Source organism: Xiphophorus maculatus, chromosome 13 (assembly GCF_002775205.1).
Source record: "Xiphophorus maculatus strain JP 163 A chromosome 13, X_maculatus-5.0-male, whole genome shotgun sequence".
In the NCBI taxonomy this organism is placed as follows: domain Eukaryota; kingdom Metazoa; phylum Chordata; class Actinopteri; order Cyprinodontiformes; family Poeciliidae; genus Xiphophorus; species Xiphophorus maculatus.
Window position 1 is genome coordinate 24,035,599 of NC_036455.1, and position 144,179 is coordinate 24,179,777.

The 144,179-nt window shown below is 38.9% G+C and overlaps 1 protein-coding gene across 2 annotated transcripts; it reads right to left on the minus strand.

Moving 5' to 3' along the window:
- Positions 1–4,614: 4,614 nt before the first annotated feature.
- runx1t1 (RUNX1 translocation partner 1) lies at positions 4,615–78,556 on the minus strand. Of its 2 annotated transcripts, none has more exons than XM_005797430.3 (11): positions 77,977–78,556; positions 37,048–37,185; positions 34,487–34,728; positions 31,200–31,289; positions 25,709–25,890; positions 19,324–19,586; positions 16,891–16,979; positions 14,642–14,837; positions 14,133–14,201; positions 10,656–10,846; positions 4,615–9,461 (listed from the first exon to the last, which is right to left on the minus strand). In XM_005797430.3, exons 1-11 carry the CDS (start codon positions 78,002–78,004, stop codon positions 9,129–9,131), a joined length of 1,821 nt encoding a protein of 606 aa, XP_005797487.1. In that variant the 5' UTR covers positions 78,005–78,556; the 3' UTR covers positions 4,615–9,128. The 2 variants fall into 2 exon arrangements, with proteins under 2 accessions (XP_005797487.1, XP_023200758.1); XM_023344990.1 differs by having other exon boundaries at positions 16,882–16,979; positions 77,977–78,555.
- Between the last annotated feature and the right edge of the window lie 65,623 nt (positions 78,557–144,179).

Below are 144,179 nucleotides of genomic sequence, written 5' to 3' on the forward strand. Positions count from 1 at the left end.
ATTTTTATTCCAGCAATGCAAAGTAGTGCATAAATGTGAAACTGAAAGAAAATGATAAACAGTTCAGTTTATTAGAAAACACCAGGGAAGAAAAAACATCATGAAAACCAGGTCACGAGTCAGACAGGCTAAAGGTAAAGTACTCCTTTTAAAACAGGGTTAGGTTATAAAACAACATCTTTGACATCTCACACACAACACTCTTCAATCCATAAATTGAGAATGGAAAGAAAATTGACATGTGTGCCATTCTACCAAGTTGTCCCCCTAAACTCATGCTGCAGAGATCCACAGATCAGGTGGGAGAATTATTCAGTAGAAGTGGGGAAGACGGATGGAGGCAAAAACTGTTCAGTCCTGGAAGAAAGCTTGTCAGAGGCTGCTAAGAACTTCAGACTGGGCTGGAGGATAATCATCCAACAGGACAAAGACCTTAAATATACAGCCAGAGAAACATTGGGGTCGTCAAATATTTGTATGTGTACTTTGCCTTCACATACTTACATAGAAGGGCAAATACAAATATGTGTCACACTTTTTAGTTTTGTCAAAAGTTTGGAAAATCATGACCCTTTCAAATCACTTTACCATAATTCATTGAAATGGAACATAAAATCCCAGCAAAACATCTTGACCTTGGTTTCTGTATCTGTAAGTTAAAAGGTTCAAGGTGAGCAAATATTTCTTCTGCGAGGCACTGTAAAAAAAAAAAGCATGAATAAAATATTCTAGTTAAAAGTTAGGTTAAAATGAGCCCATATTGTTTGGAAGAATTTGTTCTTCTTTTGTAAAGAGAAAGATCAGTTATTAATGTACACTTGGGTATTATTTGATTTACTCAAATATATCATTTTGTTCCTTCAACCAATATCTCTCTCAAATAAATCTGTCTCCTTGGATACCTCAACCAATTTTTCAAGGTTATCATATTCCATTAAGGCCAAGTCATCACTGATCAAATGATCAACCTGGAGGGTAAAGCGCAGTTTCCCAGCTATCCATATGTTGCGGAGTTTAAACGAGGCTTCACGCTGCGGCTATAGGAAAAGTTAGTGGGATATTTGAACGGTGTGGGAGAGAACCAACGAGCGGGAAGACAGTGGGGTTCAAGGTGACTGATGGACTGTGATGTCCCACTGTGTCTTATACTACAGTTTTCTTTGGAAATGATTTGGCTCGATAGCAGTATAAATGTCTTACAGTGATACTTTAAAAATACACAAGGAAGGATTTTCCACACACACACACACACACACACACACCAGACGTTAAAAATATGGTATGCATGTGTGTGGGCAGTGTTTCTCAGCACGTCATCCATCATGTTGTAAAGCCACAGTAGGCAGAGCGCTGCGTGTTTGGCCTCGGCTCCTCGCTCAGCCCTCATTAGCCATCAATCACTTCCTCCTTCCTGGCCGCCTGCTCGGGAAGAGACCTACTGACTTCGGATCCGAGCAAGATGTTCACTTTGGCACTTCAAAAAAAACCCCACCTGCACACTCATGCACTTCCTCAGATGGGAAGACGTAATAAGAAGTACCTGCTCACCCCACGACGTCAATGTCAAACGTGGAGCTTCAGAGGAAGGGATGCGCTCTGACAGGTTCGTCGCTGCGCAGAACAGGAAGCTGCCGAACGGAGAGGTCCGCCGGCGCTTAAAGCTAAAAGAACGGCTCATTCCTCCTGAACAGCTCAATAAGGATTTGTAAATGTCAAAGAGTGTTTTAGTCAAAGCTCAAAGCATTGCTAAAGGGCAGCAGTTTCCATTTTAAAATGATTTTGAGCTACTTTAGATAAAGAGAGCTATGGCGTTATCTGATTTGGTCCACAAAAGTAATTCTTTGCAGCGTAAGATTTGAGAAGGAGCGTGTGCATCTGTCTGCACTTGAAAGTTTCTATATTTCATCTTGAATTGGTGTGGATGTGCTAACAGATACCGCCACTGTTAAAGGAGAGAGATGAACTTTAGGCGTAGAGGAAATGACTCCTCTCCTCTCAATTCTTTTCCAGAGTTTCAGCTCACCTTTTGAGGCTTAGAGCAGCTTTGTTTGTCTTTGTGTTTATCATTTTCGTCGTTACCTGCCGGGCAGTGAATGGAGACCGTTGATTGACACCAACAGCAATGGTCAGCAATGGTCACCCCATGGTCCGGGGTGTGCTTGAATTAGAGCTGCAGGAAATAAAACACTCGCTTCCTTGACTCTCCTTGGAGGTTTTGTGGGAACCTTTTATTGGGAGAAGACCCAGGGCTTGCTGGAGGGGGACTACATATCATTTTTTTATCTTGTAATGTTCCAAACAAGCTGATGAGTGTCACAGGTTTATGCATGGACAGATGGATGGATAAAACGAGTCTTTCAGCTTTACTTCTTTACACACTTCCTTCTTTTTGCACTGTTTCTTTCAGCAGTTCTTTTCCTCCCGCCTCCCCCTGAAGTTTGTCAGCCTCTGTCCCTTTTTCCTACACATCTCTTGCTCATCCCTGTTTTGCTCAAGAGAGAAAGCAGGAAAGCCCTGACACATCGGCCCAGTTCCTTAATAATGTCATCCGTTGTGAACGCTATTAGAAGATTACCCTCGGCCCAGGGCAGCCTAACCATGTGCAGGAACCAGATAACCTTGTGTTCTTTAATTTAATATCAACACTTACCCTCTTTTCTTGTCATGCTTTACCACACACAAATACCCTTCTTGTCCCCTCTGGTCTTACACGTCTCAAAGAGGGAAGTGAGAAGAGAGGCACGCTGAAAGAGGGGTACATGGAGTAATCACAACCGAGCAATTTCTTGGGAGATTTCTTTCCTCTACCAGCAATTGTAGCAAATTGCTCCTCGTCAGTGGGCGTGAGAAATACATGGACGGGCTTCGTCTTGTTAAGATTTCCGTGAATCTGATACACAAATGTTCCCTCCTCGCAGCATCACAGGAAACAACCTGTTTCGATTTGAGGCGGGCCCCTTCGTCAACTTTTTTCCCCTCGCAAGTTATGCACTGATTTAGCAAAAGGCAAATTTCCCTCTCGCAGTTTGATTGTGAGCGGATGAGCGAGGCAGAGGATTGAAAGAGAGAAGATGGTCCTCTACTAGGAAGGTGAAAGCGGCTACAAAATCAAATCCTACTCCTCACAAGATGAATCACGATCCTGAATCAGCTGCCGTATCGCGCTCCGTCCTGCCGCTGAAGCTCCCCCCCCCCCGCATCCTGAACGCCGTGAGCCAGGCGGCGGTAACGCGAAGGCCAGTGGCGCAGCCCCTATCACTCACCAGCACCCACTCACGTCGCCATTACCACGCCTTTATCTCATCTCCTGCAGCCTGCCACGGACAGCCGCCTCTGGGTCCTCCAGGCTACTTTACTAATAACCTGGTCCTTATCAGCCACCGTGCACCTCTGCCTGTGATCAAAGAGCCAATTAATGGAGCGGGGAAAGGTGAAGCATTCAAATAATGGAGACAGCTGTTTTTCTCTGTTTGAGAAAATCCATTTTGTATTATCAGCTTCATACAGCTCGCCCACCCTCTCTTCAAACTAGCGCTTAATTCAAGTCGGTGTCTGCTTTCTGCCTCGCTTGATAAGAGAAAGAGAGAGAGAGAAAAGGAGGTAGAGCAAAAAGAAGATGAGGATGAGAAGGAAGAAAAAAAAAAAGAAGAGCCTTGGTCACAATGAACTTTATGTAGAAGAATGTGGCAGGAATATCACAGCAGTCCAACTCATCCCGGAGCTTTATCAGCTCCAAAGTGGCTCAACACAGAGATAAGGATAGGGAGGGCGGTCATATACGGGGCTGCGCCTCCGGAGCCGACGAGCCGCTTTGTTGCCTCGAAAAGCCAGCTGCTGATTCCAGCTCTTTGAGCTCCATTACAATCTTGTTTGGCAAAAAAAGAAAAAGAAAAAGGTTAGTCAGGAGGTTAATTGTTCTGGTCCCAGAGCAACACATAACTGGCTCCATCAAAGGCTCATATCTGCATATCTGTACTGTTTTGTTGCCATGCGTCACGTTTTAATTGTAACTGTAGTTTTTGTCATTTGATTTAAGAAACTGAACTTGTTTTTCTGAATGTTTTAGTGAGGACAAAAGAATTTCAGTTCATTTTCATACCGTAGAGTCGATGTGCTGTACAGTATATGCAATTATTGCAAGGTCAGGGCTCCCTTTGCATGAATTACCACATTCAGACTATGACTACATAGGTGTGTACGACCGAAGACGCACTAAAAAGGTTAAGAGCATCAAATCTTTGAGGGTTGTTTAATTCACACTTTTTTTTAAATCTTTTATCTCGTTTTGTTGATTAAAAGGGATAATTTAGATGTACAGTATTTTAATTACAACTACATAAAAAAAGGTCAGTATCTTACCTGTATTAAACAGTCCAGTTCAGTTAAACTGATTATTTTGTATTGCAGAGTTAAGCTAATGGCTAAAAAAGAGAGAGAACAAATGCCACTGCACGTTAAGATATCGAATGCTGGTAATCTATCCGTAGAACCATGCTTATAAAAATATTAGTAAATATTTTTAACACAAAACATTGAAATGTTTTAATGCTATTTTGACTGTGTTAATATCATCAGAGCAAAATGCAATCAAAGAACACAAAGAAGTCTCAAGTCTATGGGCAAGAATTAACATATTTATTACACTGTAAAGAGAACAACAATACCAGAATTATACTGCAAAGTTTCACAGACTGACAGACCATAGTTTACAGTCCAAAAAAAATTAAAAGAATCAAAATTGATAAAACAAAAGAATTAAATCAACAAGAAACCACAGTTCTGACATAGTAGACTGGAAAGCTCTCTAGAAGACGCTGACTCTAAGTGGTTTAAAAACCGCCGTGTGTCAGCCTACCACTAACCTGTGGTTTTTATATCTTAATAAAGTATTGCACAACGACTTCAAATTATTTGAACTTTTTTTTTTTCCTTTTTACATTTTGCCAACAGACCAGGAAAACCCTCCCCTCCCCTTGAAGTTCAAGGTTAATGCTACGCAGCCCCTGCATCGTTCCCGTATTTCCTAAGAACTAGGAAGTTTAAATAATAGGCAAGTCCAAATCAATGGCGTTCATTTTTATATTTTAGTTTTGATTTATTAATTTTTCCCTGTTTTTTTTTTCACAAGATTTGCCTTTGTATATATTCCCCGGCTGACAGGTCGACCAGCACATCTGCATGTCTTCACAACAGACAAAAGGAGAAAAGAGGGACGAAAAGAAGAACAAGAGAGACATTTCTCCTCTGTGATCTTACTTTATATATCATAAACATAAGAAACAACAATTTTCTTTAAAATTTGCACACACTTTTAGATTTGTTCAAACATTTCAAACTCTTGGTGTACTCAAAGGCTTAAAGGAACATAACAAAAGCTTCTTTTTTTCCCTTTTTTTTTTTTTTTTCTTATTTCTATTCGTTTATGTTTCATTTATTTATGAGGTCTGCATTGTTACCAAGTAGTGATATGGTTTTGCAGCTGTATGAGCTTCGACTTTGGATTTAATTTTTTTCCTGTTCTCTTGTGTCCATTTGGTTTAGACTAGACCAGTATCAGTGCCACAACTGATGCTCTTATCGTGCTCTGAGAGGTAGAGTGAGACAAACTTGTTTGCCACATAGAAATTTGTAGCAAAGCACAGCTAGAGAAGGGAATACAGGTAAAATAGAGCTTCTCAAATGAATTGTTGACTACTAGTTTATCTTCTTTTTTTATTTCTTTGTCTTTTAACTTAGATTTTTGCCCTGATAGAAGAATGAACATATTTGTCATTTGTTGTAATGTTTTCCAACAGCTTGGCTGTCTTGTCACAGCTTCTGAGAAGCCGGGACTTGGACACCTTTTTGGACTACGTGACCCTTCAAATTCAAGAGTGCAGGCGTTTAAGTTGACTTGAGGAAAGAAACAAGAAACTCTGGAGGGAGCAAAGTGCCCCAAAATATTTGTGTGGGCCTCCACTTGTTTCTTGAGGTCAGAATTTTTTCTTTTTTTGTAGCACGCTTCTGTATAGCACCAAGGTGTTTTGGGGTGAGGAACCTTTGAGTATGTCAGGGTAAGTGCTCTCCTAATGTAAGTGGGAGGTTTGTTTTACTTATATTGAACATTTACAACAAAGTGTCATCGTTTTAATCCCGTATTTGAAATAAACTACTTGGGGAGGAAAATGCAAATGATAGTGGTCCAAAAGTCAAGCTGTACGTTCACATTGTGAAAACTGAAAACAAATTAAAGCCGACAAGGACACTAGATCTAGAGATGCACCGAATCAACTCAGTAGGTCCTGATGGATAAATTTCAAAAACACGATCGCTTTCTTGATCCCTGAATGCACCAAATATAAGTGCTATCAGGTTGTGCAGACAGAAAAAACTCTCTTCAGTGAAGATGTTGTTACTGAGAAAAAAAGAGACTCAAAAATACTTATTTTCTACAACTGGTAAAGGTTCGAAAAGTTAGTTTAGATTTAGCGCTATATACAGTAAGTTGCTGAATATAGCTTAAATGTGAAATTTGTAATCACTTAATTTTTGCTTTACTATTCAGAGACAACATTGATATCGCCTTAAATAAATGATTAGTGGCTTGTCATGACAGGAAGTCTAGACAAAATTTTAAATGTTGCCTATGCTGTACTTATTAAAGAGAGACTGGAATTGGCTGAAATGGATATTTGAACAACAAAGCTGGGAGAGACTGGAGAAACTGGCCGTTCTGGTCGGTGCATCTCTAACATGAAATGAAAAATTAATCTCGATTCTTCAACAAAATGTTTACCATGTCACATTCTGTATTATTGCTCCTGGTAAGTTGTAATAGTTTTTGTTGTATTTATTCCCTTTTTTCTCTCATTATGGGTACAGTCGAGATCCACAAAGATTTAAAAAAAAAATTAATCTGTGATATTGAAATAACACATAAGTGGACAAACCTCCTTTTAAAACATGTTTACATCAGGATTTTGGTCCTTGGTGTCAGTCTTTGGCTGTTTTTGGTGTTTCATGTTGAACTTGTGTAGTAATACTGTGCGTGTGTATGTGTGTGTGAGACCTGGTGCTTTGCAGTGTTAAAGCTCTGAATCGAAGTCTACACCTCTGCATTTGGAAAATCACTTTGTTAGAGTACTTTTTTTTTGTATTTTGTCATTTTTTTGGCGGTTTTGCATTTTCTCTAAAAAACAAATATTTAACAAATCTTCAGTAATGTACATGCACAGCGTGTAGCTATTTAAATAAAAACATTTTGGGTGCTATTCTTAGAACGTTAAATAGGAAAACAAATGAGTTTGATGTGTTTATGTGTTAAAACTGCATCAATTCAACATAATACAAAAAGAGTGATGATGCTGATACAGATTACAAAATTTCTGATGAATTATGGCTCCAACATGTTGAAAAGAAGCATGCCAAAATAATTTCCATGACAGTGCAAATACATATATGTACAGTGCCGTGAAAAGGTGCTTGTCCTATAACAGATTTCTCCTGTTTTTGCTTTTTCGTTTCCTAAATATTTTAGATCATGATCAGACAATGATATCCTGAGTAAATACAAAAATGCCATTTAAAAAAAAAAAAAAATCTGAATTCAATCTCTTTAGCCTTGGCCAAGGATGATTTCTGCCAGACAGGAAATCACTGAAATGGTACCTGTCTGACAACACGGAGGAGGCTAAAAAAATCCCAAAAAGCAAGCCATTCTGATCTTAACATTCAGGTGTAACAAAAAAATAAACAAAAAGTTGAAGAAATCTGAAAGGGGCAAATACATTTTCCCAGCATTGTATGTCCCTTGTACAAAACATTTAGCTTAGCATTCCACGCAACATGCTAGTTCTCAGACAAGATCTGGGTCAAAATTAAGTAGCAGCTCTGAGATATAATATTGTGTCTTTTCTTGGGGGGTGGGGAAAAAATTAATGAAGCTACAAAGAATCTACCATCTACACACAGAATAGAAAAGCAGCTTAAAAAAGGTAACACTTTGTTTTTTTATATCTCTTTTTGCTCTAGCTAGAGATGGAATTATGACGAGTTTGAACTGTGACTTTTTTCCCAGGTACTATGCATCGTCACAAGTGTCCAACACATATTCAATAAATAACCATTAGTGACGCCACAGGACAGGAAGCTTAACAGCGTGACATCTACAGAAAATGAATAAAAAGCATGGAGAAAAGTTGAGAGAGGAGGAGCAAGTCTGCACACTGTTGGGTTTCCAGGTCTGAGCCGCCCAGCGGCTGCCATCGAAGATGTCCGACAGTCTCGCAGGCAAGATGATAACCTCATTTTCTGGTTGTTAAAGAGCTTTTGTAACCGGGCGAGCATGCACGCGCAATGTTTCGCAGTACATCCTGTGTGAGTGTGTGCGCTGCGGGCAAAGTTTTTGCATTCTGTCCAAGAAGTCTTCCTTTTACGTCCTTCGGGGGGACTCGGATTCGGATTTCACAGCCCACTGACCTGGATATTACGACAAGTGAGAGGGAAATAATGCCGCCTGAACAGCTGGCTCGACTTGCAATCTGCTGCACATCTGCCCATTTCTTGGCGGCTGGGTCTGCAAGCCAGAGGTCCAGTCCATCCCTTATTTATTCATTAGCCTGTATTAAAATCTAATCTCTTCATTTGCTGTGAGCATCGACCACTTCGGTCATTCTGCTCTGTATGTAAAGTTAACTTAGGTGTAAGGTCTGGAACCAAGAGGAAATAAAGCTTAAATGAAGCATTAAAAATAAAACATTTGTAAAGGCGAGGCCTCGAGTTCCTCCTACCAGTCTTTTCATATTTACAAGGGAAAGTAAGATAAGCTACAATGACGACACTGACAACGACAGATACAACAAACAACAAGAGTAAAGAAGTGTAGCAATAAAAGGATGTCAATTTTAAATCCATTCATTCAAAACAAAGAATATCTTTGTGTTTCCTTAAAGTCATGGCAAGTCAATATGACCTGATTATGGACCTCGTCTTCCTCCTCTGTCAACCACGTTGCAAGTCAGACAGAAGCACCGCCGTCCGTGTCCACTAGCCGTGTTTTCTCAGAATCTTTGCAAAGGCAATGTCAAGATGAGGACAAGTCATGCTGTTTGTGGGTTTTAAGAACCGACTGAAGAACAGGGGAAGCTTTCCTAGCGAGGTGTGCTGTCGAGGGCAGAGGAGGACGGGGTGCCGGGGGTGGACGAGCGCGGGGTGGCGGCAGGCGGGGTTGCAGCCGGACTTCCGGTGCCGCTGCTTGGTGTGCAGGCTGACGAGCTGATGGGAGCAGGAGTCTCTGAGCCCGGAGCTCCTCCTTGCTGCTGGCTGGACTGCTGCTGCTGCTGCTGCTGCTGGGCCTGCAGGGTCTGACCGCAGACATGGTGGTGCTTCTCCCAGTCCTTGTGCTGGCAGAAAGAGCCGCAGTAACGCGCCGTGTTGCAGCCGCTGCACGTCTCACTGGCCTTACGACCACAGTTCCAGCAGCTCTGATGGGCATACGGAGAAGGAAAAAAAAGCTACATATTAGTGAAACTTTAGGTTCATAATCACTGAAGATATTTGTGTGTTTGTGCTGAAGAACTTCTGAATACTACAGCAAATATATCTAGTTACTGTTTTGAACATTTTGCATGGTTTTCATTTCTCCAAAAAAAAACAAAACATGGGTGAAGTTTCACCTTCCAGTATGATGACAACCCCAAACATACAGCGGGAGGTACAGAGGAATGTTGTAGATCAATGCATATTCATGTGTTAGAATGGTCTAGTCAAAGTCCGAACCTATATGCATTGGAGATTTGTGGTAAGACTTGAAAGCTGATGTTCATAGAAACCCTTCATCCAATCGAAGTGGTTTTAGATTGGATTCTGCAGCACTAATTTTTTATAAAGCGCAAACTCAGAGTGGGTCACACATCAGCTTTCTATTTGTTAAAGGTTTTGAAAACACAACACAACACGAGCAAACACAAAAGTCAGATTTGGGAAAGCAAAATTACAAAAAAACCCACAAAACTAACAAACTGTGGTTTGTGCAACTCTATATAATAAAACATGCCTATGCGCTTATATGTACAAGACAGTAAAAGTAGATCTAAAGTCTTTTCTTTCGACACAAAGACCTCCTAGATGTCTTGAAAGCATTTCAGGGTTGCTGTACATCCACTGGAAACGGGAGAGCAGAGTTACAGGCAACCTCTAAAAGTTCTCCCCTGAGACGTTTCTCTTTCACAAGCATCACTCCACCAATTAATGTCAGATGTGAGCCATATTTCCCTCTCACTTAACTGATTAAAACCTCAAGGTCTCCAGTGGTCATTAGCAAACGAGGGCCGCTTTCCTTACTCCCTCTCAGCTGAATTAGAAACAACGTCCTTTATATTCTGGCTAGTGCGTGTGAAACAAAGAAGATGGAGGAGAATTAAAACAGCAGATGCCTGTATTTTACTCTCCTACTATATCCTGACTGAAAATAAGAACATTTAAAGCAGCGCATATTTGACCTTTGTAAAAGATGTTTCATCAGATTCTCCTAAAGTAATCATGCAGCCCCCCCTCCCCGGTATATAAGAAAGTCCTATTAGCCATCTTATTTGAAAACCTCTAAAACAGAAATGCATTGAGATAAAATTCGACGACGTATCCACAAGCACCAGACTGAACCGAAAGGTTACAGATACCTCGCTGGAGTCCTCCTGCTGGTTGATAATGGAGAGTGCGTCCTCGGCTGCCTGACGTTTGGCCTCAGCTACCGTGCGCTCCATCTTCGCCCGCTCGCTGCTGATCATCTCGTGAGCCTTCCGCTCGGCCTCCGACACGGCCTTCTGCAGCTCAGACATGGCCTGTCGCTTGACCTCGTTCACCGCCTCTTCTGGAAGGAGTTTGTAAACAGTGAATTTCAGGCGTTTCCTCACACTGTCTTTGGAGTTTTGCTTTAAAAATGAACGAGTCACATTACAGAAGTTCAAATTTTATGATGATATCTACGAAATATTTTCTCTTGTCAATCTAGAAGTCACCTGGAAGACATAATGCCATTCAGTGTTCATTCAGAATGTAGAATAAAAAATTTTAGCAGCATTATTTCAAACCTAAAACAATTTAGAGCCCCTTCTCCCCCCCGAACAAAGTCCTAAAAATTAGATACCTCTATCATTTTTTATTTTCTTTTAGTGTTTAGGGTTGAGGTATTTTTTTTTAACTTTGTACATCCTACTGTAAAAATGTAAATGTGTGGAGTTTGGTAAACTTACACATTTACATCTCTGGAATGAGATGTTTCATCAGATATTTAGAACATTTCTTCATGTAAAAACGATGGAGGAAGCATGATGCCCGTTTCTCATCACGAGGTGGTAACTTTGTTTAGAGTCCATGAGATCATCACAAATAAAAATGGAAAATAGATCTAGAAGGACACCAATCCCAAAAGTCTGACCAAATCAATGCAGTACAATATATCCCCACTAGCCAAGCTTAGTCAAATTAAAAAATGGGTATTTTTTTCCTAAAGGGTTCATTTGTTTGGGGGGTTTTACAAATCTTTACTGACAGCACCAAATATATGTTGAATAAATCTACAGCAAATTTTCTTTTCACACTCTATAGCCTCTATATCTGTAATTAATACCAGGCCACTTTCTTCTGTAAGGCAAACTGATTTTCATCAATGTTTTTTGATAAAGTTGATGATGGATATCTTATTCAAAAAGCAAACTAAACATGCATCTTTTATGTTCAGGTGGGAAAAAAAATACATACAAAAGACAAAAGAACAAGTCATTTTATTCCAGATAATAACACAGCGCTTTCAAGCTTTCCCAGTGTGTTATTTTACATTTGTTTAGAGCAAAGAATGACCTTGAGTGTGGATATTAAATGACAGAATCCTGTCAAAGCAAAAGGAGGGCTTTTTGTGTTTGTTCCCGTCATGCCTGTAACTTGACTAATTGTGTATGCAAATAGGCCAATTTACATTTAAATTATGCATTTCCATTGTGATCCCAGAGGCCCACGCGGTGAGGGGAAGTGGGAGAAGCAGTAGGAAACTGTGCAAGGTGCTTGAATATTTATCACTAACTGTAAACATTTGCCTGTTTCAAACAGATGTATTCACGGCTGCTCGACATTGTATTAAAAATTCTGGGGTTTTTTGTTGCAATCCTCTCTGGGTTACATGTATATTGGTTTCTCCTCAGAAAAAGGGTGAGCGAAAAAGAGCATTTTGGGGTCTATTCTTCAATAGACCCCAAAATACAAACAGCTTTATATCTTATTAAATGGTTGAGTCGCCTTATTTATATTATACGTGCAAAATGTTGTCGATGTGAGACAAAATGCGCACTTTTCTAAATACATTTTTCTCCAACCTGATTGAAGAAAACATTTAAACCAGGGTGGTTTTGTCTTTAACCTACTGTGCTGACTGAAGTCATAAAAATTGCTCTGGCGCCTAGAGATATAAGCCTTGTGCATTGAATCGTGATTACACGCCGAATGCCTGAGATGGAAGATCGATCAAAGCTGGAGAGGGAAAGGGAGAGTACTAGAGAGCAGAAAGAGCTCCAACGGTGTTACTCAATTCAATTTAAATGCATATTACTTGTTCTGAGTATCACACACATCATGCATGGTCAAGCAAGGGGGGCAATTTCTTTTCTCCAACAACTTTAAGAGGCCCATATAATCTATCACTGACACTGAATACCAAGTGGACTCCTTCCAGTTCTTCAAGGCAGCCATGTCCGTGAGTGTATACACTCATAAGCTTCGATTAGACACACCTTTAGTACTTGTTTTTTTTTCTCCACAGTCTGACACAGTTTTCAACAATTTCCATTAGGTGAAATAAAGAAAAGGTTCTTGTAACAGTTCTTCTCCTCATCCTGCATTTGGGGATCATTTCTGTGTCAGTTTTATAAGAAATGATGACACCATAAACTCCTCTTTACAATGCAACTTAATGGGATCTTATACTCCTACAGACTCATTGGCTCTTTATTAGAATCACCAGTTCAATTGCTCGCTATCAAATACCAAATCGACCAATCACGTGGAAGCAATTCAAGGCATATGGGCAGCTAGGTGTGGTTAAAAAAAAAAATAATCTGCTGAAATTCAAACTGAGAATCGGAATGAGGAAGAAATGGATTTTAGTGAATCTGAACAGACAGACATGGTCCGAGAAACTGCTGACCTGCTGGGATATTAATCACTGCCAAAAAAGGAAGAAAAAAATCCAACACAAGTGGTTTGAACAGAGTTCAAAGTTCAGGGTTCACAGGAGAATAAGCAGACGGTTTCAGGATGATAGAAATGCAACAGTAGCTCAAATAACAAATCATTCCCACAGGTCTGTCAAAAACTTTCTCTGAGCAAAGAACATGTTGAACCTTGAAGCAGATGGACTACAGCAGCTGAAAACCACACTGGTAGATATTACGACTCACTGAAGTACCGTAAAGACTATGTCAGTTAAACAAGCAGTCAAAGTCCAAAATATACTAACCTTATAGAATATATTTCTATACATGTTTGGTGGTTCCATACTAAATATCTACCTTAAGTATCCCAAGAACTTAAAACTTAAGAGTAATAACAATAAAATGCTTAATCGCTCCCTATTTTATGCGTCTCTGTCTACCTAAATCTGAATGTTTTGTTCCTTTTAAGAGTAAAACTTCAGAAACTGTTGTGCATGTAATCTAATCAAAGATGTAGTTGTCTTGGTCAACCTCTATTATCACACTGGCACCAGATTTAAAACAAACAATGACAAGATAGCAGACTGACAATATAATATCAAATTCCCTAACCGAGATGCTGAACATTACTCACAGTAATGGTTGAGCATTACCCTTTCTGATTGAATCCACCATCCACAAAGTCTGTTGTATCCAAAATGAGGAGAAACAGGAAACTTTTAAACCAACACACATCATAGATGCCCCTTTAAGAATAAAGGAATTTTGCTCGACTTGCACTGAAGGGGTATGCAGCATTTCTTTTAGAGTATTTCCAGGTCTGCATTGACATTTAAAACAGTACATTTCATCAACCTACATTCACTCCATCAAAGTGGAAAAAATACAGCCTTGATTTGATCAAAGTCGAGGTCTTGTAAGCAGTAAAGAGTTCAGCATGGAAGTGGTGCTCACCAGCTTTTTTCCAGATCTCTTCTGGGACATAACCAGACACGGGCCGGTGCAGAAGCTCCCTGTGAATTTCTGCAGAGGAAACAAAGAGGATGAATCACATACTGTGAAAAGATTGTCCGACAAACAATGTAATTTTTTTTGTACTTCAACACTTTTTACTGTTTATTTAAGCAAAGCATTAAATAATTACACTCTTAAAAAGCAGATGTACTGTACCAAGCACATTTATTTGTACCTCTAAAGATGTGGGAAAATAAATACCACCTTACTATCCTTCTCACTATGCACATTGGCAAGGTTAAATAAAAATACAAACAAAAGAGAACAAATTTAGTGGTAAAAACATTGAATTTAAAACAAAACAACGGTAAACTTAAGCGTATTCTACAGTAGAATCTAAAAACATTAAAGCAACAAAAACATGCTTCGAATTTAAAGCCCACAGAATGAGATCCTTTAGAGGCTCTGTTTTGTAAAAAGCTTTGGAACCTGTGATATATTTTTTTTACCTGATGTTGCATTTTCCTGTGCTGCAGGGCTCTGCTGCCTCGACTGCCCGCTAGACGCCCCCTTCTTCAGCTCCTCGGCGTCGCTGTAACGCCTAATCCAATAGTTGAGCTCCTCGCGGTCGGCCTCCTGGCACCTCCGCAGCACAGTCAGCGAGCGCCTCGTTTTCTCCACCATGTCCATGATGCAGTTCAGCAGCTGGGCAGGACAAAAGACAAGACAAAGCGCTGGGTTAACACATAGAAACAAAGGTACGGTTCATTTAAATTCAGCTGAGATGCAATTTTGGAAATGTGTATCGTTACGTTTTATTATCAACTATTTATTTTTAACATTTTTTTTCACTTCAGCTAGCTCATGACGTATTTATGTTTACTTTATGCCACCGGCTTATTAAGTCGCCAGTAAATAAATCAAAATCTTAACAATTATATTTAAAATGGTGATACGTAAGTCGACAGCTTCTACAAGAATTACAGTGCCTTTAAAATGTATTCACACTCCTTATATTTTGACATTTTTGCCATGTTAAGAACAAAAAGATCAATATATATTTTTTATTTTAACTCAACTCAATTGAATATAGTATCAAGGCACTTCACAAAAACAAGTCATTTAAATTCATTCATACTTACATTTCAGCTGATGGTACTTATCAAAAAGTGTGGAAAATTCAGTTCATTATTCAAATTAATGTAAAACATTTTTACCTAATTAAACCCAGTGGATTGCATCAAGTCATTGACTAGCAGAAATCCCTCATACTAAGCATGGAGAGGAAAAGCTTCCCTTTAACAGGAAGAAACCTCCAGCAGAACCTGGATTAAAAAACACAAACATAGGGGATATTTATAAAAGAGAATTGAAACGTGCGTGATGAACTAATTGTTTACTATCAGAGTTTTGATGACTGTGGTTTGCATTGGTATTCAGCCTTCCAGAGTCAATTAAACACCTTTAGCTGAAATTACGACTGAAAATCTTTTGTGGTGTATTCACATTCTAGCAGCTTTTCATAATAACTCAGTCAGTTGGATGAAGAACATTTCTGAGCATTAGGTTTCAAGTCCTGCCACAGATTCTCAGTTGGATTCAGGTCTGGACCTCAACACATCAGTATATCTGGATCGAATTCATTCCATTGCTCATCCGACATTGTGTTTTTATGCTTGATGTCCTGCTGGACGGTGCTGCCTCCTCTGACAGGTTGCCTTCAAGAATTGACCTGAAATTAGTCGTGTTCTTCTCCCCATCACCTCTAATCAGCTTCCCTGCTGAACTAAAAACAAAACCCCACGACTCCCTACGGCCACCACAATATTCAGGTTGACATTCACTGCTGGTTTTCAACCTCAACTTTTCGCATGTAGGCCAAACGTACCGTGTTGGTCTCCTCTGATCAGAGCACTGACTTTCACATGTTTGCTATGTCCCTACAAGGCTTGCAGCAAACTGCCACTTTCTTTATAGCTCACTTTCATTCAGACCAGATGTGTGGAGTGCACCACTAATAGTAGTCCCGTTGTAAGCCTTTCCCTCCTGAGAAGGGATATCTGCAACTCTATCAGAATTAAACCTTAAGACTTTCCGCTTCTACCTTGATTAATGCTCTCCTCACCTGGCCTGTCAGTTTAGATGTATGGCCACATACACATTGCCTCACGAGATGTTCAAAACTTGAGATACTGCTCTTTAATCTATTTCATAAGGTGAAACAAGTAATGAAATTACACATAATCACTATTTACTGTCTATCTGAATAGCTTGGGTTAGTCTGTCACATGAAATCTGTGATAGTAATGTAACAAAAATGTGAAAAAGCATCAACACCTTTGCAAAACATTGCATTAACGAGGAGTGTCAGCATATTTTCATTTTGTGCTGGTTTCACTGCTAGAAAATAAACCAATGCCATAAAATATAAACAATGCACAATATTTGCAAGCTACAAAAATGTAATGTAAGTCTGAACATACCTGCAAAATAAATAATTTATGTTACTGTTAGCAAAAAAAATAAAAAAATAAAGATTCCTAACTCCTATCTTCAGCAGACTAGACATTATTAACCTATTTTTTTTACTTGGTAATATTTTTTTAAGAATAAACAAGGTACAACAAACACATTAATAATAATATAGCTCTCTGAGTTGCAGTCCAGGGGGATAAATGCTTTACTACGACATGACAAACACTGTCAAATATTACTTGCAAAGAAAGAATAGTAATAAAAATGTTATTACTTTTCTTACATGGTCAAGGTGCTTCCACTCCTCAGCCCATTCTCTGTCTGTCAGTCTGTGGTCGATCACCTCTTCCTGCCTGCTCCCTGCATGCATACCTGCAGTAAAAAAAGAGGTCAAAAACAAATGGAAACAGAGAAAAAGAGTCAGTACAACAGAGATATAAGTAATGATATAACATTACTTCATCATTCTCCTTCTATCATTTCACTATTTTCCATTTTGTCCTTCTTTAATGCCCCCCTCTCTACATCCATTTTTCCTCCCTGCCCTCTTTTCTTTGCGGTCTCCATATCTCTCCAGCACCCTGAGGGCAAATGACTGAACTTCTCGTCCAGTTAACATCCATCACCGGGTGAGACATGGTAAATGTCTCTCCTATATTTAGAAAAGCTTCATCACAACTTGGCATATGCAGAAAAATGTCTCTCATATTAAAACACAATGTTAAAATGTAGCAATAGTGGCCGCAGCACCGGTTTTTGTTCTCCAGCAGACATAAACTAGGTTTTTCTGGGAAGCACGAATAACAGTCTTTCATCTGAGCAATAGAGGCAGTTTTAACATTGAGACTATTTGTAGCCCTTCATTAAACAGTAACATGATATCTCTGACCACACGACTAAAAGCATGTGATTCTGAAGAATGAAGTCTAAATAGTGCAAAAATACCAGGAAACCACAAGCAGGACTTAAAGAGGAAGCATAGTCTGAACGCTGAAGTCAATTTTACATCCACTCTTCTGTTGTTGTTGCTAGAAATGTGCTTAAAATTACGTGTAATTATTTTTGTAATTACATGGCTAAGAAAGAGGCTTTACTTAATGTATAGAGACAGTACAACAAGCTCATTCTAGAAAATCAGTGATGACAATTCTTTTGCATAAATTATAGTTTATAAACATAAAATCCTGGACAGAAAGGCTGTTGATGTTTCCTTAGACATTTGCCAAGGTTTATGCTTTTAAGCCATATTTTTCCCAGTTTTAGCTTGTATGAAGAAAATGTCTTTATTATGTTTTTTTATTCATATCCTGCTTCTTATTTGAATAAGAAGTAGGACCGGGGAAGCATCAGAGGACTATCGGTCATTAACGTCCATTAAGATTTAGCTAAACAGCCCTAAACCACGGCTTCCTAGCTCCAATAATCAAAACTTCTAGAGATTTCTCTTTTGTCATAAATCAGATTTAAATCACCAAGAGGAATCTGCAGAGCATGATGGGATGCTAAGAAATAAGCACAATCATTTGACTTGAGCAGAGACATACATGACATTACATACATTACATATGTACATACATGACAGTAAAACCCCGAGGACCAGGTTTCACAATAAATGGTCTCTGACTTAGTGAAATAGTATGTTGAATGTTCCAAATTACCTTTATTTTAATCAGGTAATAAAAAAAACCTTTTACAAAGCTCAGTAAAAGGTTTCCTAATTAGAGAAATTTTTTTTTTTGTATAAATGGCTTTTCAAAGCAACACAAAGCATGCTGTGTAAGGCTGTGGGAAACTTTAAAGCACAAAAACAAGAGGTAGTTTTTAAAATTATTTTGATCAGCATTCATTATTTCTTCACGTTTATGATGTGTCGAGTCCAAAAATCTTCAGATGTCTAAATTCAATTACAGTTTTTTGTTCCCCAACTCGGCTGATACAAGCTGAGTCGACGGGGCACAAGAAAACAAGCGTGCCAGATGAGACGCGGTTGAGGACAGACTTGCTCAAGACTCTGGTTTACCTTCGTGTCCTTTATGCAGTGGATGTCGCTGGAGATCAAATCCATATGTATTCAACAACTGGTAGCAGAAAAAGAGCCTATAGAACAAAGTGCATTCCTAATACAGATTAAGCTACACAGCTTGACCTCATGCTTTTTGGTCATTTTTTGATCTGTATGCAACATTTTCAATAATCATTTCCTATGTGTTTGTATGCATAGTCTCCATAAAAATTAATATGAATATGCTACTGAGCAGCAGTCGCAGTCCATGCGGACATTTACAGAAATAGGGATGTGCATGACTGTCCAATATGCTCCCTACTGACAGTCTGCAGATAGACGCCTCTGTCTTGAGAAGCACAGGTAAAAACCAGGTGTAAGGGATGGCTTGTTTGTTACCAACCTGTTTTCAATGTTGGTCAGATTATAAATGACATTATTTATTCACACATTTTGACACCAACTGTCCTGGAGAAAGGAAAACAACGATCTGACATGCTACATTTAAGAATGTACCAGTTAATATAATGAATTAGAATCTCTACATGATTCGACTGAATGTGCTATAAATACTCTGGATCTGGTCGTAGACGGCAGTGTTGTGAAAGGTGGCCACTTGTGGTGTACCAACATGTTATGTCTGTGATACTAAGTTGTATAAACAAGGAGACAAAAACAAAAAAAAATCAGTAAACCAAAAGAAGACATCCTTACCAACAGGCCTGGCTCGCTCTCGGATTTCTCTGTGATTGGAGGCTGGGTGTCTGTATGTGTCACGGTAATGATGGGCGATGGCCATGTCGTCTAGCCTGTAGTGCTGTGGAGGAAGGGGACCTGGGTGGGGCAGCCCGTTGGGTTGGTAGGAGAGTCCATTGGATGGACTGAAACGCTGGGCGGGGCTCATGGTGCAAGGCCGTTTGCTTGGGTGGACGTCTGGGTGGATGGAGCCGTCTCGCTCGAAGCCGTTCTCTTTGGTTCTGAGCAGAAACACAGAATAACAAATTAGATTTTTTTTTTTAGCATTTGAAAAATCATGATAATAGGACTTGATGAGAGAACATGACATTAAATATGTCCTCAATCTCTTGTACCAGAAAACAAAGAGATGTCACAAGTCACAATACATGAGGAGAGGTGAGATAATGATACAGGTACAAATGATGTCAATATCACACCTCATTTGTAAAAAAAAATATGTGGTACAACACCTGCTTGTTAAATTTATTCTATAAAGGAGTGCAACAACTGGTGCACGCCCTAGAGCTGTTGCTCCAGTAAAAGCGCAACCTCCTACCAGATGAAGTAATTGCCATGACAGGTTGCGTTACCTGGAATCGTCGAGGGGTTTCGTTCTATTGAAAACAAGTTAAATTTATACATAAACAATTAAACCTCGCTCACAAAAAGTAACACATGCAGACTCACACAAGTAGTTTCAAAGGGATCAGGTGGATTTTTGTCCGCCTGCTTCAGAAGATTAATGTGGCCAGGTGTGTGTGTGTGTGCATGCTTGCACATATGTGCCTACAGTATGTTTTTGTGTGTGTTCTCAGCTTTGTCAGTTCACAGTTAAAACCTGCCAACCTCCCCTGCTATCAACGGTCCCCTGGTTTCCTCTCTCCCCCTCTGTCTCGCTTCTCTTCCTTCCCATCTCTCTCTCCGATGAACAGATTGAACTTCTTAATGAGCTGTTTTTATGGGCTCCTAATGCTCATCCACAGCTCTCCATATGCTCTTTTCTTCCATCCGTCCATCTCTCTGTCTCCCTCGACTCATCCATCCACCTCCTCCCACACGCGTCTCCCCTGCTTTCCTGCTGCAACAATGTTTGCATCTTATAGACACCAGAGAATAAACATGCACTTATGGTCACATTCATGCACAGTTTGCTCATGCGTGCCAACACATTCTTGTTTATAGCTAAAAAAAAAAGGGCATTCTGATTAGAAATGCGCAGAGAAATCAGCTGGTGACCATTCCTGATTGGGATCTATTTTCTAATCAGCGAGCGCAACAAATAAGTAAGTATTAACAGGTCTATATTCTTTCATGGAAGCAGACTCAAAATTAGTTGTTTTCTGCATCTATCACGTGTCTGAAATGAAGCCAGAGGAGGCACAAAAGGTGTAAGCAAACCTTATTTTATTAGAAACATGTTGGCTTTTCATTCAGCTACTTTTAATCAGAGGGAAACGTCAGCAGATGTGAGTAATGCTGAAGCAATTGCAGCGGAGATGCTCTTTTCTTCTTCAACAGTTCAATTCTGTCACTGAACATGCTGGATTTGTCAGAATGGGAGACTTCTGGACATTTCATAGTTGAGATAAGGGTCTACTTAAAGTTCAGCAGGAAATTCCAGGACTCAGCGGCCAGTGAAGATGTGTTCCTGGTTCAAGTGATTCAGCGATCACTTGAATCGCTGAATCAAACGACTGAATTACTAATGACTGCAGCCTACAGTCAAGTTCTACACAGTGATTCAGGTGTGTTAAGGCTAATGCTAACTAAAACTAATGTGAGCGTGGCTAATTAGTGCTTGTTTTGACGAATCAGAGATCTTGTTTTACAGCAGAGCTGTGTAACAACAACAGTTCTCACTTACACACACGGTGAGATTTTGTCATTGGTATTCATCGAAATAACTAATGATTGTTCACTACACAAGGCTGCTTAGCATTCCCGTGTAGTTACAGTGAGTGAATGCTTTGAAAGTCTAACTCAGTGCCGTTTCCTGCTACCACAGTTCTGACTTAAATGAATGGTTTCTTGACAGCTTCTGCAGCACTTCATGGGGCGCCAGAGAGATCATACAGAATATTGTGCTCTGGAGCAAAACATGCAGGACACAGATTTCACTCTACCAGCAAAAGTATGAGGCTATTCAATGTAGTGTGCTTCTACACGCTGAGGTGTTCAAAAACAGTACGACAGTAGACACCATGTCTAATGGTTTGAAGTTGGATTTATGTTTATACAATTGTTTCCCATAATCTGGGGGCATCGATGTTTTTAGATTTTCAGTTGTAGCTCTATAATTTCAGGCTATTCTTGAAAAAGTTAGTTTTATTTTAATACATTAACAAAATATAACTTATTTAATTAAGATGGCTTCCCTTTCAATTCATTCAGAAAGTAAAAACTATATTTTGTCGTTGATACTTCTTGCATCGAAATTGAAGTCAGTAGAGCTTTACAATATCAGCAATCAGCTAAAAAACATACCTGACTGGTTATATATATATATTAACAGGGTCAATAACAAAAAATAAAAATCTAATTTATACACATAGGCATCGGTTTTCAGTAATTATTCAGATTTGCTCTTTGGTAATCTGGTTAAACTGACCAGTAAGTTTTTCTTTAATTTGTCACTTAAAATAACGTAAAAAAGATGAACAAAATTAAAAGCGACATACATTTCCGAGGTTTACTGGGAAAGTTTCTTGTGCAGTTTAAAAATAACAAAACACTCTGCTTCCTCCCTGAATGGACAGTACACAGCCACACTCCCTCTGGCAAGTATCACAGCTTGTAGCAAGTTTTTTCTAGCAGCTAGAAGTCCCTCAGTTCTCGTTTGGGGGATTTTTACTTGTTCTTCCAGAAAAAGCACAAAAAGCCTTTGAGCCTCCGTGAGGTTCTTTTGCCAGCCTGCATGCTCCGCTCCTGTGAGGTTTGTCCAAAGATTTCTGATGATGATTACATTAAAAGCCTTCGAGGGGCAGGGAAAACCTTCACCTTACACGACCATGGTGTGAAGGTCGGAATATTGGTGTAAAAGGAATCCTCTTTATATCTGCAGCCGCTTGTTTGTGCCAACAGTGTGATGTGCGCTTCCAGAACTTGTGTCTATTAACGTTCCAACAAGCAGAGACTGTTTACTGTCACTAGTTTAAAGCCTGATCCGCCCATCCACAATATTTAACAGTAAGTAGAAGATATTTCTTTCAACGTTTTGCATGCTATTTTCTCTGAATATAACTCTCCTCGTTCAGAATAAAATACACTCAGCCCACAGTATGTTCTATCATTTTACAAACCATTTTATAGCTTTTAGCTTGCACAATTGCAATACTTAATTTCATGGCACAGATACAGAAGGTATTTTCTTCTAAAAGGCTCTCCATTAATGTGGGAAATCAATCTTAATGTTGCTATGCTGCCTTGATTTGTCTCCAAAAAATCAGTTCTCTTGTAAAGTCAAATGTCGAGTTCAATTCCAACTCTGGCTGTGATTTAATAAATATACTTCCTTGTGAAGAGAGAGACTTTTAAAGGCATTTATCAGTACTCTCAGCTGTGAAAAAGTATTTTCCTTTTCACTTATTTCCTTTGCTCTTCCATTTTAGTCGCACCTCAGTGTTTCAGATGATCAAATATATTTTCATTTTAAGCAAAGAAAACCTGAGTCAATACAAAGTTCCATCCAAACAAATCTTGCCAAACATAAAAATACTCCGGGAACATATTGTTAAATTATAAATTACCTGTAATGCATTTAAAAATATGTATTTTTTAAAATTTATTTTAAGTTAAGACAGAGTCTGTCTTGACAACATGAACTTGATCAGAAATCAATAGACATTTATCAGTCCGGACTTAGCATCATATCTGCACTACTGGTATAAAATGCTAATTTACAATAGCCTTTTTAGAGTGATAATGGTTTTGTTGTGTGTATTTTTTAAAATATATTTTAATGATATTCCTGATATCCACATGTCGTAGCTGCTGGGAAAAAATCTTGCCCAAAATTGCAACTTTTCAGGAAAAAAAAAATCTAACTTCTGACATCTTAAAGTAAATTCATACGGTTCAGTCAAAGTCGCATGCTGGTTTTATACTTTTCAACAGATATTCATCCATGAAACTCAAATAAATGTGATGCGTAACCAATAGAGCTGATTTTCACAAAAGAAAACGCACAAAAATAAAAAACTGCAGATATCAGATTTTTGCCCAACAATGACAATATGATGGTTCTAATCAGCATGCATTGACAGAGCAGAGAATTGTTCGAAATTAAGGATTTCCACTGAAATTCCAATATTCTGGGAAGAGGTCTGGGAAGGCAGTGGAGCTAAGCAGAAACTCGAGGTGCTTAGCCAGCCATAATGGTGCTGGAGCCTCATCTGTATGTGTTATCAGCCCATCTCCCCAGGCTCTCACACAAGTCTGTACTCACACTTTCACACTGGATATACCCTCACACACACACGCCTTCACACGTAGATACTGCTTTTTTTCTCTCTAAATACAGATGCTGCCATACTTTTTCACTCCTCTCATATTTTCACCTCTCGCATTTATGAACGCACCTTTTCTCCTAACCCCTTTCCCCTGGGTACCAGACGGCCTTGCAAATAAGCAGGTATTACTGAAAAAAACTAAACAAAAACAGACTATCCTGGTGTTGAAGGAGGCCGGGGTGGAGTTGGATGGGGAGGTGAGAATGTTTAATAACACATTCAGCAGTTTTGCCCCTCAGCAGATATAATATGCACATTTCCCTTTCACCTAGCCTGTCTCCATTTTTTTTTCAGCCTCTGGGACTTCATTTTAAAGTACAATGCTTACATTGTATTTGCAGCTCAGACAAAAATGCACAACAAAACACAATTCCATTGAAACGTACATTCAGAAACTTAAAAAAAATGCTTAATAATGATAAATGTGAGAACTTGTATGTAGATTTTAATACTTTTCCCCTTTGCTACCTACACACAAACTTCATAAACAACTCTTCAAGCCTAAAACGACTCTCTGCCTTAATTCGTCCAGTTCTTCTCTAGTTTTCAGTTTGAAGAGGTGCAAGCAACACTGAGCCACTTTTAAAGTCTACTACACGGATTAGATGATCCAGTCTGGCTGCAATAGGTGGATTGAATTGATTCTAAAAGAGAAACACACACAGAGTCCATTTTTACAAACATGCATGCATAGAAATAATTAGATGTTGCAATATTAGAATCCGCAAAATCTCTAAATTAAAGTAAATCTATCTTCTGAGGCAGACTTAGAACTCTGCCTCCTAATGCTAATTTGCATGCTAAGTTGCAGTTAGCATGACTAGCAGGGATGTCTAGCTCCGGTCCTCAAGAGGCGCTACCGTGCAACTTTTGCATGCATCCCAGTTTTATAACATCTGAATCAAGCATGTTTTTTTTTCTGCAGAGCCCTGACAACAAGCCATTAATTTGATTCTGGCATGATAGACAATTTTACAGGATTTTTAAGCATTGTCAGAATACTGTGCCATTAAGTATAGCTTCCTATGCGTAAGGATTATTTTAGAGGTTAATTAATCTGAACTAAATTTGATTATCTCTAGTTCAAACCTAACCTGGGTAAGGCTATACTCTGTAGAAATTTTCCCAGACACAGTTTGACCTTTAGAAATTAGAACCACCTTAGCATAATGATGGAAATAAATGAACAAGCCAACATTTTACTGGATTGTCCTCAATTTATGATATCGGCAGTCAAATTGTGATTTATAAAACATTCATTTCCAAAAACAAAATAATTTCCCAAAAATGTTGTTCAAATTTGTCTTGCCTCATGAACCTCGTATCTTTTTGTCCTCTTTATTTCCTTGAAAAAAGTGACTAACAAGGTATCAAAACATATTATTTGAAGTATTCCACCACATTTTTTTTTCTATCTTGTACAAGTGGATGTCTTGGTAGAGCCAGGTGTATGTTATCGACCTCCTCTCTACAGTTCCCACCTATTAAGGGCAGCAGCGAGGAGCCAAGACCTCCAACAGAGCACATCAAAAAACGCAGTGGTGCATTTACAAGCCCTTCCCATACATACATTTACACATCACACTATTGCCTCCTGTTGGCTCAGCCCGTGTTTGGGGAGTAATGCAACAGCTCAATGGGACGCAGAAAGCTCAAAGGGATTTATACATGAGCTCAACTAACAGAGAGAGGAAGAGAAGGTAGTGGCGGATTTGAAAGAGGAGCTGGACCGATCACTTAATGCGGAAATCATTTAACTCATCTTCTCACAAATTCGGTTGTTCAGAAAAAACTACAAGAGCCAGAGTGATGTTCTAATCTTTTTTTTTTGTTGTTTTTTTTTATATGCCCACCTGTCTGGCGTCCTTCTCTTGCCGTTCTCGTTGACGTCAAGCAGGAGCTCGGAGGAGTCCACAGGGGATGTGGTGCTGGTATCTAGGAGTAGCTGCTCGTGCTGAGCCAGATACTGAGCTGGGTTCTGCTTGGCGAGCCTGGCACAGTGTAGAAGCTCCCTCTGAAGCAACGGCAGGTTGGCCTGGAGAAAAGAAATATAATCAAATTACATCAAAAACAAACAAACAAAAAAAACCTCAAGGCAGGAAACATTTTTTGGGATTTTCCACCTAACTGTCTCTAGCTGCTGGTAGCCAGTTGTGTGCTGAAAGGGTTAAAACAGAAGTTAAGAAGCAGTTTTGCTTTTCACAGCAGGCATTCACCTTGAAGTAATTTAAATTGTTTTCAGCATTTCTGTGGAGGAACAGAGATCAAACTACTTTTTAAACATATATATATATATTTTTATGATTGCTTTTATATAACACTTTTGACGCTGTCAACTGGGAGTTAGATCTCTGTTTGTAACATCATGGCAAACAGGGGGTGCACATGTGGTTTTCAAAAAGCTGTTAAAAGACATGAGTCACATATTTTAATAGTTTTTAAAACCACATGTCACATTATGTGACAGTGTTTGTTAATTGGAAGATAGCTCCTGTTTAATAATAAAGTGGTGGCGAATGTAGCTCTATGTCTTATATTAAACCAAAAGCAAAATGAACTTTTAAGATTATTCACTAATTTTCTTTTATGAGTTCACCTTCAGCTGCAATTAAGAACTTTTATTACTCTGCTAGTGAGAACGGTTGGTACCAATATGTTTTTTTTTCTGTTTTATGACGGTAGAAACAAAAAAAGACAAGCTCCAAATAAACATTTTATTATGTAGCATTGTGGCTGATTTGATTTCATATGATTGTATTTTAATGTTTTTACAAGTTATTTTGATGTCTTGATTCTGTTTTATTTTTGATTCTGTTTTCCTGGGAAGCAATTAGGGATTTTTATCTTGAAAGGCATTATTCAAATGTCTTCAATAGTGTATTTTTTGTCTCACTCAGTATATGTCAAAAAGACAAATTTTAGTCACTCTTGTCATTCCAAGTTGGGAAGTCTCCAGAAGTGGTATGTCATGTCATGTATTTTTGAAGCGTCCAAACACATTTTATTTAAATGATGTTACATTTCTAATGTTTTATTTTAGTAGGATAAATAATAAAATTATGTTTTGCAGCCCAGGCTCCAGGCGAGTTTAACAGGGGGGGCACTGGCTTATTTTGGGGGGCAAAATGAATACATAGCAATAATAATATTACTCAAGTAAAAGAAATAGGTACAGTGGTACACTACTCTTACAAGTAGTAAAACTACTTATAAGTAGTTTTATTATTGTACAATTGTTACAATAACAAATGTAACAATTGTTATTGTTAAAGTTATTTTACATTGTTATTGTAAAATAACAATGAAGATATTGGCAAAAGAAATCTGAAAAAAGTGCACTTAATTTAGTTTTCCTTTTTTATCCTACCCTTGTTGGGTAGTAACACGTACTACCCACTTTTGAACATAGACAACACCAGTAGCCCAAAGACTACTTGTTAACAAGCTTAAGGTGCTGTACTGGTATTAGCTAGTCATCCTTTAGCTAACATTACCTGCATTCAACAGCTTTACTCAACTCAGTCAGTTAGTTTGAGGGAAAAACTGTGCCATGTTCTTTGCGTTTTGCTGGTTTGCTGCCATGATTCTAACACACACCTGAGTAGCTCTGCACAGCAGCAGCGGGTCTCCGTCGCTACCGCACAGGTGTAAACCCAGCAATAGTGTCTTAGCGCTCCTGTTGCGTTTAAAGGCGGCTCGGAAAAGCAGGTTACGATGTGTTAACGACGTATTAAACAGTTTTAACTGCTGAAAAAAAGTTACAGAGGGCACAGATATGGGAAGAGAGGAAGCCCCAATTGTATCAAATCAATACAGGAACAACAGAGAGTTGGTCACTTTGAGGTAAAAACAAACAGCTTCCAGTCCAGGGGGGCGGGCAATGCCCCCCAATGCCCCCCAATGCCGCCGGGCCTGATCTAATGTAAGTGTTAAACGGAAAGCAGAGAGTTGTTCAGAAAAGCTCAGAAATTGTCCACGTCTCCATCTGAAAGATCAGAAAACTCAATCCAGATCAGATGCAAAATAACGTTTCTCATTTTTTGACTCAAAGCACTGATGATTAAACTCACCTTTGCATTACTACTGAACCATAACTGCTCTAAGTGACCCGGAGCACATTAACACCAATAAGGTTTCTCTGTGACGCATTCATTTTTTATTTTTTTTGTACGAACAGCACCTTCTTTTCAATCTGTCTTTGACTGTAACAGAGGGAGTCTGCTTTCTTGTGAAGTTACAGGGACATACAGGTAGTGAGCATCCACTTCAAAGACATCTGATGGCATGTGTTTCAAGGCAAGAAGATGAAAGCGTTGCGTCAGGAAGGCTCAGAACAAGAACGGGCGCTATTTTAGCTGGGATACATCACGCTTTAGGTGGGTTAATCTTTGTTTTGTCCTCAGAAAAAGAAAATCTTTCAAAGTCTTAAGACTTTTTGGGGTTTTATAATCTTCTCCTTGTTTAGCTTTACTGCTTTAATGTTTATTCCCCTGATCCACTCCGACTTTTCCATCTATTTAATCTCCTGTTATTCTAATCTTTGCATGACCCAGCCCTAATTTATTTATTTATTTTTTTTATAGCATTAATGTTTAAATCTATGAAGATCACCTTCGTACAGTAAAATAAATGCCAGGAGCTGAACTTTGCTTTACCTTCCAGAGCTAATGATCCAGTAACAGTTTATGGTCATAATTATTCTAGAATAAAAAAGAGGCTAAAATAAATAGCTTTGACCCTGATGAACCAATCTTTTATTAATTGGAGGTCATCCTAATTGCCTGTGAGAAGTGGGAGGCATTAACAAGGAGATTGAGTCAAGAAATGCAGAGCACTAAAGAGGCTGCATCATTTTTCATGTGCGCTGTTTGCTTCTGTAAAGCTGCCAGACAGTTACATACACACACACACACACACACACGCACACACACACACGCCTACACGCAATAAAATAAACCATCAATAAGCATTCGATAACCTAAGCTTAAAGTATGATTCACATTATTACCTTTTTCTTTTGTGAAATAACAATGAAGATATTGGCCAAAGAAATCTGAAAAAGTACACTTAATTTAGTTTTCCGTTTACTTCGAAAGACAAATTTATGTTTTTTTTTTTGTTTTGTTTTTTTACAAAGTATTGTCTATTCAGTCCTCGTTTGCCATTGCTTTGTGGCACCATCTCACTGTAAAGACAGCTGCAAGTCCTTTAGTTTCCTGTAGCGTTGAACATCCAAAGACTGTCAGTTTTGCCTATTCTTCTTTGCAAAAGAGTTAAACTCTGTCACACTGGATTGAGGGAGTCTGTCAAGATCAGTTTTCAATTATCAAAATGTTTAAATAAATTTAGATCTAGACCCATTTCAACACATAAATTCAAGTCTGCAGCCTTTAATACGTTCTTCAATAAACTGACATGCTTTTCTGTCCTGCCACTAATTTTTCAGTTCTACAATATGTCGGTCTATCACATAAAATATCAATAATAATAATTAAAAAAACCCATTAATATCTACATTGAACACCATTGTAGACAATGTAGCCTAAGCGTGCCTCTGTTATCCCATTTTAATTATTTCCTCTTGCGGCTTGTTCTCACTAGCAGATTTGTTGCATCGCACTGAAAGAAGGCTGAACGGTTTGACTTCAACGGCACAACGTAAGCTGGCGAAAACAGAGAAACGCTGTGGCAAATCTGTGGCGGACACCCAACAAGCACGTCACGTCACAGGCATTGTGTGGTTTATGACAGTCTCCTTCCAGTAAGGCCTCCAAACCAATTTGTGGTTTTAGCATTAAGAAAAAGGGGACAAGGAGCTGAGTGGGTTTGAGATGGCGGGTTGAACTTTGTGTATGGAATTAGTTTAACGAAAAACCACACGCCCTGACGCACATTTTTGCACCTTTAAATGTCCCCCTCGCCTACACATGCAAGGTACCATATGGTACCTAGCATTAAAGACCCCACTGTGGGAAGACACTAAAATTAGGTGCTGGGGAGAGAGACAGCAAAATAGAGGGAGGGAAGGAGAAATGCAGGGGAAAAAAAGAAGAAAGTTGCATCTTTGATTCCACAGCCATCCCAGCGATGCACTCACCATCTGGCAAGGAGAGGAAAAGGGAATTGGGCGGATGGACGAATTGATGGAGAGAGAACAGCAGCGTAAGGTCGAAAATAATTGCAGGTGAACAGATAAGATAAATAGGGAAAAATGACAAATATAGCAGAATATTGGGTTAAAGGCGTTCACAGGCCGCGTAAACAAAGAGCAAAAGCGTGTGACTGAAACAAGCCAGCTTTATATTAAATGTTCCGCCTGTCTGTGTTCTCCATCTTTCAGTTACAAACCGATATTGATCTCATCTCCACACACATCCCTGAACATGAGCTGGACTGTGACTGCACAGTGGATCCCGCAGTACAAACTCTCGACCCATTCGTCATGTTTGACTCTCACAACAAATCGTAACTCTGCCACCGCCACAGGCCTTCCCACCAGCCCTGCAAGCTGCAGACCAGCATATGCAGCTATGTAACACTAAATGCACACAAACGACCACAGCTTCGCTCGTAGATACAAACCCAAGAATCGCCATCACTCTTAATTCTTATGTGGTAAGCTGGGACAGAGATGGGAGGCAAGCTGCATGCTCAAAGCAATAGTTGGGGATTTTTGAATTGAGGCTCTTTTAAAAGGTTATGAGCATTTAATAGTTAACATTACCTGCAGCTGATCACATTAATATTTGGTTTATTTAAGATAAATCCAGATTAATTAGTTCCATTTCAAAACAACTACATTATCTTGATGGTGGAAGTCTGCTATGCTCTTGGACTAGCAGCTTTAGCTTCAGGCTACGACTCCATGGATTTATACTAACTAAAGGCACACAGTGAGTGACCAACTGCAGGTGCAATATTAGCAACCTAGAATCTTTTAAAAGAATGAAAGTATGAATGAATGAAACTGAGACAAAACCTGCCGAGAATCTACCTGGTGAAAAAAAAAAAATAGATTCACTAAATATCTATCTGCTTTTCTCCCACATGAAGGCAGAATTCAATTCAAACATGTTTGTTAGTTTTTAGAAAATAATCTTTTATACTGGAGGAAAAATACAGTGAGAAAGAAAGAGCGTTAAACTTTGTGTTAAACAGGAAGGGGAAAAAAACAGAGGAATAAATCTGCTGAAAAATAAAGACTAATGCTGAAAATGGGAATGAATATCTTGAACTTAAGTGGGCACATCTGGATCTCGAATGCCTAAATGCTTTCCAGATTCTGGTTTGAGAGACGTACAGGCAAGAAACCGCTTTGTAGTCATTGTATATTTGAATATCTACCTTCAGAAAGGGTACGACAAAAGGTCGTAGGGGGAAGTTGGTGGCTTCTTGGAGCTTGGAGTGGAATTCCTCGATGGTTAGTGTGGAATTCTGTGGGAGAAGAAGAGAGAAGGAGAAGGAAAACATGACTCCATGTGGAAGGCATTAAGTGATAATATTACTTATTGGAAGCTAAGCTGTATCCTGGTCTGGAGTGAATGTTTTGGCTTTTGTAATAGGAAGCATATGTGGCAGACCACAGTGAAAAGAGCCTCACAAAACAAAGACACACGCAGAAATCTCAAAATGTTTGTAGTCATAGGCATTAAAATGTTACGAATTGCATATACATTTTAATAACGGGTTGTCTATATCTTTCTTCGAGGTCTAAGACTGTTCATATCATCTCTGCACTCGAAATTATACAATTTAATTTGCTGCACATTGTACTTTTCTGCACAGTCAGGTGAAAATGTTTTTCTAGGGTATTTTAATTTTACTACAAGCCTAAAATATTAAGCAACCCCCATATCTGGATGACATCAGTGGACCTACTTTACCAATAAGAGGGCTGAACAGACTTAAATGAAAAATATTCAAAATAAATCATCATAGCCAAGAATTTTGGGGAGTTTGTCATAAGAGCGTTGCTGTTTTAGTTTTTGACAGACCTCCAGATCTTGCCAAGACTGGCAGAACATACATCACTTTTATTACCCTGGTTATAGTGCACACAAACACCTCAGATTTGACCTTTCACCTTAAAGAACTAGCTATTTTAAGGCCATTTCAGAATACCCTTGCTGGATCCTTAGGCTACCTGCTATCATCCATAAAGTTGACAAGAAAATAAACTGAATCCTGAAAATAAGCAAGTGCAAAACACAACAGTCCAGAAACTGAATAAACCCTGGTGTGCATTCATTGGCGCAAAGAAAAAAGAAAAAAAAGAAAGAAAAGTTTTTGGGCATTTGGACGTTTTCATTTTTCCCTTACAGAACATTTCCCTTGACATCAGGTCCATCACAACACATTATCAGCATAAACATGCCAACAAAAGCTGCAGTCATAATCAGATGTGAGCAGATTCTCCAGAGTACCTCCATATGTGTTCAAATACACCAAGCCTTTCATTTCATTCAAAATTACCATCTTTCCAGGTTAATGTCCATTCAAAATTTTAAGGAGCTTGTCTGTCCGTCCATCCATCCATCCAAGAGGTGGGGAATTAAAATAAAGTTTCACATTTTTATATTCTTGTAATTTCTTCTTTTATTTTCTCTCAAAAATAGCTTCAAAATGTGGCACTCTGGAGATTTTCATGCTCTGCACATGTATGGTTTCACTAGACAGGCTCTTTTGCCAACCGAGGATTAGAATGTCGTACTGCAAAATGTCTAATAGGTTCTAAAATCTTTTAGCCACTTCTAGAGATTTTCAAGAAAGCCATAACTTTTTTTGCTAGCATCTCTGCTTTTGAAAAAATAATCTGTATTTTTTGCCGCCGTTTTATTTTTTTAACATAATTTTTTCTGCAAGACCTACTTGAGCCTGACTTCAGAGTTGTTACCATGTCTGATAAAACAAGTGGAACTGAGATCCTTTTACTTCTAATTTCCTATTCTTGCTATTTTTTTCCCCCAGCAGTCAAAAACGATCTCTTTATATCCGTGTTTGTACTTTAAGATCTTTCTGCTTAATAGCAAACACAAACGTTGATGTAAAATCTGGATTGTATCTTCTTTTGTTTCCATTTTAATGATTAATAATACGGCTTTCAGTTTTAGCACCAAGTAGACAAAGGAGCTTAACATGCACACTTGCAAAATAACAGTCAAACAAGGGAGACAGAGAGAGAAAAAAAAGAGAATCAAGCGAGTCAGGCACTGTGACAAAAAAAAGAAAAAGCAGACGATATTATTTTTCCTCCTCGCACTCTGAATTATTTCCCAGACCTGAGTTTTGTTGCATTCAGTCTTACATCTGTTCGCCCAGATTGCGTCGGGGCTGTTCTTGACAACCAGTGAAACCTCCTGAGCCTCCGTCTCTCCCTCTCCCCTGCACGCAACCGACTAATTAACAGTGTCACTCTTTTCAATAAGGCAGGAGGAGGGACACAGAGATGCTGATAGCAGAGATGAAACAGAGGGAGAACAGAGAGATATGTGGTGGGGAGGTGTGCGAGCCAAAAGGACACAGGAGAGGCATGTGCGTACGCAGGCGATGAGAAAAATAAACATAGAAAAAGCCAAAAGCAGGTTATACTCTGTGTGGTTAATTAAGAAAATATCTCCCCCTCTCTCCTCTTCATCTCTTCTGCCTCCTCCTCTTTTCAGCACAACATTCAATCACTATTTCGGTATTCCCCTGCTCATTAAGCTCAAATTTTCTCTGATCGCAGCCTTGATATATCCATGTCGGCTAAGCTAGAGAACACATCTGTTTTATCTAATCTCAGTTGGTTGAATGTGTTTTTACGCTTGCAGGCTTCATTCGTGCTGCATCGGATATAAGGTTGAAATAGTGTTTTAATTTATTCATTTGTACCAAGCCTTTCATAAAACTCTTTGAGTTATATGGCTTTAGTTTAGAAGGGGATTTAAAATGAAACCATATTCCATAATGTGACTGTGTGAAACGCACACAACTCGTAATTTATATAAGTTCAATCATTTAATAAAAAGTCTAGAATTAAATTTTTCCAGCTGAACTGAATGAAGTTAGGAAAACCAGACAGGTAACAGATCAGACCAACCTGAAAGCAAGGTTATGCAAAAAACTCATGTTATAATAGATTTTCAGGGCAAAGTAATATATGGCACAACTCAGTGATTAGAGATGTTAAAGAGAATTAGAAAACTCCAAATATGGTAAAAAACATAGACAAAAATACCAGCAAAACGTGAATAAAATAGTAAAATGATAGTGCTAGTTTCAGTATTCATTAAAGTTAAAATATCAATGTTTAAAAGAAACAGTAATAACACGCTGTTTGGTGAGATCTGAACCAAGCTGCACACTGATTTACATCATTGTTTATGTAAAACTAATTTACAAAAGTTGTCAGCTAAAGCACTTAAGACAGAAGGCATTTACACATTCCTAGCGTATTTAAAATCTTGCTTTACAAACGCAATTAAAGAACAGCTTACTGTGAATGACAAGTGACTAATGAACGACAGGCGCTCTCTTAATCACTTTTTTGTTCAGTGGGAAATACTAAACATGTTATTCTTGCTGAGTATCTTCTAAAAATAAACTTATTCTGGGAGTCATTTAACCCTTTCACCATTCTTGTACACACTTACCACTAGTCCCAGCACTAGTGTGCGGACTCGCTCGCCGATTTCGGGTGAGATGTCGTTGCCAAACTGTTGCAGAGTTGTGAGGAATCGCTTGAGCTTGCTGAGCTGCCGGGCACCGCAAGCCGGTGGCAGCTGCTGGTTGGCCAGCGAAGATGAGGAGGATGAGCTGGGGCCGTTGCTGTAGCCATTCGGAGGAGATGGCGCGCCGTTGAGGGCCGTTGGGGAGTGGCTACTGCCATTTGTCACTGCACAAAACAAAGACGAGAAGAATTTGAAACTGAATTCTTGACATTTTTGAAATCTCACATTGAAGGACACAAAAAAAATGGGATGTTTGTTCTCGAAGGAGCGTACAAGCCATCCAAGTTTTAACTATGGCAAGGAGATAAGAAGAGTAGCAAAAAAAGAGACCAATCAAATGAGATAACGGTATTAATAAGTTGAACGATCACACTTTATTTAGCGACAGATAACAGCTCATCCAATCCACCGAGTTTTAGCGAGTAATCAAAGCAATGTGCGCTCCTCTGTTAACACTCTTCACTCTACATTTGTTTGCAATTTCTGTGCTTTTTCTGATCCCTTAAGTCATCCCTACAGAAAAGCACTTGGGAGACATTTCACCTCCTCACTCCTCCTTCTCCCTTTCCTTCTCCTCTGCAGTCTAAACAAGCAGGGACAGCGGGACCCCCACTAGAGTGAGACTACAGCAGTCGCGTGTCTTTGTTCATGTTGGGGGAGTCGATGTACAAAGACATACAAGGCAACATAAAGCTCTCTCTTTAATGAGATTAGTCTCTGACTAGCGATACATTCACTCCCCCTCTGGCCGCCGTCCAAGGACGCCACTGTAAAGAGACGAGATATTCAAACTGCATCTGGTGACAATTATGGCGGATGGAAATCAAAGCGCACTGCTTTGTAAAAAAAAAAAAAAAAAAAAAAGAAACCGTTGGCATGGGTAATGAGAGAGCCAGGTCTTTCCTCCCTCATTGCACGGAAGCATCGACGTTAATTGTGGGGTGCAAGTGTTTGCAGCAGAAAGAGACAGAAGGCTAGAAAAAAATGTGTATAAATTAAGTTCAAGGGGTGCAAGGAAAGTCTGAAGCTGGAAAAGAACAAAACAGAGACTCTGTTGCAGACTAGAAGGAGCTCCGCTTAGATAAGACTGGAGAGCTTGAAGCATTTTGAGCCACATGGTTTCAAATTCCTTGATTCTAGTGCTCTTCATGAAAGTGGTTAAGTATCTACTTCTGAGAGAATACAAGGGTATAATTTGCTCATCACCAGTGATGTGCGTATCATGGCAAAGCTCCAACAGTTTGTAAGCGTGGGTGTTAATGAACTAGCGGAGGGAGCTCTGCCTTACGGAAAAGACTCAATGCAACTTGATAATAAAGTCTTAAGGTGATGTTAACCCCCTTTTTAATATTTACATACTTTAGCTGTCTTCCCATGGAGCTCTCCTGTGGAAGAGTCAGCTCATCCATAAATATTTTTCAAAACGAAGGTGAAATTAAGGCAATGTTCAGGTCGACTGTGGTCTTACTTTAGGGGTGGGTTAAGGTTCTGCTGTTATTTGAGGTTCAGTGAAGTTTCTGACCCGAACTCTTAAAAAGGCTTGCTTTAAAGACTAAAAACTAGGTAATAAGGTGAAAAAAAGTTAGACTGGAAAATATGGCATTTTACTCTGGGTCTGTATGTTCCTTTGTGATTTTGTGTCCCCATTTCAGACACAAGTTTTTTCCATTACATTTCCTCCTGCTTCCATTTTGTACTGGCAAACTCACCATTTGTAACTTATTTACTTCATAAATTCTGGAGATAAAAAGCCATAAAATGTTAAAATCTTCCATAGAGATGAATATAATTCTGCAGTCATTCAATAAATTAGAATATGTATTCCGATGTGGCTCGCTTGCCAGATTAAAATTGCCTTTTGAAAACAACATCCTTTAAGTCAGTGTCATAGACAAGCCCACATTTCTGAGTATGTTTTTCTTTTATTGGTCTAATTTAGTATTCTGATCTTAAATGTTATGTTTTCATTGTCTGTAAGTGGAAAAGTTTTAGTTAACACAAATACAGACTTGAAAACATCAGTCAGTGTGTAATTAATCTATATATTGTTTCTGAAGTAACATTTCAATGATATTGTAATCTATCAAAAATTACTGTATATTATTTTCTGCTTCCAATAAACGTGGTTCTGATCAACATTTGAGTCACATAACTTATGAAGCATTTGGGATTTTGACCCCTGATCTTCCAAAACAATTCTAAGCAACATTTTCTGAGTACATATTAAGTTATTGTAGTCATATAATTACTTATACAATAAATGTTAAAAATATTGCACACAGTTACTTTATTTCAATGATGCTCAAGCAGATACATAATATCTCCTGACAACTGCTTTTCAGCTTGAGCTAAAAAATGACCAGAACTCCTGGTATGGCATCAACTTTTGCTGCTTCATCTATTTTTACCTTTTCTTTCATTTATTCTCATTGCAAAGAAGCAAAGTGCTGACTTATGTGATACAGAATTGCAGCGCTGCTCACATGTGGTGGGTGTGTAGGAGCTGTTGCGGGCTGCCCCTTGAGTACTGGGTGGAGGTGGCATGGTAGGGGGCGTCAACCTGGACTGTGTCTTGACATCCGCAGGTGAGTCGGGCATTGTGGAACGCTTCCCAGTGCGATCTGATGAAAGACAAAATCAGAGGCAGAGGTCACAACACTGGTCGGTTAAGAAAACATCTTCACGAGACGAGTCCAAAATATGAATCGATGACGAAGCCTGCAAGGAATTTTAAACGGACTCGGTTTTGATCTCGACGTGTCCGCGCTGCATGTGCATTATGTGATCTATTGGCTGTGTAAATGAGCTCTACAAGAGGAGTTTGATTCTGATTCCAGCACACATTGTGTCACCCAAAACAATCATACTGCCCTCCAACACACCCCCACTTTTACAAAACCACCCCCCACCAATCCCCACCCCTCCAACCCGGAGATAATGACTGCATCGTTCATTACAGTTAAACTAATGCGCACCCTCGTTCCCACAGTTTAATTCTTGTATCTCTAAGTTATATTCACATCTGCTCAGAAAGGAGACATTTCACAGATAAAACTCATTATCACAACCAAAACATTTTCTCTGATACGTCTGTTTTCACTTAATTCAGTTGCTTGCTGTTCAGGCGATAACACAACATATTGAATATATGGGAACGGCAACAAGACCTTATCAGAGTCCTGCAGTGCGCATAAGGGCAGAGCCCCTCATTGTGCAAGCGGAGATACTGAGCTTCTTTTTGCAAAAAGCTGTAACAAGGCTGTCATTGAATCAACAGACTGTTATCAAATCATGTCTCCGTGGCACATTTTGGAAAGGAAATTATATTAAAAAAAGAGAGAAAAGAGAAAAAAAAGTCGAAGGGAGACAAGAAAAGGAAAGCTACAAGGTGAACCAAAAGTACATTCTGTAACAACAAGAGTGTTGCTGTAGCCCTGGAGTAAATGCAACATGGTGAAGAAGTGAAACAGACAGTCTATCTGGACTCAGGTCATACCTGTTTTACAGCTAGGGTGTGGGGGAACACTTATGAACATTTTCCACTGGACCCTCCACTGTGTTTAGGGATGTGTGTGTTTTTCTCTGCTATATTTCATTGTTTGAATCCAAAGTGTCATTCTGTCAAGCTTAGGTGAAATGAAATAGGCAGGATAGTCTGAGCCTATTAGCTCCAAGCCCTGCTGCCAGCAGCCGCGGCGCACCATGACTAAGAATTTTAGTCACACTGACTTGGCTTTCAGCAGGGAGACAGGCAAGAGATGGAGATGTTTGCTCCACAGCTCTGGTTTCCATTTACCCTGTTGGACCATATTTGTTTATCCTAAAGTACACATCGACCGGCTGCAGAGACAGCAGAATGAGAATGATGTAAGTGTGTGAAAGATTTGAGATTTTCAAGCAAGGTTTGTGAACTCTAACCGAGAATTAGGTTTTGGACAATCAGAAAATAGTGATTGTAAGTTATATTGCACTTCTTTCACTTGATGGAATATTTTTCTCTTTGAGCAGTTTTCAAAAGATCCGATGAACGCGGTGATCCTGATTGTTGCTGGGAGTGAGACAGTCGGCTGAACTCAATTATTCCTCAAATAAATTTGATAATTAACTCTTAATAATGTACAATGTTAAAGTTGGTAACAGTGTTTATTGTAACTCAGCAATATCAGAAAACACACCATTGACAAAGAAAAAGCACAACAAGCCTTTTCTAGAAAAAGTTCTCCACGCTGTTTATGGTGGACTGGATGATATTTTTAACAGTGATGCATGTTGCACAGCCAACTTCAAAACAAAACCTAAAATCTTATGGCAAATCTTTTAACATACTATTAAGACATGTCTATGGTTTAATAGATTACACTGCCAGAACCTAGTACAATATAACTACCTAAACTACCTGATATGATGCAATATGTGTTGCAAGAGTCGATACAAATTAGGGATTGATGGGAAAATGTGATGAAAGCACAAAACCCTTCTTTATAATTTCCATCCAGGCCAGACAAAGAACGCTTTACCTCTAATTTTGACACAATAAACTTGTCTTGTGTATTTAACAAATTCAGCAGAAATGCCAGAAGAAATAAATCTTGCCTCTAGTAGCCAACTATCACTGCCTACTACAGCATGATCTGTGAAAATACAAGGTCGTTAAAAAAAGATAGCTGGAAATCATGACCCCAGGTAAGTCATCATTTCCCCTTCAAACAAGAAAGACCTCACACTGTATATGCTTAACGGGCCAATTAAATCGAGTAAAGCCACAGTTTCACACATGGCTGTGATTATTCAATTCCAATATATTGTTGAGCTCATGCTGCTAATTGTTCTGTGTTTCACTTTTCCTGATTGTGGGGTCATTTTGGCCCAGTTAATTTGTTCCTGTCATAAAGAGGAGCAGAAAATCAGCATTCAGAAGTTGAGAGCAATTACTTTAATCTTCATCGGAAAATCTAAAAATGAAAAGACAAACTTACGTCACTACAATGTAGTTTAAGTGATATATTTATCTCTCTAACAGAAGGGAGATTGCATTTTTCAGAAGAAGTATGATATCAGTAGGTGGAATGATGGCCATTCAATGATTATTACATTTTAAAACATTCACCCAATCTGTTCATTTTTGTGTAACTAACAGCAGTTGGATGTTCATATCAAAAAACTAAAAAAAAAACAACAAAAATTCAGATTTTTGCTTTAAAACCAAAAACAATGTTGAACTGAAATACAAAACCCTTGTCCTTTTTGTGGTAAAAATTAATGAGGACAAATGTAAATTTGGTTTGACTTTCTTTTTAAAATTTAAGATAAGATGGCTTCTTGCTGAGAAAAATAAGATTTTTGATATTGTGACCCTCTTCTCCTGCATCTTGCACTAGCAAATTACAAATTTCCACCAGCTGAGAGCTTTCGACATCAAAAACACTTGATAATAAAATGCAACCAATTTTTAAGTATGCTAATCATCCAAATTTATTAGAATTTTTTATGCATTTTTATTTATTTTTTCCTGATCATTAATATTTGTTCTGTGGGGCAAAAAATGTGTGACAACACCTTTGTACAGAGAAAGCAGTTCCTACATTCATTGTATAAAATGGTCACAGAATTGGCTTCCTGTTTCAGGATGTGGAAAAAATAAAATGTGGTTTTCCAGCTAGTTATGTTCTTATGTTCTTCTAAGCAAAATATCTGGCCAAACTTGAATATTTTAAGCAGAAAGACTAATCTTGAAAATCCCCCCAACACATGCCTTGTGATTGGATGAAGGGATGAGTTTGGTTACAGGCTTATCATTGGTAGATAACACCTGGGTCAGCGTAATGATTGCACTGAGGTAAGAGAGACAAATCCTGCAAGCCTTTGAAACTCATCTGCGGTCCCTCAGGTGACGAAGATGAAGGATAAGGAATGAGTTGGTGTAAAAACCTGTGCGCACGAGCCTCCAGACAATAACATGTTATCACACACATGAACTGTGTGACTTACAAACAGCTCCGTCTCGCCGTCTGATTTGATTGGATGCACTACACGGCATGTAAGTGGAATAAAATCGATGGCTTCATGCTAACCAAAATGGGCCTGTGGCATCCATTCACTACAATTGCTGTGCTTCTTGAATCAATAGGAATTCAGGTCAACAACATAAATTGGAAAAAATAAAAATACATCACACAACTCAAGCTGGTGATTGAAAACAACTGACGGAGTTGTGCCCATGAATATGGCGTGTATATCTTAAGACAGGAGCAGGCAAACAATCAGACAAGCTCTCATTTTATTACAGCTATAGAAGATTGCTGAACCACATGAAGCACTTGCTTCTGCATGCATAATTTAGAAGCAACACGCAACCTTAAACAACCTTGAAATATGGGGCATCTCGTCCGGTCTAATGCATCTGTTAAAAGTTAATGGCCGACTGCACATCTATTGTCCATTTATTAGTCCTGTTACTGTATAAAATCATAAAGAAAGCAAGCACCAGATCTGTGGCCAATCGATGGCAGTCCAGGACAGACGGGTATTGATGTGCAGAGCCTTAATGGAAAGGGGAAGGTGGAGGGAGGGCGATGAGTGCTTTGACTTTACCTAACTCACATTATGACTTCTGAGAAGTGCTGTAGTCCAGCAGTTAATGGATTGAAGAGGATGAGAACAGTTGTTGAAGAGGCAGCAATTAGATATGAGGGAACAGAAGAGTCTCTTCAATGTGTTGATTCACTTGGACAGAAGGGGTGCTAAACCTATCGATCACGCCTGGAGATGACAGAGATAGATGACTCGCATTAGCCTCCCCATTCATGATTTTTTTTCTTTACCTACTGCAGCATAAAAGAGCTTTTAGTACAAATATTGGTAGATGAGGTGGTTTGAATAAGATATACTCGAGAGACTATAAGTGCTGCGATGGTGTCTCATTGCATATCGTTTCCCGTCTGTCATAATAAAGTAGAGTTACTTGGATTTTAATTGACTCACAAGCTCCCAAAGGCTGGGCCAGTTTCATACCTTTACAGTTTGAGTCATCTGGTAATTTTTAGGTAAGAGAAAAGCATCTTGCATAGAACATATATCAAATTGTATCTACCTGTTTTGTGATGGATTTGACATCCAGTAATTTAAAGTAATTCCAAAATCTCTTGATTAACGACGGTACGGAATTAGGAAGGGCAATATTGAACTGTTTATCAAATAAACAATAAAACTTATTGTGATAGGAACCAGTCATCATAAGCATAAACACAAGTAAATTAATTTTGGTAACTTATGAAAGCTGATGGGAGAAAATTTTTTAGAAGTTGATACTAGCCTGGATTTACATGCTAGTATGACTGAATGCAATTCAATTGTTAATTCAGGTTAACTACTTAAAGTAACTAAGAGTAACGTATACAGTCATGGTTATTGGTAAAGTTTTACATTAACAGCACAGTTCTAGTTATAGCGATCTCAAAATGGCTGTTTCTAGCTTTGTGAGGTCCCTATGCAACACACTTGCTTTACTTAGTTTTCAAATGAATAAATGATTCATGAACATGCCAAAATCTACTAAACTTTCAAAGTTTTCCCCACAATAACTTATCTTTAGTTAAACCTCTCAGATCTGCATTGGAAAATAACAATCCTCTGTTCGTCAATAAATAAAAAGTGCTTTCAACAATGTTTACGTTTTGAAAGCAACTCAAGTTTTCTCAAGAATCTTTAATAAATACATAAATAATGTGGACCAACTCTAAAGTCAACAGAAAATAGATTGGACTGTTTATCAAAGTGCAAACAATAACATCAAGAATCTTGCAAGAATATTAATACTGCATCTTTACATGCAACACTCAACATCAGAGCAATTTTGGATTGGTTACCATTTGTTTTGACCTTTGCACACTATAAACAGAAATCACTATAGAGTAGGTTGCCTGGGATAACAAATAATTTATTATGGCAAAAATAAACTAACACCCACAGCTTACCATTGCAACTTATTGTATTCATATATTCAACTTTTTTTTTCAGTCACCAATACAGGTGATTTTAATTATCATCGAATGATGTTGAATATTTTGGTTCGTGGTCCCCTTGTGACTTATGTATTCGTATGATCTACATATGATAAGGAATTGCTCTGACACTGCCTTAAAAAAAAATAGCCAAAAAGGCTATGATGAATATTTTACCACTTCGTCTCATCACTTTTCTACCAGCAGGAGGTTTTTAATGTTATTTTGAGTTTGATCAGGGGATCACAATCTGGCCCAAAGAGTGATTCTAACCACAATCAATAACAATAAGAAAATTGCATACAGACAGTTTTAGGATTATATCTAAGATGACAATTTATATATATATATATATATATATATATATATATATATATATATATATATATATATATATATAAACTTTTTTCTAAACACAATGGAACTTTTTTTTAAACAAAATGGGTATGAAACAGTGAACACAAACTGGCGAAAGGGTGACTCGGAATCCCCAAAAGAAAGTAACTCATGTTTGTTTTGTTTACATGACAATCACTTGCAAGTTGCTGGGGAGTTTTTTTTTTGTTTTTTTTTTTACCGTTTAAAGAAGTGTTTCCCTTGATTGGAACCTGATTGTGAGATTGATAAGTGCTGAGAGTGAGAAAAAAAACTGAGCAGGAATTTAAATAAAAAAATAATCGTTCATAATCATCCCTAATGTTGACTTTGAAGCAGCTGTACTGGGAATCACTGAAAGGCTTGGTTACCTTTGCCCTTGGGGACGTCCCAAGCCGCCATGTACTGGCCTTTACTTTGTCTGTTATGAAAAGATAATAAAAAGCTAACCTGTCTCTATTCTCATAACCATGATTACAAAAGGCTCTTCTGAAAAAATAAAAGTAAAGGTTGAGCTGCTTGGATTTTTAACTTCTTTAATCAATCATAGAAACAAGACAGAACCCCGGACAACTACCTGCCACACACAGATATGTCTTCACACTTACATCAGCCAAGTTTGCGTCGTCCATGATTACGTGATCCTCGATGTTTGTAAAATTTCACTCCCTTTCTTTGCCTTTTTTTCCTCCCCGTTGCTCGTGCTTCTCTTTCAGCCAAGCTCAAAGAAAGGAGATTTTTATCCCCCTCCTGACTTGAGATTCATGCCTTTTCCAACGTTACATCCAAGTTACATCACTTGCCTCAAACAAGGTTGTTGCAATGAACGTTATCTAGGAGAGCGTGGTCCCTGAGAAGCAGTTCACCGTGTTATAGAGAGGACTTTGCTAACCCAATACTCAAGGCAAAAATACAATGTTATATCAAACTGGTGTATATTTCATCATCGCGCTCAAAGCCAGGGGTCATTTTGTATTCAAATCACTCTGTGAAGCGCAGGCAACACAACCGAACACTTGGTGTTTTGAAAAAGAATATCACCAGGAAATAATGTCAAACAATCTGCATGGACGACTTTATGAGCCAGAATTATATTTGCTTGTTTGTGTCTTGTTGTGCGCTATGATTTTAACCATTTAACACACAAACAATGACGAGATAATGTGCCAGGTGAGATTCCTTTTTTATAAGTTAACCCAGTAAAATTGACATTGGTGCATTGTAAGAGTAATCATGTGTAGGTTCTCTCCGGGTACTCCGGCTTCCTCCCACAGTCCAAAAACATGACTGTCAGGTTAATTAGTCTCTCTAAATTCTCCCTAGTGTGTGTTCGCATGGTTGTTTGTCCTGTCTGTCTCTGTGTTGCCCTGCGACAGACTGGCGACCAGTCCAGGGTGACCCCGCCTCTCGCCCGGAACGTTAGCTGGAGATAGGCACCAGCACCTCCCGACCCCACTAGGGACAAGGATGTAAGAAAATGGATGGATGGCATGGTAAGAGTTGGTGGCTGCAGCATGGAGAGTTTTACAGTCAGTGTGGGCAAATGTATGCATCAATTAGAAACAAATTAGCATTATTCTGTAGGGGGAAAATGTGGGTTTTTATGGCTAGCTCCTGCCTAGGGCTGAATTCCCACAGGTCAGATTTACACATGCAACAGTTGTACATATACTACTAAAACCTTCAAACTTTGAATATAGCAGAATTCTAATTTAAACGTGGTTTATGGATTTTTTTGTCCTAGTTTCACAGACAACATAAGAGCTTATCAGTAGATCAGCAATAACAATAACAATAAGCAGAAATGTTGATACCTTTGTAAAAATGTAACGATGAAAAAGTATAACTTTTACTTTGAAAATTTGAAAGCTTTTTCAAAACATCAACAGAAACATTCTTTTATCACTGTTTTGACTTTACAATTTACAATTACAAAGTTGAGCTTTTTATTTTGAAGGAACTATAGGAGCTTTATTTTGAAGGGCTAACATTGTGTTTTATCTAGCAAAATCTGCAACAATCTAAACTATAATAACTGAGGATTTTATTTTGAAATATATTTGTAATACTATTAGTACTACTGCTACAAATATTATTATCGATAGTAATAATAATAATAGTAATGTTTTTCATAAACTACATTATTCAATAATTATGTGCTAAATAGAAAATACAAAAAAAATGATCAAGCATGAAAGGGGCCCCAAAATAAATTCTGCCTTGGGCTTTGAACATTCCGGGTCCGCCTCTGTACATATGCCATGATCACACAGGCAGTCATGTAATCCTTTCACACACTGAAATGTAGGCGACAGAGGCACCAAAGCTGAAGAAATCCTGCACTCATGTTCACAGCGTGCCAATGTTTGTGCAGAATGAAACCTCTGGGTGTACCATATCAAAACACACACCCAGTACATGGTAATGTGCGAAGAGACAGAGCAGGTAATGGAAGAGATGAAGTGATAGTGAGATGGTGTGATAGAGGCTTGTGATTACGCTTTGTGCTGGCTGCTTGCAGATGTGGAGAGAAAAAAGGGGCCACAGACACAAGAGATGGATATCAGTGGAGAGAACGAAAGGATAGGTATGTTAAAGGAGCACTGCAGAGGGAAAGGTGCACTGATTGAGATTCAGACTGAGTACGCACAGAACCAGGAGAGATCTATCTGTATGCAAGAAGCGTAACAGACACACACACACACTGGTTCACGCAAATACCCAGCCAGATGGAGCAGTATGCAGAGCATGTCCCATCAAACTCCACCCGCTTGTCAAGAAGATATATGGATGCAACGCCCTACCGCAACCCCACAAAACAACACTCAAACACACAGCTGCAAGCACGCACACTGCTCACCAAACAGAAAAAACTTTCTTTTCTCCCTTTCCCCCCCACACATAGATGTCATTGCCATCATATTTTTTTATTTCCCTCCCAAACAGGTTCAGGATGCAGAGAAAATCCCAAGCCGTTGTGCTCTCCTCTTTTCTTTTACTCCGCCTCATCTCTTTAATCTTTTCCTCCACTTCCTAAAATTGTCAACACAGGCTGATGATCACGCATTGTTAAATCTCATCCGTGGCTGCCAAGTCATCTCGTCTCCCAGCAACATCACACTGAATGGTGCTGGAACATAGGTCAGGAAATCATTTCCATATACACTTGGAGCAACATTGCAAAGTTTCTGTTTTGGTTTTATGAAATACTTGCTTTATACACTCACTCAAGCCTCACTAAATGAAACATTAATATCGTTTGTTTCTTTCCTCTAAAATGTTGCTCTCCTACACGCTTATCTTTTATTAATGCAAATAGAGGGGAAAATATTAAATAGATTTTTCTTACCCATAAAAAATAATTCAGAGGTATAATAGCTATTGAAAGGCTCTCTATCTACCTGAGATTAATACTTTATTTTAGAAGTCTTTCTGCTTACCATATAACTTCTTATATCATGAGTAAAGGTGACCTGAATCGCATCTTAATGGCCCACGATGGGAATAGATCTGCTGCTGATCAGTGCTGACTGTCTTCCGCAGCTCCCACCTCATCTGCATTTTTGTTTCAGAAGAACATAAGGAGATTTCTCGACCGTACGCAGAGGTCTGAACGCCATCTGCTCAGTCCCACAAACACTGACACACACATGGTCGCGCACACGCACACCCTGCAAAACACGCAACACATTCTCACAAACATGCTGGACAGTAAAACATGCATGGCGAATAACACTCGAACCCCTCGTTGATGGAAACAAACCGTTAAACAACAGATTTATAGTAATGTCTGTTTAACCCATCTGTTGAAATAAAGTCTCAGTAGCAGAGCGAGGGAGCAGCCATTTAAGTAACATTAAAAATGATTCACAGAGATCCCATCATGCATTCTCTCAAATCAAACACACTCCTACCAAATCGTGTTGCAACGCAGACTTTAACTGTGGAATGCTAAAAAGCAAAAGACCGGCGATGAAAATGAAAGGCAAAAAATACAGGCCCAGGTAGAAGGTAAATGAAACCTAGATAAAGTAATGCAAAGAAAAATACGGAGAGAATAAAATTACAAATGTGATACAGTTTGACTTGTTCTTACAAAAATGTAAGAAAATCAGTAAATTCACACATACATGCTGGGGAAGTATTTACTATGTTCAACAGTTAAAGCGACGAACAGAGTAGGTTCCTCGTTTTTTCATAAAAAAAACATTAGTCCTGTATGTTTCTTACTCACATTATACAAATGTGTCAGCCTTTAGTAATATGCACAAAATGTAAAAATCCGTCTGTCACTGTGAGGCATAAGTATAAGCATAAGTACATTCAAAATCCCTTAAAGATCCACCAAATCTTATACCCCTGCCACAATGTCTGAAAGGGGTATAATGTCTGTTGTGTGCTTCAGGAATGCTGAAGCACAGCGTTACATTATTTACTACAGCTAAATAATGCTCCAGTATTGCCTTTTTACACATTTCAGATTGTAGTCTTAATAATTTGATCAAGCCACCGTATTTTTGGACATACTTAAAATTTAAAACATGAGTGCCACAGTTCTTACACATTATTCAAACAACTCAAATCACAACAATAAGCATTCAGTGACCTAATCTCATGCACACCATGCAAACGATCAGCCTAAATAAAGATTTTTTCACTTCTGGATGCCTGATGCTTGAAACTGAAGTTATCACCCACTACCCCTCTGGGGAAGAAATAGAGGATAGAAATTTTATTTCCTGCCTAAACCCTCCTCCCCAAAATACAACAAATGTCAAAATATCTAGTAACAGTGGCATACCCCATCCAAACACAGAGAATCTTAAAACCTTTAACCCAAAACACATACACTATTTAAGCCAGAGGCACATCAACAGTGGCACACACTTTAAAGACATGACAGGATTTATTGTTTCACAAAGTAATCTTATTTCTCTTTTTTTACATTTAGAGCGGAGTAAAAACATTTTTCAATACAGCACCACATTTAGTAAGATAAGTGTGGCAGCAATAAGAAAAAAAACATCAGTGCATCATTTTGATTCATTTTGTGTCTTCAGCTATGCTGACCCCAGTTATCGGAGAAAAAACAACAACTAAAAGACATTTTTTTAAAAAGAAAATCAAATTTCTTTGAGTCTACAGTGCCAAACCGATTTTTTAAAAACATTGCATTTTAAAAATTAAGGTTAGGGTAAAATATTTTACGACAACTTTACACTCACACTCTCTGTGCTCGCAACACTTGTAGTTTAATATAAAAAGTTTTAAAAGATAAAAAGTTGGTAAGTGGGTAAAGTCACTAATAGCCTATAACTGAGCTTTTTTCAATACCAAAACAGCAGATGTTGACCAGGGGCAACATTTTCAATAAAACCTTTGCTTTTAAATTGTGTTTTTTCCAGAAGCTGGATAGACATAAACACTTAAATGATTTATCTGTCACAAGTCATATAGTTATCGCAACATTCACCTAGGTTGTTGCGTGTTTTTGTAATATTGTGCAGCCCTAGTTTTGTTTAGCATTTTTCAAGCTGAGATGTCAGCATCACTGCATAGTGGTTAAATGAGTGTTGTGGAAAAACAGACTGAGATGAGTGCCTGAGGTCTGCAACAGATATGGGAACGAGTTCAACAAACAAAAGAAGACTGCAGAAAAAGAGAAACGAGGATGCTGCAAAGAGACTGAAATTAGGAGATAACATTTAGTGTTCATGAGAGACAGATGTGGAAATCAAATGTGAGCAGCAGATGATGGAAGCAGAAAAAAAAAGTTTTCAGAATATCACATGACTGCTGCCATGTGTTAAGAATTACTGCTAGTTAACTATCTTCCCTCCAAAAAAAAAATGCTTTGAAAAAATATGTCTGCAATTTATAAAATGTGTTCCAGGGCCCTGCTAAGCAGAACCAGATTTGCACAACATAAAACCGGACTTAGCCCCTCACCCCTGTTCTCTGAAAAACGTTACTCCCTATTCTTTTAACACTGTTTTCTTCACCACCGTTCCTCTTCTGCCCCGCAAGAGAAGGTGTTTAAAAAAAAAAACAACAGGGCCCAAGTCACATCTGGTGAGCAGAAAGCCAGAGTTATGGTTTGTGGGACCTTGGAGAGGGGCATTACCAGGCTGACAGAATGGCTGTGTGGGTGTGTGTACATGTGTGTGTAACATCGTGACAGTAGTTTGCTAATGGCTGTGAGTGGAGACCAGCCAGAGGCAAAGGCAGCAGGGGATAGTACAGTCAGTACTGCGACGATCCATCGCAGGTCACTGGTGTTTCTTTGAAGTCTACACACTTTCTTCTGGGCTCTTTTGTTTTTAATCACTTTTTTTCCTTTTGTTGTGTCGTCACCCAGTCAACTCACTGCCATCTGAATCCATTCACCAACAAGCATAAAAGAGATAAGGAGGTAAAAATAAAATGTTTCAATCTACAGAAGCAGTATGTAGTAACAAAAATGCAGCCATCATTTTATTTAAAGACTGTTTTTGTTTTAACGTCAAATTACTGGCTTGTTAAAAAATCGGGTGGAAGTTGTAGGAGGTTCGAACCTGGATTGTAAGTAAAGAGTACAAGAGGCTTGATAGGAATCAAGCTCCGTCTATTGAATCTTTTTGAACATATTTTTTTTTTTACTCCAATTACTCCAATCCATGTCATTCACATGCTTAACATTAAAAAGTAAAGTACGTGGGATTGTTCTATGTGATGTTTCGTGTTAGTGAGGACTGGGCCTTTGTCATGGTGCATTACATTTTGTACTTGGAAGATGGATTATCCAAGTCCCAATCCATGAAAGTCAAATATAAAGACCTTTAATGTCTCAGTTTACTGTCAATCGTTAACCCACAGATCAGAGTCAATATGGGTTCAGTGCATTTAAAGGCAAGCCCACGATTACTCAGACCTCTGTCAAATATCTGTCTAAACTACTTATTTAGTTTTAGATTTAATGTATAATATATGACATAATGACATGTTCCCTAAGACTCTCGACTGGAATCAAATAGGAATCACTAAAGAAAAGTCGTCAAATTGGCCGAGGAAGTCCCAATAAAAAATGTTCTGCTAATTATTCAGAAGAGTGCAAATAATTATTAATTGGCATTTTTTATAAGAACAGATAAATAATTTTATTAAGACACATTTGGCTAAAAAAATTATTATTTCCCACTAAATTTGTAAATCTGTAAATCCAGGACAGGAAGAAAAGAGTAGTAGATTCAATCCTAATTTGAATATTTTTCTTAGCATATTTTTCCTACATCTCTTAGTATTATTTTGAAGAGGCTCTTACATTAGAAGTTGTAATACCCCTCAAGTACACAGTTTTTAAAAGAATATGAAAACACATGGTCAGCTTTTTGTGACAGTAGAAATAATGTTCTATAAAATGTTTTTAAATAACTATGTTACATAAAATCTTTGTTCCATAAAATATAAACATCAATGTAGCCTTAAGCGAATGACAGAAGTAAGAAGAAAAATAACCTGCTACATTTAATAAATAAATGCAGATGTCTTTGTCGGCCCAATAACATATGTACAATGTGCTGGTAAAACTCATTCATGCCTCAAGGTTTTTGTCCTGCAGCAAGCGCTTCAGATCACTGTCCCCCTCACATCGACCTCCCCGCTGTCCATCAAACACCAGCAGCTTTTTCAGAGAACGCAACTCTGAATGGGGAGATGGCTAATAGCATCATCACAGATCCGCTGTTTTGTTTTCCCATGGCATAAACACAAATACACACCCACAGACTCTCTCTCACACACACACATCCTAATCGCTCTCCAGCTCTACAGATGGATGCCACCACTCTCTCTGGAGCGCTGCCAGCGCCAGCTAGTGAACAGCTTGCCTGGCACGGCACTAAGCATGTGTGAGCGTATGAGCGCAGTGCTGTGTGTTGGCGTGTGTGTGTCTGTGTGCGTCTGCAGAAACAGTAGCAAAATAGCCGAGCGCAGATGGGTGGCCAAATTCCCCACTCCCAAAACCCTCAGCCCTCCCTCCCTCCTCCTTATATACAAGAACACAAACACATGCAAGCCTTACCACGCGCACACACATATGCTCCAGAATATAGACTCACACCAATACGTGCGCATTCTTGCACAGTGTCTTAGTTCTGCTTAAGTGTTCCCGACCTGGCACACTCTGCTCCTGCTTGCACAGCTGCTTCCCCACAAGCTCACACACTTATAGACTTGCTCACACCAAAACAACAAAAATTCCAGTATACACACAAACACATACATCTGTGGTTAGTTTACACTTCCTGACTATGGCATATGAAACATAAAGTCCACCAAAGCCCACACAGAGGAAGACACACCTATTCCCGTGCATCTGTGCAAGGAGGGATGTGTTCCTTATTCCCAGTAGCTGAACAGAATAGTGTGTTTCTGCTTGTTCGCTTCACACAGACACGCACACGCACATTAAGCTAAAACATCAAGGCGCTCAGATGGAAAGCCTCTGGTGTTGGTATCTTGCCAGCCGAGGCCTGTAGATCAGCCTGATCATAGCAGTGTGCAGTTATTTGACAATGAAATTAAGACATGAAAGCTCTTGCTGCAACAACAGAGTGAACACAAATATTACAAAGCAGCTGTGTACACCTGAAAACATTTAAAAAAGCCAAAGATGTGTTTTGAATTTCTGTTACAGCATGATGCTTTCTGTCTTATATGATTGAAGGCACTGACTGCTGTCAGGGTTTTATGTCAAAATCACAACAAAATTCCCATAACTCCATTATCCTAGTTTATAGTCATTTTTATGAGATACCTAAAAAGTGCTGTATTCTCACACTTGTTGGTCTGCTGCAAGTAAGCAAGCTGACAAAATGCTCTTGCATTTTTCACTGACTTGAAATAAAAAAAATAGCTATGTGGAAATATTTTCAGCAGCAAAAAACAAACAAGAGAACTACCATCTATTTTATTGAAAGAAACTTGACTTTAAGACAGTAATTTACAAGCTACAACAACCTGACCAATTAACCAACTTTTTATGGTCTCAGTACTAAACCATAAAGAGCAGTAGAGCAAAAACGTATAATATTGTGTGCATAAAGGACTTTCTAATTTTACCGAAGCCTAACAGTTAAAATTTTAATAGGTAAAAGTTATAGATAACACTGAAGGATAGTGTCATGTTTTCAAATCCTTCTTTAAATCTTATGCACCATGTAAATCTCATAAAAGCTCATTCAGAACCACAAATTGCAGCTTGGGAACAATGATTCTTGCATACAAAAGATGTTTTATTCTCATACGGGGTTAAAGAGAAGGTTTATCAGTGGAATAAATCAGGATCTAGACAGTCAGTCGGTGCTCAGGAGGATGGCAGCAGGTACTCTCTCTCAGTACATAGGGGAAAGCATGGTGGCTGCTAGTGCCAACTGTGCACCGCATAGCGGTGCCAACTCTGCCAGCCTTGCAGTGTCTGTTTGCCAGTGCCATCTGGGTAGAACAGCTCTGCGCACATACAGTACCTCTCCTCAGCACAGAGGGCACAGACACACACACACGCATGGGTGCACACAAGAAAGCAAGGGCAGACATGCACTCTGAATTCATGTAGCATCCACAAATATGAAGGGTATGAGCACTACACACACAAACACACACACAGACAAATGCACAGCCGGCCACTGACAGCTCACCATCTGTGCACTGCCTCTGACTTCTCCCTTTGCTTCGTTCTCTGCCCTCGTTTTTTGCTCTCATAAATGCTCCGGCCCTTTCCTTCTTTCTTCACGTTCTCCCGTTAGATCACGTCTTATTGGAAGGAATTTCTAAGCTGCAGATCCCATCGTTTTGTCACGACCACCTGTGCACTCAGGCTTGACTTTGGCTTTTAAATGACAAAACGTAAAATTAAAAACCCTTTCATTGTATGGTCAAACAGGGCAGAATCCCCAGTTCCTCCCTGTATGTGTTTTGAACATTTTTGCCTCTTCCCCTGATTAGTTGTAGAAAGGATAAGGATTATTCCTATTTAAGTTCAGGTAATATAATGTTTGCTAATTTGGGACAAATAACAAGAAAAGGAAACAGAACAATAATAAAAAAACCCATTTTGAGTGAAGTAGGGGTGTAATAAGATATTGTGGTAGTATGGTGTTTCTTTAAAACACAAACTTTGTCTTGTAAAGAGCAATTCTGTTACTGCCAGAATTGCTCATGTTGAAAGTGTGAGATATTATAAGCCCCTATGTGAAAATGTCCTTTGCTTGTGTCTATTTTTTAAGTTGCACTGCTGTGTTGGCATTTAATAAATATTTCAAGCAATATTCTTCCCTGAATGTATGGGGCATAGAGTAATGCAGCATTGCCCTCTTTCCACTCGTTGTTTCACACTGTTGGTCAGCTGGCTGAAAGAGCTTTGAATGGTAGAACTGGATTCAAGAAGTCCATGTGCACATGTTTGAACATCCCCTGTGGAATGAGAAACTGCAGCGCAGCCTTGGTTTGCCATTGCAACTCGACATGCTGACAAACATCTCCATGGACATACGGCCACACAAACTTCACACCCGGGTGTGAAAGGCAATGAACTGCATTGAAAACTCACTGACCCCAGCAAATATAAACCGAAGGTCGAGGACTCTTGGTTGTGACATCACCAAGAAGGGTTGCACCACTTTCATGAAAGGAGACCTCTTCCAAAATGTAAACATGATTTATGTTGGATCATGTTTGCATGACCTAATGGCCCCTGAGGAAATGCTGAAGGTCTGAGGTACACTCCAAAATGATGGACGTGCCGCTGTTGCTGCACCAACCACGGTTCTAACACTTTGGCCAAGACTAAGGTGAGTGGCTTGTGGTCAACAAAAGCAGTAACATCCCTTGCATTATTTAGGAAGTTTAACAAATGTTATTTTTGGAAGACTTTTTTATAACAAAAATCTGTGGTATTTTTTGCCCAAGTTGATCACACTTTAAAAATCTAATTCCTTATTGTTACACCACTGTATTAGAAACTAAACATCTCAAATTATTACACCGTGCAACTCTTCTGAACAGAGAGTGAAAATAAACACAAGTCAAACCCATTTTAGAGACAGAATTGGTTACAAAAGTACTTTAACAAGATGATAGTAAAGTGGATAGGAGAGAAAAATAAGGCAGGAGAAAAGAGGCAGGAAGGTAGCCCGAGTGCAGAACCAGAGTTCACATCAAAGACGGGCTCAAACAGGTCATTGCCTTTTCAGATTTTCCTTGGGATGAAGGTCTCTATCATGTGTTTCTCATTAAATTGCTCTGACCTAAAACTAAAGGCTACGTAAAACCACAACCATGCTGCTTTCCCTGCATTGGAGTGATTTCACATGTGCCTCAAGCAACTAGTTTAAAAGATAAAGGCAAAGGCTACATACCCCAAAACTTCTTTGATTTTTTTTTTTTTTTGAATCTGAAAAGGCTGTGCCAAGTGCAATATCTTAAGTCTAAAACATCTTTACCTTCAAATCTGTGTAACATCTATTTCATTTCCTCTCTATGATCATCTCTACTTGCACAAACTGATTGTTCCTCCCACCATTCATCCTCTCCCAGCCTCTTTCATCTCTCTGGCTACTGCACAATAACATCCGAAAGATCTATGACTGAACACTTTCGCACTTCCCACGTCTCATCACCCGGGGTCTTAGTTTGCCTCCTTCCTCCTGGTGCTCCTGTCATACTAAAACCATCCAACCATTTTTGCCACCTCTCTATCTCTTTTTGCCACTTCGTCTGTCTTTCTCTCTCCATTCAAACACACCACATGCTCTGCAAGAAGGAGCCTCATTACAAACAAGGAAAATCCATTTGGAGCAGCCTTCTGCTGCTTCTGCGACCCCCTCTGAACTCTCTCTCGAGTGGAAATGGCCCACATACCTCCTCTTCTCTCCTCTCCCTCCTGGATTCCACCTCTCTGTAATAATTTCTCTCTACTTCTCGTTTTCTCTGTTATGCTTCCCCCCCCCGAGCCACACGATTTTCTCCCTGTGTGTAACCTTCATATTCGTGGTCCATGTTAGGGTAGGTCTTGGCATTACAAAACGCAAAACAAGTTTATGTGTCAAAATAAAAAATATTACGCTCATGTACTTTTATTTTCGGCAATAAAACAAATGTTGAACAAATGTGAGTGAAATTAAAATTATATTTTTATAAGAAAGACTTAAGCAAGGTAGTAGTGGCTGAAACTGAAAATCTGAACACAGCACACAAAAGCTGACAGCACAAAACAAACGATTTATGAGGTGGTTTGTGTCATTTCTGTAATTCATATTGTCCACAGATCTTGTTTTGCATTTAAATAAGAAAAGCTGAGTAAATACTAAAAGCTGTTTTCCCTAATAAATCTGACACTATGTGAAAAAGTAATTACCCCATACACCAAATTTATGCTGGTGCCACCTTTTGGCACCAACATCTGCCATCGGGTGTTTGTTAAATCTGGCGATTAGCTTCTTACATCACTGTGCAGGAATTGTGGCCCACTCAAAGACTCACTAATGGTCACACCACAACATCTTAATCTGATTAAGATGCTTAATTTGAACCACTCTAACATTCTTTGAAACCACTTAGAGCTGGACTTGTTTGTGTGCTTCTGATCACTGACCTGCTACATAACCTAAGTGTGCTTGAGCTTAGGAGAGACTGATGATCCCAGATGTAAAGATGTAAATCAATTGCAATGTCATTGTCCCAATATCCAACAAGATTGACATGTTTTCCAAAAATCATGCTGCCCTAAGAAAAAAGCTGTTAAACTTAAAGAAAAACGGACTGTTTCTCAGTATTGGCTTCTCCAGATATAAAATGAATCTATTGCACCACCACTTCCAACAATTTCCTCTATTCAACTCCTCATCTCTCCAGTCCACATCCCTCTCCTTCCATGCTTTCTCACTTATCTCTTCTCTCTCACGCTGTCTGCTAAAATCTTTTCTTTTCACCCTTCGTTCCTCTCTCCAGTGCTCCATCTCACCCCCCTGCCCCCTCACTCCTTCTGCTCTGCCATCATCACAACATCTGATTAACATATGTCTGAGCTTCCACTCCCTGTCAGCTTGCAGGCATCTGCACACAGGCGCACGCGTTCGCACAATCCCATTTCTCGGGTTCAGGAGCACAGAGAGAAGACAGAGAAAAGGCATTGAAAATTCCCCTGATCCTCCTTTTAACTACATTTACATCCCCCCTTTCTCTGAGTGACTGTGTTCCGACCAAAGCAAGTACGAGAGGGAAAGCATCTTAACGTTACTGCAAGACAACACGGCTCCTGTTCCCTGGTGTGCGGCGCAAAATGCCAGTAATGGAGGATGGAGAGGAAGTGGAAGAAATACAATAAGAGATGAAAGAGAGCATCCATCAGCTCCTCTGAGAATAGCTACTCCAAAATTACTCATGTTCACACAAATGTACACTACGTTTAAAAGCTTCCATGAGCACACACGGATTTGATTTCTTCCATTTAACGAACAGTTGGCAGCCTAACTTCATAACCCACTCTTTGGTCATTGTAATCAGATATCTGTTATTGATTGCCTTCAGCAAAGATGCCAGGAACCCTAGAGTTACCTAGGGATCCATCAGCCCACACGATCTACGAGTATGGCTCCTTCCTTCGAGCTTTTGGAGCATTCATGTAGAGGGATCGTTATAACGCATTGTCCTCAACCGACTTGTTCGCTGATTTCCTGGAATCCGTCCAGCTATCCCCCTCTCATCCAAAGGAGTACCTTGCAATAACAGCTGCAGGTAACCAAACAAACACTTGACAGAGGCTTGCCAAAACACATAATCCCACCCAACAGTGACAAAAACTTTACAAAAAAATAACTCCAAATAGTGGGTGATTGTTTGCATTGGTCGGTATTTTGTAATACCTGTAATTGTGCCAGTTGGTTAGACAGGCATTTCTCTGCCATTTGAACAATTTTGTAAAATAATAAAATACAAGGACAACTACAGTGCAAGCAGCAGCGCTGCAAAATGCCACATTTGCAACTGTATGAAACATAAGTCTTGCTGAGTTAAAATGACTCTCTCTCAGTGTGTGAACGAGCACCGAGGGGCTTTCTTTATTCAAGAAATAAACAAGTCAGCTTTTCAAGAAGCCAGTTGTTGTGGAAGCTCCAACAAACATGCTCAGATTCAAATAGACAGATAAAAAAAATCTCATCAAAAAAAGATTGAATAACAACCACACAATGTTAAAGAGGGCAAAATGTTCTTGGTAAGCGGGGATCTCACTTTCTCTTTGTGGGAAATGCAGCCATCATCTTGTGTGAAGGGGGGCTTTATATGAGAGAATGGGAGGAAGGTTTCGTGGAAGGCTTGGTAAACTCAAAGGGGATTAAGAGGGTCAACTCAATGAAGAGTCAATGAGGTGCTCCTGAATAGAGGGTGATTGAGTGAAACACACACCCACGCAGACACCCCGAAGTCCCACAGGACGTCCTCTGGCAGCTCTGCATGTTTGCATTAACTGGTACAGAGCAGTTATGCCTGAGAGAAGAGAATGTTATACATAAAACAAGAGATGCAAGATAAAACAGGTTAGTGTTTTGTCTTTCATCATAGGGTACCAATTACAGAGCCTTGCAAGCATATACATTCCCCATGAAATTTTCCATGTTTTGTCACCTCACAGCTTCTAACTGTGTGTATATAATTGGGATGTTTTTGTGAAAGGTCAACATAAATTAGTACATAATTGTAAAGTGGGAGGAAAACAATGCAAGGTTTCCAAATTGTTACAAATAAGAATCATTTGTATCCAACATCCCTGAACCAATGCTTGTAGAACCAGAAGCTCATTAGAGAAATGTCTCTACAAGTTTCCAGTCTCACAGCAACAGATTTTTCTGCTCATTCGTCACAGAAAATTTAAGCTCAGTCAAACTGGATGAAGAGTGTTTGTTGGAATATGGTCCGGTCTTTGACTGGGCCATTGCAATACATGAATATTGTTCATGTGAGAGGATCACCTTGTTGTAATGCTTCAAGGTGAAACTTCTTGTCAAGTCTTTTGCAGCCTCAATGAGGTTTTTCTTCAAGTATGGTTCTGTATTTATTTGCATCCATTCTACTACCAACCCTTCCTGCGCAAGAAAATTTACCATAGCATGATCTCCCTACTGCTGTGTTTCTTTTTGGTGTGTACAGGGATAAGAGTGATATTTGTTCTTTGCCACAAAGTGTTTAGCAGATAATAAACTTTAATTGCATGCTTTGGATTTTATTTAGTTCAATCAAGTGAAGGGAGCGACTAAAATGGACACCACTATGCGTCCTTTTCATTATACCTTACACTTATATTTTACTTTATGTTGAAAGGTCACAGAACATCCCAGTATAATAAATTCAAGTGGAACAATGTGGAGCAGGTTGCGAATACTTTCGAAACAAGCTTCCATATCACTTATCTTGCAAACTACTCTGTCTATGAATCTTTGTATGTGTTTGTGAGCGAGTGTGTATGTGTGTACACAGCCTACACAAAACTCAACAACACAGAGTTTACGCCCCAGTGGAGGCCATTAGTAATTCCCTACCCGGCATGCTGGGAAGGCATAGTTTGGGAGAAATACAGGCAAAAAGGCAAAAGTCTAGAGAAGAACTGTGGAAGGGAAGGGTGGGGTGAGACATCAAGGGAGGACAGAATCAAGAGAAGATGGATGAGAGAAAGAGACAGTCAGTGACAGACTGGCACACAAACACACACACACAGATGGAAAGATAAATGAGGAGATATTCTGGCAGTGCTACATAACACTGAGAGAAAGGAAAGGGAATATCAGGGCAAACGTCAGTACTCTTCCTTCCTTTTTTGACTGACCAGAGATGGCCTCGACTTTGGTACGATCTGATGCAACTCACCAAAAACTGTCTCCATGCTGTGTAACACAGTCCTAGTTTAGTCATCAAGCCACTGAAGGGGAATATGTTAAAACTATCAACAACAAAAAAATCAAGATTCTTTAAAGGGTAGCTAGAAACTTGCGCCGATGCAGACCTTTAAATGAGATAAGACAGGAGAGATTCACCAAATGGTTACATTATGGAGGAGTGCTGAACGTACAGAACTTTAAGATGTACAACTATGGAGGAGCTGCAGAAAGGACAACTCATGCAGGAGAATCTGTGGACGGGACAACAAAGATGATTTGCAAGGAAAAGGTCATGGATAAACCAAGTGGAGGACACAGCAAACATGTGGAAGAAGGTGCTCTTGTCAGAAGAGGCCAAAACTTCACTTTCAGCAGATGGTGAAACATGGTATTAGCAAAGGTGGGGAAGCATTTCTCTAGAGGGGACAGAAAAGCTGGTCAGAGTAAACACAGCACAATCTATTTAGAAAACCTGTTAAAGGCCCCAAAAGTCTTCAGCCTGTGTTGGAGGTTCACCTTTCACCAGGAAGCAGACCCTAAGTATACAGTCAGAATGAAGAGGCTTAGATCAAAGCTGAGCTTAGGAGAGGACAACCTAATGAAATCATTAAGGTGGACGTGTGAAGCAGAAGGTACAAAGCGAGAAGATGGACGTGTCTGTCAGAGACAAGAAGTAGCTGATAAGGATGTCTCCTAGTGGAGAGTGCTCTGTTGGGGTGCACCCACCTGCACTTCCCCCCTCTGGACACACTACCTCCGTGAGCACATATGTGCGGCTGCAAGTGAACAACAGCTCTGGAGGAAAGGGCGGCTGCACACGGGCTTGGCCTTTTGTGTGTGTTGATAGGAGTGAGAGAAAGGAGACAGAGCTGCAGAAAGACAGCCAAGCAAGAGGGAGAGCAAGTCGAAAAGGTGCAATAAGCAAAGGAGAGAAAAAAAAGCAAGGCAAGAGACTCCCTGTGTGTGCTGCAGGTCCCCAGCCATCTGGACCACTCTCTTCCCTCCCCCCTCGTTCTCCTCTTCCCTCTCCTCCTCTCGGCCGACTGGTGCGCTATTCATGACGGACCCATTTCACCTTTCAGCATGTTACACCCTCTTGCCACAATACATGCTAATGAGGTAGAACAAATGAGTTTTCTGCTGCGGGTGCATGCATGTGTGATATGCTTTCAGCAGGGGCGTGTGCGTGTGTGTGTATGTGGGAGGACTGGTTGTTGAAATGTTTTCCGATCTCTGCTTCCACAGCACACACTTGAATATTGTATGAACTGTTAATGTAAGTGCAAGAACTGGTTTTGCTTTCTCAGGTGAAGAGAAAGACTAGCAAGTGTTTACCAGCAGGTGAAATGATGCAGGCTTTGACAGATGCTTGATTTTTTTCTTCCCCCCAGTACTGCAATCCTGTCATCACACACATCCACTGATAACAAACAACAAGACATAGTTTCATTCCACTCCAGCTTGGGCGATGTTGACACTTTTGACGGCAAAGTGGACAGAACATCGAACGGAGAAGAGGAATAAGTGTGCATTTACGGTTTTCTGAAAAGAGGATGACATGAAATGAATGGGGTGCTTGATTTGTCACAACAATACACAAGACACCACAACTGACACTGGCAAGAGAAGTGCAGACAGAAATAAAAATAGAGGAATCGAAAAGGAGAGTAGCGTTCCAAGGGCGAGGAGCAACACAGTCCCCATCGAGACAGGAAAGGGAAACAGAGAGGAGACGTTTCAGAACAAATAAAAGCAAGGAGGGGATGGAGGAAAAAAACATGTGCAGCAATGTGGACAGATTTTCTCAAAATTAAGCCCTCACCTGAGAAGGATCAGCGATTTCTATGTCGGTAGGAGGCGCTAGCGATACATCTGTAGCCCTGCCAGCTCCCTCTTCCCTGTCTTCCTCCCCCCACTCTTCCTCCTTCCATAGTGAATCGTTGTGACAGCCTGGCTTGGCAGTCATAATTAACCAAGAGCACCAGCTAGTGTAGCGCTCCGCAGTGAGCCCAGCTCACAGTGGACTGCTCACGGGGAGAGCTGCCACCAGGCACGACAGTCACTCTAACGCATGTCTGATCACTGGTGTGTGTTCCTTCCACACCAGACAATCGCTCTGAAACAGATGCTGAATTGTCTGATTTCAGCAGTGCCTCATAAAGATAATACGTTCTAATCGTTCTCATTGCTGAAGATGGACACTGATCACTGATTAATTTCAGGATATGTTTTTGTACTTGTCTTAAGCGGAGTGATTTCAACTGTATAAAGAAACTTCCTTTAATTTGTTTATAGGAAGCTGGAAATGTGTTGCAACTAGTCAGAGCTAAAGTAGTGCCACCCATCTACTTCTACGGAAGTATTTAAACCAACAGCTGATAAAGTACAAGCTCCACGTCTGTTAAGCAGCTGAATCTCAGACTGTGTCTGGAAAACTGTTAGTTTTTTCTTGTGCTATTTTCAGTCAAATTCTGTGCTAAAAGAATATTAATTCATGTCTACATATAAAACATTTCTTCTGCAGGAGTTGTGGTACAAGTTGTGTTACTAGTTATTTGAACATCCAAGGCATCAAATGAAAGAGCTCAGTTCCCCTCAACAAAATCAGTGTTCTGCCGCTCAAAATTTACCATAAGCAGTTACTAATGGAAATGATGGCACAGCTCCTTTAACTAGCACAGCAACAGGAACCAGGTCATTTCTGGCTCCCCTCCCGGCCCCCGGGGCCAAGGGCCCTGCCCAAGTCAGCACACAATGGGCCGGGAGAATGAGAGGAACCACTGGCCATCCAGAGATAGCCCTGCTGGTCAGGAACCAGAAGGGGAACCAGAAGGAACCTGAGAAGGGGGATGGGGTGGGGGCCTGGAGGGTTAAGAGGGAAAGCCAAAGAGGATGGGAACCCAGATGGGTGGGGTTGGATGGCTGGCTGCTCGGGGTCAGGATGTGTGTGAAGGGGACAGTGTTTGTGTCTGTGTTTCAGACTGGACTGCGCTGTGTAGATAATTGTCTTGTTCCCATGCACGAACATGTTTCAACTTGTTCACACAGAAACACACGCATACACGTTTTTCAATGTCTTTTTTTTTGTCAGGATGTTTTTGTCTTTTCTTTTAGGCGATACAAGCTGAAAGTGTGCTTTTAGGATGGAAGGCACAAGAGGGGATTGAAAGTCAGTGGCCCCAGTACCCTTGAACCTTATTCTAAATTTCTTGGCTCCCTCCCTGATTAAGGTAGGAGACTTTTTCTGTTGCTGTCTTGCACACCAAACAAAAACAGAGATGGCACATGGAAATTCTTTTTAAATAGTGAATTACTTAAGACAAAAAAAAATCTGGTAGTGATCAGTCCTGCCTCTGGTCCTGTTTTGAGGAGATCTGGTAAAACACAAGCATTCAACATTCAGCCTGTTGTTTCCATGACAACAAGTGCAGGCCATAGTATTAAAAGACATTTATGTTTTCTCATTCTATACATGTGCAGCTATTGCACACATGCAGTGCAAAGAAAAAATTCAAGAACCTGGCATCCTGTTTTTGATGTTTTGTTTAAAGAATCAGTGGATTTTGTCGTTATGCAAGAATACTTGCACAAATGCAAAAACAGCTGAACTTTTAAAATATATAGTTTTTGTTTACTGTGATTGTCCCTACCATCTTCCGCAGAACTAGACTCAGTGTAGTCTCTTGGCCAACGACATGAGTCGAATCACTTCTCACGAGGTACCCCTCCTGTTCCCAGGCTTTGACTCACACCAAACCAGTGACGTGCGGTGAGGTTCATAGCTGGTGAGACACTGACTTAATCATAATCATATTTACAAATATAGACCCCCTGCATGTTATCGTTTACATAAGGAAATTTTGTGCATGCGGATAACGCTGGAGGCCAAAAGACTATTCTTTTATGTCATCCATAGCCGCGCTACCGCAGTAGAATAATCCCGTTAACTCAATCAAACTTGGACATGTAGATATTATTAATTTGTGCTGTTCTCCACAGCAAAGGAGAAACCGTTAAAGCACAACTCAAACCCACTTCTTTCTCGCTCTCTGTATCAGCACAGCTACGCGCAGACTCGTTGCCATAGCAACTGACAACACCCCTAAAAGAACACTGAAATATTTCCCACACAAAGAGCAGAACATTCAGTCTGTTGCAGTAGTACGGTTTTAGGCTTAATGGTTATTTTGCGATTATGAATAGGTGATTGCTCTGGTAAGAGGAGAAAACTATAAATATATCGCTGCACTGTATGGCTAGCTCGCTGTTACTGTCTCTTACTCTGCAGTTGTGGAGTCACAATGTCTGGGATCATGAGCGCCCCCTGCCATGAGGCAAGCGAACTGCCTGCCTCACCTCGAATCTGTTCTCTGCCGTTTCTGATCGCTCCTCAACACACGAAACACGTTACACACACAGTTGGTGACAAAAAACACTGTACATTATATACATAAGCTAAATCATGGAAAACCAGTTCATACATTATATGTTTTTTAACCATTTTATTGGCGACGTACAGACAGGAGGAACATGCTCCCATAGAATGGCAGCCAGTGCAGTTAGCAAGAGGTTGCGCAATTCCAAGTGAGGCTCAGCTCGCTGCTGCCTCACCAGCTTCGCTTCGAAGCATTTGAATGGGAAAATACAAAAATTCAGCGATTTTGAAGAAAAAAATAATCAGAATCGGTTAAGCTAAATGAAAAATAAGAATTTTATAGTACAAAACACAGGGTGAAAATAGCAATATAAATTATTTTATCATTATTATTTTTTCATGATGACAGGTGAGGCTCTGCCTCATTATCACTGATCATTCCACATCTGGCTAACCATTTGCCTCTAATGACACTAAAGATAACATCTGCTTCATAGCTTCCTCTGGGCACTTAAATAGAGAAGTCTCAATTTTTTATGAGTCTGGACTGAATTTGATAATATCAACTTCAGGATCTACGATCTTAAAATGAATCAAACTTGAAATGGACACAGATTTTTTTTCACACACATAAAAAACAAGCTTAGATGAATAGCCATAGATTTTCCAAAAACTGTGCTGAAATCTCGTCTTGCTCTCGAGAACCTAACATCGTTTTCATAAACTGTAGTATCTATTTGACTGAAAATATACATCAAGTGTGGGCATTGAGCATGGTAAAAGTCTATCTAACACACAAGATAAACTATTGGCATGTAGAAGTAAAATGCAAAGTACTTGTAATATAATATCCTGGCAAGCATTGCACCCAAGCAGTTCTTAGCATTTGAAATATTGCACACATCAAAACTGTAATAATGGTATACATATATTTATGAACTCTGTCAAGGAATTCATATATATAAACTCCTTCTCAGGACTGATCTCATGTGTTACATCTTTCAAACTCCAAAAACCTTCCAGACAAAGATGTAGTTTCACATTATATGCTGTCTAAGATCCTGAAAAGCAGAAGCTGCAACTGCATCTGAGGTCATATTTTTTTTAAGTTAATGGTGTATTTTGGGGATTTCCGTCTGCCTCGTTTTTTGTGTGTGTGTGTGTGTCTGTCACTACTCCCTTCTCCTTCAGCTGCTCAATTCTGTGGCTTCTGGCATCAGTCCGCAGCAGTTTAGAGTCACTCACAAACATACACGCGTTATTCCCGGTTTCTCCATTTCCAGGGTCGAGTTCTCCAGCTGGCACCGGCAAACAGGCTGACATCAGAGCTGCGCAATCACACAGACCTCGCTCACCCCATGTAATAATGTGGTTTTGAAACCGAAACACAACAATTCCACTTTGGATAGCTCCCACCGGCCTGTCTGGGCACTGCTACATAAAGTCTCTCATGCTTAAGTTTGTAGTCCACAACAGCTACGGGCAATGAAAAGCAGAGCTGAATTACAGATGAATTCACATGGAAGTATTTAAATCTTTAAAAAAATGTGATAGACTTATGGTAATGGCTTTAGCTTATAGTAATTTGCAGAGGTATTCATTACTCCTAATCTCTTTTATACTGGGACATTACAACCACAAACTTCAATGTATTTTGGTGTTATTTTATGTTGTACAGCAATGCAAAGTAGAACACACTACTTATACTGATGGTTAGAGATCTGAAACTTGTGGCATGCAAATGCATTGAAGAAAAATATCCTCACATTATGATGCTGCCACCTCTATGCCTGAAAAATGGGGATGAAGTGTTCAGGGTTTTGTTTTAGGACAAGAGTTACTTTCTTCCACATGTTAGTCCCCTAAATGGCTTGCGGTAAAAGGGACTTCTCGTATGTTTTTGTTTTTCCTTAAGGGTAAGATTTCTGAAGTTCGTCATTAATAGAAGAGATGTTGCTGCTTGTCAGGGGGATCTCTGCAGTTCTGCCAAAACAGTAGCCATATACTGTTTTGGCAACACATGAAAAAGGTTCAAAGGGTATGAATATTTTCTCAAGGCACTGAGGCCTCCATCTACTTTTCCCATGTGATGGTTATCTTATTTTTCCCAATCTTCTCTCTGCAATCCACCTTCCCACACTTTGTCACCTTTTCCCCCTCTCGCCGATCTCTACTTCTGCACCCCACCCCCAGCGTAATCACAATCTAATCCTCTGCAATCAGTTCCCCGTGAAGATACCACCCGCTTCCAACAACAACAACAACATCAACAACACACACGTACACACACACTGAAGCAAACAGAGGTCTGCAAAACACCAAAAAACACCATGCAGGGATAATCGTCTAAGTGGCTGGATCAGATAATTATCAAACCTCTGCTCATTCGCTTCAACTTAAACCACCTAAATGATTTGTGTATTCAAACAGGAAATACACCAGAGCAGAAAGTTAGTGGGTAATATTTGTGAGCGGGGGATTCTCAAAATAACATGACTGAGTATCGATTTAATTCTCCTTGTGGGATAATGACAAATAAATGTGGGACCAGGATAAACTGAGGCATGTTACTGGTTGTAAATATGTGCATGTTGGGATGTGTGTGTGTGTGTGTGTGTCTTCCAACCTCAATCAGCTGATGACTCAGTTTTGTTGTCGTCCTACAAGGCAAAAGCCTGGGGCGGTGCACGACTAATGCATTAGCCTCTTTAGCAATTAGGGGCATCTGTCATGACTCTGTACATGTTTTTGTGCGACTGCATCTTGTAGCCTTGGGCAAAGAGGCAAATACAAAGACTCTTATTTTAGCCAAATACACCAGGCTGTATCCCAGACACAGAAGCTTTGGTGCAGATGCTCGTAGTCTGCAGCTGAATTTAGAGCAGATTTTACAAACTGCTTTCCTTGTTTACCACTATGTGAACTAAAATCTGGTTGCATATAAAAAAAACTCAAGCTTTGCTAATACTATTACACCTATTTGAAAATGTGTTTGTTTTTTTTCTCACTCTGATGAAGTGGTAAGAAATGTTGCAAGCTATGGTTGTTAAAGTGCATTTATCTGCCGGACTGTGTTGTGTTACAGCAGCAACACTGATTTAACAGAACATAATTGGCAGTAGGAACGAGCTCAGCACGCTTTTGTTAAGCGACTAAATTACAAAAAAAAGTAGGACATGGGTATGTGGTGGAGTAGGAGTGTACATATCCTGCATTCATGCATAGAAGAAACAGCAGCAAATGTAACTGGTGACTCATGCCTGTGTGTGTGTGCGTATGTGAGTGTGCAATCTCATCTGTTAATAAGACATTCCACGCAATTCTTAAAATATTGTTCACCTTATCAAGCACACAGCGATGCACACCACCTTACATGGTATCACTCAAAGCACGCTCAGCATGCCTTCATTCTTGATTGACAGCTCTGCCATATGGTGCTGGGCTGCATGGCTTTGTTTGCACATCCAACTTCTGTTTGTGAGCATGCAAGGAGACCAATTTGGTGACTGCATGACTGTGTGTCCATACTGTGTGTGCATGCATGTGTGTCGGTTAATGTGTGAGATGTTTATATTTGAAGAAATCAAGTCGCAGTTCCACCAAAATATCCAATCTTCGCACAACTGTAAAGTATTTCGTGGATTAGACAGTAGTCTTTGTACATGAAGGATTTTATGAGATATTTCAAACAGATAATATTGAAATCACTTTGCAGATTTCCTGAACCAGTCCTTTTGCCACTTAAACTTAGGCATGTATTGTTACAGAGTCCAATTCCAATGGTTCATTTAAATTAAGCTTTGCTTATACAAAAGTACAAATTGATTAGTTTGGAAACATTTTCTATAACAAAAAGCACAAACAATCATTAAATGTAAATCAACCAACAAACTTATGGTAAAAAGGTCAGCTGTGAGTAAAAATGAGCTAAGCAGCTTGATACAGGCTCGCTAATTCACCAGCTGATCAATTTGTCTGTTACTCCAAAATGGTAGAACAAAATGTTTGTCTTGTGCTATGTGATCATTTACTTTATATATTCACTAGTGATGGGTCCGGCAACACCGATGCGTCGGCACATGCGTCTAGCCCACAGACAAAACTCCGTGTCAGTGCGCGTATTTCTTTCAGCAGGTCACGTGACCGATACAGGAACTGTTTCGAAATGACACTGGCGCGACAAACTGTGTTTATAAGGAAGCGAATCTGTCAACGAAATGCATTTGCCAAAAGAATTCTTGATCTTTTACGGTACAGCGTCAACTATGGAGCCTCAAGGCAAACGAAAGGTTTCGTAGTTTGGGACCATTTTGATCTTACATCAGAAAATAAGGTATTGGTTATCACTTCGTTGTTGTTTCATCCGGGTCTTTTCAGTTTCTACTTGATCTATCTGAATCCAAATTCAGGTAAAATTGACTCTTGGTTTACTTTCATTTTATGTTCTGCAGGTTAAATGTTGCATATGTTTGACAGAACTGTCTTATTTAAATAAAACCACATCATCAATGCTGAGGCATTATAGGGCATCAGAATGAAGTCCCAGATACACCTAGGATATACTCAGGTATACAGCCATTCTACAAATTACTCAGTTGCTTTTTATAAATTATTTCATATAAAAGTATGATTTACCTAATTTTTTCTACAGGAGGAGAAGCTGTGTCAAAAAAAAAAAAGCGTAACAGACTAAATTTCAAAATGCTGGGAAAACGGGGTTTTTTTATGAAAATTTGTGGGGGGAAAAAAACTGTCCACAAGCATCCTCATTCTGAACACGTTCACTTAAATTTTCACTTCATGGTACATGTTCCCATTATTTATTGACTGTATCTAAGAATATAAAATAGATTTTGAATTTAACTGAACATGACATAATACAAAATATAATATACAATAAAATACAATGAGTTAAATCTTATTGTATAGACTAGGTCATCAAATCAGCCTGTCAACTACGTTGCCTGTAGGGATTTTTGATGTCCAGCAGGTGTCAGTATTCAGTGACACAGTATCGACACAGTTTCGACACAGTTTCGCTATGGGTCGAAATGCTTCATGACGCCTCATTTACCCATTACTAATATTCACTACAGCAAAAATGTGTCAGGCATATATTCTGTGTTTTGAAATAAAGCGTATTGAAATAAGTCAAATCACTTTAAAGTTAACTTATTCAAACTTTAAGCAATCAATATCCTATAAAATATTTTTACAGTAGTGGATAATTGTTGCTTTTCTGTTTTATATAAATACAGTTAAACTTTGGTATGTATTTGTTAAACTTTTTACTATAAAACTGTATTACGTTTTTAGAAAAGATTATAATAAGTAATAAGATTTGAAAATCATCATGTAGAAAATCTAGTACAATTCAGGGTTTGTCCCGATGTATTATAAGCCTGGCGGGCCACCAGGCTTTACTTGTGCCTCCAGCAGGCAAAGCATTGCTCACCTTTTTAAGTCTTTTAAAAATGTTTGCATGTTTTAAGACTTTATAGTTGGTGTTCAGGTATTAATCTTACAGTCTTTTAATAACACATAATTATCAAGTGATAGTTTCAAATTTCTTGTCAACTTGAAACATTTTTTTAACTCAAAAACAAACCCTACCGCCCAACCACCAGGCTTAGCAAGTTTTATGGGGGAAACATTGCTATAACGGAACTCGAACTTTGTGCTGGAAATGTGTTTAAATTATTAATTTGTAATTCATTTCTGTAATAAAATATACATGCAATTTTTTACTCTTTACTTCGTAGAAGAAAGCCAGTGAGTGAAAACAGGGGTAATACAAGAAATACTTAGAGAATAGGGGCTTTCCTCTCACTGAAGCATCCTCAGCCTAACATCTAGGCAGTAATTTGTTCTCTCACAGGGGAGGCATAAAAACCAGAACTCCAAACTCTCTGCAGTTATGGAAAAAGTGAAGATTGAAAAAACAAAAAAGCCGAAATACTTTATCTCTTTCTAACTGAAAGTTATTACATTTTCTGAATGGTATGACTTCCTAATGGATAGCATATGTGAGTATGTGCACACAGAGAGAGTGCAGTAGTTGAGGTTAAGCTAATAACACACGCAGAGGAGAAACTGGGAACCCGTGGTTTATAAAGAATACTTGTTTCCCTGCCGCACTGAAAACCAGATGTTGATAAAAAGACATTGGGGTGGGGGGAGCAGAGAAAGGACAGATGGACAAAAAATTATAATCTCTCAGGCCAAACATCTTAAAACATCTGCCAAAAAATCCAGAACCGTACAGGAGAAGATGGATTTATGTTCTCCTTTTTTTTGTGTGTTTTTTCTCTTTTTTTAGTGCATGAAATTTCACTGCTCCGTGAGAGCCTTTTTCAGTCATCCACGCCATGCCTGTTCTCTGTGTTAACAAGCCTCAAAAAGTTACGACGAAATCTGGAGCTGTTTAGCGCTTGGAAAAAGACAGATTCTTCCACAAATGGCTTCATCACAGCCGAGAAGACCAAACATGGCTGTGGGAGTCAGAGAATGGCTCGATCCGGTCGATATAAATCCACGTCATGCCAACATAGTCAGCGTGAAACACAGTTGATGTCCAAGTGAATAGTGCAATGCAAAAGTACTCATTCCTCTCGAGGGGGTTTTAAAGGTGCCTCAATAATAACACATGGCCTTCAAAGTTTCTTGTAAATAAAATCAGAACATTTTCCTAAACCTTAGATCAAAACAAATGCAACCAGTTCCCACCAGAAGCCATCTAATCCAATTGTAGATTCATTGGAGAGCGTCAAAACAAAATAGTGGAAGACCATGGGGAAAGCATCATGCTGTGGGGAAACTTTTCAGCAGACACAGAGAAGCTGACCAGAGTTGACTGGAAGATGAACGGCGTTTAAAACAGGACTATACTGGAAGGAATCTGTCATAGTAGACATCCCCAAACTTTGCCTGTTCACAGGCAAAAGCAAGTGGACATGCGGTTTACTTGCTCATATGTTCATGTTGGCTCACATGCTTGTCTTTCTTCTCTCTTTGACTTCCTACATCTCAACTGCACAGTGGCTACATTTGTTCTGAAATAAATCAGCTCCCATGCTCAGCTCAACATCGCAGAATTACTACAGATGCTTATTGTTAACTTTGCCACTAACTGGGGAGTCCTCTGTGAGAGAATGGAAAAGACTTGAGATCAGATCGAAGGTTCCACTTGCATCAGGAAAATGTTCAAGCTCTCCATTGCATTGTGTCGAGATTCTGTCGATTTCTCTAATGAAATCCAATTCAAAACAGATAAAAGCTTGTGGTTCCCACAGAAAATGTGCAACAAAACAAACGGTACGGATACTTTAAAAGGCTCTGCAAGTAAACAAATGCATGTTATATGTGAAAATTGAGCAATATGGTTAAAATTCAGCAGGGGAAGAGAGGTTTTGATTAAAGGGTTGTCAATCACAAATCCATAAGACATATCAGATGATGCCCGAGATCCTAGCCCAGAAAGATGTAAAGATTTGTGTTTTTACATGCTGCAGACCAGTATATAGTTGGTCTGGGTGTCTGTTCCACATATACACATCGGCTGTGAGGCAGCTCTTGAGATCTGTATCGATTCATCAATATAAACCCACAGCTTCCCACCTTATCTCTTGTCCTACTGAATTGCAACATCTTTTCAGATTTCACTAGAAAAATTCAGTCTTTTTCTTCCTCTGAGGCAAAAATAATAAACAGAATAAATAAACCAATAGAAAGAACAGAGATTGTTTTTACAGGTGAAAATGCCTTCAAATATCAATTTTATTGAGAACAAAACGGAGTGTAATTTTGCGGCTATTACAGACTGCATCGACTGCGAGGGAACAAATACTTAGTAGGGTGGATGGTAGTGATTCAGACTCATGAAGGCTGGATGGGAAGAGCAGGGTCCGCATGGGGACAAGATGCACTATAAGTTAAACAAAATGGGGCTGTTACTTGGCCCCATTTTGAGAAAATGGAGCAGCTCTTTTCATATCTTTATTTAACCCCCACTGTCCCCTTTCCCCGCTTTCCCTCTTTATCTTAGAGCCAATTTCCAAAATGGCTCTTCCTTCACATAATTGACGCTTGCCATTTATCGTTCAAGGCACCTGCTGTCGGTTTGACAACAAGACAATCAGATGGAGCGGGCGACCATCGTCCTATTGTCCCGGTTCCTGGTTTGTCTGTGACACTAAGTGACAACAGCTGGAAGCCCTCGCTCTTCCGACAACACCCATCATGCAAGTCAAATGCAGGCACAAAAGAAAAGGGCTTCATTATAGTGACTATAGTGGTGCGATTTTAACCAGCAAGAAGAGGAAACAAGGATTTAATTGTGTCTGCTGAAGGTGGATGAAAGGCTCTGTTGTCTGATCTGGATTTGAACATGTGTGTTAAAGCACAGGGCAAACAGCACTGCTGTCTGCAGATGCTGCCGCAGATCTCTGAATGAAAACCCTCTCGCATCTCTCCTCTTCTTCCCTCTCGACGTAATTGACTGAACATGTCAATACTTGGAGGGATAAAAACAGAGCCTCCATCGTCTGCATCTATTGATCCACACTTCTCTTTCTTTCCCTTTCTGCCTGTCTGCTGATCTTAATTACACTTCCTTTTACCAGGCTGGCCAGGGCAGCTGCCCTTTTCATAAAGCTTACCACTCATCAGTGCTAATACATCAAAATTAATGAGAGAAAGCGGGCCTGCAAAGACAAAACATTCAATACTAGGTGGATTTTAATCATTTGAAACAAAGAGAAAGTGATTCAGAGTTGATATCTTGACCATCACACATCAAACTTGGTGTCGTTAGAATAGCTAGAAAAATAGCAGTCGCTGTGAGCACACTCAACTGTGCAGCTTAACTTTTAGATTTCCAAAAGGGTGCCAATATTTCTACATCTGGCATGTTATATGAGAAACAGGTTGAAAATTCAAAGTCGTGTTATATGTAGGCTACAGCCTTGTTCTCTATTGAAAGTCTTGCTCTCTCTTACCCTGAAGTAAAAGTAGACAATGTCTCAATATATTTCTAATAATGTAAGCAACTTTCACAGAGAAGAGTGTTGTCAGTCCAAAGTTAACATGGTGAATTCACGAGTTCAAAAAGATAAATTTTCTAAGTTTCTGATGGTTATCTGATTGATAACCAATTCTGTTACTTTTTCTGTGAATCTCTCTAAAGAGCCTCGATGAACATGTTCTAACTTTCTCTTCCTTTCTTTGCTACTTTTTCTTTCTTTACCAATTTGTTTTTCTCCTCTGTTTCAACAGCCCTCTGCCTGCGCTCGCCAGTCCACCTCTCACAAAGCACAAAAACAACTTATAGTCAGGTTTTATGGAGTGATAGGAAGGCAGCCCTGTCCATTCTACAACAATTGTTCTCCCATGAACGAGTTAAATAAAAAAGGTTTCCTAATCGCCCAGTTCCACAGCTCACGCTTCCCATCAATCACGGCTGTCTGCGCTTCCTTGGCATTTGTGTGAGCCGTCACGTTCCCACCGTCTGAGCTTTTAAACGTCTACTGAATCGAAAAACAAAAGCCGTTACACACTGCACCAAGGTAATCTCCTTCCACATGCGCTAGCATCCTTTTCTTTTCGAACAAATCTCTTTCAAAATATGCAAACGGACACTTTTTTCCCTCCCCTTTAACCCCTGGAGCCCCCTCCCTTTTACCTGTGGCTAATCTATAAATGTAAGTCGTATGACAGGTGAATATTGAGGAGCCTAACGATAACCGGTAACATCTTCACTTTGCTGCCTTATCGCCACTTCACATCGCTATGAAGCGCCTATTCAATATCATCACCTTAGGCAGAGAGCGGGGAGGTACACACTTGTGTGTCTGTGTGTCCTTTTGTAATCATAGACACCTATGTGTGTACTTAAATCACACGCAACCACGCGCACACACACAATCACATTCAGTGGCTTATCTCCTGAAATAAGAAAAGGGGCTTGTCAGGATGGCACATTGTATAGGCGGGTGTTTGTGTGCAAATGTGTGTGTGAGTGTGAAAGGCAATGTGCATTAGGGCGATTACAATATCAGCCGGCTCCAGATGGAGGCAGGAAAATAAACAGTGGATGAGAGTGCAAGCGAGCTAAGGGACAGACATCGTGCGAGGGAGGCTAAGAGAGAGATTCTGGATGTGTGTATTGGGGTGTGTGGGCGTGTGTGTCTCTGTGTGTGAGGGGGGTTCTGCTTGTGAGTGATACAGTTAGAAAAAGTAAAGTTAATTAGCACCTCAGTTCCGGTCTATATCCAGTGAACAGAATGAGGAGTAAATGTGAGACAACGCGCATGTTTATATGCTCCTGAACACATCAATCAGAGAGTATTTAACGCTGGGTGAGAGAGATGCAGGTAGCAGTGGAGCTAGAAGCCAAAAAGACCACCAGCCAAAGTTATTAGTAAATGAAGCAGCTGCTTTAGAGCCTAAGAAAACAATACGAGTATTAATGCTACAGAAGTTAGATAGAAATGTAAATGTGTTTATACTGATACATAAGGATAAGATAAGATGGACTTAAAAGGAAACTGTGTTTTCTATGATACGTTAAGGCATGTTTGCATTCTCTGAAACTGGACGTATTTTCATTAAGTTTCAATGTTTTTTTTTCCTTTTAGTATTAAAAAAAATGTGTAACACCTGAAACTTAAAACATTACATTTCACTCGGTTCTGGCAGAAAGTACTGGTGGGTAAACAAGTTAATGCTTTAGGAAGTAGCTTAGCTGTTTTTACGCTACCTTTCTACACTCTTCAATAATCACAAACTGTAGAAGTGAGAACAAGTTTTTTTACACCTAAGTTAAATATTAGGAATATTAATTGACCTTCCAAATGCTGTGGGTTTAAAATCACTTTGCAGTGATAAAACATAATTTAAAAGTTATAATCCTGTTAGATAACTCAAATTTTCTACTTAGTATAAACTTCTAAGCTCTCCAAGTCAAAACTAGTTTTTTAAAAACTAAATCTTCAATATTTTCAAGAATCCACATTTTCAATATACAAATCATATGAATTGAATGTTAGTCAAACAACAAAAATATGGTTATTGTGGGACTAGTACTACTTTGAAGTTGTATATTTTAATGCTAACATTAAATTTACAGTTTATGCTAAAACGAAGCTAGTTAAACTGTACAAATTAACAACAAGACGTCTCACACAAATACAATTCTGATTTGGATCTTACACAGTCTTGGACCACAACTTTTTGTCATAGAAAGAGAGAGCAGGATTTTTGATAACAGGAAGGCTAACACTGTAGAGCTGTAAACTGCTTTTTTGTTTTCTCCTTTTGGCTTTTTAACCTTTGTCATTGTGGTTTGGAAATGTTGGCAGCATTTTGGAACTCTCAGAGTTAGAAAATACGTTATTTAGGAAAAATACGCAGCAGATACTGCTGTTTTAGTAATGGGTTTGAGTTATACCAACTCCACAAATGCTACAGTAAGAGGCTAAAGAAAACAAAAATAAACCATTTTGTTTTAAAATAGTAAAAACTTGTTTTTCAACAAATCCCCTCTCACACACAATGAGATTTCACCTCTGCTCCTGATATAAATAATTAATGACCTCTAATGGCAAGAAGGCTTGAAAGAAATACTTCTCTTCTCTTCTCATAGCTTATACTTACAGTATATTGTGAAAGAGAAGAGTCAGCTAAAATAGTTATCAGAAGGTTAAACTTTTACAAAAAAATGGAAACAAAAATATAGTTTGCTAATATTTCCCGTCCATGTCTCCACTGACCTCTTCTTCTTTTTGCCCTATGAGCCTCACGTAATCTGAAGTATAAACCCGAACAAAGCTAATAAAATCAGCTGATAGTTCTCGCTGTTGACACAGACAGAAAATAAGACCCCATAAAAGGACCAAATTACAGCTACAATAAAAGAAAGATGGGAACGCACTCTCCACAAACGTCACAGATACTGGTTTCACAAGCACACATACACACACACACACACTCTTACCTGCAGCCCCTTTTTTATGCCACTGCTGCTCTTTCACGGGTGATGAAATTCAATAAGCAGAGAGAACTGCCCTCTCACTGATAACCATCAATGGACTTATTGATCTACAATGGGACGGGGTGTGTATGGGAGCACGCGCCGTGATTACATCTATAATTCACTCTGGGACTTGGTAACAGACGGCTCTGAATAATAAGAACAGATCTATACATCTCGAAGGAGTGCAGAGAACAGTGGTTTTAGTATCCAGTTCAGCAGCTGACATTTGGCCCTCCAACAGCTCTCCTACGTCTAGCGGCTTTGATGCTTCTTCCGCTTCAGATGCTTTAATGCTATTACAATTCATGCCTTCGATTAATAATGTAATTTAAATTGATCTGGTTTTGCTGAGATATGCTATCGCTCACCTGCCAGGCTGGCATACAGACGACTACGAGAATGATGTAATTTTCCCCAAAAAAGCAAACCTGAATTTAACAAACACAGACCTGCTCTTGCAAGCACAAGCACAAACAAAGGACTTTGTGTTCCTAAATGCTAGAATCTAAAACCAAATCCAAACACAAAAGATGATCACACAGGCAGAAGGAGAGCGTGTGATGCAATCCCAGCTGATGGAGAAAAGCTCGCAGGCTTCAGGATCGACTGAGTCAACATCCCTTATTCACCATGCAGCAGACCTGGACCGCATCCAAACGTCTGTATGTCACACTTAAAAGAAGCGCTTTGTAATTACATCACAGTGCTGTAGCTTCAATGAGACTCTGTGCTGCAGGGAAAAATGTGTGCATGTGTGTGTTTTTTTCCCTATTTTGAAATAATAGTAATTCATTGTTTGTTTCTGAGATCTGAAAGGCTTGTTTGGATTCAGCGTAAACAGCTAGAAATCTATTAGCTGTGGTTAACATCAGAAAGCGCCAAACAAATAAGGGAAGGGGGAGGGAATGTGAATAATCAAAGCGAAAGGAATGTGTGTGGGGCTTATATGTGTGTGTGTGTGTGTGGGGAGGTGGGGGGTACTGTGTCATCTGCACAGCAGATTGAGTGCAGGCGACGGCAGTCTTTTTCAGCATCGCTTGCTCGAACTGCCAGCCGGGGTTTGTGTTTGTCTTCGAGTGTGTGGCGAAGGCGAGAATAAAATGGCTTCCATCATTCTTTTTTTTTTTTTTTTTTTTTTTTTGCAAGGCTGTCCGCATGTGTGTGAGCAGTGGTCTGATGCGTTTGACCCTGTAGCCTCTTAGTTGGAAGAGGAGGAGGGACGAAGAAGGAGAACAGGTGAGGCAGGCTGGTGGCTGGGCAGATGGCCCCTGGAAGATGCTGCAGAGGCTGGACCACAGAGCAGCATGGCTTTAACGCGAGCCTCTTTTCTGGGTGTAAACACACTCACTTTCGCACGTGCAATCACAGCACTACTCATTTACTCTCCCGCATCATCACCGGCTCTGTTCACCTTTCATTTACCGCCTCGTTCTCTCTGTGTTTTGCGTGGAAGCACACACGTTTCTCCACACACCGTGCTCACTTTCTTAACTCATCCAGACGTGGAAAACGACACCAGGTTTCCACAGTGAGTGGGGAGTCCTTGTCATAAAAAAGATGTCATTTTCAATAACAGACATTTTTCTTTGCACATGTGGCCTAAAATTATAGATACATCAGCAAAATAACATTGGAATAAACAGATGAATAAATGTGTGTTATTAAATACATTTGTTCAAAAATATCTTTTAACTCAACTGCATAATTAAAACGAGTTAAAAACTTTGCTGGAGACTTGTTGTCGCGCATTTAGAAAAAGAAAGAAAGAAAAAAAAAATAATGCACAGTTGTGTGGTTCTCCAGCAGATATTTTTCTTCCTCTCAAATCTGAGTCGTGAGAAAGTGTCTGCTGTATCTGCAGCCGGTTGAGCCAGAGCCGCCTCACGCCCTGTAAACCCGCATGTCTGCGCTTTTCCCAGCCGGAGCAAAAAAGATTCCCACTGGAGGAAAAAATATAGAAGGCCAGTCTTTAATTTCAAGACTACGCCACTTCGTTAAAAAAGAAAAAAAAAGTGAACGAGAGGGTGAGATAGAGGCATAAAAAAAGAGAAGGAAGGAGCGCTTTTTATATGACAAGGCAATAGAAAAGTTCATATGGCTTAATGGAGAAGATGCGCTCCGAGGAGGAATGGGGAGAAAAAGAAGGATTTTTTTTTTTTTTTTTACACATTTTAATCTTAAAGCAGAGAGCAGAATGTTTAATTTGTTTTCTAAGCAAAATATCAGCTAAAATTGAATTATTTCTGGAGTGAAATTAATGCAAAATGATAGTAAAAGAAACCCCCCAAATATATATTTTCTGAAAAACATTAGAAATAAAAGCGATAAATCCCAAACTGAATGCCCGGAAGGCTGCTAACATCAACACCGGTGTCACCATTTAAACAAACTGTAATTTATGGAAATCTAATTATCTCCATTATATGAGTGATGCCTGTTGGGTGCAGCCTTCTAACCGCAATAATCCTAATTTTCCCAAATCATAGTGAAATTTATCATGTGGCCAGAAACTCTTTGTTCTCACGAGCACCAAGTAAACCAGACGATAAAACGCCAGTTTGTTTATAGGACATAACCGATGTAATCCGGAGCAGAAAAAGCAAAGAGATCTGCTCAAAAGGTGTTTGAACAAAAAATAACGAATCGAAATTAAACATCCCCTAAATACTTTTGAGTTTGTTTTACGGTCATTTGCGACCATCAGAATAAAAATAACGATCACTTACACTGAAAGGAGGCAGAAATTCCCACCATGCGGTACGGCGGTGTGTGCGGGATTAATAATTTCCAGTCTTTTTCACGCGGTGATCCGCCGCCTGCGTCGGGGAGACGAAAACTACAACGTCCGGCCAGCTCTCGGGGTCTCCTCCGGATTCCTTCCAGCGGGTCAGAAATGGAGTTGGAACTCCCTCAAACAGGCAGAAAACAAAAAGCGCTTCTCGCGAACAGGAGGGGTAAAAAAAAAAACGACCACTGGAGAGATATTCAGGGTGGGAGAGCCGGGCGTCTTTTGGAGAGGTGAGGAGGAGATGCGAAGGGAAAGATGCTGAAGACAGCCGTCTGCTTTCTTTGTGTTTTTTCTTCTTGTTGTTGTTTTCTTCCCACTTTCTTTCAAATTCCCATAAGCGTCTGTGTCGGAATTCCAACCGAAGGTAGCTGTTTTTGGGGGGATGAGAAACGAACCCTCGGTCTCAGCGCTCGGGCTTGTTGTAATTCTGCGTCTCCCTCAGCGTGGGGAAGAGTAGCGGCGCTCTGCCTCCAGTCGGCGGTGCGCAGCAGAGCCAGGTGGCGAGGGGCGGGACTGAAGAGCTGCTGAAGAGGAGGAAGAACAGGAGGAGGAGGAGGAGAGGCCAGCAGCTTGCTTCTGACTGTCCTAAAACAGGTTGGGAAAAAGCAGGGTCAGAGGAAGCCACCGTGTTTATCATGTGGACTACCTGAAGCTATGTTTTGATTTTAAGGGGGCGGGGACAAAACCTCTTAGTCGATTCAAGGCAAGGTGTCTAAAGGTAGTTATGGACTCATATACACAATTTCACTCCGTTTTTAAACCATTGAGCTATTTACATGCTAGCTTCAATAAGTCTCGTTAACTACTGATGATGTAGAGATCTGTAATTACAGAGTAAGAAAAATGTCTGAAATACATATTCATAATTTTCACCTTAGAACCACTTTGTTCTTTGTTGCACTTTGTTAGGATTTTATTTGATGGACCACCACAAACTGGTGCATCATTGCAAAGAGGAAGGAAATAATCCATGTTTTTTGTTGATAAATGTGTGGTGTGCATTTTTGTTTACTGTATTCTGAAGAGCCAGATATGTCTCTGCCAGCTTTGCACATATAGTGACTGGAATAGTTTCCTGTTCTTCTCTGCAAGTAGTCAGATTGATTACTATTGATGTTAGGAATTGACAAAAGTAGTCCCACAGATTATCAGTGGGACTTCAAACTGGATATTTACTGCCACATTCAAACACATTATCTGAACCAATCCAGTCTGAAGGGTTTTTTGTGGCTTTTAACTGGTTTTCTTCAAAAGATTGTCTTGTATTTGAGTGGCTAGCTTAGCTTAGCTTACCTGCTATAGCTGAAAAACATCCCCTCAGCATGATGCCGCCACCATCATTCTTCACAATTGGGACGGTACCTTTAGCACAATGGGTAGATTTTATTTAATTTTTTTGCTAGCATTCTACATGTAGGCCACAGAAAGTTTATTTTTGTTTGCCAGGTCGCCTACATGGCTTGTGTCAAACTGCTAATGGAACGTCTTTATTTCAACAATGGCTTCAGCTTCTCTCCACTCTCCGATAGAGGACAGATGTGTCGGAAGCGTGACCAGTAGCTCCACTGCCCAGGCTGTGCGTCTCTCCAAATCCTCCAGAGTTACAAGGACCTTTTGACTGCTTTTCTGATTAATGCTCAGATTAAACTGCATGGCACATTTGTTAGGTTAGACAGTGCTTAATAAAAAAATTTACTATATATTTATATTACATAATTATATAATTATAATCCCATCATCATATTCCAGTGATAAGTCAATGAAATCCTGGCTTGCCCATTTCTTTTAAATCTGATCTTTAAAAACAAAAGGATTTGTTTATAAGCTTAAATGAATAGAAATAAATAGTACCATGTAAAAAAAAAAAAGTTAAATTTTATTCCAGGCGTTATTCAGAGGTGCTGTTTGGGCTTTTTTTAATTTCTTTTTTCCACTCATGAATTTCTAGTGACCCTTGGATCCTTCTCTGGAGTACTTACACACATCCCTGGTGTTATAGACCAGAACATACCAGCCAAGTGCCTGAGTTCACTGCCATGGGTGAGTGTGTGTGTGTGTGTGTGTGAGAGAAAAAATAAAAGATTTGGACCGCATGATGCATGTTTGCATTTCTCTCTCACACACACACACTCACATCTTTCCCTGTGCTGAAAAGGCCCAGGCAGGCAGGCTGGCCCGCTGTAACCCAAGGCAAACACTTTCTCCAGACCATCTGGAAGTCATCTCGCCCACAGAGCCAGTGAAAGCGCAGAGCAGAAGCTACATTTACAACTCAGTGACAACAACCGGTCCTCTTGAACTGCATGGCTGAACAAGTTACGCACCACTGTCTGTTCACAACATATCAAACATTTCATTGTACTCAATTCACTTATACTGACTGGTTCATTGGCCGTTAGATCAGAATCATCTAAAAAAGCCAATTCCATCATAAACAAAGTTCTCTGAATAATAAAGGGAAATAATGTAGTTTTTGTCTTTTTCTCCTGTGTACAGTATGAAAGAAGAAAAAAAAAAAAAGACTTTTCAGTGCACCACTGATGTGGAGCACACTGTTCTCTCAGTGCAGTCTCTGTGGGGAAGAGATGATGCCATTAATGGTAATTGTTTGCAATTGTGTCATGGTGCATTTCTTTCCATTTCATCCTTCTCCTTTCTTCATCTCTCCTTTGTCGTTTTAAAGAGCTCAGCTTGTAGGTTACATTACAAGGCAGAATTGATCGATGTAGTCTCTAAATCTCGACCTGCACTTACATGTTCATGCCTGGCTCCTTTTGTCAATTCCTAACAAAAGGCAGTGCGCCACAGTGCCTTGCAAAAGTATTATCATTAATCCCCCATTCAGATTTTTCACATTTGCCTGCATTACAACCACAAACTTTGGAGTGTTTTCTTTGGATTTTATGTGATAGACTAACACAAACTAGTGCATAATTGTGAAACAGAAGGAAGATAAGGCATGGATTTAAACATTTTGGCTTGCATATTAATTCCCAGGATTAATGATTTCACTGGAATCACAGTTGCAGGTCTTTTGGGGTATATCTCTCTATCAGCTTTGCACATCTAGAAACTGAAATTCTTCTCTTTAGAAAAGCTCTAGCTTTGTCAGGTCTCAAGGAAGAGTGCCTGGGAGCATACTTATGCCAAAATTCTCTATTGTTCAAGCTGAATTTAGGTTTAGGCTTTTTTAATATGATCTGAACCATTCCAGTGTAACTCAGGCTATTAGTCTAGTGCCTGATTTTTGCTGGATGGTGAACCTCCAGATCATTTTTCGCCAGTCTCTAATGTGTTTTTTTCTAATATTGCTTTTTCTATCAGTTCCCCTGTCCCGCTAAAGAGAAACATCCCCCCAGCATGATGCTGCCACCACCACGTTTCACCATGGTGGAACGTGGTGGTGGTGGTGGTCACACATGGCATGGGAAAAGTGCATTCGGGATGTTTTGGTCTCATATGAGCATACCTTCGTTCCCATCTTTGCTGCATTTCCGTACTTGCAAATGGAAATTATTTTGCCCTTCTTTCAACAATTAACCAGAATTACCCCATTAGGGACAAGGGTGAACAGAAAATGGATGGATGGCTGGATACTCTTCCATTAAGTCCACATTTTTTTTATGTTTACGGTAATCATATGTTTCAGATAGTGTAAAATTTTCAGAGTCGTGCATCTTTTTCCTCCCATTTCACCATAATGTTCTACTTTGTTTTGGCTAATCACAAAAATACCAATAGAACACGTTGAAATTTGTGATTGTAATATGACAAAATGAGAGACCGGATGAGTGAATACAATCACTGAGTTTACCATGAGTGGAGTCAGAGGGACTACTGAATGACATGACTGGGAAAGCAAACGAGACACAACACAGGAAGTAATGCAGTGATTGGAGAAATATGTCACTCCTGAATTGGACACACGAGAGGCTGAAATAGGAGCAGAGACAATGTGGCCCACTCAAAGCAAGCGACCAAATGTGGGAGGAGAAAGCGCTGTAACTGTGAGGATGCAGTCACTCCTCACCTATTTGTGTCCTCTGCTTCGCTCCCAGAGAGCAAGTCTCATGACAATCGCAGCGAAACATCTTGACAGCCGGAGGCACAAGGATAGGCGTTGAGGAAACCTGCAACGGGAAAAAAAGAATGGGGCAATGATCTGTGTATGTGTGTGTGTGTCCTGTGATAATGGTGTGTGAGAGCAGGAAACACACAGTGCCTGTTTTTGCTGCAGGGTTCCTGGAAGTCAGCCTCCCAGTGCGATCGGTGGCTCTGACACTCGCATATAAACACACACACAAACACACGCACGCATACAGGATACCTCGCCTCTGAAAGGGAAAAGCATGCTGTGTCTGATACATGTGGACACAGACAAGCAGACTTCCTGCATTTTCCCACCTACTGGGCGGCCACCTGTAACACATTCACGGGCACATGTGCAAACACACACAAACACACAAAAGACAAGTATAAGTTGAGAGTTGACAGTAAACAAGTGCCACTCAAATCCCTGTAATTATCTGTCATTTAATCAGCATTGCTAGAGGCTTAGCAGCCCACCATCAACATCATCAGCGCTGCTGCTGACAAAAGCTGGGGGGTTTAAAGAAAGAGAAACAATTAAACCAAACCTTACCTGGTGTTGAATGTCTCTGTGCTTTCTGACCTGTGTGGAAAATGAGCAGGGAATGCTTAAGCTTACCGACCATACACACATAATACAGCCAGGTAGTTACAAAAAGCAAAACAATGTTTTTTTGTGTAATTATTTTTTTTAAAAAAAAGAGAAATTACTAACTATAAAAGACTTGACTTATATTCCTTGAATCAGACATAACATAATATGTGAAAATTTTGATAATTCTGGAGTTTTGCTGTTGAGCAACTTGGAGTTGGGGCTCGATACATTTTCTGCAACAGTAGTTTTCTCATTGCTCTTCTCCCATAAGGCTTTGACTGGTGAAGAACCAAGGTAATAATTGTCTGCAGAGTCTCTCCCATCTCAGCTATTTGGAAATCGTTCAGCGTAGTCAGAGTTGTCCTAGTGCAGGGGTCCCCAAACTCGGTCGTGGAGGGCCGGCATCCTGCACGTTTTAGTTCTCTCCCTGGTGGTAGTAACAAGCTTTGCAGCATGTCAATGTTCTTCTTAGGCCTTCTAACGAGACATCATTGGATCCAGGTGCGTTAAGCCAGGGAGAGAACTAAAACATGCAGGATGCCGGCCCTCCACGACCGAGTTTGGGGACCCCTGTCCTAGTGTCCTGTCTCACTGGTCTCCTTCTTGCACGGTTACTCGGTTCATAAAGGCAGCCTGATGGGCAGATTCATACATGTGCCATATCCCCTCGGTTTCTTCATAATTTAGCTGAACTCCCAGGGATGTTCACTGCCTTAGAGATTTATTGTTTCCATCCCTAATATACTATTTAAAACCTTTTTTTCCCCCTTATTTGTTTGAAGTGTTCTTTTGTCTTCATGCTGTAATGGTAGACAGGACTACTCATTACCCAGTGAATGGACCTTCCAGACACAGCTGGATTTATACTGCAATCACTGGAGACACTCGCTGCTCTCAGGTGATCTTTTCACTCATTATGAGACGACTAGCAGAAATTGGCTGGATCTCTGTTGAGTTAGGTCAGGCATTTTACAGGAGGTCAATATTTGTGCAGTCACTTATTCTATGTAAAAATGTTTTTAATTAATTGTCTTTATTTTGTAGGAATCAGTTTTCAGATTGAGATTTTCTTTGTGAAAAAAGTCCAATTTTGTTGATCATGACTGATTTGAAAAAGTAATTAGAAAGGTAAACATCCAATAGGGAAAGTTTTTTTATGGGGAGTTTATTTTTTTGAAAACATTTAAATTGCACTAAAATACATGGAGTGTTAAGACAACAGAACAATTAAAAAAGCATAATTTGACAAAAATGTTTAACTGTATTAAGTAACCATTGATTCTCACAACAATAAAACACATTGTCTCCCAATTAAGGTGGAGAATGCCCATTGAACTGCTCACATTTCTTTTTGTGCCAGCTTATTTTTGTTGACTGTCATTCTTCCTGCAGTTCTGCCTGGAACCACACATCAATAAGGTTGAATGATCATAATTATCAGCTTTAGGGTAAATAGATGAACATATTACCTTACATCAATGGTAAACCTTTTCAGTATAAAATTGTAAGAATACACTTTGCTCATTTGTGCTGTGAGATTAAACAAACAACTGCTTAACTTCACAAAGTTAGAACAGATGCTGGGCACAACAATTTGTTTGAAAAACGTGCATGAAATACAGATAAAATAAATTTAGCAGTGAATAAGGCATTGTATTCCCTACAACCACAATAACTGGAGTACCGCATGTGTGGAATTGAAGACCTTTACTTGAGAGGATTCTTGAATGGGTAAATTCCTCAGGACATTGAATTGGTCAGAAAACTCATTACCAAGAAAAAAAAAAAAACTGAGGGCGCACCACAGAGCAGATTCTTTTTTTCAGAGTCACATTCAAGGTGACATCAGTTTTCTGAGATTCTCCCAAGTGATTTAGAGAGGAAAATTCTCATGAATCTGTAATAAAAAAGAAAGAAAAACAGCATTGATCCAGACAATCAGAGTCATTCTGTCAAGGAAAAAGAAAACCTTGGCTTTCATTGAATGCCCTCACAGGGTTAATTAGTTTCACTGAACAGGTCAGGGATTGTGTTAACACCTTAAAAAAAATGGATCAGAATTCTTTGGGATATATATATATTTATATATTTTTTCACCTTTCCTTCAAATAATGTTTTGAACAAAATGTGGTAACATTTCCAGTTGTAAAAGAATTACATATTAAACTTGCTATAACAAAAGACAATTTCACTTAATTTCTAAACATTTGAAAATAAGATCAGCCTTCTTTTTTCTCCTACAGTAACTGTCTAAATGGAAAGGATTAGTAGAGAGAATGTGGAGAAAAGGCCTGAGATGCATAATGGGATAGCAGCTGCAGTGCAGCATCATATACAGGTACAGGGTCTGGAGAGGTATCTTATTCACTGAGGTATTACAGAAATCAGCCCACACTCTGGCTTGTTGCAAAGGAGAGGTAAGTGGGTGAAAACTGACAGCCTCACCTTATTCCTGGAGAATAAAAATGAGAGTTTCCACCTTGCACAGAGTGCAGTGCAAGCATCATGACAGCATACAGCGACTTTAAAATCACAATGCAGAAAATAATGCCTCACAATAGCAAGTTATAGTGCCCAGAACTCCATGTGAGATATACAGCATCCCCCCCCTCATTTAGTCTGCACACATGTTCTTCGTGTTTTTGTGGTTTGTTTTTCAATTCAGCTCCTTTTGGGTTGCAGGACTGAAATGCAAATGTTGACATGCAAGTGGAAGAAATTCAAAACAATTGTTATTGTTGTCTTTTTTCTTCTTCTTGCCAGTCCGACAGAAAATGTTTTTATAGTGTACAGTATCTGAAGATTGATCCCAGATTAGGCCTGTCACGATAGCAAATTTTGCTGAGCGATTAATTGTCTCAAATAATTATTGCGATAAACAATAATATTGTCTGAAGACCTTTTTACACTGATTTAATGGAAATGACGTAATAATGCATGTGATTTCCTGCCAAAGATAGATACACTTTATTTTCAGAAGAATATTTAACACTGGAGCTGATAAACATCCATCCATCCATCCATCCATCCATCCATCCATCTTCTTCCGCTTATCCGAGGTCGGGTCGCAGGGGTAGCAGCTTCAGAAGGGAGGCCCAGACTTCCCTCTCCCCAGCCACTTCTTCTAGCTCCTCCGGGGGAATCCCGAGGTGTTCCCAGGCCAGCCGAGAGACATAGTCCCTCCAGCGTGTCCTGGGTCTTCCCCGGGGCCTCCTCCCGGTGGGACGTGCCCGGAACACCTCACCAGGGAGGCGTCCAGGAGGCATCCTGACCAGATGCCCGAGCCACCTCAACTGGCTCCTCTCGATGTGAAGGAGCAGCGGCTCTACTCTGAGTCCCTCCCGGATGACTGAGCTTCTCACCCTATCTCTAAGGGAGAGCCCAGCCACCCTACGGAGAAAACCCATTTCGGCCGCTTGTATCCGCGATCTCGTTCTTTCGGTCATGACCCAAAGCTCATGACCATAGATGAGGGTGGGAACGTAGATCGACCGGTAAATCGAGAGCTTCGCTTTTTGGCTCAGCTCTCTCTGAGAGAGAGCTGATAAACAAAATAAACAAAACAACCAAAAACAAAGTGGATTCTCAGTCTCCATTAACAAAAAATGTACTAGAATAAAAACTAAACAACACAAAGCCAAAGTGGAAATAAATACTGCATTCAACCAAAAGAGTGCAGATTATGAAGTCTGTATATTATGTTGCCCTTCAGTAATAATTAGATTTAAATAGAGAAAATGGGCACATCGACTACCTGATGCAATAATTCACACTACATGATTTTTTGCTCCTATTTTTCCCCTTACAACAATCTTAAAACGTTGGTCTTTCTAAGATTGTGTGGTGTGTTACGGTAGATCATCGTTGCCGCTCCGATCTAAATCAGGGTTTTTCCCGACTGGGATCTTAACGCAGCCTGTTGAATGTGACAGGTAGCCAATCAGAAAGCGCGGATTCTCCTCCGTGTTTTCTGAGGGGAAATTACGGAGGGGAATCCCAAACAGCTGACACGGCGCAACCCGAAGTCCAGCGGACATTGGAGATGATATGTGGAAACAACATTAATGTTTATTCAACATGCAAAGAATATAGAAATGACAAGAGGAGGAGTTGGAGCAAAATTGCTACCGCAGTTGATAAACCTGGTAACTTTTCAGCTGTTCTTCGTTAACGTGATGTAAATAGGTTCTAATGATTTTCATTCAGTCAGGACTTTACGCTGACACTAGCCACATGCATTGCAGGTAGATTGTAGTAAAGCATTGATTAATGCCTGGTTTTAAAATTAGTTCACTGAACTTGTAGCCATTATTTTGTGCCCATTGTTGGACACCACACGGCAGGACCGAACCCTATCAAACCGTCGGCTAATGTTTGGTCTGTCAGGTTTTAAAAATGGGCCGACAATGGCCGACAGCTCTAAGATCGTGTAGTGCGCGCTGGGCTTTACACTAAGGAAATGAGAAAGGGAGGGTCAGTGGAGAGCACCGGAGTTGAGCCTTTTTTCATTCGGTGTCATCAACAGAAAGAGAAAAAGGTCGGAAGAGAGGATAATGCCGATAATTGAAATGACGTCGATAGTTTTAATTTATCGTACGATTAATCGATTTATCGTTTATCGCGACAGGCCTATCCCAGATTATAAAATTATTTGCCAACATGCAGACATTTTTTGAAACTTTTTTCCTAGTCTGTTGGCCCTTTTAGTATGAATATCTAAAAGGGGCAATGTAGGTAAAACAATTAGATTATTCCTGTCATAACTAATAAAAATAATATCTTAACTAATATTACTCTGATCATTTAATGCTCACTTTTCCATTTATCATCTCATCCTTTTATTGTCATGTACTAGATTGCTATGCATACCCTTAAATTTTAAGGCTGCATGAATTTCAACTAACTAATCTATCATCGCATTTATAGTTCTGAGCTGTATAGTGAAATATTTTTGCAGTAGTTTTTGATAAACATAACTCCAATCTAAAAGGTTTTATGCAAATTGTTTATGTTGAAGTTTTGTACCACGTTCCTTGGTAATAACTTATTTTTTATTAACGTTGTAAATACAAATTAAAACTGACGTTTGTAATAGTGGGAAGTTTTCTCTGCAGCCTAAATGTATGACCACGCTGAGAGCAACTAACAAGGTTAAAACAGATTTATGTATGACTGAATAATATTTGCATGTACATCCAAAGCCGATGGAGGCGGGGTTCAGTACTTCGTTATAAACATTTTATATGTGCCTGTTTTGACAGTTGTTTGTAGATGAGGATGAACAGGCAGATGTATAATTGCAAATAGGATTGAATTAGTGGGTTCAGGGGCGGAAGGAGTGGGGCAGTTGGAGTCTTAAACAGGTAGCGATTCAGGATTGCAGGGACCAAAGAAAGACTCAGGAAGGAATTAAATACCACAAAATGCATAAGATAAATTTAGGATGGTTCTAGAAGTTTAACAAAATTGCAAACTGGAGTAAGACATGGCTTAATGATTTCATTTTAAACAGGTGGATTTGCAACACCGTATCTGAAAAAAAAAAAATCTAAATTAAACTCATTCTAAAATTAACAGTGGCAAACTATTTTTATTCTGCCGATACTTAAAACCCAATAAAAGCATCCCACTAACATGACCACTGACCCCAACGCTGCCACACGTACGCACACGAAGCAGCTTCCAGTTCTAGCAGCTACATTTTTATTCTTTAACTAAAGCAGCACTCTGAACACAGTTGCTCCCAAACAGATCAGCAAAATTACTTCTGATTTAGATAAATGTCACACTGCAAAGCAGCGCAAGTAAAAAGCCATGAATTGTTTTACAGTGAATGCTACGTGAAGACAAGCCTTGGGAACAGGAACTGATTTAAAGTGACAGAATACAGATTCTAATTAACTGACTGCAGGAAAAAAAAATCAGCAAAAAATGTTATTTTAGTATAGATCCTCAGTTGGAACAGAATCCACTCTGTTCATTTGGAATGAACTGTTAATAATCCATTCATGTGTTCCCAAAACTGTCATTGTGACTGAGAGCTTAAGGCAGCCTCCTTTGGTTTACTTTTATTTTTTTGCTAATTAAACAGCTCAGAGTATGAAAGATTTTTCAGCTACACAAAGTCTTCTCAGTATGGAGATTTATTTCCTCTAACATCCTGAGCCAAATCGTACCCACGTTTGTGAGCCGACTTCCTCCTTTCTAGGTGCTTGTCATAAAATTTCAATTTCATTCAAATTCCAGAGCCCCAACCCTGAACCAGGGGAGAAGAAACCTCCTCTTGACTGTAATCAAAATGTACTGATGGGCTGATTAAAGAGTGTATTGAAATTTATCCTATTAATTAGTTTAAAGCTGAAGGTTATCAGATGAAGACGCAGCATTACTACACAGTAAACAACTCTAACAGGTGACTGCAGATAATACGTTCAGATTGGCTTAAGTGTTTTACAGCAGAAAATGTCTTTGAAGCACAGATTTTAGTCAGTAACCAGAAAATCTAATTAACTTCGAATCAGAAGTATGTGGCTGCCAAACAACCGTGACTCCTTATTGGAATGTCCAAGAAACAATAAGTTGAACATCTGGACACATTTTGTTAAACAGCTGAACAATACCTTCAGGACAGTAGGAGCTCAAAAATAGTTGAATAGTTTGGATATGTCGGGCTGCACAGTGGCACAGTTGGTAGCACTGTTGCCTTGCAGCAAGAAGGTCCTGGGTTCAATTCCTAGCCTGGGGTCTTTCTGCACAGAGTTTGCATGTTCTCCCTGTGTACCTCCCAGTCCAAAAACATGACTGTTAGGTTTATTGGTCTCTCTAAATTCTCCCTAGGTGTGAGTGTGTGTGCATGGTTGTCTGTCCTGTCTTTCTCTGTGTTGCCCTGCGACAGACTGGCGACCTGTCTTGGGTGTACCTCACCTCTCGCCCGGAACGTTAGCTGGAGATAGGCATCAGCACCTCCCGACCCCACTATTGACAAGGCTGTAAGAAAAAGGATGGATGGAGTTTGGATATATGTCCAAATAGTTGGACACATATAGGTAATGCATTCATTTTTATCTGTGGAACCTTACGTACACCCAACATCAAGTGCTTAGTTGTATGTGCAAACTTCTGGCTTTCAGTAACTTACATTGTATATACAGTCACTGCCAAGCATTGCTGTGATTGGCGGTGATGCCCCTGGTCCCATCCATCATCATCACCCAGCCTGCTATACCTCACTTGCAGGCCTTACTTCCGACTTCCCCCGAATCATCAGCCAGATGGCCCTCGCCAATGTTCGCTCGCATTACACACCTGATATGAAGCTATCCGTCATCTGATAATGACCAAGCTGTGGCGGTCCCCCAGCTGGGGCCTCTGAAGCACTGGGCACTGGCGGGTATCAGGGATGGGCGGTTGTGGGGCGGTGCACAGCCTGACTGCCCCTCTGATGGATTAGTGCCAGGTAGTGTGGACGGGGAGGTGGTGTGAGGGTGCAGAGGGGCGTCCCCTAATAGGATTCACAATCGCCCAGTGGAGCGTGGAACAGGTGTGAATCACAGAGACTGGGGAAAGAGAGGTGTGCATCTACTGAATTCAGCAAAACATGACGCTCTTAAAATGTTGTCACTTTGGGCCTTAGTTTATGAAATACACTTTTCAAAAATTTGTCACACTACAAACTCATGAACTCATTTTGACGACCAGTAGTCTGAATTCTGACTTTGGTATTTAAACTCAGAATTTTGACTTTTTTGAAAGAATCAGAATTGTTTAATTTTTTTTATTCACCATCAGAAACAAATCTAGTCTTAAAACTCAAATCTACCAAATTTGGCTTTCAGTGTGGATAAAATGTAAGTCTACAAATCCTACAGCAAGGAAGAAATGGTTAGGTCATTATTTTTATATGCCAACACGTGGTTGACAAAATGTTGCACAGATTGACACACAATTAGAATTCTGAGATTAAAGTCGCTAATTATTTTCTGTGTAAAAAAAATTATATTTTACAAGTGTAAATGAAACAAAGAATTTCTTTTACCCAAATGATTGTCATCTACACTTTTAAATAAAATCTGCTGTGATGTAAATGTTGACTTATTAAGCAGTTCGATGGACTACTTTACTTGTTAACAATATCTTGCTGTCACAGTGATTGACAACAGAAAAATGTCTTAATGGCTTATGTTGAGCCTTATTTAGCAGCGTTTCTGACTTTCCACATGCCGCTGCACAGTGAGGGAAACTGGCACAACAGATACATGTGCTTGTGCGCGCATACAAACATGCAGTAAAACGATAGCTCACACACACAGAAAGACACACACGTACTTATCGGCAGTTCTCATTAGTAAAGTTGGCGTGTTCGAGCTGCACGGCGGCCCCTGCAGCAGTCTTTGAGAGTCGGAGGAACCATTTGTCAGTGGAAAACAATTAGTGGGGAATGATCCGTCCCATTGGTTTTAATGAGTACAGTCGGGTCACTCCTCTCACAGCAGCATCACGAATAGGTCATCAAAGGCTGAAAACAACACACATCCATGTCACACCCACACACAAATATAGAAAAAAACCCACCACATCCTATACACTTCCATTTTTTGTCATTTTACTGATTCAAATGGTTATTATATGCATATTTATGCACACATGTCCACAAAAAGTGTTGCAACCACATCAAGAGACACCTGCTACTATTTCTCATTCCTTTCAAATAATTCATCTCCATCTTCTTACATCAGTGAAGGATTGAGAAGTCATCATGGTAAGTGGAGTATTATGAATAGAAGGTTTCTGTATAAAATATATGGCCTTGGGCAGTAATCATGGTGTAATAGTTGAGTACACTGCAGTAGCATTAATGGAAGCCTCAGTGCACAAGTTTTTATGTACTTGTGTCAAGATAGCTACCTTGGTGTAGAACGTTGCATTACATTCAGTATGTTTGATTTCCTTTGTCACTTACAGCACCATCACAACATGTACACACCTACTAACTAAAGAAGTTACTTTAATCTTTATTCCTGTTGGCTGTTGCTGTAGTTACATTGGTTTTATTCCAAGTTTATCCAAGAAATGGACAGATACGGACAAAAAAAGAAACAACACAAAAACAAAAAACCGGTGTGGGTTGCAGTTGTATGTGGAGATTTTAAAATTATTACAATTTCCTGTTGCTGTCCACTGGCATAAGGAAAATGTAATAGTTGCTTTTTTGGAAACTAAAATACCTTCACCCATTACCCATATTAAGGTAACAATGGCTTTAAAAAGTACAGCTGGCAAGCTACAAGCAGGAAGTCTGTTAAAAAGCTGACTGCAGGCTCTAACCGGGCAGATTGTGTGGCTGATCAAGAAAGATTACTAAAAGTAGTAGTCTGTAAAGAGCAGAACTTTTACAATTTAAAATATGGAATATATTCTTCTCAATGAGAACATTTACCTTAAAATTGCTTCTAAATTTGGTGGTAGTTTCTTTTTGCTTGAATCGTTCACCACTGCATAAACAGAAAATCCCTATTAAATGGGGATGACTTTAAATTTCATCAGCTAGCTGAGTGGAGCAAATAAAATAGATATTTTTTAAATTTTATTTTTAGTTTTGGAATGTTATTTTCCACATCAGATCAGCTAAAAAGGTTCATTAGTGGCAAAAAAGAGACTCATACAAAAATCTAAATCTGATTATCCCTTGATTTTAAATAGCTGCCAACATACTCTGCCTCAGGACTGCCTCTATATTTAGATCAATTAAGATCAATTGCTAACCCTGAAGCACATAAACCAAAGCAGACAGGGTCATTTTAATTAAACATGGCATACAGTAGATTTATAATACAAGCTATCCTCATGCTATTTGTCATATCTGCTGAATTATAATTTTAGTAATTTTATTTTGTTTGGATTAGAATAGTGTTTTGCAAACTTTTTTAATAGCAAGTATCACTGGTAGATTTCTAGAGCTATTACCACGCAGACAAAGATTTTACAAACTGAGGCATAATTGGAGTATTTTTTTATGTCGTCATGACTTCTAAAAATAAAAACAATAGAAGAAAGACAAAAGACAATTAACAAAAAGGCCCTGTGAAGTTTTAATTGCAAGTGGTAAAATCAGACATTTCTCAACAACTTCAACATCCAAGCTGTTTCCCTTTTACACAGAAAAAAACAGCTATTGTTGTAATAAATTAAGTCTTTTGATAAGTTTCTGATTAGGGAAACATTTGCTTAAGTAAATTATATTTTTGTGTATTGACGCTTATGAGATCTATATCACAGTTACTTGTTTTTATTTAACTTACAAATAATAAAACAAAAGCATTTCTTCACAGGACCACAAAAGATCACACAAAGTGCAACCAGTGGTACTTGTAACTCAGATTTAAAACCATGGGATTAGATGATATGCAGCATAATAAGGTTGTATTTATCTGCATAATTAAATGTTGACTACAGTTAGTCCAATACAACTGCGTACTAATATTAAATCTGGCATTTTATGCAGCAAAAACTTCATATTTCTGTGTCATGTTAAAGAATCCCGCCTCTCGCCCGGAACGTTACCTGGAGATAGGCACCAGCACCCCTCCCGACCTGACTAGGGACAAGGGTGTTAGAAAATGGATGGATGGATGGATGTTAAAGAATTTCTTACCAAAAATAAAACATTAACACTTCTAGTTTAATCTTTCTTTTGTCAGTTGCATGACCTCATATACCCTAAGTTACAAGTATCAAATCAAGCAATGAAGTTTGATTTTGCACCATGTAAACCTAAAAAAGTGAAGGATCAGCCCATTACATCACTCCATGTAATTAAAAAAAAAGATCACATTCTTCTCTGCTCTCTATAAATTAGTGAAAAAACAGCTGGCTCTCCAGTGGTTCTTCAGACCATTTTAAAATGTAAAGTGGTGATATAGCAGGTAACAGGAGCCTCCTTGTCAGTGTGTAATAGTTTTGGTCTGAGTAAAAGAAAATGGAAAATGATGAGGACCAAAAAATAAAGACCACCAATAAAAATATACAAAGGTTCAAAGAGTGTTCCCACTAAAAAAAAAAAAAGGGGAAAATGTCCAACAACATCACCACGTCAGTGTCTTTAATGGGTACTTTAAAGGAGGGACCACTGCAAAGAACCCACATAGTGTAAATGTAGCCAATATGTCCCCCTCACTCCATCCCAGTCTGATTCCAGTGAAAAAGAATTCCACAATGGTTTGTGAAAAACACTGACAAGTAAAAATGGCCTGCTGAGGGGAGCTAGGCTGCTCCCCAGAAGCCCTATTCTGTTGTTTATATGAAACCATAAACCAAATTTTAACTTACGTTTAGTTAAACAGTACGCAGGATGATTTTTACGAACAGGAAAAGCCTCACAAACGATGCGAGAATTCATTAATCAAAGTCCCTGTATTAGATTTACTGCAGTGTGTAGTTTATTTATTCTTTGCAGCGCAGTGTGGAAAAGCTGGCAAACTTATTCCAGCCAACGTAAACCTGGATTTGACTGCAGGAGCATCGTCAAGCTTTTAAAATTTATGATGCTTCTTCCTCGAACTTTGGCAGAAACAAAGCATTGATTGAACTACAGTACAGATGGACTCGATCTACAACTTCAAACTAAAGTTTCAGTAAGTTCTCTACAGTGACTCATCATCTTTGAGTGTTACCCTTATTCTACTATTAGACATTTTGAATTATAACTTATTATATAAAATGGGTTTGTTGATAAATCCCACATCAAAATGCTCTGATATAATAACATCATTAACAAGAATAATCTGCATTGTTTTGTCTGACTTCAGCTAACAGACAGTAGAATTTATATCAGAAATACTATTACTGGCTTCCTGCCATAGCACATGAATTTGGAATTAAATTTAATAAATAACAGCAAGTAAACCCTTTAACATTTTTCCCTAGTTGTCATGTTTCAACCATACATTTTCATGTATATTATTGACAATTGGTGTAATATATAAATACAAAGAAATACATGCATATAGTTTTTTTACAAGCAGAAATTTGACAGACATCTGTACTTGAGAGCATTTGCTCTAATAACTAAATCCCAGTGGATCAGTTTCTTCAAGAAAATAGTTCCTTATTAAAAATATTCCACGTGTTCATTTAATTGCAGTATAAATCCATATGTTCTGTGAAGGTCTCAGAGGTTTGTTAGAGATTAATGAACAAAGGAATAAAGTAAACGAGTTCAAATTAAAGTTAGTTTATAAAACAATATCTATAAACAATACTGATCTCTAAAGTGACTCGTGTATCACCTGTTGCTCACAGCTCCCTAAAAATATGGGCAAAGCATCTCTTTCAGGCAGTAAGAATGCTATAACCACCGGAAGGCTGCAACAGATCTGACTGCATTCTACCTTCACATAATCTCTTGCAAAAGCCACCAGACTGCCAAGCCACACACAAGCTGTCTCTAAGCTACAATAAAGCAGTCATGCACATATTGATGCTCTTACCTTTTTCTGTTTTCAGCAGGAAATTTACAGCATTTATATCTGCTGCGTTTATTCGTTTTGAAGACGGAAGCAGACTCGTACGGCAAATGTCTAGTCACCTTTTTTTCTCTCCTGCCAGTTAGAGGTACACATGAAATTATATCTAAAAATCTTTCTTTAATAGAAATGCTTGACATGACATTTTGAAACGCATCACAGAAAATAATAACCGAAGCTGAGAAAAACATGCACCAACTACATGTCTGTGTTCTGTTGTTTTGCAGGCAATTTTTTTTGTCTTATTTTAAATGCTACAGATGAAACCTAGACCTTACAATAAATGTCATTCCTCTGACAAACAACTGACAGTTAAATGTTAAAATCAGTTTCTTCAGTGAAACCCAATTCTTTATTCAATTCAATTCTTTATTCTTTTTGCCTTTTCTGCTCGAAAAAGCTCACAATGTATATCAGCGGCTGAAATTATATGTCAGAGCAATCGGAACCACATAATTAGAATAGTGACAGAGGTACTTTATGCTGATAATGTGGCACAGTAATTAACGGGAAATATCATGACCTGAGTGCCGTCGGCATTTGAAAAAAGTCATTAAAGTAAGAGATTACACAGAAAAAAAAGAAAGGCTATAGAAAGAAAGAAAGAGCAGAGTCAGTCAGCGGAGATGAGATGGGTTGTGACGAGAAGAACTAATTTATATGTTTTAGTTTTACAATTTTTTGGTCATCCTTCAAGTATTTCTCATGATTCTCTGCTGGGAAAATTCTGGGAATTTATCTGCTAACCACAGACTAATCAATCACATTAGATGAAGACTAGCAGTGCTCCCACTCAGTGCCAGATTGTCCATCTTGGTTTTGGTATTTCAGCCCTTGTATTCGCAATGCTTTCACTGAATCCAAGTAGATTACAGTTTCTTTCATTGTGATGTACACTAACTACGTAACACTTTGGCAGCATGGAGTCACTGTGGATCAGTAAAACAGTATTTGTCTGGAAATAGGAAGGTTGTTCGGTTGGATATTTTCTGCCTTTTCATTTATGACCTGTAAATCACTTTGGATTGCCTTGAGTTTGAATGGTTCAATATAAATAAACTTGCTTTTGATCCCACCTTTTCTTGTGATGTTCACATAAGAGTTCATTTGCTCACCTTCTGTTTTAGCTTAAATCTGTATGGTTAATTTTAGAAGTTAGCTCTTCGGGAATCACATTTGGTAAGAAAAAAATATAAGAGGAAGTAGAATAACACTGTTTTTTCCACAAATTGGCTGCAGTAATGCAATAAGGTAAGCTCTACGCTGCTCTGTGTGCTTTTTGTGAATTTAGCACAGGTTTGAAGTTAATTTGCTAGATTAAATGCTAAAACTAGTCTGAAAAAACAATTGATGAGTATACCACTGAGCAAGAATGAATGTTTTTGTATCTTCTTATAATATGCGAAGACACGGTACAAGTGCCCTCCAATAGGACCTGCCTGTATCTGGAGACTGTCTGTCTCTTTAAGAAAAGGGAGATGGGAAAAGACTAAGACAAAGAGAAAATAGAAAGGGAAAAATCTTGGTAATGACAAGCACTTCACAGCCAGAGCCGACCTCCCTCCACCCACACACCCCGATGAGATAATTCTTCCTCCAAATTGCAATCAAAGCTCAGAAAAACACTTGAGGAGCACGAGCCCTTTTAGCCATTAACTCGCCAGGTCCTGGGGTGCTGCTTTCTAAATTTTATGCTATGCACTTGTTTTTTTTTTTGTTACTCGCTTAACTATTAATCTTATTTGTCTTTGTCCTCTGAGCACATTTGTTTTAGAAATTAGCAATAATAAATCTGAACAGCTTGATTGAAAACAATGTTGGAAGATTTATGCACTTATTCAGCTTTAAAAAAAAATCTTTCTATGGTCTTTGTTTTTTACAGGGTGCCAAAACTCCTTATAATATCAACACTTTTTGTGTTGATATTCTGAATTGTTCAGGTTTTGAAGACAGAACCTGCAGTATGGAATCATTCATGGATAGTTGTATGGATGACAAATTAATACAAGTTCACATTAAAGTATGAAAGTAAAAAATATTTTTTTACAGATCAAAGTTCAGCAAATACTTCATAGCTCAAGATGAAAAAGTTAACACATAAAAACTTAATGTTTCACAGTTGTTGCCTTTTGATTTTTCTATTTCTGTTTTAAGGCAAAGACCAAGTCAAAATCTTCCAACCAGCATTCATTAATCAAGATGGTCACCCATTTCCGCAGAGCATGTGGGTGTAATGATGAGGAACATCGTAAAATGGAACAAGCACAATCTGCGCCGAGACATGAAACGGGAGGTCGGGGGTGTATGAATGAAGCTGCTGTGTGGGTAGAGGTAATGGCTGATGTAATGTTTTCATGAACGGTTTGGTAAAGACGAGAACAACAGGTCAGAAGCCTTAACTGACTGTAAAAATAAACATCATGCCTTGAGAATAATGCGCTGTCCCATTTTGACATTCTGGTCACCCGCCCTACGCGAGGACTTGAAAGACCCTGACTGGCAGAGAAAAAGAAAGCCTAGTCCTCTGCATTTGGTGTCAAGTGGCTCTATTTGTCATAATTATGTGGCTGTAAAGGGAAAGTCTTGAAAAGGTCTAATCAATCTGATTTAATTAAGTGCAGTCAGTCATTTGAAATGAACAGAATAGAATTAATAGGCACATTGTAAATTTGCATTTAAACCCATGTAATTATACCAATTCAGTGGCCTCACAAGAACACTAATTTTCTTTCAGAAGAACAGAAAAAGAGACGGAAACAGTCTCTCCTTCTTTTTTTTGATTCTGAATCAACATGCAATAAGGGAAGGTGCTTTAAATAATCCAGATGGTGTGTGTAGTTCATTGAATAAAACCAGAAACATGTCTACTGTTATACTGTTGCTGAACAGTATAATGGTTAATAGGACTTGTTACTTCCTAAGGATGATTCATTGTAAAGTAATTAATTATATATATATTTTAACAACATTACAATTCAATGTAAATATCCTTTAAAACTATTATCTATACCCGATTATCCTTACAAGGTCACAGTGGAGCTGGTGCCCATCTTCAGCTGTCATTTGAAGAAAGGCTCCAAATGACAGCTGACTAATGACTGAAACAGAAACACAATTTGCCCTAAATTTCTAGTCATACTGTATTGTTTAACCAACTTAACCTTCATTTATAGAATAAGATACATTAACTTAACCGATTGGGTCAGATGACTGGACTTGGATAACACTGGCTGTACAGTGATACAAGCACACATTACAACTGATTTTTAAATAGATGCATTAGCATAACGCAAAGGTCTTGATTACAAACCGACTGGAAATGTATAGCATATGGTTAAAAGACAGGTCTGTACAAGGAATTCAACAAATTTATTTGGCAGAGTGGTCAACCATCCCTCCAGAACAATATTGACTGTTAAGTGAGCAAGATGATGGCTACAAGTGTGTTTTCTTCACAGGTTGTTAAGAGACATGATATTGAAATCCTAATTTGAATGTTGGTGCATAGGTGTACAAGTGTGACTCAACAGACAACTTGCAGGGCTTTTAGACTTGTGCACCCAGTTCTTAATTCAAAGAGGCAATATTTTGTGTTTTCCAGACAAACTGAGTGATCTTAAAAGTGCTGTATATATCAAATATATATATTTGATATATATCAAATATATATTGATATATATATATCAATATATATTTGATATATATATCAAATATATATATTTGATATATACAATTTAGCACCTTGATGTCAAATTTAGCACCTTAACATATGGCCTCTGTCTCTTTAAGACACTCCTTTCTGAAACTCTGCTTTCAGGAAGTCATCACATCATTGCTCCTCTATTAACTCTTTAATGTTTTTATCAGCATTTCACTGAGAAGTACCTTGTATAAGGAATTCAGCAGATGTGCAGTTGCACCAAATGTTTGCTAATTGCCGCTGGCTAGTCTGAAGGAGTTAAGTGGGGGAGTCACAGGGAGGGCTGCTCTGTGAGGTGGAAGCTCAAAAGCTTGGAAACTCCTCCTTGGAGCTGCAGTGGGTGGCACTCAGTCCACCCACAAATCAATGTTTGCCATGAGAGTTTAAATGATTTCTCAAACATGCATGAAAGAATCAAAGCAACACTCCAGGTATGTCTTTGATTAGCTGGTGAAGCTTGTCTAACACTGCCCCTTTAAAAACTCATCACTCAAATGCTAAAAAAGATCTGTTATAAATAAATCATTTAAAGCTAAAAATGAATATGACAATCATGCTCATGATGACTAGGTTTAAACTTCATTCTAAAACAATACATGGTGTTATGCTTATTTGCTTTCTCTTTGACATCACAATGTGATCTGACAAGATTTCCCAGGTGTCTTTGGGTCATTTCCTGGGAGCTTCCTTAATCTTGCAACCAATCAACAAAGTTAATTTGTTTCTCCAATTTTATTATTTTTTTTTGAATCCTCAAGCTACCCAATTCAGGGTTTCTACACTACTACAATACATTTCTCCAACTAACTAGCAAAAAAGCTCTCTTCATTTATCTGATCCACACAGTCAGCTTATTACAAGAGTCCTCTTATCTGGTATATTTCCTTCCAGGAGCGCTGTGGTGGTTACAAATGGGACTTAGTCTATCTGGCTTGGCGCTGATGAGGGGGGAAATGAAATTATGGCGATTAAATCTGACCCATATGCTGGTGTGCCTTGAGTGTGTATTGGTGCGTGCATGTGTGTAGTTTTGGCGACAGGACTATTTTGTTGTGCTTATGTGTCTCTGTAATGTGGTGGACGACAGCAGCGAGCAGCAAGATTAAGAAATGAGGAAATGTTTGTACCTCTGAAGGGGGCAATAGGATGGAGTAGATCGCTTTCGTTTGTTCTAATTAGGTGATTTTTTTATGTTTTTCTTGCAAACATAGCCTACCTTTGTTTTTTCTTGCCGAATCAGAGATTAATTGAACAACCAACTCCAGCTGAGGTTCAGGATTATCGTCGACCATTGTATGACTACCAGTCAGGTGATTTCTACTCCTGTGGAGAAAAGAAACAGGACCCGACTGATACAAGCCACCTAGCAGCTTTCCAAACCCTAAATTAACAGGACAACCAGTGCCTGTAGACGTACGACCACAATGTGAGAAGTTTATCAAATTATTATTTCTAATAAAAACTTAGACGTGAACAACATATAGACTTTGAGATCTCCAGGGGAGGGACATATTTCTTCTTAAAAAACAACAACAAAAACCAAACTGTTCTTGCTCTCAAGCATGGACATATTTTTGTGGATGAGAAGTGGTGCTTGAATATAATGCTTCTAGATTCTGGGTTTCAGAGCAGTGGCACAAATTTATACCTGTCAAACTGGGTTATCTGTGGCATTTTCCTTTGATGCAAATAAAAAAAATGGGAACAAATAGTTGTCTTTGAAAAGAAAGATGGTTACAGAATTTCAATTTGTTTTTATTGCATGCAGCCATATTCAGCACCGTCCACAGCTACTGAAAGTCCTGATAAAGTAATCTCCTAGTCTATAGAAATAGTGTAATCTCATGATGAAATTGTTTAAAAAAATAAAGTGTTAAATGTTTTCAACTATTCATATGTTTTTCAATATAAAGATCCCACGACATTCCTTTTTTAGTTTTAGGAAAAGCAAGCTCCACCATTTACATTTCGGTGGTAGAACAGAAAAGGTTTTTTATGCATCCTAGCATCTAATTGTTATGAGCACTGAGTGACAATAAGATGCTACTCTTTGATGCACTTTAGTTCCTATATCTTAAAATCAACTTAAAACACAGCTTAAATCACAAAATGGCTCAGTTTTTTTAATAGGTTATTTAATTAAATCATTCAAAAGGTCAGATTTTTGTAAATAGAAACACAAAAATACTGCAATAAAACAATCTATCATTTTACAGCATAAAATGCCATTAATGGTGTTTTTAATTAATTCTCTTTAATTATACATTAATTCATCAATTTAGAATAGCAAAATAATCCAAAATGAAAGACAATAACTGCTTTATTTGTTACATTTATGTTCCCGTAAGTATATTCTGAGTGTTTCAGCCCTGTTCACTGCTGCCACTTAATCCATAAGCATTAAATCTTTGGTTGAAGACACCCAAGGTCACTCAAGTGTATCTTGTTTTTAAAATAACAGGCTTCGAGGCATGCAAGTGGTTGACAGAAAAAACATTAATATTTTAAGCCATTTTGAGAACCATTAGGCAGCTCTTGTGTTTGTGCCTGTTTTATTCTTACCTGAAAGAAGCACGCAGTTATTGACTGTTAAGTGAATAAAGTGCAGTAGGGAGTAATTGTATATAAAAAAAAAAAGATTTATGCGCTGGGAACAAGGTGCTTTCAGGTCCTATTGTTTGTCTGGTTGTCTCAGAAGTCTGTTCAGGAGTTTTTACAAACCCAGATGCAGCAATGTGCCTTTCTTTTTCCAAGTTATGAGTTCATGTCAATTGTGCAAGCTCAGTTTCACGTGTGTGCACAACAATTCTAGTTAGGATATTTTGGCCTGCATGGAAGCACATCTGCAGCGAGAGTCCAACATCTGGTTCTCAAGTTTTCTTCCACTGAAAATATGAGTGCACAAGAGAGGAAATAAGAGAGGGGGGCAAAAGAGCAGTGAGCTGCTCGCAAGCGGAGAGATGACATTTGTTTTTTTATTACCTCTTTCTACCGTTCAACTCTTCTTTTCTACCATTTATCATGCAGCTTGTTTTACAATCAAACTGGGATTAAGTTTAATGAACTTCACACTATTTCCTGTTACATGTTAGCTGATGCTTAGTCTCATTTGGGAGTTGTTTCCAGGGAAGGAAGCAAGGAACTAATTTTGTGGACATATCTTATGCTGACATTGTAATAAATACATGCAAAAAAACTCAAACAGTGCAGTTTAGGTGACAGATTCTTGAGTGTTCTGACAAGTCAAATAGTCAGATTGTTCAGGGCTCAATTAGCTCCTTCTGGCAAACCATTTGTAATAACTCAACACACACACACGAACACCCCTGCAACCTAGCAGCCTATTTAAAATAAGGCATCTGAAACCACCTTTGTTTGATCAGAATGTAGATAATTTTGCTAAAAACTATTAAAATTAGAGTTGCAATGAATGAGTTGCTGGTGACTTGAATCTCATTACTCTCAAGTTGACTAAACTTCTATTCCTTGAATTAAAATAAACAGCTAAATCATCCTAGCAAAGGCAAAAGTGGACCTTAAGTTAGCTATAGCTATATAATACAGTTCTTTGCTGATTCAACCACTGACTTGTTCATCATTGTAAAGTGGATAGAAAATAATATGGAGGTCTCAATTTTTCTTTTAAGGAAATAGAAAAAGGAAATATGTGTGGTGTTTGCTTTTATTCAGCCCACCAGACCCTAAAAGGTTTTCTTTCCGGATAGCCCAGTATTTAGCTCCATCCTTCTTCCAATCAACTCCGACCAGCTTCCCTGTCCGTTAAAGAAAAGCGTCCTCACATAATGCCGTAATGCTACCACCATCATGTCTTACTGTTCGGATTGTGTGCTCTGTGTGATTTGTAGCATTAAGCCTACATCGTACATCCAAGTCTGCTATGTGGTTTGTTCAGGCTTTGTATTTTTTGCCATCTGTACATACTCACTATGGTCTGCTAGGATTTTCTGCGGAGCCCAGGCTCTTGTGACAGCGCTGACTACGCGAGTCTGTAGGAATAATAAAACTCATGTTCAGAGGGTCTCACCGTACAGCAGCTAAACAACACAGCAGGTCAGGTCATGAGCAGAAGAAAAACATCACAATCAGATCTGCTGTTTTCTCTATTTGAATAATTTACGTCCCATGGACAACAACTATATAAATATTGCTTTTCTCTCCTGGTAAGGAATTATTTCATTGTTTTTTTTCTTCTTCCTTTCTTCAGACAGTTTACAAACCATCATTTTATCGCTTTATTCAAGGCATAAGTGAAAACTTTTTCTCTAAGTGGGATGCGATTGGACAGCTCATCAAAAATTAAAGTTTTGTGCCACTAGTGTTTTGCTTGTAGACCAAAAGGTTTTGTGTTGATTTTGTCTGACCATGGCACCTGTGTACTGAAATCTTGACTTTTTATGGCTTTCTTTCAACAAAGCTGAGCCAATCTTCCATAAAGGTCTGGAATGACTTTATAGCAACATCACTATAAACTGAGGACTTTCATTAAAGTTCCTGCAGCTACTTAATAATGTGACATGTTAAAGTCCAGCTCACATTGTGAGACCTATACTTTGTGACCTCTTAAAAGTGTGAATGGAAATTTATTAGTTTTACTGTTATGATTATAACAATTTTTATGTGTATCCTAACAGAAAAATAAATACCAATATTAGGATAGATTGGTGTCTTGCTGAAAATAAAGCTTCTGTGCAGAGACAAAAATAAAATAATATAGTACTATGGAGACAAAGAGTGTAATCTCAATACTTCTGGATTTAACTACATAATTTCCAGAGATGTGTGATTTTGTAGGTTTTCAGGGGCAAAAAGAGAAATTTGTGCAATTTGATACAGTTTTTAAATTATTGGGCATCGTTTGTCAAAATCTGGCATGGATTTCGGTGTTACAGATTCCACATGTAACTTAAGATCCTGCACAAATACTGTCAAACACACTGTACAAACAAACAGGTAGCTTCAAATTTGGCAGCTTGAAATGTTTACAATTTATAGTGTCAGAGACTTTCCGCACAGAGTTTTCATCATGAGTGAACAAAAACACAAACAGTGAAGGCATCGCAACATATGAACGATACACCAAAAACAAAACCTTCTCATTTAAGTCTCTGCAAATGTAGTTTTATACATTATGATTTCAGTATTGTACTTGCTAACTATAAGCATTGATCAGTTTCATTACATAAGTGCTTGATGAGGTATGTGTCTGACAACATTAAGACTACAAAGCATCAAATTAAACCAAGCTGTCCAGATAGGAATTGTGCAGAGCTGCACAATTCCTATCTGGACAAAATTCCTTCCTGGTCCTTCCTGGTCAAAATAGTCATCTTTAATTTATTTTATATGTGATAATTTAGGAAATTTAAACTCTGTAATGTCCATCTGTCTTTGCCTCAGTCTTGTATAGACATTCATGACCACACAAGTGGCCTTGACCTTGGGGGGGTTTCTTTCTTTGACAGTCCTAAAGCAGATACTATAGATGACGCATTAGGCAACTTTTTGCTGATTGTTTTTTCTATTATTTTGCTGCTAATAACAAATCAAAAATGACACTATAATCAATTCCTAATTCCCAAATTCTTAACTTTGAAGACCATTAAGATAGTTTGATCATTCCACCTTAACCTCCGCACCTCGAATTTGACCAGACATACAGAATAATTCACCTTCTACAGAAACCAGACTGTGGGCTCTCTCCTGTTCCCCGTTATTTGCTATATTCAACTTACCTATTTTTGTCACATTCAAATCATACCATTGACTCTGACTTATTCGCTGTTAACCTCATACTATGCACTGCATAAACTCATGACCTCTGTCAGCATGAGGGGGAAAAAAGCCAAAACAAGACAGATGACTGCTTTTGAGGAAATGACACAGAACAGTTACCTTCTTCTTATATTTCCTTTTAAGGTTCTGGTGGCTATGAGTGATGTGGGTAAGTATAAATTCATTCCATTCTTGGTCCCGTTCTCAGGCCTGGGATCCTGGCAACATGTTTAATGGTGACAAGAACATTTTTGGCCTGCAAACGGGTGGACTGAGGAAGACAAATTGGTTATGTCTGCCGCAGGAATAAGTGAGCTAAGGAAAAGATCTGTAAAATATATTATATTCATATGGCACAAACTTATAGTGACCCCTGTCAGCATGACAGAGGCCACCATAACTAAACGACGCTAAATAAAAGACGCTAAAGGTTATGATTGTAGAATACTTTCACAAGGCGATACAAGAACAAGGTGTAAATTCATCTGTCTCTTACTTTGTTCAAATATATGAGTGCAAAAGATCTTCGATCAGAGCGTAGACAGTTCTGCAGCACACTTTCTTGACAGACTAAATCAGACACAGTGACCTTTGAAGTTGCCTAAACCATCGCGGTTTCTCAAAGATGTGGGAATTACTTGTCAAATCAGACAGGTAGAAAGGACGCTGACAAGCAGCAAGGTAAAGACGCAGGGGAGCCAAGACCAGCAATTAGTACAGATTGATTTAGGTTGAGGAGCCACCCACGTCCGTCTTGGCAGGAGCAAAGTCGAGGTCGGCAGCTGTGAGGAGTACCGGGTTAATTGGTGGTGTGCAAATCTACTGAAGTGTGTGCGTTGCGTGCCAACACATCTCTCCTCTTCTTTTATTGACTATGTATGACTAGATGTGGGCTAAATCACATACGTTACTGTTGCCACCCCCATTTATCCTCAAATACTAGTGGCCAAAAAAATTATTATATTCATTAGAAAATTCATTAGGATATGTTATGGCTAATAAAGAAAAATAATGTCACTGACAAACAACTGATACCTTTACTCTCTGCAGCTGACTGATAGAGAAATTTCTTTCTAAGAAAGATCTTGCACAGATTTCTCTTAATGAAGTAGAATATATACCAGCTATTTATTGGATACTCATATATAGATACATTACACACGGATATTATTAAAGTCTTCATCTCAATTAATTGAAATAAATATGCCTTACTGTTTATGAAACCAAGAACTCAAAAAAAATTACATTACACACAAAAATTATTTGTCCATAGTTGTGTGACAGAACAACTAAAGGGAAGACTGCTGACTTGACAGTTATGCAGCTGGTAGTTCTAACAATTCCTCGAATGATTCGAGTACCTCAAATATTAAAATTCTTCGAGGAAAATTTATCTGCCTCGAAGCTTTGTTAAATTATGTTTTATTGTTTAGCGCGCCGTGTTCTGGCCGGATCATGATTTGTGTTGGGCAGCGCTCTCACTTCCGCCTACGAGTTGTTGCTAGGTAAAATTTTCCAGGTTTTTATAATCTTTGGGGGAACCACTAAGCATTTTTAAATGGACGGACGCGATGCTTGGAGTGCGACAGCCTTTCTCCCGGAACTGCATGGTGACCGTTTCAACGCTGGTGTGTGTGAGAGTGAGTGAGAGAGATTTCCGATTACTCGATTAATCATAAAAATTATCTATAGAGTACTCGATTACTAAAATATTCTGTTACAACAGCCTTAGATAGGACATAAAAGATCTGGCTGTTCCCATGCATGTGGTTAAGCTAAGTGGAAGAAATATTTATGGTAGAAAAGGTGGTTATGATTTGTTGGAATACATAGGCTATGCTAGATAAATTGAATTACACACTTAACACTCAGTCAATGCTCTCTTTGCATAAATTACTGCCTCAGTGTGTCACAGCACAAAGGTGAAGTAAAGATCTCTGTGTAAAAAGAACTAATATGACTCTTGATTTTTGAATGGAATTAAATTACTAAGATGCAAAGACAAAAACCCCATAAACAAGGTACTATGCAAAACTATATTGGTTCATTACTTTGGCTCCTTTTCTCTCTTCTGTGCTTGCCTTCTCATCCTTTGCAATTACTCGGCACTTACTGAGGTTCCCATTAATCAGGATGTCTGCATGGTGCTCACCAATTCATAACTGTCAAATGCAGTTGGAAAAAAGCAACAGGTCACCAATTATACAAAGGGGAGCCTTGTAAGGTGTGGAAAACAGGGGTCTTAAACAGAGAACACAGCGAGTCACATCTGAGCTCAAGCACATGCAAGGCTAAATATACTTAAAAGCATCCAGCAGTGTACTCACACACACAGAAAGAAATAACACAAGAAAACCCTTTTAAAAACACTACGCCACACTATGTGGCTCCAACCTTCCATTTTTTTTCCTCTGTAAGTGGTTTGATCAAACCTGAGGTGAGGAAAAGGAGGGTCAAGGGACAGGGCAGAAAGAGGGACAGCTGGAAGGACAAAACAGCAAGTGCTCCAAGTTTTTTAACAACAGAACGACTCAAATGAAACTAGGCGTTTTTCCTTTACAGAACCAAGCTCTGTTTCTGCAAAGCAGCTGTGGCAATGAAGCCAATAAGAGAAAAAGCAATAGTAAAACATTTGGTGTTTAGCTGAAATCTGGTTGTTGCTCTGTTTGATGACTGATGCAGATGTCCAATGAAATGAACTCTGACATCTATTGTCAAATAAACATGAATGTGTTTTCATCTTATCCTGCTGAAACAGGCACAACTTTTTAGGTTTTGAAGTCTGTATGATCTAATTTTGCAACATAAACAAATTCATGCATTATGCATTAAGATTTGTGGAACACATTTACCGATACAGTACAACAGAGGTTCTAAGACATGACTTAAATTCAGTATTTGGAGAGGAGAGCCAAGTGATATAATTGCCACCAGCTGTATCGAGTCTGTCAAGCTGCGAGTTCAGGTTTCAAAATAAACAGACTTTTATGACTCATGGCGTCATTGCAGTGACGGAGCTTTGGTTCTCCCTGTTCAAACACAAATAAATAATCAAGAATACCCCCTCAACGTTCCACTATTACTGCTTTGTTCTTAGCGAGCCATCAAGGGGGAGAGTATGGTTCGAATTAGTCTGGACTGAGAAACTGAATTCTCTTTTATTTAAAGAATTTTCATTTATGTTTATGTGTTTTTCTGAGCCTGCATGCAACAGTGGGTGACACATTGCAACAAAGGGTTTCCAATTTTATTCTTTTTTATATGAACAATGTGAAAATAGTAGAGTATCAGTGCTTACATGACTGATGAGGTGGAGGGCCAGCTTACTGAGTGACAATGCTCGGTATATAAAAGGTGTTTGGAGATATAGGCGCAATGGCAAAGTTGTTCGCCAAACATCGTTTCGGGCTGACCTCCAGATGAGAAGTATCAATATTGTACATTTAAATCCTCTCTATAAATAGATTACATCTACAAAAAAGTGAATATGTTTATTCATTATAAGAATAGCATGCTTGTGCATCCAATGTTCTCGTACTTTTATCAATAAAAGCTAGCATCTCTGTTTATGTACAAAAAAACATAGAATCTCAAGAGCGCAAAGTGTGTATTCATGCAAAATAACACAACTAGTTTTATTGGTTTATGGCTACAACATTCATGCAGTTAAGCAAACACAAACCCCTCCATTGTACCCACCCCTCTCGTCACATGTACAATTATCGACTCAGGACTCTGAGGCCAGTGTCAAACCTCTGCTGAATGAAGTGCCTCACGTTGGCCTGTGTGCTTTTGCAGCCAATCCTTTTGCCGTCCAGGATGAATGCTGGGGAGCTTTCTCCTCATTTCAGCAGGTAGAAATTTGAGAAACTGATGGCCAAATTATAGCGATTCTGCACAAAGCAGACAGGTTAATAGCTTGAGTAGAAGACAGGAGATTGAGAGGGTTGTGAAAGTACATGCAGAGAGATCAGTGTGCGTTTGAAAAAGTAAGGAAATATCAGCTGAATGAAGCAGAAAACGGTTCATAAAACAAAACATCACAGTTTTATGGCTTAATGCAATAAACTCATTATATTATTATTAAAAGATTGCTATCTTTTTATTATTCTAACCATTAAATATTAGTTAGATAATAAAATGGCGTGTGTTAGAGGGAGGATGAATTATGTGTGCATAACAGCATTTTAGTGAACAAGCGATAAATACAGTGATTAGGCCTGTCGCGATAAACGATAAATCGATTAATCGTACGATAAATTAAAACTATCGACGTCATTTCAATTATCGGCATTATCGTCTCTTCCGGCCTTTTTCTCTTTCTGTTGATGACACCGAATGAAAAAAGGCTCAACTCCGGTGCTCTCCACTGATCCTCCCTTCCTCATTTCCTTAGTGTAAAGCCCAGCGCACACTACACGATCTTAGAGCTGTCAGCCGATTGTCGGCCCATTTTCAAAACCTGACAGACTACACATTAGTCGACAGAAATCCTAGGTATAACGGTTCGATCGGGTTCGGTCCTGCCGTGTGGTGTCCAACAATGGGCACAAAATAATGGCTACAAGTCCAGTGAACTAATTTTAAAACCAGGTATTAATCAATGCATTACTACAATCTACCTGCAATGCATGTGGCTAGTGTCAGCGTAAAGTCCTGACTGAATGAAAATCATTAGAACCTATTTACGTCACGTTAACGAAGAACAGCTGAAAAGTTACCGGGTTTATCAACTGCGGTAGCAATTTCGCTCCAACTCCTCCTCTTGTCATTTCTATATTCTTTGCATGTTGAATAAACATTAATGTTGTTTCCACGTCGGCTGGACTTCGGGTTGCGCCATGTCAGCTGTTTGGGATTCCACGACATAATTTCCCCTCAGAAAACACTGAGGAGAATCCGTGCTTTCTGATTGGCTACCTGTCACATTCAACAGGCTGCGTTAAGATCCCAGTCGGGGAAAACCCCTGATTTGGATCGGAGCGGCAACGAGGATCTACCGTAACACACCACACAATCTTAGGAAGACCAAAGGTCTAAGATTGTTGTATGGTGAAAAATAGGAGCAAAAAAATCATGTAGTGTGAATTATTGCATCAGGTAGTCGATGTGCCCGTCTTCTCTATTTAAATCTAGTTATTACTGAAGGGCAACATAATATACACACTTCATAATCTGCACTCTTTTGGTTGAATGCAGTATTTATTTCTACTTTGGCTTTATGTTGTTTAGTTTTTATCAAGTACATTTTTTGTTAATGGAGACTGAGAATCCATTTTGTTTTTGGTTGTTTTGTTTATTTAGTTTATCAGTTCCAGTGTTAAATATTCTTTTGAACATAAAATGTATCTATCTTTGGCAGGAAATCACATGCATTATTACGTCATTTCCATTAAATCAGTGTAAAAAGGTCTTCAGACAATATTATCGTTTATCGCAATAATTTTTTGAGACAATTAATCGCTCAGCAAAATTTGCTATCGTGACAGGCCTAACAGTGATGGAGTCATGACAGTGTTGTTTTTGCCCTAGTGCTATACTAAACATGATTGGTAAATGACATATATGTAGTATGTGACATGCCGGTCCAGTGCAAGTGTTTGCAGTTTTAAATCATAAACAAATGCAATATTGTACACAATATGGATAAACACTCAGCTGAACAGGTGCTCATTTTCTCTGGCTGAAAAATTAGCCAGAAATGAGTTGCAACACAGATGAAAAGGACACACAACCATGCTCACACATAATTCAAGGCCCCTTATTTAATTTCTATATATAATTAAATAAACTGAAAATCTTTTAAAATCTAATAAATTGGCATAGTTTTAAATTTCCCCTGAATTAGGTTGTTTTATTCTTCGCTAAATGTTAGCAGAAGCACACAAACATAAAGAACAGGCTAGAAGCAGAAGGATTTATTCCTTTTCTAAGAATAGATTATTTCAGGGATATTTACCGGTAATCATTTCTGGTATTGACAGATTCCAAAACATGCTTAAAGTACATAGGATTCATATTTGCTTTCTATGCATGGAGTTGAATGCAGCAGTTTTTTATGCATAGATAACAGCCAAAAGGCAATCTGTACTGGTGTTGTCCTTGCATATTATTCAAAGAAAGGATTTTTTTTTCTTCACCAGCATTTGATAGAAATAGACAAGACTGTGGCTGGTGCTGAAAATAAGTAACAGCAGCTTGAAAGGCAAACTGTTGTGGATGCAAAAACACATAGAGCATAATTTATATGTTTGGATTTGTTGGTGTGACCTATAAAATAAAGTGCTTGTGTAGACCTATGACCAGCTGGAGATGCTGTCTTACATTATTGTGTTTGCGCTCACCGATTTGCCTTCTGCAGTTACTGTACCGCTCTTTTCTCCTTCAAGTCTACTCAGCTTCATGAATTGCTTCATTTTAGCCTTTTGACTATAAAATGAAGCGTCTCAAATAAATTGCCTCTTCACAAGGGAAGGTTGGTTTTTGATTCTGACACATGCAATCACAGTAAGAGCACACTATACTATCCACTCGCTCAGTCCATATTCAAGCTTGTCAATTTGGCCAATTTCAAAGGCCCGCTGATTTCAACCTCCGCAGCATTTCCCCCTTTAAACTGCCTGCTGCAGTACCCATCAGGCAAACCTAAAAAGTGGTTAAAAACACTCAGAAAAAAAGATTCAGGGAAATCACACTCCACTGCTTTTTAAAGGAGTCAGACAAATAAAAGTGTTAAAAATTGAACAAGGACATAACTCGGTCTTGGTCAGATTTGCTGTATCTTTTGACCTGTGTGCTTACTAAAACATCCACTTTTCAGGGAAGTTAAAAAACATGCACTTGTTGAAAGCAATAGCAATTCTAGCGTATTCAAAAGAACCCGAATAGAAAAGGTTCTTTTATAAAAGTAGAACTGTTATTTATAGCTGCAAATGTTGTCTCGCTCGAAACACGTTACGCAAGGGTTCTCTTTTAAAGAGTCTGTTGTAAGATTTCAAATTACAAAATCTATTCACAGGTGGCTCTTAATTAAACCAAATTAGTTTTTTAAGTTAGTGCTTTCACTCAAATACTTTGTCCCTTTTTCTGAGTTTTTGTATTTTTAACTGTCAAAATAAATATGAATTTGCTCATATCTTTTTCAATAGCTTTTACAATTTTTATTGTGCGCAAATAAAATATGCCTTTATATTTAAGCATTTTAGCTTTCAACCATTGTTTTCCCAGAACAACATTATAGCTCTTACACAAAAAAACTCCACCCTAGCTGGAAAATTGAAAAAGATGCAATTCTCTTTTAATGCTGTGTCATATGTCATAACAATATGATTTTTCTGGTTTTTGCAATCTCTAAAGAAATGTCCATTTTTACAAATAAAGGCTCCAAAACAATGTCCCCTGTGAGAACCAAAAAGTGCAAAATACAATAAGTTCAAAGTGAATTAAATAGTCCTTCAGCCGTTTCTCAGCTAGCTAAGCACTCATGTGCAAAGTCCGCTAGCAATAGCATTAATTAGCCTTCAGAAATATGCCCCGTTTTCTACACAATACTAATCAGAAACTGCATTATGTGACTCACTAGTTGACTATAGATTCAATAACCTCTTCAACTTTTAAAGAATACCAATATATATACATTAAAATATTTTTTTACTTACCTGTGATATAGAAAAGATGAGACACACACATTGAGCTTTCGTTAGCATCTATCAGGAAGGTTTATTCTTCTTCTGTGTGCCCAATCTTCTCCATGCCACCAATGAGACCGGCGCCTCTAGCGGTTGTATGTGGAATCGCACAGAATGCCTGAAATAACACTGAAGAACTTCTTAAAACAAGAAATTAAAAATAGAAAAATAAAAATAATGTCGGGTGCCTATTTTTATATTTAGTGTTTTCATTACATATAACAGCCAGTTTTCACCCCTCTACACCTCATTATATAATAATTCAATATGAATGCATGTATTAGTGGATGGATTTTTTTTTTTGCAGTTATTATATGAATTATCTTTTTAAACCAATGTCTTAATGATATCAGTTAAATCTGATCAAGACAAGTAATTGTCTGAACTACCAATTGTATTGAATTAATACTTATCTAGTCTGGGGAAGGTGTTTTGCTCCATTTACACAAATTGAGCCACTTGTATGTCAAATTTAGTAAAACGAATGAAACAAATGTTGGTATGGTTCCATTTCTGTGTTCTTACCACCTGTAGGGTTTGTGTGACCCCCATTTTTCAGTAAGCTCCCTGAAAACTCTCCTTTTTGCTCTCCTGTCTTCTTTTCTTTCCTTCTGCCCAAAACACAAAGACTGAAACAGCTTGAAGTTGAATGTCTTGTCCAGGTTTGGCAACCCACCAACTTTTTCTCTGCTATTCTGAGCTTAGCCCTTCTTTTTTCTCACTCAGTTTAATAGAAAGCGTATCACACTCTGACAGATGTTGTTTCTAAATTTCCACTCCCTATCCTTCTCTCTGTTTGACCGTTTCCTCGTTGCTTTCTGTTTCATTGGTAAAATGTTATGCAATAGCAACTGACACAGATGTTCGGAGTTGTTCACTGGGTCCAATTTTCTCTCATCCATTTACTCACCCCAACTCTGCCTCAGTCTGCACCTGTGCAGATTCAGTGCCAAGCTCCTTAATGGGAGGTCCAAACATTCCCAGAGCTTAGCTCATGAAGGCAAATCTCCAGTTATTATTTGCTGTGTTATTGGCTGGGGTGACCCTGTTTAGAGAGTCAACAGCAAGCAAATGATGCAAGGAGACATGAATGCTAAAGCTGCTTAGTGCAAATTTACTCTGTCGTAAAAACAGAAACAGAAGCACAAGCCGGGCCGACTGTAATGTCTAGATTAATCAAAAGTCAATGTAATGACAACCTTAAGAAATGCTTTCACAACAGAGCAATATTTTTGATAAAGGAGTGACATTATAACTTGATGTAAGGATAAAAAACGGTTGATTTTGCATAATACCCCTTGTTTAAAATATCACATGTTTGGTATTGAAAACTTTTCTAACATTCTGCTGTTTGTAAACTAATGTTTATAGCTGCGTGTTGGCTTATTATTTAGACTTACCATTCCACTTAGTTATAAAGCTGATAGGGGCTGTTTATTTAACCAACTTACTCTTGTAGTTTGTTGTTAATATTTGTTCTTAAAGAAGAGAGAATTCCTGTGAAAAGTGTGAAAATGACACAAAATTACATACAGTCTTTCATGATGGTGGTAGTGTATTGGTCTGGGGCTGGTTTGCTGCTTTAAGAAGTGGATATCTTAATAAAATAATGAATTCTACTCCAAGCACATGTGTGTTTTGCATGAGGACAATAATCTTTATTATTTTCAGTTACTTTCATTTAAAACTCACCATGGCTAAGTTTTAAAATAATTTAAATTTAAATAATTTTACAAAGACAAAAGGCCCGGCGTTCCTCCACAGAGTTCTGAAGGACTGACTGCCAATTATGGCAAATGCTTAATGTCTGTTGCTGCCTCCAGGTGTAGGACAGCAAACTATTCGTTTAAAATGTTCTCACACAGGGATAGTTTGGTCTTGATATCTTTTCCCTGAATTAATGAAATCACTAGATAGAAAAGGGAAAGGAAGAGTGACAGCTGCTAATGAAGAAAGAAGAAAGTTTTGGTTTGCAAAAACAGATGAACATAACGTGGGACTCCTCTGTTATCTCTACAGCAGAAGAAAAGTATCATAAAATGAGCTTAGACTGTAAAAACACTTTTGATGGAAATTTTTAGTGGTTTAGAAACCACTGAGTTTTAAAAGCATCTCTATGCCTTAAAAGTAACCAGCTTGCCTCTGGAAAACAACCTTACTGACATTTATAAAGTATCTCTGCAATAGTGCTGAGAAAAGTTGCAAGGTTATTTGAATGTTATGGAACTTTGACTTGACCCGTCCAGGTTGTATCCCGCCTCTCGCCCGAAATGTTAGCTGGAGATAGGCACCAGCACCCCTCCCGGCCCGTCTAGGGACGAAGGTGTACAGGAAATGGATGGATGGATGGGACTTTGACTTAGGTTACATGTTTAATTTCAATGTTATGAGTTTTGTTTTCAGAAATAGGAATTCATGAGTTCTAAGTCAGAGCTCCAGAGTCGAGGAGTAGCAGGAAAAAAAGTTTTTGTTTACACTTCTCACGGCTTGCACCCAGAAGGACAGATATTACTCTATAGCTTCTATTTTGAAAAATCATTTTTAGTGTACTTTTGCTTTCATTTTTTTGTAGTCACCATTACAGGTCTTGCAGGTTTTACAGGAACTGATACGCATTTCACCTGAGTTTTATACCATTCCCAAATTCAAGTTACAACATCCACAACTGAAGGCAATGTACGTTTTATTCTTCACCAAACAGTTCTTCACTGTCTTCTGTGTTTTAGAGAAAGAAATGCATTTTAGGTGTGTTAGCAGAGATTAACTTTAAGTATATGCAAAAAACACAATATCTTGTGAAATCCATTGATCTATTTTTCTTCACTTTTTTGTCTTTGCTCTGTACCCTAAGATGAAACCTGAATTAAGCATATTAGTAATAATTCAGCAGAAATAAGAACTGATTAAGCAAACAGATTGGTGGAATTGCAATACACGCAGAACCATAAGTGTGACTATGCTTTTAAATAAATATAGGTAGGGTCAGGAAATAACGCGATACAAGATATTCTCTGCTTGACTCCTGATTGCTGATAATTGTCTCACGTTTGGATACATAATGGGTAGGAGAAGAAAAGAAAGTTAACAATGGAGGAAAGGCAAACAAGGTGGTACAAACAGGAGCCAGCAGGAACAGGTAAGGTGAAAGAGAGGAAAAAATGGAGAGAAGTGAGAGCTGAAAATGAGTGTGAAACAGATCACAGCCTGTGTGCAGAAGCACCAGATGGTTAGGAGGGTAGCAGAGCAAGACAGAGGAGCACTACCCTTGTTCACAGAGATGTCTGCCTCCCTTATTTTTTCTGCTGTTTCTCCTTTCCTGGTTGTTTTTTTAGACATACCAATACATTACTTTTGCAGTGTTCTAATTCTTTAACTATGTAATTCCTTCTCATCTCTTTTTTGTGCTTCTTGCACATTCTTTGTTCTTACTTTTTTGTTTGTTTTCTGGCTAAGAAAGTAAGAAATGGTCAGAAATATGTTTCATCATCACTGTTTCAGCTTTGTAAAAAAACCAAAACATTATTACTTCTTCTAGAAATCTTTTTGTGCACATACACCATCACCTTCCTATAGCTGCACAGCACTTACAGCCCCCAGAGAACTTGTAGACCAGCTTTTGTTCCTGGTTTCTCTTTACATAGTTTTTTTTTCTTTCTCCACTCATAGCCCAGATGCCACTGCACATGCCAGTACACCGACACACCATTACTCCTAATAACCCACCAGGGTGAGACTATGCACGGGGTAAAGCACATCTGTGGCATCCTAACTTAAACTGTGTGACAAAGGCACACAGAGGAGAACTGAATTTCTTTATATGTTTTTGTTAAATTGATCTGATTAATGGAGAAAGCTGACTGACTGGGAGAAATGCATCTCGAAAATTAGAGAATATGATCAATAATTCAGGCCTTGATGAAGATGGAAACTCAGCATATTTTGCTGAAAACTTCAATCACGCCTCAATTTTCTGTCTACCCGCTCTTGAATTTCTGTTTGTATTCAGCCTCCATAGATCACTTCAGCTCTCCTCTCAGCAGGCTACTGCAGCACCATGCTGTGAACAAAGGATTAGAAGAAGACTATGTGTGTGTGTAGGTGTGTGTGTGTGTTTGTGCATGTGGCAGCACATAACCTCATACCCTTAGGGCCGGCTGCTGCCGAACTTCCATTCCCTCCACATCCATCTTTGGAGCCCGGCACGCACGTGAGCATGTGTGCATGGTCGCACACCGATCCTATCATCATATTAACATAGATGACAATCTGGTGCGAAGGTGCTGATCAAAGATAAATTTCCCTCCCCGGCTCGCCTCCTGTTAATTACGCCATCTGTGTAGGAACGTAGCGTCCTGAACGTGGGGGAGGCCGATCCGTCAAATCACTCTTGCTCTGTGGTACTGACAGGAATTCATCCGAGACTGATTGCCTCCAACTCTCAGATAGGTTACACACATGGCCGTGAGGGCACACGGATTTGGTGCTCAGTGCGTCCACGAAATCTGTGTCATTCAAACTTCTCGTATCAAGAAGTCAGATCTATGCCTCAGCATGCATTATTAAAGGTACGTGCAATAAAACCGTTTGCTCTCCTCTCACCGCCAATCACAAACCTTTCAGTAACTTTTAAACAGAATTTGCATCTGGGTAAAAAAGTTTTTATATAATCAATCTTTGCAAAAAAATAAAAATAAAACACACTCTTTAAAGAGACAATTAAGATTTTGTTGAAATCAGTTTCTATTAAGAGGTTAAATTCAGTCTATGTCCCATTTGTGGTACCATCTTTGTTTTTTAAGAAGACAGACTACAGCAGTATAGAAAAGTAAGATAAGATAAGATAAGTTAAAATAAGATAAGATCATTTTTATTAGTCTCCCATAGGGTAAATTTCTCTTGGAAGCAGGGTAAAAACTGCAATACAACAATAAAAATAAATAAATACATAAAAACAAAAATACATAAAAGCACAAACATCAGATCGGCAGTACCATTTCCACTCACATACAATACATCCTCTGCATGCCACTGTTGGTCATCGTCTGGACCTCCTGTTATTGTGTTCAGGCCCCGTTACTCTGCCATTTATCAGGTTAATGGAGAGTAGTACAAATGAATGTTTCAGAAGGTTATATTAAAGTGATTTACTTCACAATGGTATGAAAACTAGTGGTGATATTTCATGGTCTGGGGATGTTTTGCTGCCTCTGAAAAGCAACCTGCCTCCATCTCCCCAAAGAGATCCTTCATTGGGTCTTCTCTATGGTCTCTTAGTGCTACATGCCTACAACACAACAAAAACACATTAAACAAAGGTATAGTAACTGTAAAATGTGTCAAATGCCTCCTGTGTGAAAAAATAACTCCAGTTTGTATATTGTGTAACAGGATGGATGAATGGATGGATGGAGGGACAAACGGAAAGCTTAGAGATGGAGGGATATAAAGTATGTGTGGTTTTGTTTTAACTTGTTTTCAACATTAATCACACACTAATAATGTTTCACAGAACCGTCAGTTGAAATCTTTTTTCCAAAAATCTAATATTTCAATTATACGTTTTTATGATTTTATATTTATTTTTACATTAGCATAAATGTTTGCCAATTTACATTTTCAAGTAGGCTTTTTGTTTATTTAAGATGTTTATCACAGTTTCAGAAAACACTTTCAGAATGGATTCAACCAAAAACATTTCACCGATGCAAATTAGATGTAGAACCCTAATGGTTTAATGCAAGTTCATTCAGATGAAACAAAGTAAAAGCATATCACACAAATCTTTGGCAGACAAAGCATAAGATAAGCATTTTTTTAATTTACTAAAAACATCCCAAGCACTATATGTGAGTGCATCTTCTTTTTTATAGGTGCCTTATGGACGTTCATCTTGTAAACATAAAAATCTCAGAGGCATTAGTACATCAGGTCTTGGTCTAGAAGACCCTATAATCATGATGTAATGTAAATGTATAGTATGTGTGTGTATAGTGTGTGGTCATCATTTCTTTCTCTGAATTATGTTCTTCCCAGAAAATGACCCAACCCCATCTATTTGTTTTTGCTATAATAAAAAGTGAAAACGGGTCCCACAGACCCAAACAGTTTACATTAACAATAAATGAAAAACAAACACTAAGAATTGGGTATTTTGACGTGGAAGTTTTACTTTAAGAAAATAAAATAAAACTTTTTATTTCTTAGAAAGTCTTATTTTAAGAAATAAAACTCTGGAAAGCGTGACATTATGTTTGTTCTCAGAATGCTTTCGAACCGTATTTCACTGCAGTTGCAAGTATTATAATACCATAACGTTTACTACGTCTGCCTGTCTAAGATTTTTACTCATTCCTCTTTGCAAAGTTGAACCTCATTTAAACAAAATAAAGAGTGTCTGTGAGCACCAGTTTTCAAGTCATGCTACACATTCACAATCTGGGCTTTAAGTGCGTGAACTTACAGTCCATTAATATGCTTTGATCTAAACCATTTTATTACACCTCTGACTGTACGTTTACTGTCATTGCCCTGACCTGTGTCTTTTTAAAAAAAAATCAATTCTTACCAGATTTCCTGCCTCTGATGAAAAAGGTATGCCCACACCGTCACCATGTAATATGATATACATTGTTTAAACTTGTTTTCTTGTGGTTTTCTTTCAGTAACCACTAGACAGTTGTGATTATGATTATGACTGATTTCTTTTCGGTTATTTTAATGTTTTCTGTAGCCGCCTTAGAAACACGGCACCATTCAGGGGCTCTATTCCTCCACAAAAGGAGTGAAACAGAAAGATATTTGTGACCCACACCAGTGCCAGATGTGTGAGGTGTTCTTTATAGGGGACCACTCGGCAAAGTGCCACACAACGTTGAAGCACATGCCATTAATCTTTTTCCTTGGAGACGCCTGGATGCCACTTTGCGATTGGACCTCCCCCATTGCGCCCCCTCTCCCCCGTTCTCCGGCACATTTCTGTCCTTATTGCCGCCTCTCTCCCATCATTCCATCAAACCTCCCATCTGTTACGCTGTAAACCAGAGATTTGTCTATTCCTTTACACATTTGTAAAATGAACTCTTAAGCTTTCAAGCATGCAGACATTTACTTCATCACTCCTCCCTCTATTCAGCATGCCCTCATCCGTACATACATATATACATTTCTGCATAATCTGTTTTCAATGAGGTCTCTGTAGCATTTCACATATTCCTGCTCTTCCACTAGTCAAATAAGGCTGTCACAGCTGCACAGCCATTTCACGGGGGGCTGCACTGATCACACCATTACGATTACTGACTGCATTAAAGAAAGATCGGGGAGGGGAGAGACACGGGGTGGGGTCGCTATGCATCTTCTTGTCTGATCCGTATCATATACCCTGAGAGATGGCTGGGAAGATGACAAAGAAGATTTGAGACTTAAAGCAAACAGCTGATGCATTTATTGGAGACAAGTATGTTTTCTAAGTACTCGATGCTGGTCTGAAGCACAAGTGAAGTGAACTCAGACAGCTGTAGCTCCTTAGGCAACCAGTCCGACTTCTAAAAAATATTTGTCTTCACTGAGTAATTAATCACTGCATTTACCAAGCCAGAGTGTCCTTGGAGAGACCAAACGTTTGGCCTGAACCCAGGCAGAGGGCCTTTAACGTTCAGCAAGAAAAATTGATGTACCCTCTGCATGCTGCTGAAACATTTGATCTGAATCAGAATCAAGGTCTTCGTTAATATTTCAAAGACTTCAAAGCAGCACCGTGAAAAGCACTGTTTGAATTGACCATTAAGAGAAAAGAGCTTTAATAATTCCCTTTAATCATTTGAATCACTTTCCTGTGCTAACCCTATGAAGGAGCCGTTTTCTGAGGCGAAAGCTGCGAAGTAAACACAAAGAGTTGGCTCTGGAAGTCTGAAGCATGGCAGGAGTGTGACATTCTTTCTGAGGTGTATTTTTTTGATGAAGTTCAACTAATTTTTTTAAAGCTGTACTTTACGCATCTTTAGGTTCTGAAAAGAATGTGTTTAAGTTCATAAAGTATTCTGAGGGTGATGCATTCATGCGTCTGCGCTTGCTGATGCTTGCACCATCATGATGCAATCACAGGTCCCAACTCCTCCGATGAGCACTAGGCACTCCCAGGATCTTCCTGGAGCTTTCCCAGATGGCTTGCAGAATTCCCAGCCAGCTCCAGACTGGCATCACCGCCAGGCTGGTGCTCGCTCGCAGGGCGCACAGGCTGGGCGTTTGGCACATCGCATTCTCTTAGGACAAAGGAGTAACTTTTAGAGGTCATCTTGGTGTTTTTGGAGCAACTACAACTTTACCGAGCTAGGAAAAACAAACATTATTAAGAAGCTGTTGGCTCCTTTATATCAGGCCTTTATAGGTTTCTGGTTACAGCAGCTTTCAATGAAAGAATCTGAATAATAAACTATTTACCTGTTTAAATTTTAAATATAAATATGAAATAAAACTCTAAAGTTGGATTTCAAATTGTATTATGTGTTTCTGTGATTCAGCACATTTATTTTATTTGTATTGTCTTTTACAAATGGTGCCATATGAGAAAACTTTTCTGTCTTGCCCTCTTTGAGAGAATCTGCTAGAAAATGATGAGAACAAACACTTCCTTCCTTCTGAAGATAAAGCCTTGGTAGGTGTTTCTTTTACTTCTAAACCCTTAAAATGAAATCTAAACAAATAATTTACAATACTTCACTTAAAAGTCCTGTGTAGACCTTGATAAAATGTTATAATTGATTTAGATACTAATATCTATAGAGTGAAACAAATGTTGTACTTGGTAAATTGAAATTGCTTCTCACCCTTCTTTCCTGATAACACATTTATTAGATTAGGCTTGTTTTATTTTATATGCAAAAGCCTGACATTTTGAATTAGATTTTTTTTTTCCCTATTTGGGTAGCTGGGAGTATTCCAGCATGAGTTCACCCTGCTTTTTGTCCTTGAGGAGTATTTTGTAAAGAGTGGTGGAGAGCTTTTGGTTCTGTCACAAACTTTTAACCTGAACACAATCTTGCTTTTGTTTCCAAGGTCAAAATTCTCTGATCCTGGGGAAAATGGGCTGTTTTATAGATGAAAAGAATCATTGAAGCTGGTTTTGGACTGACTTCATCTTATCAGTCAGGATGAAACAGAGTGAGCGGGTGAATGCAAAAGTTGACTTACATTCCTAGCCAAGAACACAACAGGAAAAGAATATATCTCTGCACAAAAATCTCTGGTCACATATCTCATCATCACAACGTCTTCCTATCTTATTTACATAAGAGTAACACCTTTGTTAGACAAACATCCCTAAAGATGTTTGGCTGCTCATTTGCAGCAACTTCTCGTTATGGAACTCATTATGGAAAGCGCCCAATGCACCAGGGTGTAATGACACAGGCAACGCTTGCTGTAAAACAGTGGCATATGGCTAAACTACACAACATTAAACATTTTGGAGACTGTGCTTCCCTGGTGTCTAAATAGCACAGCGCTTTGGCAAATAAACCATTATGCAGCGTGAATGACTTATGGACATGTGTGCCAAGTGAGGCTGTCTAAATCTGCTTTAATGGGACAAACCAAACAGATAGAGAACAATTTGCACTATAGATTCTTGTGAAAGTACACACAACTAAAACATGAAAAGTATTAAAAGGAATAATAACACGTTTACTTTTACATTCAACATCAATCTGAGGATTGCTATGGTAACAACTACTGATTGGCAAAAAGAATAGAAAAGCTGTCCTTACTCAATCTTAACATTACAACTCGTCACCATGTCATCTCATTCACACGCTCACTTCATATGAATGGGTTTTTATAACATGCAGCAATTATATCTGTCTCCTACATTTCTATAGACTGCAATCTCCATGTTTCTCAAGCACAGTTATCTTCATTTTACCTGGGACAAAAGGACTACTTTGTGTAATTTGGCAATTAGAAATCTTGAATAAAGACGACATTAGGGATTCCTCAAGGCTCAGTTTCAAGACACAGATTTCCCGTAACTACCCACCTCTACTGAATATTATGACCTCCTTTAAATTTCCCTCGGGGATCAATAAAGTATTGAATTCAAATTTGAATGCTGTTGACACATAGCTTCATACTAGTGTCACCACATGACCATAGTCTCTTATGGTCACTTAGAGAGTGTGTCCCATTTTACCCTTCCCCCTCATCCTCAGGTCTCCTGTGTTTTCCAAACTGGGGGATTGTGCAGCTCGGTTGTTTACTAGCTGTAGGTGGAAGGTGAAGGGGCATAACTTTTCACCCCTAAATCAATTATTTCTCGGTTGAAATATTTTTATCGACACACAAGCCATATTAACGTACATTTTGTATGTTTTCATGTTGATATAACAACCTTGAAAATTGAGAAAATAGCTTTGTATTTATTTGCTAAAAATATGCTGCCATTTATTAGAACAACAAAATGTGGTCTGGCTCTGTAAGATACATAAAAAAATATAAATTATGGCCATATCTGTTTATGTATACAATCAGTCACACACAATGAGGTGCTGGTGTCTTAAACAAGTCTCCCATTCACAGTGGAATAATTGAAATTATTTTGGATTTAGAAGCTACAGGATAAAGGTGGAAATGGGAGAATCACAACAATAAAACTTGGACTGAATGTATATGTGCTTTTTGCAAACTGTAAACTCCTTTTGATAGTTTCTCCAAAGAGGATAATTGATGATTCAGGTGATTTAACCACCTCTTCCATGTTCTAGCAAAAGCCAAAATCCAAGTGTTTTCCCTGTTAAAGATGTCACATAAGCAGACTTTAATCTGGTTGATAACGTAGGAAATACGATTCAGACATAATTTATGTTGGGAGATTAAAGTAGTTGTAAAAGCGTAAAACCTTCAACACCGGTTAAAGTAAATCCATCACTCTGTTTGGTTAGAAATAATGCAGCTCTTTTATTCCTGTTCCACAGTTGGAAGTACCTTCTCTTTTGAAACGGAAAAATACCAGAGAGGACTTTGAAAGAGCAAGTGCATATCAAGCCACAACAGGGTGAGAGTGGTGTGCTGACATCACAGGTTTGGTACTCCAAGTGTAACAGACTTTTTTTTATGCTGCCGCTCTCCTCCAAGCTCCTCCTTGATGTCTAAGCCTCCTGTAATCTGTTGCCTGAGGACGAGCCCTCATCCTGACCCTGCAAAAGTGCTTGTCATCAACCTTATAGGTGATCACCTATAAGGGTCCTGTCTTCCTTTGATCACTGCCCCGTGAAGCCAGACGTTACGCATTCAGCCTCTGCATCTTCTACACCGTGTCAGCCTCAGAAAACAGGCATATCATTCCATCGACACGCTCCTGATGGCACTATCTTACGCTCACTTGCATTTTAGCTTTCTGCAATGAGATCCATTACCGAGGTCTCAGATTTTCTTGGGAAAAAAACAACCCTGTTACCTAACAGTTTGAAAGGCTAAGATGCAAAATTTGTTTTTTTTAGTTTTTAAAATATTTTTTGACACTAGTGGTCTTTATTGAACAATGATTTGTCAGAAAAGCAGCAAGAGAGAAAGCATGCAGCAAATGGTCTGAAACTGAGAATTAAATGCAGAACATGGTTCGCCTGTTCCACTAACTCAGCCACCAATGTTTTATAAACATTACTTTATAAAAGAGAAATGTTTGGGCCTAAAGGTATGAGTAGTATGTTTCTTGTGTAAAAGTTCCAATTAACATAATAGTTATCCTTGTTCTGAAAACATCTCTGATATCTCAAAGATGTTTAAAAAACATTTAATGTTTTTTTTTTTTTTTTTTTAAACTGTTTATACAAGTATAGATAGTGCAATCACCTGTCTAACAACCTCCAAAATAATACATCTACATGTTTTGACACAGACTAAAAGCTATCAGGCTAAAATAATTTTTTTTTGAAAGTCTTCAATGTAAGTCTCAAACCTTAAAACCTGATAGATACGTTCCGAAATGGTGTTGACAGCAACATGCTGAGGGTCTGTCTTTCTACCGGTGGAATTGAATAAAAAGAGGGAAGGGTGGAAGTGGTGGTGGTTTTGGAGGGCAATGAAGACATAAGACTATCTCCTCCAAGTCGTTCATGTCATATTTATATGTTGCAAAGCTCATGAGCTCTTTAGATGTGAGCAGTGTTGGCTTTTTGACAACAGATGAAAAGAAAGAATAACTGGATGAGTAAAAATGAGACATTAAAAGTTTTAGCATGGTGGTGCCGTGATTGTGCTGAGTAGGGGTGGATTCTTTGACATGGCTCTACATTTTATATTTATTTTTAAAGATATTTTAAACAGCTCCAGCAACAACCTATTTACTTAGCATAAAGACACATATATGGTAAGAAATGTGTTATGACATAAGACCGATGCAACCCACAAGAAAGGTAACTTCAAATACTCTTGAAAATAGTAGATGGCAGGTAAGTTAATTTACTTCAATGACTAATACCAACACTACACACGTATAAAGGGAGTTGGGCCTGATCAGAAGATTCTGAATTCGTGGGAGCCTAGGTGTGAGCAACAACAGAGGAGAGCAAACAATGTCTATGAGGAAAGAGAATTTAATGTAGTGAACATTGTGGATCCACCTTTACAAATAAACAAAAATTGTGCATTTTTGAAAAAAATAAAATAAACGAAATAAGCCTGTATTTTTTAGTCATTTCAATGTGTCTGTCAAATGTCCATCAATGTCTCACTGCTAGTGACCAGTCGGGTCACCATCTACCAGTTCACCCGGTCCTCTGGGCTGAGGCTCGTCATCCAAGTTCTGGAGAGGGTGATCTTGGGGTCTCTGGGAACTACAGGCCAAAAGTTAACCATAACAACAACTAAAAAACCTGACCTGAAACAAGCCCATAGGAAAGCATCTTAAAATACAGGATGCTAATATCAAAGCTTAAGCTACAATTCAAAGAGATCTGTCATAATTTCTCAAGTTTTCCCATGTTGTACAACAATATTATGTTGTACAACAATATTATTCAAATCACCAGAGTTCAATATTACCAACACATCAGTAAAACTAAAGAAAGGCTATTAGTGGAAGCAACCATCAGCTGCTCCAAGCTCTCAAGCATGTCTGATGCAATCTGAGCAAATTCTCAGGACTGCAGTCAAAGGGGCGGGACAATCAACCTTATTAGCTGATGTGAAATCAGACTGTGCCAGCTATTGGTTGTTTAATGGACCTTACCAGAGGGGCCGCTTTTCATTGGCTGATGCCCATTCTATTAAGTACAGCATAATGGCAGAACTGATACAACTTCTACACCTTGAAGCCTGTCTGCTACACAGTCTTACGTTAGCTAAACAAATCAATATGCAATGTGTCTGTAACTGACATACACTAAAGATTTTATTTTAGCAGAAAAGGCTTTGGACTAAACTGTTACTCGTGTTAGCCACGTTAGCACCAAGTACAGTGTATCAGGCCTAGGCACACTCAAACATTTGCCAACAAGCCACAGCCTTGCTGGGTAAGTCAATAGGCATCAGTGATCTTGTCCACAGCTATATTGATGTAGAGGGTGTGTGGATCTGCCGTTTTCCTCATCGAGCGAAAGCATTTTGCTGTGACAATGTTGGAGGCATCGTGTGGCTCAAACACTTTGATCTCATCCAAAAAAGATGACATGAACTTGTTGGTTCCTCTGTCCATTGTAGTAACTGAACCATCCATCCATCCATCCATTTTCTGTTCACCCTTTGTCCCTAATGGGGTCGGGAGGGTTGCTGGTGCCTATCTCCAGCTAGGTTCCAGGCGGGAGGCAGAGTACACCCTGGACAGGTCGCCAGTCTGTCGCAGGGCAACACAGAGACAGACAGGACAAACAACCATTCACACACACACTCACCCCTAGGGAGAATTTTAGATAGACCAATTAACCTGACAGTCATGTTTTTGGACTGTGGGAGGAAGCCGGAGTACCCGGAGAGAACCCATGCATGCACAGGGAGAACATGCAAACTCCATGCAGAAAGACCCCAGCCGGGAATCGAACCCAGGACCTTCTTGCTGCCGCCACTGTGCAGCCTATCAGTAGTAACTGATATATTGTGAAAATTCAGTAGAAATGATGCACTAATCGAGTCAGAAATACACTGGAGAGAATCAGTCGAAGTGGAAGACGCCATGTTTACATAGAAACAACGCGCCGCGAGTCTTTGTTTGTGAGACTTGCAGCCACATGGGATTTTCTAGGTTGTGGGCGGAGCTTGGTAAGGTCCATCCGTCACTAAAGGCATATTTCACAGTTTTTAAAGATTTTTAGCACTTTTTATCTATATTTATGAACATATTTATGAAACTTATTTTTAACTTTATTACTTTTTAACTCTTATTGTAGAATAAGACATGCAATCTATTTATACTTTTTAATCTCATTGTAGAAGAAGATATTAAATCAACATCTATTCATTTTTTACTTGTGTTTTTAACACTGAGTTACACATTCATCAGCATCATGATGTCATGGTTTGTTATAAGCGTAAGCAGCCGTACAGCCCCTGAATCTCTTTGCCAGGTATGTAAACCCCTTCAGCCATGCAGTTCCAGCCGTTTTCGTATGATTGATGTGAGTGCTTAGAGGGGCAACAGAGGTCACACAGCTTGGGAAATTGTTTTAGCCCTACCTGCTCCTCTTTTCCACTTTTATTTCTTTTCTCTCCCTCTCTCACTGTATGTCTGCGCCTCTCCCCACCTGGAGTGTCATGAACCCTCTCCACACTCCAGCACCTAATTATATCCTGGACGTGTAAATGTATTCATATTCATGAAGGCACAGATGCTAAATTAACTGTGGCAGGGACACATCGCACTGTGCCGACTGCACAATCTGCTTCTTCCACTTACGGAAAGAAGTGAAAGGAAGGAGAGGGGTGGTGAACACTGGAGGTGGGGCGTGGGGGGAGGACAGAGTTAAACAAAGAAGCAAAGAAGAAGAGGAATGTAGTAATGAAAAAAAGATTTCAGAGACTGACAAACACAAAAGGAGAGAATCTTAAAAGCACGATTCTGTATCTTCAAGAGCTGGTAGCAATTGCTTGGACTCGAAGAACGTGTCCCAAGTGACCTGAGCAGGTAATGCGCCACCAGGTTCCTGCTGCACCCTCTACCATTAGATGTTCAGACTGGCCTAGCTAGTGATGAGTGACAAATCAAAAAGCCGGCGAGCATAAAAGCGGGTGGCAGCAGAACGGCGCACAGGGAACTCAGGGGCAGATGGAGGGAGGTGCAGCGGTGCGCAGCGAACAGATGGCCGCTCCGAACTTGATATATGAAATTAATAACGTTTCTCAAATAGAATTCAGAAACCAGAATACATTACCTGAATTTTAATAACAGATTTTCTTTTTCTTATTTTGAAGGAGTGGGGGCAAAGAGAGACATTTGCATGCCAATATGTTTGGGGTAAACAAATAAGCAGTAGGACCCTAAGCAGTAGATTTTCATCTGCTCCTACTGAAAAACAGACAAAGGCGGGCAAACAATGGAAAATGTGCTGGTTGGGGGAAATTACCACAGTGAAATCTCGCTGAAAGAGCTGAAAGCTGGTCATCGTTGGCATGAATGTCAAACAGATTGTGAGCTCATGATGCTCGTCGGTATTTGGAGTTCTGGTCTTTTCATGTATGTAATTTGCGACACCTGACACCTACAGACAGTGGAATAATTCAGATTCTATTTGAATCAGGAGCTGAGGAATAGTTCTTTGTTAGGCCGACCTCTCCTGGGAAAGTTCAGCAGTGTTTGATGTTTTCTCCATTTGTGGATGATGGCTCTCTGGAGCTCTTTAGAGTCCACCAGAAGTGGCTTTGTAATCCTTTCCAGACTGATCAATGTCAGGGACCAATATGTCCTTGAATTTCTTTAGATTGGCTCATGATGTGCTGCGTTTTGAAACTGTTTAGAAATTGAAGGCCACGTTGAAAAAAAAAAATTGTGATTAATTCATGATTTAACGTTGGAGTCACGATCTTTAGGACAAGACCAGGTTGTTTTGGAAAGTTAAGACATTTAATATTATATTTGTGTGATAATTGCTGAACTGAAACATTTAAGCCTGATTTTAAAAAAAGCACAAATGGGAGAAATCTGTAAAGGGCCAAATACATTTGTACAGAGTTAATCTGGTTTCATAAGGGATCAGATACTTCAGAAGATTCAACCGGCCCAAATGTGCAGTTGTCTTTGAATATAATAGAATTATAGGAATTTAACAATACCTTATAATATCACATATATTTTTAATTCTCTGCAGACCAGATCTGCAAAAACTATTACCACTGCTGTTTAGATAAAGTCCCACACCATCTGCTTTGCAAAAGTAATTTTACTAGCTTTTTATTAAGAGTTTGCTCATATTAAGTTCTTTCTTCATCTGAGCAGTGAAGGTAAAAGTGGGACCACTTTTCTGGTGTCTGGCAATTACCCTAATCCCTCATAATGAAGATTCAAATAAAGGTTTAATGGTTTAGTTAGAATCCAGGTAATAAAATATCTGCATGCACTGAAGCAGGACAATAAAGTCATGGTTTTAATAGTTAAAATTTTATGTCATCACCACAAATCAGAGTGTGAATACCTACTAAAATTATGACAGATTTTAATTGGTCTGAATTATTAATTTTTAGAAGGCTCCTATAATAGTTTTAAGCTTCACAAATTAAAGATATTTTAACTGTTCAACGTTGAGCCAGTGGTAGTAATGCAGGTAGAATAAAATTTAGAGCGGAATCACAAAAAATAATTCAAAGTAAAAACAACTTTTTAAATCATTCTTTGTAAAATGAGGGAACATATGGTCAACCACTTGAGCTGACATACACAGCAAGGAGAGCAATCATCAGAAAAGAGTCCATGGTATCTTGGGAGAAAGGATTAAGAAATCTATTTTCTCATTTGTTATTCTTATGCAGAAAAAATTTACCATGACCTAGATTAAACCTTTTGGCCAAATAATAAAACACTACATTTGGCAGAACACTAAACAGGACATCAAACTAATCTCACCATCCCCACCAAGGTAGCATTATACTGTGTGATTTTTTTAAGGGACTAAGAAGCTGGTCAGCAATAAATCTAATGTGGTTATAACTAAATACAGAACAATCCTTTAAAAAATGTTTTAAGGCTGAATAAGTTATGAGGCTGTTAGAGCATTTCAAATTCCAGCAGGACATGGTCATAAAAGCACAGCTGGAGGATACAATGAAAGAAGTTGTTCCACTACAATGAAAATAAGACAAGGTTTGCAAAAATGTTCTCAAACATCCTCCTTCCAAACTGGATAAGATTGAACTATTTTACAAAGAAGAGACAAGAAAATAAGTCTCCACATGTGCAAATCTGTAGAGACAAACAATAGAAAACTTTCAGCTGTCGAAGCAAAAGATGGTTTTACAAAATACTAACTCAGGTGGCTGTACAAATGTGTGTCATGCTTCTTTTTTTTTTTTTTTCAAAATTGTGCATCATTTTCTTAACAGTTATGTACTAATTTGTCTTTGTCTGTCATAAAATCCCAATAAAATTCATTCAGGATCTTTGCAGAAAACATATCCAGGTGATGCAGGAGCATATTTCTTAACAAAAGCAACTCTCCTTTTATCACTGTTAACTAAGCATATTTCAAGCAGGAAAATATGGCTCAAAGTTAAAAAATGAACATCATATGGAGTTTTGTCAGCTCCACTGTACTAGTGAGCTGCACTAATGAACTGAGCGTTTCTCTTCATATGTTACAGTGGACATGATTTAAGTAAAAAGTGAGAAATGGTCCCATAACCTGAAGATGTTGCCGACGCTTAGTTAGCTTTACGCAACCCTGTGCATTTTTGATCATTAATCAACAATATTTTCAGAAAACATGAGATGTTTGATTTTTATTTAGAACTGTGCTCGACAAGACTGCGTCTGGATGTTATTTAAGAAGGAAAAAAAATGTGCTGAAACAGATGAATATGTTGTGGAAAGCTCATGCTGTTTTACCCCTGCAATATGCGGTGGGAGTGGTAGTGTGAGAAACTTGGAACTGGTTCAGGTTCACAGTCTGTTCACCTTCACAGGTAGTGACAGATGGCCAACAGTAGCTTTCAGCAGCAGAGTGAAGTAGCATGTTATAAAGAAGTTTGCATGAGTGGGATTTCTGACAGGCTGACTGCGATGTGTACTCGCATTTAAATTCACACCTGGGCACGCATTCACAAACTGAATGAGAATAGTGTATTTTTCTCCTGAAACAAACCGCTAACACTAATTCATTCGCCATCGAGGTGTTAATAACAGTGGTGTTCGGGCACGCTGGAAGCATCAAGGTACTTCTCAATCCATGGGGGTACGCTTGTGCTGCAAAAACAGAAGGTAGAAGTTGGCGAGGCATTGTGCACATGGAGAGTGTTACTTACTGGTTATTGTGGTGGTCATACTGTGTCCCGTATGGCAGTGTATAAACGAACAGCATGCAAACACCTTCTGTCCAAACATCTGCGATAGGCACATTTTCAGGCAGTCTTCCAAAAGCTAATAAAAGATGGAGGCAGAAAAAGAGACGGAAGGGAAGGGAGAAATCAGTAGCTGCTCGGGAAAGCCATCTCACTTTTTATTTCTTTAGTTCTTGTTTTTCGTGTTTTAGCGTGCTAGTTTTGTTTTTCTTGTCATTCTAACATCAGGTTTGTGCTTTGCAGAAGGCAGTGTTTATAAAACTCTCATCTACTGTAAGTGATTTTGTCTTTGCATTACCTCAGTAAGTTAAATTCTCGTTTGGTACCTCCTATAATTTTGGCACCCCTTGTAAAGACCATTGCTGTGACATTAATCTCACACTGAAAAGCAGAGAAATGTCCAACCAACAAATATGAGTGCATTTATTTAGTAGGGGATGATATACTCCCCAGTAAGAAATAACAATGAAAGAATGATACATTCATCTTTTAAATTAGTGACCTAATCTCACCAGATTTGTATCCCAAAAATGTAGAAAGCAATTAACCTTTAATATGAGTGTATTTATTCGCTGGAGAAAAATCTTGCAATAAAAAAATGATGTCTCTGAGAAAATTACTGAGGTCACAATTACCATTAAAAACTTCAATAAAATCACTTAATTTAGGAATATTTAATTGGTAATCAATGTCTCCGTCTTCCCATGTGACACAGAGGTCACATGGGAATTACTGTAAAGAAGACCTCTGGATCAAATCTCTCACACCAAGAATCATCGTTTCTCAGAAACAGTTTCTGAGAAACTTGAGAAACAATATCTTCACACAGAGACATTGTCGTTGAAGAAGGCCAAGCAGAGACTGTAGTTCCTTGAACCTTCCACAGGAGCTACTGGCCACCTTCAAACGGCCATTATTCAGTCTGTCCTGTGCATATTCATCCCTGTGTGGTTTGGGTCGGCTACAAAACAAGACAAGTCCAAGCTGCTACAAAAAAATGAAGTCTGCAGAGAGAATAATCAGGACTGGCCTTTCCATTCATCCAGGGATTGTACAGGTCGAAGGTCAGGAAAAGGACAACTGATATCTCTGCAGACCCAAGACATCCCGCACACAAACTGTTTAAACTTTTACCTCCGGGTCGGCGCTGCAGAGAGCTTCTTTGCAAAAACACAGAGACAGTTTCTTCCCTCAGGCCACCTCTCAGATGAGCAGCTTACAGCTTTAGTAGTCAGCTAGTCTTCTGGGAAACAAAATAAGCATATTTGCACAAAATAACCTGCCTTTCTCCCTGCCCCCTTTTCCATAAAAACAAGCATGTGTATGGCTGTATATACTCATACATTTTTATCCTATTCTCTTTATTTTCTTCTAAAATTTGCATATTTATGTTTAATTTCTGTATGCTGTGAAACCAAAATCAAACGCATTGTTTGTGTCCAATCTTGGCCAAAATAAGCTGACTCAGGGACATTCATTGACTGATTCTACAGCCATTCATTTGTAATCTTGGCTCTGATGTGCCGAAAGATAAATTGTTGTCTTAGTCTGAGATCCAAACAGGTCTGGATGAGGTTATCCTAATGAATCTTTCCGACTCTCTGTCATCTTTCCCTCCATGTGGAAGAGTCACCAAGTTTCTGCCACAGAAAACATCCCCACAGCATGATGCTGCTACCACCGTGATTGATGAATGGTTCTTATTTTACTCCATATATGATGTTTTACGGTTCAAGCCAAAAAGTTGTATTTATATTATGATTTTCACATCATCTAACCAGAAAAATGTCTTTCTCATTGGTGAGCAGTGTCAGTAACAGTTCACCTTTTGGCTGACCAATCTCTACAGGGTTACACTTGTGCACTCCCTCACTGCTAACTCTACAATCTAGCAAGGGTGTGTTTGTGTGTGTTGATAGAAAAGCTTATGTTTTTTTTTAGTTGTCTATGTATCTTCAAAATTCACCCAGGCTTAATTAATCTTCCTTGTTTCATAGGATAAACAAAAAATCTTCAATAAAAATTCTCACTTATGGGATTTAAGAGACATTTGGAGTGACTGAGGTACAGAAGTTTAGCTTCACCGCAAATTAATCCCGAGAAAACAATTTCATGCAGGGAAAGAAAGGCTTCTCCTGCAGAGTTTTTAGTGAGAATGAAGTTCAGCTATTATACAGTTTGGCAATAAAAACAATACTTTGAAAATCTCATCAACCCTTCACAAATGATGGAAAAGGAATAAATGATTTTGGAGGGACTCAACTCGTCTATCATCAGAAATGAGATCACTGAGAAAGAACATCTCCACTCCAGCAAATTGTGGGAAAACGATATTTGAATTTCTGCTGTTTCTGAAGACCCTGGATGCTTGTTGTTGAATGATATACACAATTGGAAAGTATTTCTAGATTGGCAGACTGGGGTAGCCATTTCTCATTTTAATAGAGAAATGGTTGCCCCAGGAGTCTGCAATTTTAGGGGTAAAACCCTTCAGCCTCACGTGGGATGCTGCTTGGATAATCTTGGCTGATGGTCAACAAATTCACAACCTTAAATTTTATAGCTCGCATTTTTCAAGGTAAATGCAATATACTAGAAAAGTCCTTGCATGTAAATAGAAACAGGTGCTGGAGCAGGAAGAGTTCTGAAACTATGAGGTCAGACATCAAGGACGAAGAAGAGTATTTATCTCCAACTCTGATGCTCTCCAAACTCTTTAGTAAACTTCTGGTTGAGAGTAAGCTATGATGGAGTGATGTTTTCATAGGAATCTGCTCTTGTGCCTAACTTTTATCAGGCACTCTCTTTATCTAAACCTGTTCCAGGTGTAGGTGGTAGAAACTGTCCAGTTCTTATGCCAGTTATGACATTCAGTGACGGTGATTTTGTTGCAGCTCTTCTGCAACCAAATGTAAAATAAAAAGAAATCAAATCTAGAAAATGATTGTTTTCACCTACAGGTTACACAAGCTAGCCGTTGCTGTGCACACAAGAGCTTGGCACCACCTCACATAGCTAGGCAAGGAGGCGCCTGTTGTAAAAATACACAAGTAGGACCTCGTCTGAGGAGACTCCTTCTCAAGGGAACGCGTCACGCATTCTTTCTGTTTTCACTGATTTTTCCAGGGAGTTTAGCTGCCACAGCTCTGCCCCCTGAACACGACTTATAAAAGACATCCAGTGTCAGCCAATTATTTTGGGCTCTGATGGTCATAAATCAAGGCTGACCAATAAAAACGAAGACAGCCAAGTATAATGTTCGTGTGTGACTCCAACTGGATTGTAAATGAAGCCAGATGGGCTGGGGGAGTGCCACTGAACAGAGCTGGATCCCATCACTAAATGGCTGTGTGTGTGTTTTCCCCTCGTGCACAAATTACGACATCACCTCATTCGGCGGCATAAATCAAAGCCCAAGCTGTGATATGTACAGGGCATCTCTCCATCTCATTCCTATGACAAATTCACTGGCAGCCGTGGATGTGTCAGGCCTGTTTAAATGGTTGATATTTTCACAATCTGTACTTCGGTAGCTGCTGTTATTTTGGAGCAACTGTTGAGTCATTTATGTCATTTTAAGACATGTTTGGAGATGAAGCAGACAGTGGGAGTGCTACCTCTCAGTGGACCTCATAGAGGAGGAACAGCATATTGGAGAAATACTGGTGTGGAGATATAATTAAAGGCAGAAGAGAGGAAAATAGCAATCAAACTAAGCAGGGGAATAGAGTTGAAGGCTTCAGAAAATAATTAAAATTGACACTAATCAGCAGCACCTGTAAAGGGGAGGAGCACAAAGACAGACAACAAGACACCTGCGACCCATTATTTTCCTTCCGCATCATCATTTTCCTTCATCTATCATTGAAATTTCACTTTCATGTAAGAAAAAGTGAAAATGTGTGAGCCGTATTGATACTGCTGCAAAGAAGAATTATTTATGTAACTCCACAGTAATGGACTTACTTGAAAGCACATTCGAGCAGACCTGGTGAGCTCTTCGTTTTCCAGACCCACAGTCATGACCTTCATTCTTCTAACTTAACTTCCATTTCCAAACTAAGAAGCAGCCCCGTCTGAGAATCTGGATTCCTCATTGAGTGTTTCTCAGCTTTAACAGTGAACGGTTTCTCAGAAACGCTCTTCCTATAGTGGAAATTTTTTTTTACAAGATTGTGTTATAAGATTTTTGGTCTTCTATGTGCAAAGCGAATGTGACAAGAATAACAGTTCTTCTATTAAAAAACCCTTTAATACAGCTTTCATGAGTTTCTGAGGTGAGGGAAGTGTGGCCAACCTAAATAAAATTTTCCCCTTCCAGGGCTAGACTACTTCATCAGCCAGTGAGAAAACACAAGGGTTGAAGGCAACCGTTTCTGCAGAAAACATTTCTTGGGAGCAGTGAACTGTCTAACCTTTTATGTTTTCTGCATTATGCTCTCTGAACATAGTTGCTCTGGGCAAGTCACCTGATGTCACTTGATGGAAATAAGTTCTTTGGTCAATATTTTGGAGCTTCACTCTGAAGTTTTTGCTGAATGGCTGTGTGGGAGAGGTGAGTTCTCACAAAATAGTTGATGAGCTGTCAGTGAAGACAGGTACATCAGATCAATAAGTTGTGAAGGTTGTAAGAGTAGAAGTGAAGTCCACATCTTACTTTGCTGAGAAGTACTGTCTGTCCTTTAGGGATAAGGCTGTAAGAAGTGAACAGTGAATAAACTATGTGGTTAAATTTGATCTTATTGCTTGAGGCTAAGATGTTAGTCATGACAGACCTCAGGATCTGTATATCTTCTAATGTTGGGACTTGCAGGTTCTAAAATTGCACCTCATAGATGTAATTATTCAGAGTCAAAATAACTCTAGCCTTGTGATGTATTAAAATTTAATTGGACACAACAAAAATTGCATCATGATCCCCTTTTGTGACACATTAGTTGCTCCTGGATTACAATATGTTTTTGTCTGTAATTTCTCCTCAAACAAAACAATATTTATATTTAATATGTTGTAATATATGAAAAGGACAAAGTTAAGTTTGATTAAAAAAAAAGAGCAATGGTGGAAATCGCCCCATTTTATTAAAAGGAGTGATTGTGGTGGGTGACCGGTTAGATTCCTGCTTCTGTCATTTGTGTCCTTTGGCAAGACGTTTCACCCGCCTTGCATGTTGGTGTTGGTCAGAAAGGCTGATAGAGCAAAATGGCAGCCTCATTTCTGTCCAACTGCCTCAGGGCAGCTGTGGCTACTATCCAGTAGCCATTATCAGTGTCTGAATGTGTGCGTGAATGGAAAGAGTCTTTGAGAACCCCTGGAGGGCTGAAAAGAGCTATATAAATTTGATTTCATTTCATATAAATAATATATTTATTGTTCATAAAATTTAAAACAGACGTATAAGTAACTGCTCTTTAATTTTACAATAAAATTTGTCTTTATTAATGGCATAGAGAATAGAATGTGATAATTTTTTTGTCCTTTTTTAACGGTGCGCTTGGAATTTCCTCAGTTCTCATTGACCATATCAGACATGCTCGTTGCCACAATACACACATCCTTTGCCACACACCAATATGACATGGTAAGCAACTAGCCGTCAACTTGCAGACAAGTTGTAAATCTTCTGTGCTGCACTTACATAGCGAGGTAGGTATCTGCATTGTTTAACTCAGTGATTCTTGAGAATAGGGACAAAACAGGTCCCATGGATAAAGTACAAAATTTGAATAAAATATACACCAAATATATATTTTTTAAATATCTGACTAAACTAACCTGGGTCATCTGAGCACAACAATGTATGTTTTCCTGGTGTTTGCTGAATATTTTTTTATTTTAAACATTGTAGTAGGTGAATGGTGTCTGTAAAAGCCCTTGTCCTGGTGTAGAACTCAATACATTATCATAGTTTAAAAGAACTAAAATAATTATATTTAGTTGTCATAATATATTATTTTATAAGTATTCAAACAACTAACTTCATAACTATCAATGAATGCAATTAAAAGTCATTTAATGTATTTTCAAATTCAATTGAAATTGTGTCCTCAGTTTTTGTCAACACCGTCAGACATAGAAAGAATGTGAAAAAAATCAGGCATTATTGAAGGGCACCAGAAATTCTGAGGACCCCATGACCACTTCCTTTCTCTTCCTGTGCTTGGGGGGATAAGCAGCTCTTGTAAGCTTATATTATTCTTTTGTTTTTTCTTCTTTTTTATTCCTAAGTTGCTTGTCACAACCATAAAGTGTCAACACCATAAGTAACATTTTTCAAAATTTTGATGAAATTTTGTTAAATAAATGCTTAATTTTAGTATATTTTAAGGATTTAAAAGAACTGATGAGCTACAATATGGCCTCCTTCAGAATATCATCATATAAATGAAGTTAGCGTGGCGTTTTGTCAACTCCGTCAGATGTCAACTCCATCAGATTTTTTAACTGACGGTGTTGACTCTCTTAGTGATGGTGTTGACAAATGTCACTTAAGTGTGCAGTTAATTCATTTTACTGTATTTTACATAATTGACAGCACTTCACATTCATCATGTATTTCTTTTTAAAAATGTTTCTGATTATTTTCAGCAACTTGTAAAGTTTAATGGTTTAAATTTAATACAATTTTATTAGTCCTTTAAAATTAATAAGATGTAGTTTATTTTGTAAGGGAAGGGTATGTTTATCCCATGACAAGCAGTGTACTGATGATAATTGCCTATATTTCAGGCTACAATGGCCAGAGAAAAGCTGTCAGTGGAGGAGCGCAAGAGAAGGAACAGGGAGTATCAGAAAAGAAGGAGAGAAAAAATAAATAGCTAGCCTGAGCTGAAGGAAGAGTTTTTAAGAAAGGAAAGGAAAAGATGGAGACAGAGAGTGGAAGAGGGAAAAATAAAACATATCAATAATCTGGGTGAAAGAGATAAGAGACGTAAGAGAAGACTTTGGAAGCAAAAACAAAAGGAGGCAAGAGAACGCAGAAACAGAGCAAAGGAAGGCCAGAAAAGTGTAGATACCCCACCGCAGAGTCCTGTAGATTTAAATTTTGAAGAACCAAGGAGCACTAGGCAGCGGGCAGCAGGGGAAAGGGAAAGATCTAAAATGAGGAAAAGGCATTCAAGACAGGTCAAAGAACTAAAAGACAAAATCCACAAGTTATCAAAAGAGAGAAGCACTCTAAAAAAGCGACTTGTACGCATAAAAGAAAAAAACAGACGTAAAAAGAAAAAAACAAAAGACTCACCTCAGACTAAGACCAAAAAGATGCTTCAAGGGAGCAAACTAAGGAATCCATTAATCAAAAGATCATTAGTTTTCCACCATGCCTTGACTGCAGAGTTGAAAAGCAATGCCCATCATATTCCCAGAAGAAGCAAACTTGTAGCAAAGCACGCACAACTTTCTTTGTCTGGTAGAATTCTCAAGAAATATCGGCTACTTCATCGGGTTCATGAGTTTGGCTTGACTTACAAAACACTGAGAGAAAAAATGCAAAAACAAAGGAAGCCTAGCTTTCTCCAGCGCATCTCCCGGAGTGTGCACATGTTTTTGGAAAACAATTCAAGGGTGACGACTGACAAGCAAGACACCATCACCAGAAATAAAGTAAAACGTCAAAGAATGATTCTAACTAATACTATGCAAAACCTTCATGGTGTATTTCTCCAACAAAACCCAAATATTAAGCTTAGTTACTCATCATTCTGTGCCTTGCGTCCTTTCCACATCACACCTATCAGAGCCTCAGATCGAAAAACCTGTCTGTGTCAGTACCATGAGAATGCCATGTTGATGCTTGAGGTCTTGAAATCATTCAATGCTGTGGCAACCAGCAACCTTGAAGAGAGTTTCAAACTTATCTGTTGTTCTCCAGCAAGTGAGTCTTGTCTTTTGCGTGCTTGCTCCCGCTGTTTAAACAAATGCTCAAGTCTTTCTCCAGAAAAAGGGACAACACCAGTAAAATGGTCACAGTGGAAACGCGTAGAGGAGCAAACAGAAGTTGGAACTCACTTTCACACCAAACTGCAGGAATACACTGGCACCTTGTCAGAGCTTATGTGTCTCTACCAAGACAAATTAAAAAATGAGACAACCACTCATGTCCACTTGGTTCGAAATCAAACCAAGGAGTATCGGAATATGATAGCAAATTGTGATGAAAATACAGCCATTGTTCATGTTGACTTTTCTGAGGCCTGGAAATGTAAATTCAGCTCAGAAGTACAATCCTGTCACTATGGACAAAATCTCCCGCAGATCACACTTCACACAGGCATGTTCTACACTGGGCAACAAAAAGCAGGATTCTGCACAATCTCGGAGTCAAAGCGTCAGGATGCTGCAGCCATATGGACCTATATGGATCAAATCCTCACAGATATTCACATCAGATATCCGGCTATAAACACTATCCACTTTTGGTCTGATGGTCCAAGCAAACAATATAAAAATAAGAAGAACTTCTTTCTCCTCTGTGTTGTCCCGCAACGTCTGGGATTTGAGAAAGCTACATGGAATTTCTTCCCAACATCACATGGCAAAGGCGCTCCAGATGGCATTGGGGCGACGGTGAAGAGATGTGCTGACAGTATTGTGCTGAGAGGTCAGGATATCATAGATGGCAAATTATTCTTTGACAAGGTGTCCAACAGCTTAAGTGGTGTCAAGCTGCAATTTGTGACAAATGAAGATTTTCAGTCTTATGACTCTCTCCTCCTGCAAACCCTGAAATCAATTCCAGGAACAAGAAACATTCACCAAGTGCTAGCTCAGGGGAATGTCATCCATTGTAGGTTCCTTTCATGTTTTTGCGGAGAGCCACAGATTTGCAAGTGCTTCAGTCCCACCATTCACTCTTTTGGCAACACAACACAGGACCCAGATGTCCATGAAAGTTCAACCACTGCTAAAGTTCAAAATCCTCTGGAAATGCTGATGGAGGAAATGGAGAAGGAGCCGAGCAAGACACCTAAAGGAACAACAACCCTGATAGATCCTTGTGATGTCCAAAGTGAAGACTGGCTTGTTGTGATGTATGATGGAAAATGGTGGCTGGCTAAAGCCTTACAAATTGACAAAGAGCACGAAGATGTACAAGTGGAATTTTTTCATCCTCATGGACCAACTCTTAGCTTCAAGCAAAAACAAGGTCGTCGGGATATCTGCTTTGTGCCATTTTCGGATGTCCTAGTTAGGCTGAGAAAACCATCCTCACAAGTCCGCACAAGCAGCACCAGGGGTGTATACCGCATTTCACCAGCTGTTATGGATTTCATTGAAGGAGAATATGTGACACGTCTATTGCCTGGGGATTAAATATTCTGACTTTTAAGCGATTTAGAAAGATATGAATTAGTTCACAATATATTTCAAAAAGTTCTGTCGTGTATATTTTTGTTTGTATTCATCTTTTACATTTTGATTGAAAATCGTCCTGGTTGATGACTTCAGTGACAAAGGTACATTCTCAAAAATTTAGATGTTCCTTGAAATCTAAATATGGTTATTTCACATTTTTTCTTCATATCTTCACATTCTACAACATTTCAGCATTTAATTCTTCTTAAATGTCATTTCAAGTTCAGTGTTTTCTTTTTACTTACTAGTTTGTCACCACCATCAGTTTTGTGTCAACACCGTCATGTGCCGTCAACTCTGTCAGATGTAGTTTATGTTGCATTTTGTTTAAAATAATATTTATTTTGTTTCTTGATAGGCATTTGTTTGTGAAATGTCTGAATTCATGTATTTGGTGCATATGTGTTTTTTACTAATAAATGACACTGTTCATTGTGGTGATTACTTTCAAAATTGTTTTTTGTATCAATTGAACTGGAGTAATTAAATACAGACTAAATAAATGTTTAAATTGTGGTATGATTAATTTAAAAAACATGGACATAATTAAAATAATTAAGACACCACAGAGAGTAAAAATATCAGTCATAAGTTCATTAAAAAATAATTTTATACCAATTTATTTTTGTCTGATGGTGTTGACAAATTTCTCAGTCAGATCCAGTAAAAATGTAATTTAAAAGAAAATGCTGCAGCTGGGAGCCTGCACCTTAACATATTTACATTCCCAAAACATTATTTGTCATGTATGAATACATAACTTCAGGAATAAATAACATTTTTGGTGGAAGAATTTTAAAACCATTTTGTCCCTTATCTCAAGAATCACTGAACTGCATTTGAATTTATCTGAAAGTGCACCTCGGTACAAGTATGTCGGTGTGTGTCTGCTAACAGTCATCTCTATGTTTCAAAGAAAGGAGCATTGGTTCACATGGAAAAAACAAGGACACAAAGAGGAGAGGACCTGGGTCTTATCACTCGGGGCTTGAACACAAACCAGACCACCTCTCACCAACTCCAAACAGCAAATTAGGAGGTGGGAGCTGCCGACTGCACTTGTGACAAAGACGTGACGGAGAGCAGACGGGCTGGACTGTGTCACAGGTCACATGGGCCCTGATACGAGAGGAATGCTGACCATGTACAGCCAGAATAAGCAGAGATGTCCATACGTTTGTCTCAGTTCAAGCAGGCCTTCATAATGCATTCTTATTAATGTAGTAAACTGAGTTGTATCCAGTTGTAAAGCCGTCCGTTCATTTTCTTTATCAAATGTTTCAATGTGGGGGGGTGAAGGGAATCAACAGGTGAGAGATGAAGCTTATTAAGTAGCATCACAGGATCAGTGCTAAGACACAATTTGGCAACGTCAACATGCAAAGGTTCCAGCTGAGGTTGAAACTCGCAACCTTCTTGCTGTGCGTATCCCTCAAGAGTACTTTTATTTTTGCTGAAAAGGAATCTAAACAGTGATTGGCTCTTTCTGTTTTTGCTCAAATATACTGGCACAGCCGTCAACATCTCTGGTTCTATTTATGTTGATGAACCGCACGTTTGTTTACTCATTCATCAGTTCACACAATTATGGGTGTGAACTCACTGACTACTTCAATAGATATGCCTTGCTGGTACAGGTTTTCAGCTTTACCTTCATAATTTCCTCAGATCTCCGTGGCATAGTTCAGCGTTTCTAAAATGTGCTGATTTTGCACTATTTGCACCACATCCAAAATGTGAGATCTGGTGATCTATTTTTGTTGATATTTCCCAGTTGCACTAGGAACAAGATACACCCAGTAATACACATACAAGAGACTTTGCTTGGATTGTTTCTTGCAAAAGTAGGATAGAGATAAAATAAAGATCCTTTTCTTTGTACGCTCCAACTTTGTGAAAAGATGTATTCACAAAGTTGGTGGCATTGGTGCCACCAAAAATATGGCACCAGTGGAAATTTAAGATAAATGTTACTTAATGTGGGATTTTCTCTCTGAATAAATGTAAACTAATTAAAAGTTGGATTTTCCTGAATGGCTTAGCATGCTGCTTAAAAATTTTTATTTTACGTATCTTTACCAAAGTCAATCTAATAAAAACTTTGGAGCAAATTAATGTATAAGTTACTTATTTGTATGTTAATAATAAACTAGTTACTTGTCTAATTTTCCACTTGAAATCAGTTTTGATTTTCTTTAGTCAGATGGGAACTGTACTGTATATGTGAGTTTTAAGTGTGAAAGAGTAATTTATGACATTTCTTTTAGAATGCAGCGTGGATCAGATTTCATAGTTTAAGAAATGTGAAATGTTAAGGGTAAATTTTAAAGACACGTATATTACGTATGATTAAAATGAAGCAAAGTGACTAATTTCAGGTTTGTTTGTTTGTTCATTTCAGTTCCTCTTCACTGTGGCAGAAACAACCGTCATTATAGTAATAATCCTGAATTCATTTTATTGCATAGTTTATTCTGTGTCTCCGTGCAAATAAATATTTTATAATATATAGTCATTTATTATTCAGTTTGTACAATCGTTTCTTCAAATAGCCGGGTATTTGGAGTAGCTTTAGAACAAAATGTCCAGAGAACATAAATCTCATGATCTGGGATTTAAGTTTTGGTCTGTTAAAGAGCTAAGGCTGCTTGAAGATCCTATGAGGTCTCTGAGAGATGAATGTAAGTCAATGTAACGCCCTCTGAAGTCATGGAAACATGACCGCGTGAGTGCGTGTATGTGTATGCAAGTGTGTATTTACTTAGTTAAACAGGCTAAAGCCCGGCCGCCCCTTGTATGATTCTCTGTCTCCATTCCTTATCAACAGCACTTTGTCGTCCCTGCCTCGCTGTCAGTGCTGTGTGTCTGAACCACCTCTCTGCCTGATAGCCAGCAGCCGCCTAAATACACCTGCACTCTGTCAAGCTGCAGCTGCTTCCCCCCTCCTCACACTGACTCATCAGACAGTCACATGTGACTTGGTCCTATGAAAATGTGTTTTCTGTTCATTTCTTAGTAAGATACAATGTCTTAAATCAAACATCAGAAATATAAATGCTTTGCACTGTATTAAAATGACTGGCACCATTGTTGCATCTCTGCTGTAGTCAAAACATGTCGATTACATCATCAACTCGCCAAAATTGTGCATCTAAGACATTGAAAACCAGCATACGTTTTCAGATAACGTGGAACTCAATTCAACAGGATCAACACGCTGCAGCAAACGACTGCAGAGTCAGTCATTTATTAAGTGTGTTTCCACAAATGTCAGCGTACCGCAGAAACAAATTGGACAATTAAGCATAGCTGCATGTCTCTCTGTTGTAGCTGGGACTTGATTGTGACGAGGAAAACAGGAAAACGATTATGATGGCTTTACATGAACTGTTTTAAGAGCTCCAGCTGTTTTTCTTCATTTGGAGTTCAAACATGAAATAGATAAAAACAATGTTTGACAGCTGCCATCAGTAAATTGCTGGGCTGACTATAATGATGTCTTTAAATTGTTAAAACAAACGTTGGATTTTTCTTCCTGTCTCTTTTCTTTGCTGTTTAAGATGTCCTCTTATCTTAATTTTCTCAAAGAATATGTCTCTATTTGTCTACCTTTTACTCCAAATCACAAATGTTCTCATTTCTTTCTTTCTCTGGTACCAAGTGCTCTAATCCACTGTGATGTATGTATTTTCTCTCTGTCTCTATCCCTCCTGCTCTTTGCTTCTTAGCCTTTCACTGTCTGCTTTTCATCATGTCAGCCCCCCGGGCACCATATTGACACCTACCAGACGTACAACTTAGCAGCCTGATAACGTGTCCCGAGGCTGGCCTTTTTTTGAACTGAAGACACACCCTTCAAACACGGTGGATAGGATTGTCCAAATGAAAGAGCTTTTCTTTTTTTTAGCAGATTAAGCTGTTTAAAAT

Excerpts from the sequence above, each read along its gene's own strand:
- runx1t1 (XM_023344990.1), bottom strand. The coding sequence starts at position 78,004 with ATGGTGGGAATTTCTGCCTCCTTTCAGT. Across the intron at positions 10,847-14,132 it reads AGAGATCTGGAAAAAAGCTG|AAGAGGCGGTGAACGAGGTC; the intron begins GTGAGCACCACT and ends AACTCCTTCCAG. Across the intron at positions 9,462-10,655 it reads AGCAGGAGGACTCCAGCGAG|AGCTGCTGGAACTGTGGTCG; the intron begins GTATCTGTAACC and ends TATGCCCATCAG.